This window comes from Lepidochelys kempii, chromosome 1 (genome assembly GCF_965140265.1).
Source record: "Lepidochelys kempii isolate rLepKem1 chromosome 1, rLepKem1.hap2, whole genome shotgun sequence".
Classification (NCBI taxonomy): Eukaryota; Metazoa; Chordata; order Testudines; family Cheloniidae; genus Lepidochelys; species Lepidochelys kempii.
Window position 1 is genome coordinate 157,721,151 of NC_133256.1, and position 144,179 is coordinate 157,865,329.

At 43.0% G+C, this 144,179-nt stretch overlaps 2 protein-coding genes across 7 annotated transcripts; both read left to right on the forward strand.

Moving 5' to 3' along the window:
• Window positions 1-12,790: 12,790 nt before the first annotated feature.
• LOC140917383 (histone H4 transcription factor-like) lies at window positions 12,791-34,081 on the forward strand. Of its 4 annotated transcripts, none has more exons than XM_073360099.1 (10): window positions 12,791-12,871; window positions 14,549-14,710; window positions 16,713-16,936; window positions 22,602-22,716; window positions 23,810-23,962; window positions 24,930-25,007; window positions 27,102-27,222; window positions 28,894-29,032; window positions 32,516-32,661; window positions 33,021-34,081. In XM_073360099.1, the coding sequence occupies exons 2-10, from the start codon at window positions 14,560-14,562 to the stop codon at window positions 33,418-33,420; spliced, it is 1,527 nt and encodes a 508-aa protein (XP_073216200.1). In that variant the 5' UTR covers window positions 12,791-12,871; window positions 14,549-14,559; the 3' UTR covers window positions 33,421-34,081. The 4 variants fall into 4 exon arrangements, with proteins under 4 accessions (XP_073216200.1, XP_073216189.1, XP_073216210.1 ...); XM_073360088.1 differs by lacking the exon at window positions 12,791-12,871 and adding an exon at window positions 13,580-13,735; XM_073360109.1 differs by lacking the exon at window positions 12,791-12,871 and having other exon boundaries at window positions 13,580-14,710; window positions 32,546-32,661.
• Window positions 12,834-88,071, forward strand: RIPK4 (receptor interacting serine/threonine kinase 4). Of its 3 annotated transcripts, none has more exons than XM_073360063.1 (8): window positions 12,834-12,875; window positions 69,027-69,318; window positions 78,211-78,359; window positions 79,810-79,859; window positions 82,182-82,340; window positions 83,608-83,714; window positions 84,631-84,889; window positions 85,669-88,071. In XM_073360063.1, exons 2-8 carry the CDS (start codon window positions 69,034-69,036, stop codon window positions 86,844-86,846), a joined length of 2,187 nt encoding a protein of 728 aa, XP_073216164.1. In that variant the 5' UTR covers window positions 12,834-12,875; window positions 69,027-69,033; the 3' UTR covers window positions 86,847-88,071. The 3 variants fall into 3 exon arrangements, with proteins under 3 accessions (XP_073216164.1, XP_073216174.1, XP_073216158.1); XM_073360073.1 differs by lacking the exon at window positions 12,834-12,875 and adding an exon at window positions 12,888-12,956; XM_073360057.1 differs by lacking the exon at window positions 12,834-12,875 and adding an exon at window positions 51,933-52,215.
• The last annotated feature ends 56,108 nt before the right edge of the window (window positions 88,072-144,179 follow it).

Below are 144,179 nucleotides of genomic sequence, written 5' to 3' on the forward strand. Positions count from 1 at the left end.
TTGTCTTTAGTTCAAATGAATACCAAAGTTATGCCCTTTTGTTTCAAAGTAAAAATACAAGGGGTGTGTAATCCAGCACAGAGACATGCATTTATTGAACAATATCTTTGCCAGTACATCACCAGCCTTTTTTGACTAATGTGAAGTTATTCCCTGTCTTTTCAGCAGTGATTTGGGAATTTTGCACATTGATAATAGCAAAATATTGACTTATTTGGAGCCAAAAAAGCAACATATAGCATTCCATGTACATACAATTGTCTATTGATAAAATATTTAGTTGAATGGTGCCTATGGCACATGGACACTGAAACAAAGGAGCCTCAAGCTGCAGAATCTTTACTAGCGCTATCATTCAAAAGCAAAAAAGGATTAGTGTAACCATCGAACTTTGCCTGCTCTAAAGACAAGAAGCTTACTCAAGTTATGTCTCGTTACATTTGTACGTACCACAGAATACAAAAACACGGTACAGTTTTCAAATAATTATACTACAGCACTGCCATTGTAAAGAAGTGGGATGAGGAAAAGGTTAAGTCCTCCTCACCTGTAGTCTGAGATCTCTCAGGAAAACTTACTGTATCAAGTGCTATTACACTGTCTACTATTAAACTTTTTTGAGACTTCTCAATACAGAAGGTGTATATTTTGTGTAGAAATGTATATATTGCTTTTCCATCTGTCTAAATAGCCACATTCTCTGTACCTGTTAATGTTCTGGAAATTTTGAAGTTCTGGAAATTCTGAAGTTGACACATGGGTAGGTATTCAAGAGTTAATTTTTCAGAAAAGATTTCCTATCACTGTGTAATAGAACAACCCAGTAAATGGTGCTGTGTGTGTATGCAAAGGTAACTGAATTTCCCATCCTGAAAACCGTGAGTAAAGCCATATATCTCTCTCACTCACACACACCAGACTCACACACACAGACAGAGAGTCTATAGATGCCATAACATCTCCAATTCCTGGTTTCCTTAAAGAAGGGAAATTCAGTGCATCTGCTGTGGACTGAGCTTCCCACTGCCATTCAGAAGCCTGCAGAATTTTGTAATTTTGCCTTCAGTTAACAAGTTGTGAATCACTGACTTCATTCGTAGCATTGTCTTCACATAGAGAAGCCAAATAGCAATGCTAGAAAGAACAAGAAACAGCTGCAGACTCTTCTAGATTCTGATGTTACTTTGAGAATCTATATGAATTTCAATTTCCAGCTGTTTGAATATTATCTAGAAATTTAAATTTGTGTTCATTCACGATGAAACAAGTGAAGACTCTCCCTGGTGGGGCGTCACACGTATGAGGAAATGTCACGGGTAAAAGGGAAATCAAATTACTATTTTTATTCTTGGAGCAAAATAACTACCTTATACCATTACAAGCACAAGATCTTACAAGAGGGCATTGGAGGACATCAAGAAATTAAACGGAATTCATTGCAAAAATGCAGGGGAGGGGGTTCAAAATAGCATTGAGACAATATCCAAAGGAGAAAATCTCACCGAAAGTGAGAATACTTGTTAGGCCACTGGAGCTGGTGAGCCTTGCAAGGGCAAAAGGGCAACCTGGAGCACCAGGAGAGACACTTCTCACAACAAATGTGGCATTTGTACTTTGCAACTCCATCACTCTGCAACCCCAAAAAACAACAGATAAGCTTGTGCCAGCTAATGTCCAAAAAAATTAAAAATCACCAGTTTCAAGGAAACAACTGAACATGGGGAAAGACCAAGATGGTTATTAGGTCTTCCAAAGGCTGTTTCCTCCAGCTCTGAGAGGTTTTATTTTTCTGCCACTAACCCATTTGCACTCCAATAGGTAAGAAGAAGTTGCAGTTTTCTTGATAAACCCCTGATTTGGAAACCTTTATAATGCTGCTGTAAAATTTTACTTCAGGCTCTGACTTACACAAAGTGTAGCATACAGCACATTTTAAAACAAACGTTGAGAACATTGTCTTGGATGTTTTCTTTGTACCTTTCTACAAACACTACTAGTTTGAACTACGGAACTCACATTTCCATTTCAAACTGAAATTCATCACGTGAAGCATCCGTAAGATAGTCAAACCACATTTGACATATTGGATTGTTTTCTGAAGAATCCAAGAAATCCACCACTGCCCTTGAGCTCTCCCCTGACACTCCGCTATCCTCGGTCCTGAGTGCTCTCATGCATGCTGTCTTGCATCCACACATGCAGTCCCCTAGTGCTGCCCCGCATCCAGCTCTGAGCTCTTCCCCAGATAGACAGTCAGGCTGAAGAGGACCATCCTCACTAGGGGGCCCAGCCGTTCTGGGAACCCAAACTGCATTCTGTCTCTCTGCTTCTCCAGGAAGCACCAAATGCCCAGATCCAATTCTCTCATGTGCCTGTGACTGGGGATTCCTGGTGCTCCCTGCTTTGCTTCTCCCAAGGGTTGAGGGTGCCCAGGGACACCATGACTACAAAAGAGGTGTTGCAATGTGGCACATGGGATTGTAATGCCTTTCCAGTTTGGCCAAGGAAGGGTCTGGACTGCTCCCTCATTGTGCCCCTGCCTAGCAGCGGGTCCTCTAGCCCCACCCACCACCAGAAAGATCCCGGGCATGACTGTGGCGGTAGCCCTCCCAGGGCTGTACTACCCAAGCTGCAGGGCTTGACTCTGCAAGGTGCTCAGCACACTGGCCCCAATTCAGCAACTCACTTAAGCACGTGCTTAACCTTCAGACTCATGGAAGTCCAGGGGAATTACTTATATCCTCAAAGTGAAGAATGTACTTAAGTACTCTGCTGGCTGAGAACCAGAGTGCTCGGCACCTTGCAGGATCAAACCCACAGTACACATCCACCTCCTGCATGGACTCCTTGCAGCCTATTCTCCCGTCCCTATCACACTGGAAGTGCAATAGTTCTGCTGTGCTGGGTGCCCTCTGCTGCCCTGCAGAAAGCTGGAGGCTTTGGGCTTTAGTTTTCTCCTGAATGTTCACAAGACTGAGCTTTTATTGAAGGTACCTGTGTTATTTGCCAGGAGCAAACACTCAGCAACCTGCAAAATATCAAGTATGTGGGGAATACTATGAGAGTGAAGGGCTTTTGCCATCGTAACAATGGATGGGACCTGCATAGGGAGTGGGGCTGAATTGACATTTATCTTGTACCAGCCTTAACGAGATGAGCTGGTGTCCAGTTATGGAACTGCAGCAGAATGTGTTTTCTGTCTCATCATCTGTCATCTTCTGGTACAAAAATAAGGAAACGTGATTTTGGCTAAACGACTCTTAAAACACTCTTAAAACAAGGGAACACGCAGGACTGAAACAGCCTTCGGCCTCCCAGCACGGTGCAAACTTCTCTCATGTGCTGCACTTAACATCCAATCAACTTTTGTCTTCTCTTCTGCTGTAGACAGTGGAGCTTAGGTTCACTTATTATTTTAATTTATTTCTAATAGTATGTTCTGGGTTTTAATATTTAGTTTTGTTACATTTAATGTTTCTAAATTTTCCATTAAAGGAAATGGCATTTGCATTTTGGGTGCAGAGGGAATGAAGGATCAGACAGTCACTTAATAAACAGTTATCTGGTAAAGGCACTTTTGTTACAAGGTTCCTTAGAGAAGGAACTGAAGAAGACTGTCAGAACATTATTCTAGAAACACATGCCAGTCCTATAGACAACCTCCTGTCCCACACAGAACGCTTCTTTATTATTATTTGTCCTACACTATAGCATTAAAATCCCCAATACAGATCACAGACCATCGTACTACTAAGCACTCTATCAACACATAGTGAAAGATCGTTCGTGCCCCAAGAAGCTTACATTGAAGGCCTGGTTTACATCTAAAACTTAGGCTGACTTAGCTATATTGCTCAGGGCTGTGAAAAATTTCATGTGCTGGAGAATATATCATCCATCTGTCTCTCTGAATTTTTAATTTCAGTGTCTAAGGGACATAAAGCTTGAGAACAAAACTTAACTGTTTTGTATATAGCAGCAGAAGCCTATCATAACCATAGCATTTTACTAAGGAGAACAGTTCCTTGATTTTTTTCCTGCCAGGCTACTAATGTTACAGCACAAAATTCTTACCTGCCTTTGCAAAATTCACAGTAAAAAGGATGAGCAGCAGAGTGTCTCAATTAGATGTGCATTTTCAAACCTGCCACTGAGATGATCATTTCATACAATTAACATTTTACTCAATTAACTGAAAAGAAAAACATTCTTATTTCTAGTTGCAGTGGTTGAATAGGAAAGGCAGATACGCAAAAAAATAGTTGAACAGAAAAATAGTCCATAAATGCTCACAACCCAGGAAAAATGACATCACAGTCTCTAAATACCCAACTAAAATCCAGAAATATTTTGGGGCAAATTTTGCACATCAGTTACACACTTGCAAATCCAGCAAAAATCTTTCCTGAGGCAAGTAGGGTGAAGTACTCCTGGGGAAATTCTGCACCACTGCGCAAGCACAGAATTAATGACCCCCCACAGATTTTTTCCCCCTGCAGAATAATTGTTTCTGACGGGGAGGTGAAGGGAAGCCGCAAGAGGGGTCACGCACCCCTCCTGGGCAGCGGTCCCGAGTAAGTGCATCTGTTTGGGTGTCACAAGCAGCTGGGGGAGGTATAAATCACTCCCTCTGTTGTGGGGGGTAGGCAGGGCTGGGTGTCCGTGCAAGACTCTGTCCCTCTCACTTGCTATCACGGTGCACCCAGCATGGAAGGGCAGGGCTCCAGGTGGTTCTGGGGCAAGTGTGGGGCAGGCCTGGCCCTCGCACTGTGTCAGGTGGGTGCAGCCTCGTCACTGAGTCTGTGTCCCAGAAGGTATGGGAAGAGGGCTGTAGGGTGATCTCCCTCCTCTGTACCAAAATAATTGAAACTGGTGTGACTATATTGTGTGATTTTGACAAAATACAGGATTTTTCAGAATTTTAAAATATTGTGCACAGAATTTTTTGGTGCAGAATTCCCTCGGAAATAGTAAGGAGAAGGTTAACACAGTTGTAAATGGATTCAGAAGTTCTCTCTTTTTCATTTCATATTATTTTTACTATAAAACCAGAACACAGACACTAAACCCATTTGACAAGTGTTTCCTGATAAAGTAATAACACAAAACTTGCAGAAATTTACAAGTTATAGAAAAACATTAATGAAACACAAAACAAAGGCAACTTAAATGTCTTTGTCTGAGTGTATGCTATACTGGTATAAGCACTTTTATACCGATATAACTATTGTCTACATTAGAGGGTTTTGCACGTATTGGCCTTGTCCTCACTAAGCCCTGGTCTACACTGGGGGCGGGGATCGATCTAAGTTACGCAACTTCAGCGACGTGAATAACGTAGCTGAAGTCAACGTACTTAGATCGACTTACCATGGTGTCTTCACCACGGTGAATCAATTGCTGCCACTCCCCTGTTGACTCTGCTTGTGCCTCTCTCAGAGCTGGAGTACAGGAGTCGATGGGAGAGCGCTCAGGGATTGATTTATCGTATCTAGACTAGACACGATAAATCGATCCCTGCTGGATCAATCTCTGCCCGCCAATCTGGTGGGTAGTGAAGACATACCCTAAGAAAAAAAGGGGGGTGGGGGTGTTCTTAACTTGTTAGCTAACTAACATTAACTAACTCGAGGTAAAATCCCAGTGAAGACAAGGCAATTTGCAGTTTTCATACCTGTGTGTGACTCTTGAAATACAGAGTTACTGGTTAAATAAACCACTTCAGTATGCCATCTGATTTTTTGTGCAGTATTTAAGGAGACATATTATACCATTAGATCTATCCCAATAGCTTAATAGATGACAATTCCCAATGCCCAAATATTATTTGATTTTGCTGTAGAAATTACATACTATCAAAATATGCATGCAATATTTCCTGATGCAGGCAAAACCCCCTTATTTTTCTAGTGCAGCTGGATAAGAGAGACAACCCACTGACTCGTTAGAGATACTGAAACTGTGACAGGAATATTCAAACACTTTTCAAAAGTTAGTTTTTAATACGTATTTTTATTGCTGTAATACCCATGCACCAATACATCACAACTAATACAAATAATACAACTAATACCAGGCCCTGGATTCACTCCATTCAAGGAAAGTATCTGATTTGTATCATCTTCCTCCCTCTTATTTCAAACAGTTTTTAATACTGACCTATTTATTTGATCTAGCTATTTTGACTTTAAAATATTTTAAAATAAACCGTCACCATTTGATAAAGATGGTTTATCTAAACAAATACACAAAAGAAAAAGTGCAGTATTCACAAGCTGAAGGTTTTCCAAATTTTTGCTTAGAAACGCCTAAATTGAAAGCAGATTTAACTTCCAATTACACCTAATGTGATCTCTGCGTAGCCTTTGGTTAAACAAAACTTTTACCACAGTGCTGGCATAAAAATTTTTGTTCTGAAGAATAAAATAAGTGAAGAGAGAAAATACTTAGCTGGTAGCATAGAACTGTATGTTGAATGCATTGTGAGGGGACATACCATATTAAAGACTGTTTTAAACTAAATTTTAGTGTTTATCATTTTCAAACAGTCATTCCAGGAAGGGCTCTTGTTCTGCACTATGAAAGAGATAACATTTTATCATGTTTAGTCCAGCAGCAAATTAAAAATGAAACGTACTCAATGCAAATAAGTCTGAGATGCTAGAATGATAAGGGAATGATGCAAATCCTCATTTTTTCACTTTCTGGGAAGGGCAGCATGCTTCAGAGCTGTTATACATACTGTTTTGTGGATGGTCTCAGAAGAGAACAATTGAGAGATGTGTTTGTTCTTCCTCCCTCATTCATTCTACACTCCTACATATTTAAGACCCTATTCTGACCTTTCAAAGGACTGCCTGTTTCTGACTTTAGAGAGACAAGGTGGGTAAGGTAATATCTTTTATTGGATCAAATTCTGCTGGTCAGAGAGACAAGCTTTTGAGCTACATAGAGCTCTTCTTCAGGGCTGAGAAAGTTACTAAGAGTGTCATAGCTTGATATGCTAAACTATCTGTTCGATCTTGTATTTAGCTGTTTTTCTGGTATGTGTGAAGAAGTCATCATTAATCAATTTTTGCCCTAATCCTGCAGGTTTTACTCAGGCAAAACAAAAGTCTTTGTAAACATGCAAGTTAGAACTATTTAACTTGAGTAATCAAAAGAAAAAATGAGAAACTTGCTCCTGAGGGAAAATGTATCTCATTTTCATTCACTATCCTCCCCACATTTTCCCATGCAGTACATACAGATCTCAACATGAACTAAGTTTTCCTGTAGGCATAATTTATTTGTGTGGTTAGCGAAGTGAGAAAAATGGGTTAAACAGGTGACAATCTCCAGAAACAGGTTTCAGAGTAGCAGCTGTGTTAGTCTGTATTCGCAAAAAGAAAAGGAGGACTTGTGGCATCTTAGAGACTATAAATAAATTTGTTAGTCTCTAAGGTGCCACAAGTACTCCTTTTCTTTTTCCAGAAAAAGGGAGATGCATAACGTGCTGCTGGCAGAAAAGTTTTTACAAGGCACACTGTATTTATTGCTCTTGGGTTAGAGGAATCCCATCATTCCTGAAAATGTCTGGTTGGCAAATGGACGGCTATTATTTTCATTTTATAACACATTAAATTACCTTCCTATTTAACATTCTGTTCTCAGTTAACCAAATCAGAAATGGACATCAACCATAAATGCAAAGGCTTCACCAAAATGAACACTGATCTAAAAACTAATTTCAACTGAACACTGACTAGCTGTATTCAGCTGAAGTTTGTAACAATCTAAATTCTGGCTATTTGATTATTCTGCACCTTTGCTTACTGCTCAGACAACCATCACAGTGTACAGCAAAATTAACCAAACATGTGGCTTTGATCTAGCTACAAGTAAAGGCCCAGTCCTGTAAACACATACACACCTGTTTAACTTGAAATGTGTGCATAAGTATTTTCAGGACTGGGGCTAAAGAGTGTTGACATCTACAATTTTATTTTATTTTTTTAAGGATTTAGGACTACAACATAAGCAACACATTCAATGCTGCCATCCAATGTAACAGCAATATTAATGACCGACTACAGTGCTGCAGAAAATGCCCTGGGGAACCAATATCAGTTGAGTTAAAATGGAACAAAGTACACATGAAAAAGTAAGATGGGGCAGAAAAGTCCCACTTGGTTTGCGGAGGTTCTCTTTTCTTTTTCTGGGAGTAGGGGATGGTAGTAAGGCTTAAATAATCTAAAATCTTTTTTTTTTTTTTTGCCTCGATCCTAAAAGGTCTCCAAAGAGAGACCAGCTATAATTTATCTCGTAAATCAAGCTGTGACATACCATGGTACAATCCAGAGTAATGAGCAAGAGTGTCACACCTGCCCAGCAACCTTGGGTGCCTTACAGTGCCTTGCTGAAGTAGCCACACCGGAGCTGCTCACAAACAGCCTTCCAGCATGCAAGCCACATCCTGAGTGTCTGTGTGTAACTATAGCCTGACAGCCACACTTGGGTTACACTCTGGCTCTCACCAGCCTTGGTTATACTACCGGGTGACTCCAACACACCCCACTCCCAGACTTCCCCACCAAAATGTATGTCATCTATTGCTAACCCTCTCTTGAACACTACAAAATATTTTAAGTCCACTATTCCTTAAAGGGAATATGCCATTTTATTATCTCAAATAATCTTATCTCATTTTATTATCTCAGACACTTAAATTTAAGCACACTGGATTAGATAAAACAGTAAAATAATCTTATTAACAGCCAAAGTCAGCACTCAGAACAACCTGCTCAGAAAATTGGCTGGTTCAACCTGGGTGCGAGCACTCAGATGCTTAGAACATCAGCCCTTGCCCTCTGCTATGCAGCTACAGAGTAATGTGCTCCTGTCTGGTGTCGCTCATCTCCATGGGCAGTGGGTGAAACTTCCTCTGGATGAGGCGAGCTCCTTGTCCTGCCTCTTCCACCCACAGCACCGTCCACGCTCTGCCCCTGCTCTGCCCCAGGCCCCGCAGGGAGGCAGGGAGTTCGGTATATGCTGTACAGAGAGAGATGAAAGCCCGATCTGTCCTTTTGAAAAACTGCTTGTCATTGACAGCCTGCTTTAAAGCAGTAGTTTAATCACCTTTCTTTCACAGAATTCCCTGCCAGACTCATTTACGTAAACTGGGTTTGAATAAGACGACTAGATCAAGAAAAACAACAAGGAGTCTGGTGGCACCTTAAAGACTAACAGATTTATTTTAGCATAAGCTTTCGTGGGTAAAAACCTCACCTCTTCAGATGCATGGAGTGAAAGTTACAGATGCAGGCATAAATATACTGATACGTGAAGAGAAGGGAGTTAGTGGGGAACCAGTGTTGACAGGGCCAATTTGATCAGGGTGGATGTAGTCCACTGCCAACAATAGATGAGGAGGTGTCAATTCCAGGAGAGGCAAAGCTGCTTCCATAATGAACCAGCCACTCCCAGTCCCTGTTCAAGCCCAAATTAATGGTATTACATTTGCAAATGAATTTTAGTTCTGCTGTTTCTCTTTGAAGTCTGCTACCCTTAATTTCCCACTTCACACCCCGTATGCATAACAATCTAACCCTCAATTGCCCACTTCAAGTAATGGACTACAACATGCATTACCCCTTATGCTTAACAATCTATCCCAAACTGTATTTAGCTCAAACATTGTGATTTCCTTCCCCAGATCTGAAGAAGAGCTCTGTGTAGTTAATCTGTACCTTATTCCCTGATAACCAGAAACTTCTATGCTTGAACTCTGTACCGTTTTCTTTCTATTTCAACATTATCTTAATAAAATTATTAAATCTGAAAGCTTGTACCTTCCACCAACAGAAGTTGGTCTAATAAAAGATATTACCTCACCTACCTGATCTCTTTTTTTCTTTTGTTCCATGCAATACTCTTATTTGGCCTAGAAAAAAATTCTATTGAAAACAGGCAGAACAAAGACATAATGAGAAAATAAAAGTCACAAACAGCAATTGCTCAGTAGGCTACCATGAAAACGGTATGACATCAACAACGTCTCACATTTATTATGTGTATGTATTGTGATAGCACCAGCTACAGACCCCAGTCAGGACAAGGGCCTTATTGTACTGGAATTATACCGTCACATAGTAAGAGACAGTGACTGCCCCAAGATATTTATAAAGATTTACACATTTAACTAAGCACATGAGTCATCCTATAAAGCACCAGTGCTGCATACGCTTAACCACATGAATAACTTTTAAGATCTTGCGTAGTCCCACACTGACTTCAACAAGTCTACACGTCAGTAAAGTTAAACATTAATGACAGGTTTCAGAGTAACAGCTGTGTTAGTCTGTATTCGCAAAAAGAAAAGGAGTACTTGTGGCACCTTAGAGACTAACCAATTTATTTGAGCATGAGCTTTCGTGAGCTACAGCTCACTTCATCAGATGCATACCGTGGAAACTGCAGCAGACTTTATATATACACAGAGAATATGAAAAAATACCTCCTCCCACCCCATTGTCCTGCTGGTAATAGCTTATCTAAAGTGATCATCAGGTGGGCCATTTCCAGCACAAATCCAGGTTTTCTCACCCTCCACCCCCCACACAAATTCACTCTCCTGCTGGTGATAGCCCATCCAAAGTGACAACTCTTTACACAATGTGCATGATAATAAAGTTGGGCCATTTCCTGCACAAATCCAGGTTCTCTCACCCCCTCACCCCCCTCCCAAAAACCACACACACAAACTCACTCTCCTGCTGGTAATAGCTCATCCAAAGAGACCATTCTCCCTACAATGTGCATAATTAAGGTGGGCCATTTCCAGCACAAATCCAGGTTTTCTCACATCCCCCCACCCCCATACACACACAAACTCACTCTCCTGCTGGTAATAGCTCATCCAAACTGACCACTCTCCAAGTTTAAATCCAAGTTAAACCAGAACATCGGGGGGGGGGGGGTAGGAAAAAACAAGAGGAAATAGGCTACCTTGCATAATGACTTAGCCACTCCCAGTCTCTATTTAAGCCTAAATTAATAGTATCCAATTTGCAAATGAATTCCAATTCAGCAGTTTCTCGCTGGAGTCTGGATTTGAAGTTTTTTTGTTTTAAGATAGCGACCTTCATGTCTGTGATTGCGTGACCAGAGAGATTGAAGTGTTCTCCGATTGGTTTATGAATGTTATAATTCTTGACATCTGATTTGTGTCCATTTATTCTTTTACGTAGAGACTGTCCAGTTTGACCAATGTACATGGCAGAGGGGCATTGCTGGCACATGATGGCATATATCACATTGGTGGATGTGCAGGTATACGAGCCTCTGATAGTGTGGCTGATGTTATTAGGCCCTGTGATGGTGTCCCCTGAATAGATATGTGGGCACAATTGGCAACGGGCTTTGTTGCAAGGATAAGTTCCTGGGTTAGTGGTTCTGTTGTGTGGTATGTGGTTGCTGGTGAGTATTTGCTTCAGGTTGCGGGGCTGTCTGTAGGCAAGGACTGGCCTGTCTCCCAAGATTTGTGAGAGTGTTGGGTCATCCTTTAGGATAGGTTGTAGATCCTTAATAATGCGTTGGAGGGGTTTTAGTTGGGGGCTGAAGGTGACGGCTAGTGGCGTTCTGTTATTTTCTTTGTTAGGCCTGTCCTGTAGTAGGTGACTTCTGGGAACTCTTCTGGCTCTATCAATCTGTTTCTTTACTTCTGCAGGTGGGTATTGTAGTTGTAAGAAAGCTTGACAGAGATCTTGTAGGTGTTTGTCTCTGTCTGAGGGGTTGGAGCAAATGCGGTTGTATCGCAGAGCTTGGCTGCTGCAGTTTGCTGCAGTCTGCTGCAGTTTCCACAGCATGCATCTCATGAAGTGAGCTGTAGCTCACGAAAGCTCATGCTCAAATAAATTGGTTAGTCTCTGAGGTGCCACAAGTACTCCTTTTCTTTAAACATTAATGTTACTTAGCATAGCACTGGCTTTCAAGAGTGGGCAACACGGCTGACCTAGGCCTAAACCAACCAGCCCAGGACACTGCTGTTCCTTTTGGAAAACCTGAGTCTTTCCATCATCGGAACACTGCGTCCACCTTTTCTAGAGGAACGGGGGGCCACCCCTGGCAGGATCAAAGAGGAGGGATTACATTTAACGCAAGTTGCACCTCCGCCTTTTTTTCTGTCGCCTACAGCATCACAGCTGATAATTTACAAATCCCACATACAAATCTTACCCCATGCAAATCCCAGCCGTCTGTGAAGGCCACACAGGCGGCAGCTGCAGCCCTGTCTACACTAGGGAAACTGAGGGGCGGGCAACGGGCCAGGAAAGGCAACCACCCTGCCGGTGGGTGCGGTGTTGTGCCTCACACACAGCACCGCAGGAGAAGAGGGGCTTGGGGACGGGGTCAGGGCAGCGGGGACGTGAGGAGGGAGCTGGTCACTTGGCAGCTGGAGGGGGAGGGCGGGGGGAGCAGAGGCGACCCCGCCCCCAGCTTGCTCTTTTCACCAGGGGGCGGGGCTGCACCCCTCCATGTCCCCGCCTCCCTCTGGCGCGAGGGAGAGGGCGGGGCGGACTCCCTGCGGCTTCTAGCCCCGCCCCTAGCTGATCCCAGAGGGCCGGTGGCGGTTGATCGAGGAGGCGGCGCTCAGTCAAGGCGGGGGAAGGAGAGGGGGGCGGGGAGCACCAAAAAGTTCATCCGTTGGCGGCGGTTGCGCGAACCCCGCCCCCCCACCTGCTTGAGGCGGTGTCGCCGGGGACTCGGAGTCTCGGCCCCGCCCCCCGGGCTGCTGGGAGGGGGCGCCGCCTCCGCTCTGATTGGCTCAGCCGCGGGGCCGCCTGAGCGCGCGGCCGGGCATCCCTGCGGCAGCCCCACCTCGCGCCCCTAGGCACGTGAGTTATCCGGGCCAGCCGGCGGGAGCCTCGATCCCGCTGCTAGAGCGGCTGAGGCGTGTGGGCTCAGGCCGCTCTAAGGTGCTTTCCCGCCCCTGACGCGTGCGTGCGTGCGCGCGCGCGCGCGCCGGCTCGCCCAGCGCCCGTCTGGGTCCGCCCTTGCCCCGCGCGCCGGCTCTGAGCGCCCCAACCGTGTGCGTGGGGCTCGTGATGGGGGAGGCGCCTGTTAACGCCAGCACTTCCCCCCCCGTCCACAAGTCCCTACAGCGCGGGGGAGGGGGGCACAGCGTTGGCGGGGGGTTCTGCGCAGTGACGGGCGAAGGGAAATATTTGGACCGTTGTAATTCAAATGCATGGATTGGAGCCGCAGGGACGGGCGTAGCCGGGGTGGCTGCTCTGAGACAGCCCTCCGGAGCCAGCGGCCCCGGTCCCGCAGTCCTTTCCGGAGAGTAGAGCTTGCTCTGTCCAGCCTTGCTGCACGTGGCGCTTGCCCCGGGGGGACCTTCTCCTCCCCCCCCCCCCCCCGTGGCAGCGGGCTGGCCCCTGTTGGGTGCAGCTCGGGCTCCGTTAAAACGAAGAATCGCGGTTATTCAGAATGTGAATTTGATTGTGTTGTTAATTATTCCGAAATCGGGCAACTTATTAATGCAGCGTTTGAAAGTGAAAGACTGCCTGCGCAGAGCCCAGCCGGGGTGGGTGGGTGGGGGGGGGGGGCGGACTCAGGGCAGGTCTGGGACCATCCCCGCGTTCTGCGCCCGGGGTCCCGAGTCCGTGACACTGAGCCGTACAAGCCGGTGTTGCGGCGGCGCGGGCACGGTTGCCTTTTGTTAGAGGCTCCTTTCACGGGGTAACGTTTTCAGGTGTGTCAGCGGCTTGGGAAAAGGGTAGTTAGTTAACTTGTGTTCCTTTTGCTAGCAGTTTCTCTAGGCAAACTACAGACATATTGTCCGCAAATGCGTTGAGTACCCATTTCATTTCACTTCATGGTGTTGACAGAGGGAGAGAAACCGATTTAGGTCCCATTTCCTCACGCCTCTGCCTAAGGCCTAGTCTTCACATAGATTTGGTATTGGTATTGGGTTGCTTGGGGATGAGGGTCTTTTACCAGTATATAGTTATACCAGTACAAGCGCTTAGTATGAGCCCATTTATCCTGGTATACAGGTGCTTATATCAGTATAGCTTAGCCCCCTTTCTGTATGGCAGTGATTCTCAAATTTTTTTAGGGGTGACCCCTTTCATGTAGCAAGCCTCTGAGTGTGACCCCTCCCCCGAATCAATTTAAAATGCTTTTTAATATGCTTAACACCGTTATAAATGCTGGAGGTAAAGTGGGGTTTGGGGTGGAGTCTGACAGCTGGCGACCCCCCATGTAAGAACTTCACGATGCCTTGAGGGGTCCTGACCCTCAGTTTGAGAAGCCCTGCGGGAATAAGCTATACTAGTATAAACAGATTTATATCAGTATAACGGTGGCTGCACTTGTGTGTACCGCTTGAATTATACCAATATTGTTAAAGAGGTGCAACTTTTGTGTGTAGACAAGGCCTGTGTGTGGGCAAGATTAGGCCATAGAGTCTGAAAGATATTATCCACCCAGTTATAAAAAGATGGTTGTTTTCATAAGAGAAATTTCTGAAAATCTAGTAACAAAACTACTCTGTACTTTAAAGGATTTTAAGTAATGGCCCCTGGAAACAAATTCAAGTATTCTGAACTGATATTACTGTGTGAATGGGAAGAATGCCTTTTTGTAGGGAAATGCATGGAGGAATTTTGTGATCACATTGCAGAACACTTGAAAGATTATCGACAACATCCTCTGGAAAGAACAGGTAATATATCTGTCTCATTCACCATACAAATAATACTGCAGTTTTTAAGATTTTTGTACTTTGGCCCTGATCTTGCACTGGCTCTGTGCGGGTAGAATGAAGTCAATAGAACTCTATGTGTGTGCTGGTGACTACCTGCACAGTCACTTGCAGGACTGGGGCCTATTTTTGTTTTTTTATTTGCATCTGATTTTGCTGGTTTTCTCTTTTTCTAAAGATATAGTACTAAAATAGAAATAATGCTAATGCAGGTGAAGTCATGAATCAGAAGTTTAAACTCAGTTTCTTCTTGAATTAGGGCTAAAGTGTGGTGTGTGTTTTGTTTTGTTTTTAAATTGGTAGTCTCAAAAAAGAATTTTTAGCTTTCTGGAGCTTATGTGTTACTTAAGATTTGTAACTTTAAGGTGGAGGTTGGAGAAATCAACTTAGAGGTAACTTGCCCTTTGGTTGTAACTGTTTTCTGTGAATAAATAAACAGTATTTAGTTGCTCCTGTTATATATCTTGCATCTTTCTTCCAATTACAGTTACTTACAAGAAAAACTTAGAAGTTGTGTCCCACAGAAAATTATAAGCAGTCTATGTAGACTGTAATAGCAATAGTAGAGTAGATATTTTTAATATTGCTACTGTAGCTCTTATGAATCCTGACCTTTATTCTTAACACTGTTTTCACATGTTTAATTGCTGGTGTAGATACTAGACTGAGTTTAATTAAAGGTACAGTAAATAGAAAGTAAAATTGAACCAACAACAATATGCACTCAGTGCCTCCACTATGCAAACTAATGGTATTTTAGCTCATACATAAGTAAAAAAGCTAATTTTTACAAAATTCTGTATTGGTCCTCTGAAACCACTGAGCTTGTCCTGGTGCTTTGGTGCTCCAGAATGAGTAATTCTATGGTGTTACAGCTGTGTATAACCTACTGGAGTACTGGTCATTAGAGACTCAAGTAATTTCTGTGTTAATTTTTGTTTTGTTGCCTTATTACATGCCTTATTTTCCTGCAATTGAATCGATGTGTGCAGATCCTTGGATGGAGTCCCTTTCAAATTTAGAAACTCTGCCAACTCACTGGATTGAAACAAGTAGGCAGAACAGAGTGATGACCATGTGAAAACCTGCAAACTAAAAATACCTGATACAGAAACTGGCTGTTTGGCATTCTTAACAGTGTCCTTTTGAATTCAAGATTTGCACTGTCAAAAATCAAATATTGTGCAACACTCAAATATCCAAACCAAAATTATCTGAAACAGATATATCCTCTTCTTCCTGTGTCTTGGAATTTCCTTTGTGTTTCCATACTTATTCATTGTGCCCATTACCTTTGAATAATCCAGTTTGTACTATACAACTAACTACTCAAGTGGGTTCAGGAAAGATTATTGAATAATTAAAAGTTTGGTTGACTGTTATACAGGCTGGAGTGCAATTGATTGTAAAATTTGAAAACACAACCAAGATTTTTGGAGCAAGGACTGTCATTTGCTAAAAGTCCAGTGCCTAAGAATAAAGCCTCAAGTCTTTTACTATTATTTATATTGTGGTAATGTGTGATCAGTTATATGCAGCATTCTTGTAGCCATGTTGGTCCCAGGATATTACAGAGACAAGAATATTACTTTGCCCAACTTGTCTTTTTAATAGTAATCAATAGCACTGTAGAACTGTTCAATAGACTTTACTCAGACATTCTAAGCCCAGTGCTCTCTTTCTGGGGAAATTCCACTTGTTAACTTGTTGGGTATACTAGAATTGTCTGAGTTTTGAGAAAGTGAAAAATCTTGTTTATTGCTGAGGCTTAAAATCTTCAGATACTTAATTATCTGAACACAGCTGTTATCCATCACTCTACTAGTTTTACCTATGGCTCAGTAGATCATCACCTAAAATGTAAGTAATAGTTATCTTCTGGTATCTTCTTGAAGATTGTCACACACAGTTCCTAATTTAATACAACATTCCATGAAACAGTATTTCTTTTTTTTGTGTTTAGAGCAGTACCAGTGTTGGTGGAGAAATTGTGAATTTTTGGCTACAGGTCCCAGGGAGCTGGTAACCCATGTAAATTTTCATAGTTACCACACCAAGTTGAAATTCTTAGGCTCTCAATTAAGTGCATCGCACCAAGATTGGCCAGCATGTTCCCAGAACAGCCATACCCAGAATCAGATACCAAGGATTTCAGAGATGTATGTTTGCCATTGGGAGAATTGTGATGTAAGTGAAGTGAATGTTTCCTTTCTTGTCTCCTAACTCTACCTTAACTGTCCCCATCTCCAGGACCTGGAAAAGGGAATACCACTCAATAATAAATGGTAAAACCTCTATTTCCTCTTCATATCTTCCACCTTGGGGAGAGGGATAGCTCAGTGGTTTGAGCATTGGCCTGCTAAACCCAGGGTTGTGAGTTCAATCCTTGAGGGGGCCATTTAGGGTTCTGCGGCAAAAATCGGGCATTGGTCCACCTTTAAGCAGGGGGTTGGACTAGATGACCTCCTGAGGTCCCTTCCAACCCTGATATTCTATGATAAGTAGAAGTGGTAATTATTGTGATAGTGTTTGCCAAAGAATATACTGTATGTAAACACCATTTATTTTAGCATATGCAACCAATTTACTTTAAATCCAAGTATTTTTCCTTTTGTTAGAACTAAAATGACTTTTTTCCCACTGCACTGCTTTTTATGTGTTTTAGAAATATATCATACAAAATTAGAATATTTCTGGTTACTTTACAAGCTAATGAATATGCCATCAACCTAGCTAAGAGACCCACTGTATTTACTTTGTCCATTTTCTGGAACAAAAATTAGACAAGAATATCTATTTTCTCAGACATTGCAGCCTTTTAATGATTCTGGAACTGGATGGCTCAGAGGATTTGTTAATGAGTCTTTCATCTTTAAGTCACTAATTCAAATCTGACATAGCCTGGGAGTAACTGAAAAATGTCAGCTTCTGACAGCTCTTTGGTGGAATATGGAAAATTAATTAGTGGTCTCCATCCAATTCCTAGTGGACAATGTCTGTATCAAGAGTCGTTTGCGGTGTTGTTGTACCCCTGTTGGCTGTTGAGGAAGAGCTCTTGGTAAGCTTGAAAGCTTATCTCTTTCACCAGCAGAAGTTGGTCCAATAAAAGATATCACCTCACCACTTTGTCTTTCTGTATCAAGAGAACGATTACATTTACACCAATTAATATCCTCTTTGCCAGTGTTAGCATAGTTAGTAATGACTGAATGGGCTCTGAAACTAAACTACCTTTTGCCCCTTAGAAGTATTCATCCTAGCAGAGTAGGACCATATTTGTAGGGCAGTGTGGGGAAGCACTGGTGTGTCATCTTTGGCCCCCTAAACTCAGTTCTTGTCAATGGGCATTATCTTTGAATCCATTGGATTGGAGCCCTGCAAGTGACACTCCATCGGGAAGAGGACTCCTTAGGCATACCCTTTAGATTGAGAACACTGAGCAAGGTAGGCTTCAGACAACCTTCCTTCACTACTACCTCTTTTTTTAAAGGTTGTTGCCCCTCTCCAGGTTGGTTTTCATGAAATTTACAAACATCAATCTTTGACTCAATTTACTTATTTGTTTTTAAACTATTTAAGAATAGAGAATTAGATTAAAACAAAAGATTTGGCATGCAGAACACAAACGCTATGAAACTCAGTCTGAAAATCTCACCTAGATAGGTTCACTTCAAGTTTAATTCTACAAAATTAAAAATAAGCAGACACTTACATTTCTAAAAGAGCTCTCTCTCCCCTTCCTGCCCCCCACTCTTTTGGCCTCTCAGCTTTTCAAAGTCATATGGTTTGAGGAGTCTCAAGTACCTCCTCCCCTCAGCTTTCAGTTGTTTCTCTTTGTGACCATTTTTCTTTGCAAAGGTGTGCCAATTCTGGTTGAGGGTGCAAACAATTATCCTGATTCTTCACTGAAGTCCATGAGATGTCCCCCCATTGACCTCACTGGTGCTCTGCAGAGGCACAAAGGTCTGCCTGCATGGAGTTTATTGCTGAATTTAAGTCAGTGTCATGTTTGAACAAACGTACTTATCTTGAGGGAGTGAATAGTTTCCATTCTCTGTATAATGGCTATTGTCCCATGTTTTTATTAACATTCCCCCTATCTAGCACTGGAGGTATTTCCCAATTTCTTCTCTCAAGAAGTAGTATTTCACAAGCCCTTTTATCTTAGTCTGCCTAGAGGGTGACTGGATCCTGGTGTGTGTGTCCTCTCTATTTAAAAAAAACCCTTAATGTTTATGGGAGTTGTTCTAATGGAGTGGTAACTTCATTTTCCGTTTAGCATATTTTCAGTTTTTATGGGTAATTGGTGTTTTTTGTATGTTTTTTTTTCACTTATTAAGATGAAATATACCCTTTAATTTTATTTCTTTCTATACATGTTCCTTCAAGCTTAAACTGCTCTTATGGATTTTATTAATTAAAACAGTGTTTCCCAACCTGGTAGGCAGGCTAGACTAGTCCAGAAAGGTGAGGTAAGATGCAAAACAAAAGAGAAGAGAGTGGGTGCAGGGAAAGCTGCTAACCTCTTCCACTCCCATTGCAAATGTGATCCCAGAGCTACGGATAAAGTCCTCCTTGAAAATCACCCATTTTGCCTCCCAGCTTCTGTGGTGGCTTCTAATGTATCAAACTGCGGATCAACTTAATGGTACAAACTATCTGGCTCAGGCAGCAGCTCTTAAATTTCTCTCTGTCTCCTCCACTGCAGCAACACTTAAATCTAAAGTTACTGAGGTGATGTGCAACACGCCACCTATGCCCACTCTGAGGAGCCTGCACTAGTAGGTTTCTGGTGAATGGGAGAATGTAGGGGGGAAGCAAAAAAATAAGGAAAAAGAAAGAAACTAGGGAAAAAAGAGAGATAGGAAAAACAATTTTAAAAAATGAGAATAGGTAAAGAAATAAGGAGAGTCAGTGACAACTGTACCAGGGCATAGTGCGATGGGATGGTGAGGGCTCCTATTTGCTAACCCATCAGAAGAGGGGGCTTCCAATAAAAGAAAAGTTGGGAGCCACTGGACTAAAATAGACTGACTTTATCTTTAAGCTACTACAATTAAGGCCAAATTCAGGATCTGGTATATGTGGAAGCAACTCTGGTATGTTCAAAATTAGGGCTGTCAAGCAACTAAAAAAATTAACTGTGATTAATCGTGTAATTAATTGCACCGTTAAAGAATAATAGAATACTATTTTGATGTTTTCTACATTTTCAAATATTTTTTTCAATTACCACACAACACAAAGTGTACAGTGCTCACTTTATATTTTATTATTTTTAATTACAAATATTTGCAAAGTACAAAACAAAAGAAATAGTATTTTTCAATTCACTTAATACAAATAATGTAGTTCAATCTCTTTATCATGAAAGTTGAAGTTACAAATGTAGAATTATGTACAAAAATAACTGCACTCAAAAAACAAAACAATGTAAAACTTTAGAGTCTACAAGTCTACTCAGTCCTATTTCTTGTTCAGCCAATCGCTCAGAAAAACAAGTTTGTTTACATTTGCAGGAGATAATGCTGCCTGCTTCTTGTTTACAATGTCACCTGAAGTGACAACAGGTGTTTGCATGGCACTGTTGTAGCTGGTGTCACAAGATATTTACATGCCAGATGTGCTAAAGATTCATATGTCCCTTCGTGCTTCAACCACCATTCCAGAGGACATGTGTCCATGCCGATGGCGGGTTCTGCTCAATAACAATCCAAAGTAGAGTGGACCGACGCATATTCATTTTCATCATCTCAGTCAGATTCCACCAGCTGAAGGTTGATTTTCTTTTTTTGGTGGTTCAGTTCTGTAGTTTTTGCATCAGAGTGTTGCTCTTTTAAGACTTCTGAAAGCATGCTCCACATCTCATCCCTCTCAGATTTTGGAAGGCACTTCAGATTATTAAACCTTGGGTCGCGTATTGTAGCTATCTTTAGAAATCTCACATTGGTACTGTGACGTTCCCCTGGTGTTATCCAGATCAGTGATCTGCTACGTCACTCCAGTCCTTGACTCTGGGAGCCAGCCTTACCGTGCTCTGCTGTGAGAACCCCCACTCCTGGGCTGTTCACGCACAGCCTCTGGCCTGTAAGCTACTCCTTGGATTGTGCAACCGAATGACACTAGCCAATATCTCCGGTCCCAGACACAACCCTAGAAACCTCCATCTTGCAGTGTCCAGTTATGCCCGCTGGACGCTGCAAGCTTATATGAGTTTGTCAATTTAACAAAGAAATTGATATGTACCAAGCTTGTTATCCCAAGGGGAGTCTCTGACACACTTCAAACCAAACGCACTGCTTCAGGTAGAATAAACAAACATATTTATTAACTATAAAGATAGATTTTAAGTGATTATAAGTCAAAGCATAACAAGTTGTATTTGGTCAAATGAAATAAAAACAAAATGCATTCTAAGCTGATCTTAACACTTTTAGTGCCCTTACAAACTTAGATGTTTCTCACCACAGGCTGGCTGGTTGCCCTTCAGCCAGACTCTCCCCTTTGAACAGCGCTTCAGTCGCTTGGTGGTGATATCTGTAGATAGAGGTGGAGGAGAGAGGAAGAGTATGGCAAATGTCTCTTCCTTTTATCATGTCCTTTCTTCCCTCTTGACTTTGCCCCCCCACCCGCCCCTTCAGATTCAGGTGAGCATTACCTCAGCGCAGTCCCAAACTGACCAAAGGAGGTGGGTGACTCAGTCGAGAGTCCGACAGATCCTTTGTTGTTGCCTAGACCAGTGTCCTTTGTTCCTGTGAGTCTGGGCTGGATTTGTCCCATACGTGCCCTGATGAGGTGTGAACTGCTCCTCTGTTCTTGGAGAGTTTTTGCCTGGGCTTGCTTTAAGCCATGTGGACACATTTTCAGCCTCATAACTATATACGTGAAATTACAACCTATAACGTTACTATAACAAAGATTACTACTATAACATTACTGTAACAACAGTGCACAGTGCATCATGAGCCTTCTGAAGACGCCCAACATGACAAACTTTGCATTAGATACCACACTATCACATTATAAGGATGAACTTGGGGGTGCTGGGTGTTCCTGCAAGGTACAGAACATCACAGGTACCTTCTTTGCATTTTATCAAATCTGAAGTGAAAGTGTTTTTAAAACGAACAACAAGTGCTGGGTCATGACTATAACATGAAATATATGGCAGAATGTGGGTAAAACAGAGCAGGGGACATACAATTCTCCCCCAAGTAGTTCGGTCATAAATTTAATTAACGCTTTTTTTTTTTTGCCATGTCATCTGCATGGAAGTATGTCCTCTGTAATGGTGGCTGAACAAGAAGTAGCACTGTGTGGACTTGTAGGTTCTAAAGTTTTACATTTTGTGTTTTGAGTGCAGTTCTGTAACAAAAAAATTCTACATTTATGAGTTGCATTTTCACGATAGAGGTTGCACTGCAGTGCTTGTATGAGTGAATTGAAAAATACTATTTCTTTGTTTATCATTTTACAGTGCAAATATTTGTAATAAAAATAATATAAAGTGAGCACTGTACACTTTGTATTCTGTGTTGTAACTGAAATCAATATATTTTGAAAATGTAAAAAAAGTCCAAAAATATTTAATAAATATCAATTGGTATTCTATTGTTTAAAAGTGCAATTAATCACAATTAATTTTTTTAATTGTGATTAATTTTTTGAGTTAATTGCATGAGTTAACTGAGATTAATCGACAACCCTGTTCAAAATTTCTTCCATAGATGAGGCACCATTTACTCTCTGTAAATTCTCTAGAAATCACTTCTATTAGTGTGTCTTTTGTTTTTTGTCATTTGATTTCCTGCCAATACTGTCCATCATTTCCATGGTTCCATTTTGTCCTCAGGTTACCTACAACAACCCAGAATGGTTTTATCGGCATGTTGCCATGCATGCATACTCTACTGAGAGAGAAAACATTTCAAGTAACAAGAAAGCTGTTTGTTGTTGTCACTGGAAAGGTAGCTCACATTCTATCTTTAATTTACAAAATATGGAATATTGCCCTAGTAGTTTCACTGCCACTATTAAATTTACTGAGTGTTTCATGAAGCACAGGAATATGTTAGATATCTTCATACAGCCCTTTTCCAGCAATCTTAAATAATTAAAGTACTTTACCTACATGTATGCTCCCTGATTAATTTAAATGGATTACACTAGCAATACCAAATCACTTTATTAAAAGCCTAGTATGCCAGAGTCCAGTCCTTCAAGGTTCTGAGCACCCTCAATTCCCATTTGACCTCAATGGGCGCTGAAAACTTTCAGCACCCACAGGCTTGGGGTCCTACATCGAAGGCATGTTTTTGAGTTTAGAGTAACAATTTTGCAGCCCTAAACCTTTTTCACACTTTGTAAGAATGCAAAAACAGTAATTTAATGGGCATTCTGCACATAACTTCAATGGGAATTTTGCCTAAGCCAGTGATCCCCGAACTGTGGGGCATGTCCCCCTAGGAGGGGCATGGAGGAACGTTCAAGGGGATGCGTGGTGGGGCCCAGGCCAGCCTCCACAGGAGGTGTGGAGGGAGCGCCAGCCTAGCTCCACTGCCCACAGCCTAGCTCCACTGCCAGCCATAGCTCCATTCTGCCCCCACTCCAGCTCTGCCCTCATTCCCCCTCCACCCCACCTCCAGGTCAGCTCTGCCTCTAGCTCCTCCCCCATCCTCAGTTCTGTCCCTAGCTCCGCCGTCAGCTCAAGCTCCTCTGCTAAGGAAACCTTGGCTGAGGAGTAATGTGGGGGTTGGGGAGTGTAGACAGGAAAAGTTTGGGCAACACTGGCCTAAGCCAAGGCCCACTGAAGTCACTGGGAATCCTTCCATTGATTTTTAGTAGGCTTTTGAACAGGACCTGTGTAGCATTTGCAGAACTGAACTCTTTGTAGTGTTTGCAGTAGTAATGTTCTGACTTCTCCTAAAAACATTTTAGTTGTGCTCCTCTAAAAACGTACTGGTGGACTATATATAATACAGTCTTTCCTGTTTGTACTCAAGAGAAAATAAAGTGCTCATGTGCAGCTGTTCTGTAATCTTATGTAGTGTGTGTTTTTAGATTGTTCAGGAACTTTTAAAGGAAAGCACAAGCTATGGGATCACTTAAGAACCCACACTCAAGAAAGAGTGGTGGCCTGTCCCTCTTGTGGAGCGATGTTCTCCAATAATACCAAGTTTTTTGATCATGCCAAGCGACAGGTTTCAGAGGATCGTAAGTGGATTTGCTCTATTTCCGTGTTTACGTTTATTTAGGGATTTACTTTTGGGCTGCTTTATAACAGTACATATATAACACCTATTATTATTTTTCAGAAGTGTCAATTAAATGCAAAATTGACTTTAGGAAGGAAATTATCTTCCTGAAGCATGGAAGTACTTTTGGCTTTGCAATGATTGCTTGACATAAATGATGAATTGGGGTAATGGGGGAGAGAGAGAGAGCACTCACAGATGCATATTTAAATATAGTGGGCTCTCCACCTGATAGTTGTGGCATTACATTGTAAGAATAGAGATTGCCTCTGACTCCATGCCCATAGCTTCTCAGGGCAACTGCATTCCACTGGAACAATGAAACTGATGACCAATAGAAGAGGCTGTTGAATGCCAGAGTCAGAACTCTTAAAGGAGCTGGACTTAAATTACGGAATTCATTTGTGAAAGTGATCTGAATAATCATGGCACTAAGCACTCTCAGAACTAAATGCAACACGCTCTTGAGCTTAGATTTTACTCAGTATGTTCTTCGCTGCGTCACATTCTCCTACCCCCCCTTTCAACAAACCATAAACTAATCACGATATTTTTTCTACAGGCCAGGAAGGAAGAGAGATTTTTGTTTTTTTAATTACTTGGAAAGTGCTCAGGTACTATGGATGCTATGGTGATGGGGTCTATATAAGTACTCAAAACAAAGTTCAAAAACTTGGCAGGTTTCAAACTGTTAATATTTTTTAACAGATTAATTTTATTCCTAACAAGACAACAATGTATTGCTAATTAAAATTCTGCAATTACCCTAAACCAGATTTTTTCTGAAAACCATCAGGAATACAAAATACTGAAATTGTCCCACTGCTGCCAGTTTAGTTATCAAATTGACAACCCTAATCTATGTGTTTTAAAAATAGATCAATAAATTTCTATTGCATCACTGATCAGTTCCCATTAAATTTCAGAACAAGTATTTGTTTGTCAGAATTGTGACAAACACTTTGCCAATGAGAGATTACTACGAGACCATATGAGAGTACATGGTGAGTCAGAGCTTTTTAAAATAAATTTTCCACTAAACTGTAGCACAACCATAGATAGATGATAGTATTATTAAGATATCTTTTCATATGTCAGCTGAGAGAAGCAGTATACAGACTCAAGGCAATTATGATACAATTGTAGAGAAACAGAAGTCTTACTATCCGATTAAGTGAGCTGTAGCTCATGAAAGCTTATGCTCAAATAAATTGGTTAGTCTCTAAGGTGCCACAAGTACTCCCTTTTCTTTTTGCAAATACAGACTAACATGGCTGTTACTCTGAAACCTATCAGATAGATAATTCATATGAGATGGGTTTTCTCCTCTTTGCATGCTTTGATAAATACAGGGGGGTAGCTCCCTTTGATGAACACCTAGCCAGCCAGTTAGCTGTAAAATCCCTCTTGGTGGTAGTTCTCTACTTGCTTTACCTGTAAAGGGTTAAAAAGTCCCCCAGGTAAAGAAAAAAAAAGTGGACACCTGACCAAAAAAGCCAATGGGAAGGCTAGAACTTTTTTAAATTGGGGAAAAAAACTTTCCCTTTGTCTGTTCTCTCTGGGCTGCAGGGACATGGAGCAGCAATGCTATAAGCAGGAATGCTGTGTAAGGTTTGAACCAGGTATGAAAAACTATCTTCCATACCTAGAAGGAATCATTTGGATAGGGAACGTTTAGATAAACGTGATCAGGTTTATTTCAGCTTGTGGATCTCCTCTGTGCTAATCCCCGATGCTTTTGTTTGCTTGTAACCTTTAAGCTGAACCCCCCAAGAAAGCTATTTTGGGTGCTTAATTTTTTGAATTGCTCTTTTAAAATCTAGTAAAAGCCTAAGTTCCAAATGTATTATTTTCTTTTTGTTTTTAATAAAATTGATCTTTTTTAAAAACGGAATTTGGATTGTTGTGTCCTAAGAGGTTTGTACCTATGCTGTTTGATTAGCTGGTGGCAACAGCTAATTTCCTTTGTTTTCTTTTCAGCTCTTCCCTGGAGGGGGTGTGTGAAGGGGTTTGAGGGTACCCCACAGGGAGAAATTCCCAAGTGCTCCTTCCTGGGTTAAAGGGGTTTTTTTTTTGCATTTGGGTGGTGGCAGCATTTACCAAGCAAAGATAAGAGAAAAGCTGTAACCTTGGGAGTTTAGTACAAGCCTGGAGTGGCAAGTATTAATTTTTAGAATCCTTACTGGCCCACACCTTCCGTACTCGAAGTGGCAGAGTGGGGATTCAGCCTTAACACGTGCCCATTTGTTTAGGGCTTTCTCCTCTTCATGTCCTCACTTGACTACAAAGTTTGAGTATTACAGTTCTCTCTTAGGGTTTGTCTTCATGGGGAGGTTATTCTGGAGTAAGATAGGGTATAAATTTAAAGTGCTAAACCTATTCTGGAATAAGAGTGACTTTCTGTAATTTAGTTTAATTAACTTTCCAAGTGGATTAAGCTCAATAAGAAAAGGGCACTCTTATTCCGGGATAAGTGTGTCCACATATGGAGCTATCTAGCAGTAGCTAATGAGGAATACCTTATTCATCAGTTGTTATTCTGGTCAATTTCCCCATCCAGACAAGCGGTTAGCATGAGCACATTATACCAACCGTACATATTTTATATTGGCTGCCCATAAAGCGTCAGATTATAAAATAACACATTTCTTTAAACTCCCACCAAAATGTAGATCCTGCCTACATTCAAAATTTCCTGTTGCATGCACTCTCAGAACATCCACCTTTTACGAATTCCCACCATTGTGCCATAAGCAAGTAGGCAATTATGCCTTTGTTTTACTAGGCCCTAGAGAGTGAAACAAACTCCCCCTTCCCCTCTGAAATTTGTTTCTCTCTCCATCTACCTTTTGAAAATATCTCAAAACACCTTTTCACATACACGTTTATTGGAATGCCCACTGTTTGGGCCATATTTATTACCCCTCCGTTCTCTTTCTTTTCCCCTCTTTTTTCTTACGCATTGTATACCCAAATTAGCTTTAGTTGTTAATTTTAGTGTGAATGGATTTTTCTAAATGTTTTTATCATATTGCACTGCAGACTGAGTGTCTTGGCAAAGGAGTGACATAGAAATAAAAGTATTGTTATTTCTCCAGTTACCCATGTTACATGTCCATTTTGTGACATGGTATGTACAAGTGTCTCCTCTCTGAAAGCACACATCAGATTCCGACACTGTGATGAACGCCCTTTCCACTGTGATCTCTGTGAAAGTAGGTAAGAAGATTTGGAACTCTTAGCTAATCAACAGAAGTGTGGAAATAATTCAATGTTCAATGAATGTAGGAGGTAACAAAGATAAGAAACTTTCAACCCTTAAAATAGCCACCATTTGCTCAAATAAATAAATAAATAAATAGGTAGTCTGATGTATTAGTCTGCTGGAACACACAAAGGCATTTCTTGAACTTATGGTGGAAGTAGGATTCATACTTGGTTTCTTAGTGCCGAAAGATGTCTTCCAGGTAAGAGTTTGCATACTGTAAGAAAAGGTCATCAGTGATCAATTTAGACCATATTTAGAACCATTTATCTCCTCAATTGGGCAGCTGCAAGCGTTACTGGATATTTCTGTGAGAGTCAGATGCTCCTCTTCTGAATTGTCCTCCTGCTGCTGGATCATCTTACCCATTTCCTCTCTACCTCTATTTTTCTGCTCCCCACCTGATTCTCTAACTTCCTGGTGGCTCTCACAACCTTCTTTACTTTTTACAGTTCAATCAAAGGGAACACTGATGGTGGCATCACTGATGGAGCAAAGGGAGCAGGGCGTAATGATATAGGATACTTACATAAGTAGGCAGGGGTTGAATTAAATAGGGCCTTGAAAGGGAGAATAAGAAGTTTAAACCTGATGCAGGGATGGATTCCAGGAGAGATCAGATAAACGGATAACACTTTCATGTGCACGTTTTAGATAGACTGGAGGGAGTAATATGAATATTGGAGAGACTAGAGCGGAGGAAGTTTCTCTTATTATGACAACAGTTGATCAGCGCATGGACAAGAGTTTTAGAGGACAGAGAGGCATGGATGGATCATTGAAAAGTTATTGTTGAAAAAGTGGCAATATTTGGACATAGCCTGGATGCCTAGGAAGAAAGTAGAATCAGAGATTACCCCCAAACCATAATAATGAGACTGTTGGAAGTATATTCCCCTTTCACAGATTGTGAAATGGACGTAGAGAGGATAAGTGATTTGTACAAGGTCCCCTTCACTTATCATTGTCAGAGCCAGGAACAGAACCTAAGAATCTGTGACTCCCTCTCCTGTGCTTCAACCGCTAGATCACGGTTTCTCAACTTGTGGGTTGGAACCCAACACTGGGTACCTAGAATGTTTCCAAGGGTCACATGGCAGCTCCTGTTGTATGAGGCTGGCTGGGATCGCCTCCCTGCCCCAGGCACTGCAACCTTTGGGGTCCCAGCACCACTCAGGTTTGGCCTAGTTGTTATGACAGGAGTCTGGGTAGGCCAAATTTGAGTGAGTGGCACTGCAACCCCCTGAGCCAGATCACAACTCCACTCAGACTACTTTGGTCCAGTCAGGGGGGCAGGGCCAAACCTGAGTAGCACTGCAATCCCTGAGGTTGCAAAGCCTGGAACTGAGAGCCGAGCCCCACAGCACAGGAGCTGCCACTGTGGGGTGAGTGCCGGGCAGGACCCAACCTCCTCTCCCCCAGGTGAGTAGGGGCAGGATCCAAACAAAACCGTCCCAGGGCATCCACCCCAGACTATTTACTGGGTTGCAACGGGCCATAAACATTTTTAAAGGGGTCCTGAGCCCAAAAAAGTTGAGATCCACTGTACTAGACCACACCCTCTCTGCTATTTTTGCTGTTATTTGAACAGTAAAAGTAATTTGTTTCACCTGTATGCTCCTCAGTTTTAAGAATGCTTATGATCTTCATAAACATGTTGAAACACACAATGATTCAAATGCCTACAGCTGCGATGTAGAAGGATGTGTTTTTACTTCACGGACTTCACAGATCTTGAGACAGCATTACAAGAGAGCACATATGGTGGGTATTTAAAAAAGTAGACTGAAGTATCTTTTAATAGACAGTAGGGGCTGATTTTCAAAATGCATGTGTTCGTCCAAATACCCGACCTGTGCTTGCATCTAGGCTATTTGGGTGCATAAATTAACTGTACACAGTTGCATGTTCCCAATCTTGAAAACTGGGCCAATATCATGTTTTTCTTTCCTGTAAATCAACAAGCCAATCCTAGCCTGAGAAAATATTTGAAGGAATATACTTCTGTGTCAATTTACTGCACTCTGTCCCTAGAACTAGTACAGCACACTAAAGCAGAACTAGAACTGGTACATATTTATTACGTGGTTTTGAACTTGTCTGAGTTATAATCAGGGTCTGGCAAATGGGGCCCACGCCCATGGTGCTATAGCCAGGGAGTCACCACAAGGGGCTCGGGCTTCCCCTGGCTGACAGTGGTTGGACTTTTCTCTTCTCCTGCCCCTCCCCTGCGCTGCGCAGGAAGGCTTCTCGCTGCCCCTGTCCCCTTGGCCCCTCCCACACTCAGCCAGCTGGCTGAGGACTCCGGCTCTGCCCCAGCCCCAGGGAGCCCAGAGCAGTACAGCCCACCACTTGCTGCCCGGAGTGGAGCCGAGTCTCTCCCTGCCTGTGGCCCTGCACCACTTGGTCTCTGGTGAGGGCTGGCTGGGCAAGGGCCAAGAGGAGCGAAACTTCCACATGAGTGAGGGGAGGGCGGTGGGGAGGATCTGGGCTGAGCTGGAGGGGAGGGGAGACTTAAAGTGACTGTACTCACTGGTTTCAGAGTGGTAGCCATGTTAGACTATCGGCAAAAAACAGGAGTACTTGTGGCACCTTAGAGACTAACAAATTTATTTGAGCATAAGCTTTCGTGGGCTAAAGCCCACTTCATCGGATGCTCACTCTCTCAAACTTCCCTAACGTGCACACACACAGAGACTGGCTCTCACATACACTCTGTCTCTCTCACACATACAGTCTCACACTCCCCAACACACACTCTGTCTCTCACACTATCCCCCAACACACAGTCACAGGGCCATCCTTAGGCATATGCAGAATACGTAGCTGCGCAGGGTACCACATAATTTAGGGCACCAAATTTTGTGGTGGCCTAGGTAGCCGTATGCGGCGCTGGCTCCAGTGGCCAGCCCCATCTCCCGGCCAGCCCCCCTGCTCCTCCCCTGCCCTGCCCCCATTTGACCCCTTCCCCCAAGCCTCCACCCCACCCCTTCGCCTAAGCCCCCACATCGAGTGATGCGGCCTGCAGGATTAGTGGGGGTACTGGAGCCGGCAGAAGGGGTCGGGTCCACTCCCGCACACACCAGCGGCAGCGTCGGCGGGAAGCAGAGTGACCCGGTCCCAGCCTGCTCCACTCTGCCAGCTCCCAGCTGCGTTGCTCTGTTTCCTGCTGCCGCTGCTGGTGAGTGCAAGGTGGGCCTGACCCCTTCCTCCGAGCCCCCTCACCCAAGCAACAGAGCTGGGAGCTGGGAGAGCGGAGTGGGCTGGGGCTGGCCTGCTCTGCTTCCTGCTGCCACCACGGGGGCGGGCGCAAGTCCTGCTGCCGGCGCCAGGCCCCCCACAAATCCCCCACGCTGCCCTGCTGCTGCCCCCCACAGCTCCTGCCCTCACGGCCCTGCAGCCCTTGAGCGTAACGGGCCCCCCCGCCATGTGGAGGGGGCTGGCCCCCCAGCAGGGTGGCTGCTTCCCCCGCAAGGGGGGTGCAGGTGCTCGGGCTGCGTAGGTCACCACCATAGGTAGGCACGACCCTGCACAGTCTCACACACACTCACTCTCTCTCTCTCTCACACAGACTAGCTCTCACACCCACATATACTCTGCCTCTCACAGTCCCCCAACACAGATTGTCTCACACACACAGAGTCTCACACTCCCCAACACACACTTGAACACGATCCCCCAATACACAGTCACACACACACACTGGCGCACTCTCTGTCTCTGTCACACACTGGCTCTCTCTCTCACACACACACACACTTGTATTATTATTGTTGTTATTACTGCGTGGTACTTCTGTCAAAATGTTCGTGGTGAGCCAGGTGTGGCGAGGGGCTGCAGGAGGGCCGTGGGCTGTGGCAAGATGCAGCCCCTATGTGACAGCACGAAGCCTGGCTTGAGCCGCAGGCCAAGCGCCAGGCACCACAGGCCACTGCAGCAGAAAAGAAGTAAGTGTGGCAATACACCATATACCATGACACCTGCGCTTCTGCTGACAGTGGCCTAGAAATTTGCTAGTTGTAGCAGTTACTCATTGTGACGTTATCGGATTAAAACATGATTTATTTGAGCATAAGCTTTCGTGGGTAAAAACCCCACTTCTTCAGATGCATGGAGTGAAAATTATATATGCCATCATGTGCCAGCAATGCCCCTCTGTCATGTACATTGGTCAAACTAGATAGTCTCTACGTAAAAGAATAAATGGACACAAATAAGACGTCAAGAATTATAACATTCAAAAACCAGTTGGAGAACACTTCGATCTCTTTGGTCACTCAATTACAGACCTAAAATTTGCAATTCTTCAACAAAAAAACTTCAAAAACAGACTCCAAGGAGAGACTGCTGAATTGGAATTAATTTGCAAACTGGACACAATTAACTTAGGCTTGAATAGAGACTGGGAGTGGATGGGTCATTACACAAAGTAAAACTATGTTTATTCCCCCCCTCCACCCCCACTGTTCCTCAGACGTTCTTGTCAACTGCTGGAAATGGCCCACCTTGATTCTCACTACAGAAGGTCCCTCCCCCCCTTCCTGCTGGTAATAGCTCACCTTAAGTGATCACTCTCTTGTTACAGTGTGTATGGTAACGCCCATTGTTTCATGTTCTCTATGTATATAAATCTCCCCACTGTATTTTCCACTGAATGCATCCGATGAAGTGAGCTGTAGCCCACGAAAGCTTATGCTCAAATAAATTTGTTAGTCTCTAAGGTGCCACAAGTCCTCCTTTTCTTTTAGTCAAAGTAAGTGGCTCATCAAGGGACACTTAACTCACAATGGACCATGGGAGACGCCCATCTACATTGAATGGACTTTCCTGTGGACATTCCATATGAAGTATAGGTAATGGCTGGGGGGGGCGAGGGAGCCCATAGGAGCCAGGGGTGATGTGTGGAGAGTAGGTGCCAAAATACAAATACAAAATCCCCCAGGGCACCATTTTCACTAAGGCTGACCCTGGTTTATAATGGCTGATGTCTTGCAATCCAGTGCTGTCCAGCTGATGTTTGTTTAAGCTGCAGTTGCTTAAGGGGAAGCCATAGATCCTGCTACCAGTAAAGACTGAGGTATCTGCAGTATAGTTTTAGATCAGAGAACTGCAATATTCAGTGGAGGTTATCTATCAAAAATGTGTACTTAGAAAATAATGTAAAATGTATTACAGGAGTATAACATATAGTTAATATTAAATTTTTCTTACTTTAATTTTACTCTTTGTATTTATCATCAACCTCAGTTACTGATTTCCACACCATCTTTTCCTCAGAATAATGGCAATCTAAAATATAAATGTCACATCTGTCAGAAATGTTTTTCCTGGTGTTATACATTGACTCTGCATCTTCGCAAGGCGCACAAACTCAGCTGTCATTCTCGCTTCAGGTATGTTATCAGTTCTTACCCAAAGCAAAAAATGAAATCTTTTTTTCTTGGCGGGGGGGGGGTTATTACCATCTAATTCTCAGTTTTAGAGAATGAGGAGATCTTCTAATAAAACATATTATGAATAGCTATCTCTTCCATGTATGTTCACATTCACAAAGTAGTTAATGCCATTGTGTTTGTTTCTTTGCATAAATTTCATTTCCTTTAACTACCATTTTATAAGTTGCAATTAATGACCTGGGTTTTAAATGCTAGCCGTTTTGGTTTAGTATGCATTTTTGTAGCTTTTTATTTGTATGCATGTATATAAAGCTACATTAATTTTTATTTTCATTACTTCAATTTTATTCTATTAGATACAAAGAAGATGATGATGGGTACTTGAGGCTGAATGTAGCAGTTTATAATGCTGTCATGGGTTTAGATCAGGGTCTGGAAAACAAGATGGCACCAAAGAAGTCTTCAGTAGTTCAAAACAGTACTGGAAAAGAGAGCTATGCCTCTTGTGAAAGAAGCCATTCATTAGTGGAACTACATTCCACAAGATGTCAGAGATGGTCACAAACTACTTCAGAAAAGGTTATGGTAGAATCAGAGACCTCCATTAAGGAGCCAGTGTATTTTGAACTTCAAACTACACCACAGTCATTTGAAAGCTCTGCTGCTCCCTCTGAACTTGATGAAACAATGACATTGAATACAAAGGAAAAAATAATAGAAATTGCAATGGGCTTGGGAATTCAGATTGCTGTTTAAGAAAAATGCATTTTCTTGGATTTTACCTTGGTCCCTATTTAGTACTCCTGGAAGAGTTCATTATTTTAACTAAATATGACATTTACAAAGAGTCTGCATTGTTTTCACTTGTCACATTTTGTATGTAACATTGTGTATGTATTTGTTAAATATGCTAAATAAACTAAATTTATTTTATCTGAATATATGATAGTATACCAGAAAGGTTTTGCTGTATGTTCAATATGCAATACTAACTCATCAAACAAGAAGGTATTGGATTTCATTAATCTGTGTGCTCTTGTAGCCTGTATATACAAAGGAAATAAAGCTATCCCTCAGAGGCAAAATTGTGAGCCAGTACCTAGACCAGAGGTGGGCAAACTACGGCCCATGGGCCACATCCAGCCTGTGGGACCCTCCTGCCCAGCCCCTGAGCTCCTAACCCAGGAGGCTAGCCCCCGGCCCCTCCCCTGCTGTTCCCCCGCAGCCTCAGCTCACTGTGCCGCTGGCGCAATGCTCCGGGCAGCGGGGCAGCAAGCTCCTGGGGCAGCGCAGCTGCAGAGCCCGGCCTGATGGTGCTCTGTGCTGCGCAGTGGCGTGGCTGGCTCCAGCTGGGCAGCGCGGCTGTAGAACCGGCAGCCACCGGTGCTCCAGGCAGCGCGGTAAGGAGGCAGGGAAGTTCGGGGTGGTGGTCAGGGGGTGGGGGTGTGGAGAGGGGTCGAGGTGGTCAGAGGGCAGAGAATGGGGGGGTTGAATGGGGGCAGGAGTCCCGGGGGGGGCAGTCAGGAAGGAGAGTGGGGGTTGGATGGGGTTCCGGGGATGGTCAGGGAGAAGGGGTGCTTGGATGGGGCAGGGGTCCTGGGGGAGCAGTCAGGAATGAGAAGAGGGGGTTGGATGGGGTGGTGGGGGGCAGTCGGGTGGGGGTTCCAGGGTCGGTCAGGGGACAGGGACTGGGGTGTGTGTGGATGGGGCAGGGGTCCCGGGAGGGGGGCCATCAGGGAACAGGGGGTTGGATGGGGCAGGAGTCTGGGAGGGTGGCATCAGGGGGCAAGAAGCGGGGCGGGGGGGGAATAGGGGGCGGGGGCCAGGCCATGCCTGGCTGTTTGGGGAAGCACAGCCTCCCCTAACCGGCCCTCCATACAATTTCTGAAACCCAATGCGGCCGTCAGGAAAGTTTCCCTGCCCCTGACCTAGACAAAGGGTTTGATTTGGTAGATTGTGCATTGCTATTTTTTGATTAGATGAACATTTATTTTTCATAATGCATCTGGTCTACAATATTTCTAACAAGTGTCTTTGCCTTTAGTTAGTGATGTTAAGTATATATTAAATATATGCAAGAGTAATTTTAAAAGTATCTTTCAAGTAGTTTACTTTGGCTTTAAGCTATGATGTGTTTTGTAAATGAATATAATTTTAAAACCTTTTTCATTGTTTAAAGGTGATTACAATTCAAGAATTGTTTGCATTCATAGAATAGTGAAAAAGATGTTCAGAGAACCGATCTTGGTTTCAGCTAGCCCTAATTATAATTGAGAGATTACAAAGTATTTCAGAACAATCGTTTGGGCACTAGAAGTGCTGACTGTAGTTTTCAGAAATAATTCTCTGCAGCCATGGTTATTAGAACCTGTTAAATAAAAAATATTGGTCGTGGCTCCAGTATTATTTAGTTTTTTAATTCACTTATAAAAGTGCCAATAATGAGACAGCTACTGCCATGCAATAAAAAACAATACAAACCCTTTTTTAAACCTAAAAAAGAATAAGCTCTCCAACTAAAATGTACAGGGATATACAGTTTCAGAAAAACTGGGACAGGGTCATACCCATTACAACCTAGAACAAACCTAGTATCCATCAAATCACCCAACCTGCAGAGCGATCAGTTCCTGACCAATAAGAAGAGTGGAGAAACAAGAATAGCAGATATAAAAGCAAGGGGAGGGAGCCCAGACAGCCAAAAATAGGCCAGCTGAAATAAATGAAAACTTGATGTATTTAAAGGCTGCTAAGGAGGGGTTCTGGCAGACTTTTTTTGGGAGGGAATTCCACAATAAAGAACCCTCCTTGAGAAAAAGTTGTCCCCATTCTAGTCCTACCAAGGAATTAGCTACCAAGTTCAGACCTGCCCCTTATCACCTAATTGTTTCAGAAATTGTTATAGGATCTTTTACTTCTAACTAGATGCCTACCAGAGAAGAAACCTTTGAGGTATTTAACTAAACAAAAGCCAAAAAAGTTTTTCATTTTTTTGGTCAAAATAATGCACTTTTTGACCAGGTTCCAATCTATACATCTGAACCTCCACCATTGCAGCACAGACTTCTACCACTTGAGCTACAGTGCCTATGCATTATGGTTGGAGTCCAGCTTGGCTTGCTCTCTCCTGTCCTAAAAATTGGGGAACTACCTGCCCCATGTAGTGCCCCCAGAGGAGGTTTGATTTGATAGGGCCATATGCTGGATCAAAAGGGGATTTTTGTGGGAATCCCAGCTTGTCTCTCTCACACCCCACCCTCCAGGAGTTGGGGGAGCTTGTGATGCATAATGTGCCCCCTGAAGTGGGGTGAGTAGGAAATGGGATGCTGGGGTGAGATTGGAGGGATTGCTGGGGGGAAGCCCAGCCTGGCTCTCCCCCCTGCAGTTGCTCCGGCAGCCCCCAAATGTTCTCAGCATAGTGTTGGCTGCTGCAGCTGCTTTGGTGGCAGCAGGGACCAGGGTGTCTAGAATAGTGGTTGATTTTGGCAGGCTGCCAGTAGTTGTCTGTGGAATGCCAGTAAGAAAAAGAAAATTGGGATTGTAACACTTCACAACTAACCTAAATCTGAATGGAATTTCACTCGGCAAAAAAAAGGCACTTCTGTCGCCTGAGGGATTTCTCCCAGCTGACTATCAAAGGCCTGCTGCAAACAACAGAGCTATTAATGCTTCTGAAAGAAAAGAATCTTTTAAAATGGAAAGTGTTGGGCAACCTAAATCAACAGGTCATTACCAGTTCCCCTGCAAGAGTCACTAGAAAAATCTTAGGCCTCAACCCTGCCACTGATTCCCGCAGCAGACCCCCATACCTGCACTGAGCTCCACTGACATCACTGGGGACTCCATGCAGGTGCAGGCGTCCACTTGCATAAAGTCAGTTGCAGGATCAAAGACTTAACATCAGATCAAAAGTTCCTGTAGTGAATATCAATACATGAGAGGAGGATTTAGTCCCTACCCCACCCCCCGTTCAATGGTTGCATTATACTAAAATTCCAGTCTAATCTGTGGAGTTGCTGCCCTCCCTGTGGAGCAAGGGGGTCACAGCCCTCCCCATGGGGATGGGGGGCTCTGCCCTGTATGTGGCTGGGAGCCACTTTCAGCCCAGCTTTTTCCTGAGCTCCAGCAGTGCTGTTGGTGGGAGTGGTGTCCCAAACCCCACTCCTACCTCTGGGCTATTGGCTCAGTGGATTGCCTTGACCCGGTGTGGTGATGCCAGCAGCAACAACAATGGGATCAGGGCCCAGCTGGGACAGGCAAGTCACTCCCCACATTATCATGATGGAAAGGCAGCCAGACCAAACCTGAGACGGGTCCTGTGTAAGTGCACTGGTAGTGCACACTGGATAATCTGGGCCTGATTTCCGTGGGTGCAACTGAAACCATGCTACAGCTGGCTCTGCATGAGACAAATAATAGGAAGAATGCGTGTAGTGGAGTAGTCTACAAATTCACTGTATATTATAAGCCTGCAGGAATTGCTAATAGTTAATGTGATCCTATTAAATGTACTGTTGTAAGGTAAAACAATTCTGTTAAGAGTAGCAACAATGCAATGACAAGTTTTTTCAAAGGGAAATCATCCCTTTGAAAATCATACTTTTATTTCCTCCCTTAGTTACTTTATTAATCACACCATACTCCCCGCATCCTGCAAACAGTTATACATGTGTTTAGCTTTACTGTTATTCACGGTAGTAAAATTAATCATGTGCATGTTTGCGGGACTGGGGCTTCAGAAAGCTGACAGTGAAATTTGTTTTCAAATCAGATTTGTAATTCTCTCGGTTTATAATGTGTTCATATACGAATTCCTGTGCAGATCAAGAGGCTTTGTTTACACTGCTTATTCTTACTGCTCATGTTCACCAGTCCTCAGATCCAGTTGATAGGAAAGATGGATTTCAGGGTTTATTGTTTTTGTTTTCAGCTGTGTGTGTGCTTGTTTGCACTATGCAAAACAAAATACAATATAAAATGTGTATCTGGTATTTTTTTAAAAAGCTCTTTGGTGGAAAAAAAAGCTTTTATTTCAATTTCACTACGATGTTGTGATTCCAAACCGAAAAACCCCCTTTGTGTTAGTCATTCAGTCCGAAAACCCTGACAAGTAAAGTCACCAGGAATGCTCTGGTGTTTGTAATTAGTTTCTGTTTAGCCTTTACTTTCAAGTTGTTTTCTCCTCAGGTTGCGCAGCTGTGTTAGGTATAATTGGAGGATATAAAAGGCTGCCATTTCCTGGAGGGGCCTGTAGAGGGTGCAGGTGTACTGAATGCTCATGATTATAACCCAAATCTTGCCATTAGTTTGGTGTTATGCATTGTTCTGTACAGTGCGCATATCTATCTATCTATCTAAACAAGATAATTTAATAAATGTTTGAAGCAGCTATTTCTTAGTGAGAAAAAGCTTTGTAAGAAATGTAAAATCATGTGTTGTGCTGTGTGAGATCCCAGCTGAAAAACTACTGCTTTACTCCCACATATCAGTATGAGATGGCCATGATTCACTTAGGGCCCAATCCTGTTCTCCTGGAGCCAGATCATCAGTTAGTGTAAACTGGCATAGCACGATTGAAGTCGATGCATCTATGGAAATTTATACTACCTGAGGATCTGGCCTTTTAGCTTTAACGGACGTCAGTGCCACAGGACTGTGCCCTTGGCTTTGAGGAGATAAAGGGAAAGACAGCTGCAGTACTGACTGACAAACAGTACAAACCAAACTCATTAGATGCCCTCCTGCTCACCTTGCAGCAGGAGGAAATTGCACCATGAGACTGGTTACCCCTGCCAGAAAGCAGCAAGACTGAGTTAGTGGAGATGGTAGAAGAGCAGCAATCTGTGTTCAAGGGCTTGAGGAGCCCCACAGCTTTTCTTAATACGAGAGAAGCAACTTTCCTTTTCAGTTATTTATTTTAATAATAATAATTTGTTTTATTCATATTTTGCACTTGTATAGGCCCCCCCCTTCCTCCGAGGATCATGGTTATTGTAGGCGCAGCCGGTAGTGACACTCAGTTAAGGTTTCCTTACACTTTCCATTGTAAGGGTCCTGATTTGAGTTGTTCATATGTTTGCCAAATGTTAATAGTTCTGACTGAAATTTCGCATGCTGGAGATCTACCTTTGCCTGATTTTTTGGGAAAATATCAGCAAAAATAGTCCAGCTCTTTCTAAGAATGCAGTTAGGGAAAATACAATGCTTTCTTCATAGTTGTATTATTACAACTGTTTAATTGAAAAGCCTGGATTTGAAAATTGGCAGAGGGGTCTGCCTGGTGTCAGGGATGTGCGTTTTGCCATCCCCATGGAAATCTGCCCATTTGGCCAAATGATAAGCCTCTAAAAAAAATCACAATTCACACATGCTCAGTAGAGGCTTGTTAGAGTTTTGTAGCTAAATTCTCAGAAGATTCCGTCTGTACTGAGTATGCTCCATTCCCACAGAGTGATGGAACATGCTCCTTCCCAAGGCTGCAGGGCTGAGTAGAACTTTCCCTGAAATTGCTATTTCTGGCTGCAGATGCTATTGTGATGACTGGCACAAGTGTCTCTCCTGTGCTCTTGATACCTGGCTTTTTGGTGCCCGGGAGAAAGGAGCCTAAGTGGAATGCAGAGGGGTGAAGAAAGGTTTTTTGTGGGGGTGGGGGGAAAGAGTGGAGTGAGGCAGGAAAGGGAAAACCAAGACAGGAGCCTTGGGTGATGGTTGTGGGAAAAGGCAGAAAGGGGCTGGTTGGAGAGTGCTGGGACAGGGACAGGCTGGAGGGGAGAGAGAAAGAAAGGGTCGGTCTTGATGGAGGGGGTGGAGAAATGGGCGTAAGAAGGGTCTGTACCACTAGAGCATACTCACCTCCAAAACCAGAATTCTCCAGTCTTCTGTTGTCAACAAATGGTTATGAAACCGACTGATAAAATGTGCATCTCAGCCCTTCTCTAGTGATTGGTCCATGTAGAAAATGACAACACACTACTACACTACTATTAGTTGCTCCTTTAGCTCAAGTGGTAGAATCTGTGGTGTGGATCTAAAGGTTCCATATTCTGCTGATGACACATGCAGAGGTCAATATGTTTTCACATGATGGATTTTTGTTGTTGCTTTTAAAAAAAAATTAGGAAATAACATTTGAAGTTAAAAGAATGTAAGGTGGCAAAGTCAAGCACTCGAAAGTTAGGAAATGCCAGAATTAGGGTTGCTTGTGCAACCTTAATTTAGCCCCCTTGTGTGTATTCATTATGATAGTCATTAATTATGTGATCACCTATAATTTTGGTACAGAAGCTCTGCCTCATTCAGTGCACTATTTCTGGCATTCCTTAACTTTTGAGTGCTTGACTTTGCAACATTACTGTTCTTTTAACGTGGGATACTTAATATAATTACATAAAATTGAGGTGTATTAAATAAACTTCAAAGCATTCTTTGTATGCTAAAGCATAGAAACATTTACCCTCTGACTACAAAACATCAGTTGTTGCTAGGTCATCAATTATGTGATGACAATAGATTTTGGGGGGGGACCCAAGTGTGGTTGTTCATTCCCTTTTTTTATTCTGATCTTTCTCAGCGCTCTAGGTCACACTCCTTCTTCACATTGTCTTTATAGTGGTATAACTATGCCTTTTGCAGTCATTACTATGTTTTAACTAGCTTTCCCTTTTTTTGGTTCATTTTTGTTAGTGTTGTAACAGTCGTTTTAGTAGAAAACCAAACTATTGGGCGAGTCCATCTTTTCTGTGCTGGATTAAGTTAAGCAAATGAAGAGGAAGAATGGCCCACTGAGTCAGGCCTAGGAATGGAAACCTGGAGCGTTCTGTTCTAGCTCTGACCTAGGCTGCCTCTGTGATCTGGAGCAAATCATTCTGGGTGGGATCCATGAAGGGACGCAGGCATTGCAGTGCTGAGCATTGCAGACCCTAACTTTTAGTTGCCTAGAAAATCACAAAAACACCACAGCGATCCACAAAGCCTGAATGAGGCGCCTAGGCTCCCTATACAATGAATGGGGATAGGGGCCTCACACTCCGATGCACAAAGCCAGCACAATAAGTGGGGAGCTGCTTAAGGTAGCTGATGGGAGATGCTGATGAGAGGGGTGTGCACCAAGCTCTGCCCCTCTCAGAGGTGCATAAGTCCAGGCTGCCGGGAACTGGGGGAAGATAGGCCTTCAGCAGCTTATGTTCCATATGGGGCCTGAAACAAAATGGCTGGGAGAGAGGCAGACCTCCCTTATAGCCCTAGGGGATGGAATATTGACCCAAGATGTGGGAGCGTCCTCCCACAGTTCAAGTTCCCCCTCCTCCTGAGGGGGAGAAGGGATTTGAACAGTGCTCAGCTCTCTCTCAGGTGAACTTGCTGTTGTGTAAACTCACCTGAGACAGTCTATCTGGATGACCCACCCACATGACCTAGAGTGAAGCTGCAGTGAACATTTACAAAGGGAAAAACACAGACACCAAGTGAATTTAGTTGCCTACAGGGATAGGTGGCAACCAAGCAGGAGTTTTGTGGATTTCAGTGGTGTCTAAAAACAGGACTTAGGCACCTAAGTACCTTCGTGGATTGCCCCAATTGTGCCTCAGTTTCCCCACCTCTAACATATTTCCCTACTTTCAGGTTTTTTATTTGTTCAAATATTACAGTGAAAAGCACAATCAAAATGCCTATAAAGGTCCTCACATTTTCAAAACCAATTACTAATATCTTATGCCTCAGTTTTTGGGTGCTCAAGCTGAAACATATAGGACATGGTTTCAGGATGCTGAGCACAGACAGCTTCCATTAACTTACTCCCTGAACCTGCAAAGATAGATGCACTTGCTTTTCTTTACACAGGGTGAGCAGTCCAATTAAAATATTTAATTGACTTTAACTTAATGGGATTGTTAAGTATGCGGAAAGCTGAGCATGTGCATACATGTTTTCAGGCCTGGGGCCTTAACTTGGAGATGTGAGTACTCTGCATGTATGGGTGCCCAAGGTGTCACAAGTTGGGCACCCAAAATCTGTAGCTACTTTTGACCAAATTGTCTATAACAATATATTGGTTTGGACTATAAGGTCACATAGTTCCATACCTGCTATTCTGTTTTACAGTACAATATAGCAGTACAACATCACAGATCTTCGATGCATAGGACAGAGCTGAAATCATAGAAACTTCAGATTGTTTTATTCCATGAATATTGAGTAATATTTAAAGGAGAATCATCCTGAAAGAAAAGGTTGAAGTGTAGTACAAATCTTGTTCTCTGGCATGATTTGGAAATGTTGTCAGTTACAATGGAACACAAGTAAAGGAGTGAGATTTCCTTACAATAGCCACAGCAAATATTGGGTGAGGGGGAAGGTGGAGAAACCAGAGGGTGGAGAAACACACTGGAGAAACTTTTCAAAATCCATTTTTCCATCTGACAATAAATGAGTCCTGTCCGAGTTAGGGAAAGCTAACATACTGTGCTGAATAAGTACTGTTTGTGCAAGTTAAATGTACATCAAGTTCTAGCTGCCAGTCTGGCAAACTCATGCTCATGTATCATCCCCAGGAATAAAGTTTCTTTAATTGACACCTACAGTTATTACAGGGACATCAGCTTAAAAAAAAACACTTGTGTGAAAATACTGTATAGTTACGAGTAATCTTTGAGATGACTAGAGCTGAAAGAAATTAGGCTCCAGTCCTGCAAACACATAGACATGTGCTTAACTTAAATCACACTAGTAAAATTAAGCCCATTTAAAATTGCTTGCAAGATCAGGGACCTGTTGTAGTTGCTTTCTCTCTTTCTTTTTTCAATTTGTTTATTTTGGGTACTTAGCATTTTGTACACAGTCCTTTGCACTATTTCTCCATTGTAGTCAGACAATCAGTCAACTTATTTCTATACACTTCTGTATAGAAAAAGAACAATTAAAATAAATCAGGACACATTATCTAAGGGGTCTTGTGAGAGAGCTGCCTGTAGGAGACCTGGAGCAGGCTTGCTAAATGAGCCAATTTGAAACACCTGGCATGGGTAGGGCACCTCAAGCAGTTTATAAGAGAGCTGAAGACGGTTTTGTGGGGAGCTGACTCTGAGATGGTTCAAGGGAGTCAGTTCTGAGCAGCACAACTGCAAGCTGAACCTCAGAGTCACATCCTCTAAGAACTGATAATCAGGAGCCCTTTTATTCACCCAGGCTCTGAGGTAAGAGCTAAGGGGCTGGTCAACTCACTTATAGGCCTCTATCAGAAGCTGGCATTTTGCTACATGAGTGAATTTTAAATAAGTCGCTAGAGATGGCTGTGTGTCGGTAGCCCACGGTACTGCTTGGCAGCCTCCCTTACGGTGCGGCTGCCCCTGCTGTGCCTATTCTGTGGGTGGCAGCTCTTTTCTCCAGTGCTGTCAGTGGGGCATGTCTCAGAAGTACGAAATTCACTTCTGATGTAACTCTTGTGCTGTCACACAGGTGTAACTTGGCTGAGAATTTAACAGCTTAATGGTAACCAATTGTGAATCCCAGTGATTGAACCTGGAGGGATTCTAAATAAACAAAGAGCTCAACCATGTATGTAGCTGCTTCCATTGCTTCATCCCGACTCAACAGACAGGGTAGGCTTCAGAGTGATATTTGGGATTAGCATAAGTCTGTGTGTGTGCGCGCGTGGGCTGTGTTGTGTGGTGTGGATTTGGGTGGGTGGGTGGACAATGGGGTGTGTGCTGCAATGAGGGGCTATGTGTCTTTTGAATTATCGTGTGTTGCTGCTGTGTGGGTGGTTCTGAAGAACTGTGGCTGTTGGGCCAAGAAAATCACTTTGTTGCAGTCTCCCTCATGCAACCCATGAAACTAGTATCCACATAGCACATGGGTGGCGATTGGCTGAGTTATGTCTGATATCACAGTGGTCTAGGAGTGTTGGCATGGCACAGATACCTGCCTTACTGTAGCTGTACACTGCACAGGTGTAATTCATAAAGTGAAAATGGCTGAGAACTTAAAAACTGGATGTTAACGGACAGTGAAACACAGTGATGAATCAACCTGGTGATGTGCTGAACACAGAGCGCTCAACCCTGCTTGGAGCTGTTTCCATCACTTCGCACTGACTCGGCTGGCATTTTAGGCTTCAGAGTGACATTCCTGGAATGTTGTTAGAGATTCATTAACTTCTTTTCTTTTGAAGAAAAGCTTATGTAGAAAATTATTAAATGGCAGAAAGTGCCCAAATCAAGTTCCCAGGCTTTTCTTGCACCTTTGATTTCAAATGCATCTGTTCATTATCAGGCTGCTGTAAGGAGCTAGGGCTCTCAGTGAGTGGAAATTTCAACAGGTTACTTAGGAGATCCATACCCATGTGGAACTCTTGTCCTATCTCCCAGGGTCATTGCCAAAAAGGGACAATTTGGAGGTAGTAGCGTGTTGGACAGCATAAATGGTGGCTTTCGGAGCTCTAGAACCATGGCCAGACTGCAGTGAGGCAGTTAGACTGTCACTTTAGAGATAGTGAACATACCTTTCCCTCTCTCCCCACCCCCTCAAGAATTCACTTGTTTGGCATCCTGGAAAATTCCAGTGCTCTAAGGCCAAAGAGTTCCTGTGCATTACCTAGGCGTTAGGAAAGAGTACCTTTATCAGCAAAATGCCACGTGAAGTGTTTGTTAAACGATATCATTCTCCTCGAAGACATGCAAATATTTACATTGTACATATGAAATTGTCCAAAAGACTAAAATGCTCCCTTTTAGGTGGCAAAAAATAGAATCTCTGTGCTCTTATTTGAAACCTTACCTGGCACATACCATCATCTGTACACCACCCAAAAACCAGGATGAAGCTGCCTACTGTGGCTTTTATTTAGGAAGAAATTATATTGTACAACTAACTCACCCATCATGATGTTCAAGATAAAGCCAATATGGGAATATGTCAGTTGAGGCAGAAGAACAGTGTTAAATCACTTTATTTTTGGACACATTGCAATATGAATGTGTTGTAAAGAGTAAGGTGGAGGAATTTTCCTTGCTAATTATAATATAATTGCTTACTAGTAATGTTATGGAGTATGAATCTTGATTAAACAGGGTGTACAAAACTTGGAGCTCTAGGCTCCAGTCCTGCACGTGCTTAACTTTACACACTCTGAGGCTGTCACACTGCGTATGTCACAGTTCAGAGCAACTGCACCTCTATTAACCTCTGTGGTCCATCAAGGGCACCCACTCTAGGTTTCTGGCTCCTCTGGCATCGCCTCTCCGGGGACGGAGACCTGCATCTTTCTCCTTCTTGACTGGGGTATTTCAAGACTGCACAGTTTCCTGCCTATGCTGGCAGTCCCCCAGCAAGCCAGACTGCTTAAACAGGCCAGTGTCTGCGCTTTGCTCTCTCTTTGAAGGCTATGAACTGCTGTAATTGCCAGCGGTTATAAGTTATCACATAGGCCTTTCTAAGCAAGCACGCTTATTTTTAAGGTAAAAGCATTACAAAGAAAACATTTAAAACCGTACAAGAACCTACACACATGCTAAAGAGACCACCCCCTCACTCCAACCTCAGGTTCTGGCAAGTGTTCGTCCTTCCAACCCTTCACTAAGGATTCGGGCTCTGCCTTGGACAGAAGGTCCTTTCCATTTGCTGGATCAGAAAGAAGGTCCTGAGTCAATTTAAACTCTTTATCCAAAGTCCTTTCTTTGTGTGTTGGTACCTTGAGAAGCCACTTTAAACCAATATACATGAACCTCTCCAGGTGGTGGTACCTCTCTAGTGGTGTTACAACCTGAGTGAATTTGCCTAGTCACTCCCCAGTGAATAGGCAAATCACCCTCCCCCAAAATCACCCTGCGATCACCCTCCCCCATGGATTTACATATAATCTCTGGCCCACAAACTTAATGCAGTAAGATATTTCAGGAAATTGCTGTAAATGTCACACCATAAAGTTAAGCAGGTGCTTGTGCAGGATCATGGTCTTAGAGAGCTGTCGACTAACAATAAAGCAGCTTTGGTGCACAATAATCGCTTGTGTGTGTGGTTTTCTAGGGCGTTGGTTGCACTGGGTTCAGAGTCATGCGCACTGGGTTCTAATGGCATGATTTTATAACATGGCTCTTTGCGGATAAAGACTTTTATACTTTGATCAGACAAATGGTGATGGAACCTGGTTAGCAACACTCCTGTTTAAACATGATTGGAGCTGGCAGGCACCTGATCCCTGAATGGACAGGACCTGATTTCACGTGGCTGCTTTTTTAGGCCTTGATCTTTCACTACTTCAGTATGCCATTCTTTAGCTCTCAGTTAAGTACATCTGGATGGATTTTTTTCCCCCAGTTAACTCATATTTTTGTTAAAATATCATAACTAGCTTAGTTCTAACATCCAATTATTCCAGTGAGGCAAATGTTTATATTTTACTTTATTATTATTTATTGGCGTAGGGCCCACAGGCCCCATTGTACTAGGCGCTGTACATCCTGCCACAAAGAGTGTACAGTCTAAGGCCCTGATTCTGCAAATTGCTCTGACTTCACTGGGGCTCTATGAGGGCACAAACGTCTACCTGCACTGATCTGATTCCATGACTGTGGTCCAATTCAAGACAAGAAGCAACAAGTTAGCACCACAAACAATAGGAGGGAGGGCAAGAGTAACCTTAATAAGATAAGGTGGTTACATAGACTGGATGACAGCTTGTCTACACATGAAGTTGTTTCTGATTAACTCTTAATCCAAGCAGGACTAACCCAACTATTAAGACAAGCAGGAACTGTGGAGTATTGAGGATGGTTAGAATTGCAAGCTATCGGGTTAAGAGGGGAGGGGTTTCTGGGTCCTATTTGCAGGTTAGAGGCTTTGTAGCAAAGTTTGCCCAGCATGCAGTCTGGAAAGAGAGTTTAAAGCATGGTGACTGATGTTTCCCTGCATTGGAGAACAGGCTGTTTTTTCTCTCTCTCTGTTTTAGGGTTCTCAGATGTTGTTCTGAATTCTAAGTAATTAGTATTGTTATGTTGCAAGTGTCCAGCAAAAGTATTTGTTTTTATCCAACTTCTTTCTCTAGGTGCTGTGACTGTAATAGGATGTAATGCCTACTGGCCAAAGCAGGCTAGAGTCAATCTGAAGCCATGGTCATGTGGTGTGCACGTGGTCTGGAAACTGGGAAATCAATTAGTATTAAAGGCAGTCTGGGGCAATGGTTGGAATTCTCACAGGAGTCAGTGGCCAGACTGTAAGATAGGGAGGCAAGGTCAGTCAAGCTGGCAAGGCACGGTCAGGCGAGACAGCAGGTCAACAAGGTGGTCTGGGCAGCAATGGCCTGTTGCTCAGACAACTTCCTCTTCCTGTTGGGACTTTGTATAATCCAGGTATCCACTGGTAAAGCTTTCTGTCCAGCCAATCAGGGGCTTGGCTGCTGTGGTGCTGTAGACCTTTAGCATTAATGCTGCTGGTCAAGGGGAGTGGCGAAGTGTTCCTGCTCTGATGTGGAGGCTACGGATGCCATTTTGTGGGCCTGGGTTCAATATTAGGGTCCTGCCACGGAAATGAGGCACTGTCATTTCAGAATGAGCGTATCCACACATGGAGTTAATCAAGAATGGTCATTCAAGAACTATTCTGTGTATAGACAAGCCCTTAAATCCCAAACATGATGTTCCTGAATCATTTCAAGGCTGTTTTTTAAAATACCTTAAATAGTTGCCTTTTAAACACAGGTCTTTGCAAAGACAAAATGGAAAGAGGGCTTCATTCAGGTGACTACTGGGCTGCTATCCCTAATTAATAGATTTAGCACACACTTTCTGTTTGATATTTAATTTGCCAGATTAAATAGTTCAAACACTAGCTGCCAGAACAATAGGCTCAATAGTCTGGTATTCACTTTAAAAACCAGAGATTTGCTTTATGAGGTGACATTTGCATGTTGATTGTTGCCCTACATCATGTGACCTTCACACCTTTTATATTTTTCACGTGCAGAGCACCACAGTGAAGAGAATCTATAACAAAGGTTGCAGACTGCCTTCCTCCACCCCCAATATCTCAAATAATCCCTGCTTGGATGAAGGCTACTGCCTCATTTCTTTTCCTTCATCCCTTTGGGTCCAATCCCACAGTATTAGCCCTTCCTCCAGCAAAACACCCATACTCCCAGCGAGTTCACTGAGAGTGTTGCTTGAGTAGAGATGCAACCTGATTGGCAAAGGGCCAGATCTTGTCAAGATACTATCCGTGATGGAACTGGAGATTCCCCCTCCATGAGAGAGGGGTGCGTGTGTCACCGATGTAAAACCTGTGCTGCCACTTGAACAGACCTTTGCTTTATTTACAGTTAAAAAAGCAGGACATTTTGAAGAATAACCAAATCGGTAGCCAGTTTCTGAGGACTTTAGTTGGGCCTACTGGTAGTTTTTTGCCACAGCCCTGCACTGGGATGGTGTTGAGTTGAACAATATGAGTGAGAGAACTAGGACTAGATCTGCAAAGGCACTTAGGTGCTTAAGGCCCAGATTTAAGCACCACTGCGATCCACATAACTCCTGCTAGGCTGTCATCTAACTCTGTAGGTGTCTAAACTCCCTTGGCACCTAAATTTTTGCTATAACAGTTCTCTAGGCACCTACTTTTCTGCCTAAGGCAGTTGGAAGTCTGCCCAAGGTAGCAGTACATATGCTCAGTCTCCTTCCTAAGCCCCACTGCAATCATCAAACCAGGGGAAGATAGGTATGCCTCCACTTACCTCACTTGTGGGGCTCTATCCAGTAGATGTGCTCAGAGCATACCTAGCTCCACACAAAACAGCTGGGGGAAGGAGGCAAGACACCCCCCAGTGGGTGCTCAGCATCCAGTCACCCGCCAATCAGCTGTTCGGCGGCGAGTGGGGGCAGGCAGAGGTGGAACAAGGGTGGGGCCTTGGGGGGAGGGGCAGATTGGGGTGGGATTTCGGGGTGGAGATGGAGCACCCACCCAGAAAAATGAAAGTCAGTGCCTGTGGACCCCAGTTCAATTCCCCCTGGTGAGACAGGATTTGAACAGGGTTCCCTGCTTCTCAGGGGAGTGCCCCAATCACGGAGGTATGGGATACTCTGACTGGGCGGGGGGGGGGGTCTCTCAGGTCATGGCTACACTTACAAGCGTACAGTGGCACAGCTGGACTGATGCAGCTGTGCCGCAGTAAGAGCGCTCATGTACCCACATTATGCCAACAGGAGAGAGCTCTCCTGTCAACATAATATAGCCACCGCCACTCATTGAGATGGTTTTGTCGGTGGGAGAGCGTCTCCCGCCAGCATAGCTTTGTGCACAGGAGCGCTTATGCCAGCAAAACATATGTTGCTCAGGGGTGTATTTTTTTCACACCTTTGAGCAATAAAAGTTTTGCCGATGTAAGTGCTAGTGTAGACATGGTCTCAGCCTCTCTTGTTGAAGCCATTGCTCTTTAACTGAGGCAGAGCAAAACTCACTCTGGTAGTCCAGTGGTTAGGCACTCACCTGACAGTGGGAGATCCTTATTCAATTCCCTTCTCCTTATCAGGCAGCAGAAGAGACTCAACCAGGATCTCCTGCATCCTCAGTGAATACACCAACTATGGTGCTAAAGGTTATACGGGAGGCTCCTACCTTGTCCTCCCACGCAGTGTTGCAACACCACCTAAGTCCCTTTGAGGATCTAGACCTTTGTCTCCAGTGACTAAGCAAGCAATGAAAACCCGCCCTCTGCTATACTCCTCAGGGGGTGTATCATATTCTCCCTGGCTTGATGGAGCACGGCCCTGCCTCCTACCCCTTGTGACATGGTCATGAGAAAGATACAAGGAGCTGAGCTGTCTCTGCCCTCAGGAAAGCCCAGAGACTGACTGAGGGCAGTTCTACATTTAAAAGGCTGCCTTTGTATCATGGTAGCACTTTAGTGAAGATGCTCGTATGCTGACGGGAGAGCTTCTCCTGTTGCCATAGCACTGTCTACACAGCGGGTTAGGTTGGTATAACTGTCACTCAGGGAGGTGGATTTGTCGTACCCCGAGTGACATAGTTATACTGGTGTAAGTTTGTGGTGTAGACCTGGCCTGAGTGATTGGCTCCACCATGGGGGCTGTTGGGGCACCTAGCACCCCACTCCCTTGACCACACTCCGAGGAGACAGCTACTGTCTGGTTCCCAGTTTTACTACTCAGGCAAAACTTCCATTGATGTCAATTAATATCAGAAAAGGGCTTAACTTTATGCCTGTTGAAGTCAATGGTGCTGCTCAGAGTCTTTTCAGGATCAGGTTATGAGCAACAACTTCAGGATTGGTCCCATTATGATTAAAACGTTATATTTTTGTGTGTGTCTACATTTATTTTTGTCAGAACTCAGCTGAACCAAACCCACAATTTTATTAAAATGACTGTTCATCATAGGAAATGTATACGCAGACATACCAACGACCACTGTTTTGTTTTGGTAAGTGATAGATGAGCTATCTTATGAATGGTAGAGTATCTACAATATAATTTGGCTAAATTGTACTTGGCAATAAGAGGTTTAAAACATTAAACATTCTCACCTGACATTGGCAGGTCAAATTTGGCCAAAATTGACACTTTGTAAAAATAAGCTTTAATGAAACCTAAAACCAGTTAAATAAGATTAAAAAATCTATCAGGCTGAACAATGTTAAAACACCTAATCCAACAAATTATTGTTCATGGATGGATACCTCACGGAGAGCTTTGCAGAATCAGGGCTGAACAAAATTTCCTGGGTGACATTGTATGGCCTCTGTTACCATACTACCAACCTGAATGATTAAAAAATAATGTGTCAGACTCCCCAAATAATGAGAGACTTAAAAATAAGGGGATTTAAAAATATTGGGTTCTTTTTATTTCCTTCTGGTTTTTGAGTGTTTAGGGGTCACATTTACAAACATTTCTCCAGGACCAGGAGATTTACAAACTAACTTATTTTAAAAAATGAAGCCTGAGGTTCTCATGTAACCATCTGAGGACAGGAGCTGTGTCTTTAAGATAAGATAAACAGCAAATATTGTGTGATTTCCAATAACATCACTAAAGTTGGCAACAGTGAGTGTGTTATGCAGTAGGTCAGACTAGATGACCACAATGGTCCTTTCTGGCCATAAAATCTGTAGGGAGAAAATCTATTCCTTGCAATATCTGCAAATCAAACACTTCAGCATTGTACTAGTGCCTGAGTCCTGGTAAGTGAAATTTTCTAGAACATGGCTATCAAAAAACCCCACAAAATTGACTAGTACATTTTCATTGAAACATGCAGCATAAAGAGTGAATATTAAACTAGTTTTATTAAGTTTTAATAGCGTAAGATGTGCAATTTAGGCAAGGAAATCTGTTTTGTTTAATATACCTGGCCCTGATGCTGCAAAGACTAACACAGCTGCTTACCTTTAAACATGAGTAATCCTATTTAAATCAATGGGATTACTCAAGTGCATAAAGTTAAGCAAATATGTAAGACTCTGAAGGATCAGAACCTTCTTTTTAACTGATCTTGCTATTGGGGGATAAGGAGTTTCGAAATCTAAGGAGAAAAAAGTTACATTTTTCATATTTAAGTTACTCTGTTGGTTTCAGGTTTCAGAGTAGCAGCCCTGTTAGTCTGTATCTGCAAAAAGAAAAGGAGGACTTGTGGCATCTTAGAGACTAACCAATTTATTTGAGCATCTTGTTACAGTGTATATGGTAACACCCATTGTTTCATGTTCTCTGTGTATATAAAATCTCCCCACTGTATTTTCCACTGCATGCATCCGATGAAGTGAGCTGTAGCTCAGGAAAGCTTATGCTCAAATAAATTTGTTAGTCTCTAAGGTGCCACAAGTCCTCCTTTTCTATTTCAGATGATGGCACACATGCATACTGCGTGCAGTTTTCCATTAAGTGAGGGGGGTAATAATATAACAGTTATAAATTGCCCTTGTAACTATGCTGATGAGTTAGGAATGAGGTGAATATTCAGTATTTTATTTTTAGGGATGCAATGAAAAAAACGCTGCATAGTGCTCCAGGGAAATGTAGGGATGTCCGCCTGCGAATAAGACGGATAAAGCAAATACAAAACGATAGCTGTGAATTCACTTTTCCCAGCACAGTTTTACAACCTTTGTCCCGTAAAAACTCCGATCTACACCCACATTTGGAATGGCTTGTCTGATTGGAACTGTTGTCTGCTCAGATTGCATAGATCGCACAGCGGCAAGAAGTGAACTCAGGAAGTGATGTAATGGTTTGGTTAATGACTACACCTTAGTCACCTGGGTAGGGAAAGGCAGATCAGCAAACAAGTGGGGACTGGGAGAGAGGGAAGCAGTCTGTCAGAAATTCCCAAGTGGCTGGAGAAATCACCCTGGGAGGAATAAGAGGACACCATGGAAAAGGAAAGCAGTTCCCATTGGGAAATGGGGCTGCTGAAAACATTCGATTCCAGTGAATTTGTTAGTTGGGAGAAGATTGGTTCGGGTGGATTTGGGCAGGTTTACAAAGTGCGACATATACACTGGAAAACATGGCTAGCAATCAAGTGCTCCCCAAGCCTTCATGTGGATGAAAAGTAAGTGCCTGTCCCAATTCCAGCGTGTACTGTTCATGCTTTCCTATTGAATGTGTGTGCACGAGTGCCCGGGATGAGGCGTCTATGTGAAATTGGCATATGTAGAGTTCTAGCTGAGAGCAGAAAAGCCCTAAACGTTCTCTCTTAAATAAAAGGTTTACGTGTTGGAAGTGACCATTTGCGATGACTAACGAAAAAGGGCTGGCTTTATTTTAGCCAAAACCAAGGTAGAATAACCTATTCTTCTGCCGGTCTTTTAACTGTGACTTTTTTAAAAAAAATTATGCGTAGAATTTCATTTTTCCTGTTAGCTTCTGTAGAGACTATACTGCCAAGAGTTACAGGCGTTGCAATTCATCGTATGGCCGTTGAACTATGCAAAAATCCCGAGGGGCTTTTTAATTACAATTTGGGGGCTTGTGGCGCTCTGAAGAGCGTGCTCTTCATTCCACCAATGCACTTAAAAACTGAAATGCTTTTTGATTGAGACTATTGCACCTGGAGCTCTCAGCTGAAGATGGTAAGGGAGTAGAATACGATTGGGTTTCTTTCCCCCCCGTTTTGCTTTGGAAGCAAATGAAGTCAGTTTATCAGTGCGGCTCTTTTGCACGGACACACGCAAAGTAACTCGTCTGCTGAAATGTGTAGTTTGAGATTTTTGACATGCAAGTCTACAAAAAGGTGTGTGCGCAATTACTTCTACTTAAAGGGGACAGCCAACTTCCAATTCACACTTCTGTCTAAATCTTTCTGCTGTTGTTAAAAGTAACACCCAAGACTGCTGGGACTGAAAGAGAAATATTTTCCCTCTAATCTCTCTTGAGTTTGTTTGCTCTGTGTATTTGTAAAGCCCTTCATACATAGTTCAATTCCGCTGTTTCCTCTGTCTCTGGTCAGTTTCTCCTGTTTGTGTGTGTGACTTCGACGCAGCAAGAGTGGAGAGAAAAACGGCGTAAAACAGAAAAATGACTAAAATCACAAATTGCCAGGGATTGTAGGAGCAAGTGGAGTACCCGAAGCTATCTAACTCTTTTCTGTTAACTGATAAGATTTCCGTTTTACGATCTCGGATGAAATGTCTGGTTATTAGCAACGGAAAGTGATTTGCAAGAGAATTCCACACCTTCCTGTTACCTGCGGATTTTTTATTTTTTTGTTGCATTAAGTTCTTGGTATAGTACTTCTGTAGTGCATGTTTACAGTGATCATAGGTTAACAGCTTTACAGAGTCGTCAGGGCGAGGCACGAGTGCAAATACTGTAGTTAAATTGCAACAGTACTCTCTCATAGGTAAGTCCAATTTGCTTTAATAAGCAAAATGTTTTGAGGAGAACAACAGATGCTAAAACGAAAAAGCTTGTTAGCCTGCACTGCTGTACGGTACTTGCCTGTCCTTCAGCAGGGCACTTGAGAGCTGTAAGGAGAGAGCTGGGGAAAGGGATTTCCCAACCCCCCAGTTTTGTGAACTAGTTAGGTGCAGTGCTGCCAATTTAGTGATTGTTTGGAAATTTGAATTGAAACATTAATACATACTTTAAAAGCATATACAGTGTATGATAAAATACGTGTATCTGAAAGTATAATAGATTTGAAAGGTATAAACATAAACTAATTATCCTTGTACAGCTGTTTGACAATGTCAGTGTATTCATTTTGGTGATGTTTGCTTACAAATCATAAATTTGAAATTATTAGGTTGGCCAAGTCTAAACGAGCTCTCCCTGCAGCTAGTGATGAGCTGGGGGCTGGGGAGGAAGGCTTCAGGACCAGATTATATTTACATTCACACCTAATCTACCTAGGTATCCAGCAAACAGCGCTGTGTTGCCCAAGTGATAGATTTTGGCTGGGGTTGGGTTACAAATCACTTGAATGGGGGTGGGAGGGGAGGTGTAATGAAATGTTCTTATTGTAGGAATAAAGGGCAGTAGAACTGTACTTAGCCTGTGCTGATTGAGAGCATCCAGACAGAGAGAGAGAGGGTGGGGACAGGAGTTTTGCTTGATGGTCTGCCTGCATCACAAGTACTATTGGACCTGCCCCTCTCCACTGTTTAAAGACAGAGCAGATTAGGATCCATAGATAGTCTTTGTTTTGTTAAGTGACCGCTATAGCTGAAATCACTGATAACCGGGTCTAAGTGCTTAGACCTGCTGTGGGACAGTGTTTCTGTGGACCAGACGGCCCAATCTGCTCTAGCAGCGAGGTTCCCCCACTGAGAGCTCAGCTGAAATCACTGAGAGCCGGTGGAACCTCAAGAGACCAGAGGTCACAGTGGCAGGTGGCAGCAGAAGGTGATGGCGCAGGGCCATTGGCAACAGAGCGATGGAGTAAATGGTGGCACAACGAACGGTGGCCAGAGCAGACAGTGAGCAGCTGGAGGAACGAGCAAGGTGCCTTCTTGCACCCAGCATGGGAGATGAGCTCATGTGAAAGCACCTCTGAACTCTGAGTCTCCACTGACCAAGGACAACACCGGTGAGTGTTAATGAGGCTGTTAAGAATGCTGGAGACACAACACAGTTCATGCGAACAAACATGGCTGTGGCATCATACTTTCTATTTAAGCAAGAGACACCGCACACTACAAACGGGAGGCCAACGTTAAGTGCATTGTCCCTTGTTCATCCTGAAGTTGAACACTGGTTCCGAACAAGACCAGCAAATGCTCACTATCTTTCTGCAACAAACTCAGCTGACTGGCTAGAAGCACGTTGTGCAACAGTGAAAGACTCAACAGTTGAAAAAGTGAAGAACTCTCTCACCACATTCAAAAAATGTGCATACATGGCGGATGAATGCACCAATGCAAATGGTCATCAAGTATTAAGTCATTGTGTATGTTATCTTGATGTCCATGGTAGGCCAGTAAATGCATTTCTAGATGTTCCAGTTATAGAGGGCAGATTGGCTGCATCTGTGACAACCCACATCTTAGAAGAGTTAAATACTTGCCAATGGGACCCTGAACAGATGGCTGCCTGTGCATTTGATGGAGCTGTAAATGTCTCTGGAAGACATAGTGGAGCACAAGCTTTGCTCAGAGAAAAGTGTAACCCTAGTCTCTCCTATACACACTGCAGAGGCCATCTACTCCAACTAGCACCATACAGCCCACCTTCACCCTCATGGTTTCACCCCTCATCGCCCCCCCCCCCCCGCCCAATTTCAATTCCTGGGGAAAACACTGGGTGGGGATGGGGTGGCTTTGGCAGGAAGGAGTTGTCTGTGCTGGAGGAAAAGGCCTGGGATTTAGAAAGAGGTCCCATTTGGACAGCTGTGTGTGGGGAATGGGGATTTATGAGTCCATATCCTGTAGGCGCTTCTCTGCCCAGAAGCGTTTGCAGGATTTTAGCCTTACACTCAAGGGGCATTTGGTAGCCGTTCATATTAATTATTCACATTCTGCTGGTGAAGGATGTGCAGGTTTTAAAAATTGCTTCAAAATCTACCCTGGCCTATCTTGTTACAAAAAAAGTTCTATATATCAGTTGGTAATTTTCGTACGATTTAGTAGTACAGTACTAAAGGGTTGGTGTGTAGTTACTGATAAAATGTAAGTATGAACTACCACAGTTATGTTGATTGCTTTTGTAGATAGATGGGCAAAAATCTTAGGTGCCCAACTTTCAGTATTTTAACAGGACCACATTTTCGGCCATTGGTGCTTGGAGTTGTCTGAAAATCATGGTCCTTAAAGTCACAAGTTAAGCCCTCCAAAATCACCAGTCACTTTTGGAAATCTTCCCTGCTCTCTTTGAGAACACTGTTGCAGGGGAGGGGAAAGGCAGTAGAAGAACTTTACTGTTGAGTGAGGTGTCAATTAGTAGAGTGCTGTAGTATGAAGACTCTTCATTACTCTGAAAATGTACTGCAGAAAACCTCCTAGTAACTGTTGCATTATTGTCACCCTCAAACGTTCAGAAATCCTAAGACAAAGTGGGTGAGGTAATCTCTTTTATTGGACCAACTTCTGTGGTGAGGGAGACACCGTCGGAAATTGGTCCAATAAAAGATATTTCCTCACCCACATTGTCTCACTAATATCCCGGGACTAACACAGCTACAACTGTAGTGCATTCCTGAGTCAGACACCAAAATATCATGTGATTAGCTTAAAAATCATGAGATTGTGGGGGGGGGGGGAGAGGGGTTAGGTGTGCTTTGTTTTGGTCATGGACCCCTTAAATTCTATTCATGTCATGTCACTCAAGCTTTTCCTCATAATTATGAGGTTTCAAAACTTTTTTTTAAATGAAGTGGGGATTTTCATATAATCACTAGGGCTGTCAAGCAATTAAAAAAATTGTGTGATTGCACTGTGAATACTAGAATATCATTTATTTAAATATTTTTGGATGTTTTCTTTTTCAAATATATTGATTTCAATTACAACACAGAATACAAAGCATATACTGCTCACTTTATATTTTTGATTACAAGTATTTGCACTGTAATAAAACAAAAGAAATAATATTTTTCAATTCACCAAATACAAGTACTGTAGTGCAATCTCTTTATCATGAAAGTTGAACTTACAAATTTAGAATTATGCACAAAAAAACCCTGCATTCAAAAATAAATAAAACAAACAATCTAAAATTTTAGAACATGCAAGTCCACTCAGTCCTACTTCTTGTTTAGCCAATCGCTCAGACAAACAAGTTGGTTTATGTTTGCAGGAGATAATGCTCCCTGCTTCTGGTTTACAATGTCACCTGAAACTGAGAACAGGTGTTCTCATGGTACTGTTGTAGCCAGCGTAGCAAGATATTTACATGCCAGATATGCTAAAGATTCATATGTCCCTTCATGCTTAAACCACCATTCCAGGGGACATGCGTCCATGCTGGTGACAGGTTCTGCTCAATAACAATCCAAAGCAGTGCGGACTGATGCATGCTCATTTTTCATTATCTGAGTCAGATGCCACCAGCAGAAGGTTGATTTTCTTTTTTGGTGGTTCAAGTTCTGTAGTCTCAGCATAGGAGTGCTGCTCTTTTAAGACTTCTGAAAGCATGCTCCACACCTTGTCCCTCTCAGATTTTGGAAGGCACTTCAGATTCTTAAATCTTGGGTCGAGTGCTGTAGCTGTCTTTAGAAATCTCTCATGCTTTGCATTTTGTCAAATCTGCAATGACAGTGTCCTTAAAATGAACAGCATGTGCTGGGTCATCATCTGAGACTCATATAATATGAAATATATGGCAGAATGTGGGTAAAACAGAACAGGAGACATACAATTCTCCTCCCAGGAGTTCAATCACAAATTTTATTAATGAGCGTCATCCACATGGAATCACATACTCTGGAATGGTGGCTGAAGCATGAAGGGGCATACGAATGTTTAGCATATCTGGCGTGTAAATGTCTAGCAATGCCGGCTACAAAAGTGCCATGCAAATGCCTGTTCTCACTTTCTGGTGATATTGTAAATAAGAAGAGGGCAGCATTATCTCCTGTAAATGTATACAAATTTGTTTGTCTTAACAATTGGCTGAACAAGAAGCAGGACTGAGTGGACTTGTAGGCTCTGAAGTTTTACATTTTTGTTTTTTTGAGTGCAGTTATATAACACACACAAATCTACATTTGTAAGTTACACTTTCACGACAGATTGCACTACAGTACTTGTATGAAGTGAACTGAAATAGTATTTTATCATTTTTACAGTGCAGATATTTGTAATAAAAATATACTTTGATTTCAATTACAACACAATATATGAAAATGTAGAAAAACATTCAAAATATTTAACAATAGAATACCAACTGAAATTTATTACAGTGCGATTAATTGCGATTAATTTTTTGAGCTAATCATGTGAATTAACTGCGATTAATCAACAGCCCTAATAATCACATGACTGCAGGAGCTAGGACTTTCAGAAGAAACAAATCATGAGATGCAATTAAAATCCTGAGTTGGCAGCATTGCTATTTAGTAATGCTTAGTTGGTCTATTGCTCACTTGCAAGGTTCAAGTGTGCTTATCAGAAATAAAGGCATTTGTTTCAAAAATACTCATCCCACAATAGATATTGTAGAACAGGGAAGCTGACTGATCTTGACTGGTAATGTCCACTCCTGTGGCTCAGCATTTTAGATGCTCTAACTCAGTGACTCTCAACCTTTCCAGACTACTGTGCCCCTTTTAGGAGTCTGATTTGTCTTGCGTACCCCCAAGTTTCACCTCACTTAAAAACTACTTGTTTACAAAATCAGACTAAAAATACAAAATTGTCACAGAACACTATTACTGACAAATTGCTTACTTTCTCATTCTGTCTGTATTAAATTTTAGTTTGTACTGACTTTGCTAGTGCTTTTCATGTTGCCTATTGTAAACCTAGGCAAATATCTAGATGAGTTGATGGACCCCCTGGAAGATCTCTGTATAGCCTCAGGGGTATGCAGACCCCTGGCTGAGAACCACTGGTCTAACTCTTCAACATCCAGAGCAGGCTTCTTATCTTCACTTCCTCCCCTCTATTTCTATGAGACACTTCAACTATCCCTCCTTTTGTAAAGGTATTTTAAGTATGTTGCTAGGAAGGTGGGGGTCCTTGTGGAATGCTTGTATACTAACTCATTGCATGTTAAAGATCCAGCCCTGGTCTTGGGGGGGAACTCCCATAGGGAGAAGTCCATTACTTTGACTTCAGAGTAAGGGACGCAGTTTGGATCTTTAAAAGCGTAGAGCAATTTCAGTAGGGCTGAGAGCTTCTCCCCTGCCCGCTTGAGGCTGACTGCCATAGCTCTTACAGAATTCCTTTGGTACAGGCATCAGGCTTATTATAATCAATATCAAGGACTCTTATTCTCCAGTATATAAAAAATATTGCTGTGGGTGAGAGCATAACTTGTGACTTTACAGGTACAGTATGTAACATAGTGGTGAAACATAAGAGGAATTAGCAAGACCCTCTTGGACTCTCTGTATCCCCTAATAGCTTAAATTTTTGACCTGGGCTACCCAGGATAAACAACCATGCTTGCATTTAAGCACAGTTTCAATGCTGCTGTGGTCAGACTGGATTTATCACACAGTTTGCTCTACCCCGGTAAACTGGTTTTAAACAAAAAGCAATTTAGGCCAGAGCTATGGGCCAGAACACTGACTTTTTAAAAACTTGGCTTTAATATAGTTAGTGTGGCCAACAAATGTGAATGGAGCCTATGTTATAACCTGGTGTGCAAACGGTGTACGTAGAGACTGTGATTAAACACAAGGAAGACATACCCCCAGCTGCTAAACTTTCCCCGTCTATACGTGGCCGTTGTCCTACTTAAATGAGGACAAGGCCAACAGCTTTTGTCTTGTGTGCACTGTGCTGGGCTGGCCTCCTTCAGGCACTGGCTATGGTGCTTTGCCACTTGAGGCAGGCTAAGAATATTGCGTTAGGTCCATTTCAGTATGGCTTTTGCCTATTAGCTGGGAGCCATTGCCAAAGTATTCTGCCCTGCCTTAATCGGGCAGGAGTTGGCTTGTGCTGCTAATGGGCTCCACCCACTGCTGCTCAAGAGGTCAACAAAAGGCAGCGTTGAACGGGAAGTGCTCTGGCGCTTTCCATTCAAAGTGCAAATGAGGAAGGAGCAGGATGTGAGCTGGAGCTGCTTTTGTCCCATTGTGCTGGGGGACCTGATTGTGACATGAGTCGGGTTAGGGTGTGGCTACTGCAGAATCTGTTCCCATCCAGCTTCAAGTCCAAGCCATATTTTAACTAGGTCAGATTTATCATGTTGTAACTGGGTTAGTTTGCATGGTTGACTTCCCAGTCTGGATGGGACCACAGGTGCTGTTTTGTTATAGCTGTAAACTGTGCTAGCTACAGCCACTTCTGAGAGCTGCTGTTAAGCATTAAATCGGCTTAACGTGGCTCTGCTTCACTGGACTAGTATGCACAAGTCTGCAGGATTGGGGTCTGTGCGTGGCTAGGGGCCACATCCCCTGGGAAAGAGGACAGTGGATTCCTTGGCAATAGAAGAAGACAGACCCCCATCTCCCAGGTAGGGTCAGCTGTCTCTTGTGCTCCTGGTGGCTCTCTTTAGGGAACAAATTTGTTCAATTAAAAATTATTCTTCTGTAGACAAGGCCCTAGCTTAGTTGTAACACGGTATAGGGCACTTAGGTGGAGTGTTGCAACTGTTCTAGGCCAGATTTTGCCCCCAGGATCAGTGTATGGTGTGGACCCTCCATGCAAGGAGCTCCCCTCTCTTGTGAGAAGGGTCACCAGCCACCTCTATGGCGCACTCTCTCCCTTCCTAGGAATCCCAGAAGATTCTGCAGGCTCAGGATCTGCATAGAAGGAGGGGACAAGAAGTGGGTTGCCCTGTTTTGGGTGGATGCCCATGGTTTCCCCCACCAAGTGGTGTTCTGAGGTGGTAATTGTTAGGTCAGGATAAAAGAATTAAGATTAAAATATGCCAAAAAGTTGCAGATGATTCAATAAAAGAGAACACCAAAAAATTTAAAGGGTAAATTTGATTAGATATACTCAAACAATTGCTTAGGCTTTTTTATTCTGTGTTCCATTGAAGTAAAAATAACTCTTAAAATTAGCAAATTTCCTAGACCTGTTTTGTTTTCAATATTGGATTAGGCTAAAGGACTGTCACTTTAATTTACTCAACTTGCTGCTGCTTTTATTCTCTCCAGGCGCTCAGGAATTTGGAGAGAAGCAGTATTCAAATATTAGATTTAAGGAATCTGAAACAAATAAAATTGTCTCCAGGTTTGACATGAGGAAATTTCTTAACCTTCTGTGAGTTTTCACTAAGTTGGTCTTCATGTTTAATATTCTACTTTGCAATTGGAGAACCTCTCTCATCCATTGATTTCAAAGTAATTAAACAATTAAATGGATGCTCTTAACTTGAAAAATGTGTTTGTAAATTAAAGTTGTATGTGTATTGGTTAAGACTTTCGAAGCTGATGCATTTCCTAGCTAGATCTTAAAACCTCCGCTATTAGTATTAACGTCTTTTTAGATTATTACGTTGGGTATTCATTTCTATTCCTTGCTGTTCCTTTGCATATTGTAAGGTGAAAATATGTGAAGTCAGTTTCGCTGTTGCTGTGTTTGGGTTTCCAACATTTTGCTGCAATGCCTACAAAAATATTTGACAAGCATTAGGCTGCTGGTGTGCTGAGATCACAGCCTCTAATGCTGATCAATACTGTCTCATTGTAGCTCACGAAAGCTTATGCTCAAATAAATTGGTTAGTCTCTAAGGTGCCACAAGTACTCCTTTTCATTGTTTACTTGTAATCCTCTGTTTGTCCATCACTTAAGCCAGGTCTACGCTACAGCCCTGTATTGATATAACTGCTGTTGCTTAGGGGTGTGAAAAATCTACATCCCTGAGCACTGTAGTTGTACAGACTTCCCCCCCCGCGCCGTGTAGACACTGCTATGTCAATGGGAGAAGCTCTCCCATAGCTACCAGCTTTTGGGGAAGTGGATTAACTATGCCAAAGGGAGAAGCTCTCGCGTCAGCGTAAGAGCATCTTCGCTGAAGTGCTGCATTGATACAGCTGCGCCACTGTAGTGCTGTAGGTGAAGACAAGTCCTTATGCTTGAATTGTAAGCCTGTTGGGACGGGGAATGTCATTTGTTCGCTGTTTGTATGGTTCTTAGCACAATGGGGCCGTGGGCCCTGACTAGGGCTCCTAGGTGTTAAAATACTATTAAAAAATTGCAGAGGAATGTCCTTATTTTAGAACCACTTCTTGCATTGTAAGTTTTCTACAATAAATTGTGGAAATGTTTATGGTGGCCTAGGGTATTGAAAACTTGATTTTGTTTTGTGTTTTAAGGTTGAATTTAATTTGACTGTTCCTATGAGTCTCCCAGCGTGCCACCAGTTTCCTTCAGGAGCTTGTAGAAGTAACGCTGCCAATAAATGAGTGGGTTTTCCTTTCTGAGGCTTTCCTAAGCTGCTGTTATTGCTGAGAAGTTTTTGGGGTGGGATTGGGGAGAGGCAATACAAAATATAACACTAACTCTTTGATTATAGATTTTAAGGCTAGCTCAAACTAGCCTGAGTAATTCATGGATTAACTGTTGTTGTTTGGTCTAGTCCTCTTCTGGGAATCTTAAAAATAAACTTGGAAAAGCTCCAGGAAATATCTGTAATATAGAATTATTTTAACTGGCTTGGTACCAAATTTAAAATATGGGTCTGTAGTAATGGCATGTGGTCTTATTAGGAACATCTTTGTCTCCGCTGCATTTCTGTAGACAAATTCTGGTGGTGGTAGTTGGCAATTCTCTGATTAATGAGCTAGGTCTGCACCAGAAAGAAGTAGAGCAAGCTAATCTGAAGGAGTAGTGGTGGACGAAGCAAGTTGTATTAGCCCTGTGGCTAGAATGGCTTTTATAGGCGGATATCAGAGGCAAAGGGGAATAAACTCTCTAGGAGAAATCCAGAGGTTCTTATATGCACTTGTTTGTTGAGGATCTCTCATTCCCATTATAGGTTGTGTATGTAAAGGTCATGAAAGGAGACTCTTTGACTGGACATATTGGTATCTGACTCTTTGTGGTGGGTTCTGGGGGAAAAGGAAGCTTCTCAGTTAAACCACAGACACACACAGAGATAGAGAGAGAGATATACACACACACACACAGAGTCTACAGTGGGATCTGGGCTTATAGTACTAGGAAACATCATACTGGTAGAGAATGCTGCATTGTTGCTTGGATGTAAAAGTGAACAAAGCTCCTTTGTCAATCTCTGGTGAATGTGTGGGTAGAAGTTCAATGTTCACGTAACACTCCTTGAGAAGAGCTGAGAGAACTTAAATGGCCTAGCTAATGTTCTCTCTCTGCCTATGAAAGGTTCAGTCTCCCGTCTTTAGCTACCACTAAGTTGGGGGGTTTAGTTACAATGCCATAGTGAGCCAGTATGGCAAACAGTGTTTGAGTCTGCCAGCGTAGAATGGATTGAGAACTATGTTAGCATGAATGAAGGAATCTTTTTGGCTGCAAATATGTGGTAGCCCAATAAAAAACATTGTATTATCTGCCTTGTCCACATTCTATTTTGAGGGTCAATTAGATGTTAGTAATATGATATATTCCATTCTATGCAATCAATGAAGTGGGCTGTAGCCCATGAACGCTTATATATGAAAGCTTATGCTCAAATACATTTGTTAGTCTCTAAGGTGCCACAAGTCCTCTTTTTCTTTTTGCAGACACAGACTAACACGGCTGCTACTCTGAAATCAACCATAAGTGTCTTTCAAAGCATTGTGCTGCTGAAAATTGGAGAAGCTTGAAATGAGCAGTGGAAGTCAGATGTGTCAGAAATGGGTATTGTGGCATGACACAGTTGAAAGGATTAGTACGTAAAACCCAGATTTGAAAAGCTGCTAGGTAATTGTTCTGCTTCTGGATCACTGCTCAGCCAGTGACAGTTTGTTCTGATGATATTACTGGTATTCCTTGCTAGAGAGTTGTGTGGTGTAATTCTTTGTAAATGGGATGGGTCTCTCCTTGCCTGGGAGCATTCCAGCTGTTTTGCTCATGTAGGTTGTCTGGAGATTAATACTCCTGATTCTTTCTGACTTCCCTCTGGGTCACTATCTGTGTCTGGAGTAATAGTTAACTTTGTTTAGATTCTTCTCAGAAAATGCATAACTGCTAGGATTACTTGGTCAATGTTAAAATTGTATTCCTCATCACAGAGTGCAATCCTTAGGGCATAACAAAAGGAGATAAATGCCAATATAGAGGTTCTCAAATGGCTTTCATTCTGACTGTAATACAAGGGAAATAATCAAGGTTGTCTTTATAAGAAGACTGGGAGGGGGACTTACAAAACTGAACAATGCGTTATCAAGTTTCTTCAAATCACTGAAGCTCACTTCTGTTTTTGATCAGCCCTTGTGCGCATATGTCAGTTAACATCTGGTTCTGTCTCTTGTGTGTTTTGAGGGAGGGTCTCTATTGTGATAGAGGAGGCATTTGACACAGCCTCATTCCTTTTGGAGTGGGTTGCAAAAAAATAAAATTCAAAGAATGAAGTGACGTCAGATTGATATCTTGAAAAAGACCTTTAGGCAAATCAGAAACAACCCTTTTAGGTATGCCGAAGGTCCAAGTTGTTAGAGTAGCCCTTCAGCTGATTAGATAACTATACATATTGCTTGAAGCTAGCCCATCTGCTAGTATATTCTTCTGATACAGTGCATTCTGCTGGGGTAGTCCTAGTTACAGAATGCTGAATTAAAAAAAAAAAAATTTGAGCAGTACTATAAAATATATATTAATTGGAATTATGTGAGATAATCATAGATGGAAGCTCATTTCTTAGTCATTTCTTCTCCACTAGTGACCAGCACGTGGGGAGACAAAGCAACACCGAGTAGAGAAGATCACTGTAGTAGGAGGATAATTGATCTCTTGGGTTGTAATGTAGGATATTGAAGCTGATGGGGTAATAATAAATTGGGAATAGTTTTGTGCCCTTTGATTAAATAACATCAATTAGAAAGAACATTCCGTTTCTTTATGTAGGTGCATTTAAAAGTGGTGGTGTTCCCCAGCACCAGCAACTTGTACTGAATGTCTAGCTGAATAACTAAAAGCATGTATTAAACTCTTGATCTCTTTAATTGGATTTAATTTTTTTTTTATATATACAGTGTTCTGTGTGGTAGCATTAGCACCTACATATCCAGGTGATAAGCACTTTAAAATCATTGAGGATTGTATTCTGAATGCCCGGCAAATTTTGCACTATCAGAAAGAAGGGCCAGTTACAGATCTCTCACCTTGACTGCTGTTATTGAAAAGAACTTGTTTGGATCAATGGGCTAACGATAAACACTGTCTAAGATTTTCAAACTGACTAATGATTTTGGGTACACTGAGACCCCCTTTTAGGCACTTTACTTTCAGAAAGTGCTGAGCACCTGCCCTCTGAAAATCCTTTAGGGCTTCTCAAGGTGGGCACTCAAATCCACTGGTCACTTTCTAAAAACTCTTTGAGCACTAACTATACAGGGAGGTTACTCTCACGTAGGGGAGGTGGTGGAAGGCAGAATCTTTGCTCTTGCTGTAACTTCAGACCCCTTCATAACCAAGAAACCCCATATTTGTGAATGTGGCTCCATTTACATGGTTAAGTGGTTGCTGGGTGATTCTTGCTAACTCCACCATGGAGTGTTCAGACAAATTTTACACCTCTTAGACTCCAAAGCTAGCTCAAGCCTGATGAATTATGCTGGCTATGTATGTGGCTTGAGGGCAAGGAGTTGGTTGTTCTGTTCATGGGAGCTCCCTTCCAGCATGCCAAAGAGCAGCCTCCGTGCTTGTCTACAAAGGCAATTATTTCAAAGGAAAATTGCTGAAGGCAGCAACAAGAGCCAACATGGATAATAGAGGAGAGGTTCCTTCCCCATACTCCAGCTTTTCCTTCCTTCCTCTCCAAAAAAACCCACTTATTTTCTTCTCCTCCTCCTCAAAAATTCACATAGTATTCCAATTCTAAAAACTTGGCTGTTAGGTTAGTGTCTTCTTCCTGCTAACTGCAAGTCACTCATCACTCAACAGTACCACACCAGATTGTTATGTCTGCTAGACAGGATTTTTAGTTACCAGTTGCATTTTTAATTTTAATGACTGATGTTGATTCACTTATATTTCCCATGAATGACCCAATGGAATTTTTTCCTGCCCCAGAGTGTGGAGAAATAGTTCAAGATAAAATGTTAAGATCTTCAATTGAAAAGAGCTAAAGCCTCAAGGCTTAGGTTGATGGCCAGCACCTGAAATCTCTTAATAAGAAGCATTGTTGATATTTAATTTTGTAGCGAATGTTTATCTTGCTTGGGTCCAGAGGTGGATTTACCATGAAACAAATGGGGGTGGGGGGTGTGCGTGTCACCAAAATGCAGGACAAATCTCATCTGACAACCTGCCCCTGAGTCCCTGCCAGTGGCACGGCCAGGCGCAGGCAGGCTACCTGCATGCCATGGCCAGTGGTTCCACGCTGCTCCTGGAAGTGGTTGGTTGCTGGCACATCTCTGTGCAACCCTGGCCGGGGGGGAGGCAGCTCTGTGCACTGCTCCCGTCCTAGGCAGCATGCAGAGATGTGGCAGCAGCAGGGCTAAGGTGGCTCCCTGCCCATGCTGTCTCCCTCACTCTGCCACGCCGCTCCCATAAGCAGCCGGCATGTCCCTGTGGCCCCTGGGGGGGGTGTCTCTGCACATTGCTCCCATCCCGAGCGCTGACTCCGCAGCTCCTGTTGGCCTGCACCCAAACTTCCTCCCAGAGCCTCCATCCTGCACCCCAAACCCCTGCCCCAATCAAGGTACCTCACTTTATTTTCATTTACTTCCTATTACTTACAATGTAGGAGGAGGATGAAGAAAAAAGAATGGAAAAACGGGGGGAGATAAGAGAGAATGTTCTTTTTCTTGGCTGGGTTGGGGGGGGGCAGCAAAAATAAAACTGCGCGCAGGGCCCCACTAACTCTAAATCTGCCACTGCTTGGGTCGCCCGTTCTGTGAGCAGTGTAATTTGAATTTCAAATCTCTGATCTGGAGCCCCGATCTGCACTGAGAATGGTGGGGAAGAGAGTCACATGGCTCACTTAGCTGAATGCTTTGTTCAGCACAGCCTTATGCTGTGATATGCTGGACAGTGTAAAACTCTAACTTTTTTACATTTATTTATTTTTGTTACAAAGTTGATTCCTAAAATCAGTCGGTAAATACTTGGAGCACCGTTAAGTGTTCGGCATATCATCTTGATTTTGTTAAACTGGTTTCATAGCATAACTGTCCTTTCTCTAGCAGAATAATGATCCTCTTCTAGAGTAGGAATTTAAATTCCTCTAGCACAGAAGAGTAGTGGGCTAGATCTTGCTCTACTCAGTACCTCCTTTTCAAATTTTACAAGGTTGCATTAGCAACTTTGGCATTTGCTGTGGAATTCCATGGATCTTTCCATTCCTTGCACTTCAGATCATAGCATAAGTAGTAGCAAAGTTTCTTTAAGTAATTTTCTTTATAAGCTCTATCAGCACTTAACTTTTCTGAGTAGTAGGTGAATCATGTGTGATTAAAAAGCCAGGTTCTATATAATAGCTTCATAAGGTGTGCAACACACTTAGGACCAAATCATCGGATCATATAAATTGATATTGTTCAATTGAAGTCAACAGAGCTTTAATGACTTCCACCAGCTTGAGATCTGGCCCTGGGCATTTATCAGAACTGCTGGTTCTAATTGACTGAAGTGACGAACCACACAAGTATTACAGTATGTCTACACTGCCCATGTTACAGCGCTGCCGTGCTGTGACATGGGCAGTGTAGTCACACTTCATCGCTAGGGGAGAACGAGTGCAGCTTCCAGCAATAAAGCGCTGTCTATGCTGGTGCTTTCCAGTGCAAAAACTTTTGTTGCTCAGGGTTTTCTGTTTTTTGGTCCCCCCCTCCCCCCCCGAACGACTAAACTTTTAGCGCTGAAAGTGGCAGTATAGACACAGCCTTAGTAGAGGTGGTAGGAGTTTTCTGCATTTTAACATTTTCAGCATTTTTAGTGAAAAGTTGTATGTGTTTTCAAACAACTTTTAAGTCCAGATTTTCATTGCATTTTAAGGGGAAACTAGTGCTTCAAATCCACCATGCTGAAGAACCAAAATGCAGAAGTTTTATCTATTCTTGCATAATTGATTTTATAGCCCATCTTCCAAAATGCTTCACAAAGGTTTTAAGAACATAAGATGTTTCATTTTAGAAATTACTGAACTCAAACTTTCACTCCCTAGTGCAGCTAAGGTCCTCCCAACTTGGATAGCTCGTGTGTCTTGCAAGGGCTTGCATGGAACAAGAGCTTCTGATGATACATGACTTCTATACCTCTTTTTGTTGCTTGGAGAACAGAAGCAACCTGGTTTTATTGTTACCCGTGAGCCAAAGTTGCACAGTATGTTGTCCTATTGTTAATTTTTGGTCGTATTCCTCCCTAACAGGTGACCCTCTCTCTTTCTAGTTCTCTCTCCTTTATATAAACTTAGAACAGGGTCCCTTGTATTGTCAGATTTGGTCTTAACTTCAGGTAAACAAATACCAATGACTAGATTGTGAAATCAGCACTAAGTCTTCTGCCTTATTGCTTGCAGTGTGGGATCTTGTTCTGGGAGGTAGTGAATGGCCTCAACTCCCATTGACTTTAAAAGGAGCAACTCATGGGGTCAGACTGCACATGGTTTGTAAATAATTCTTGTGTTGCACAGTGTAGTGACAAGTCCGGATACATTAGATACTTACCCAACTGGGCCTGCTAACTTAAAATGAAGGTCAACATTTTCAGTGCTAGCTAGAGCTGGAAGACTGTAGTAACAAACTGGACTTGGCCCATGTTGGAAAGGGGACTTTCATGGTACTGTGTTCATCTAATTGGAAAAACTCCCCTCTCTAAGGCTTTTGTCCCCAGACCTAATATAACTTTGGTTACTTTTGTGTAGCAAGGCAATCTGAGCAATACTGTCCTATCACAATTAGAAATGAGCTTGTCTTATAATTCACAAAAGGCTAATGATTTTAATAGCCAAGGGAGTTTAAGATTATGGTATATCTAAGCATTAAATGTGCTCTGTTCAAAAGCGAGTGCTGTGCATGTAATCAGTGGATGAATGGATTTAACACTAATTGTGGATACTGGACATCATCTGAGGCTCAACCAAGTAAGGATTATTAAATGCATTATTCAGTCCTGTGAGCTAATGCGTGTGTATGTTTGTTTTGTGAATGACTATTGAACCCTGTATGGTATGTTCCATTTCATCTAGGGAGCGTATGGAGCTATTGGAAGAAGCCAAGAAGATGGAAATGGCAAAGTTTCGTTACATTCTTCCTGTGTATGGCATCTGTAAAGAACCTGTTGGCTTGGTCATGGAATACATGGAGACGGGATCACTGGAAAAGCTCCTGGCCTCAGAACCGCTGCCGTGGGAGCTACGCTTCCGAATTATCCATGAGACAGCTGTGGGTATGAACTTCCTGCACTGCATGTCCCCGCCACTACTCCACCTGGACCTCAAGCCTGCCAACATCCTGCTGGATGCTCATTATCATGTGAAGGTAATGCCTGGGGTGTACTCCTATTTGAGTGTGCTTTTAGGTCTCACTTCTGTCCGACGGTATCTTTGCATGACTTTTGCTGATTTCAAAGGGAGTTGTACAGGTATGTGAGAGCAAAACTGTGCCCAGAGGGTTCAAAATAAATACTTGTAAGCCTGATTTGTACCATGTGAAACCTGCTTTTTGGGTTTAGTTAGTAATCCTCTCTTTCCCCCACCCCATTCTGAAGTGTTGCACAACTGCCTTGGTACAGGCTATAAGGTCTCCCTCTGAAGAAGAGACAAGTAGTAGATCTAGGGCTAGATTAGTTGTAAAAAAAAAAATAGCAGGGTCAAAGTTTAGCAGAAAACTCTGGCTTCTAGGCCTCTATCAAATAGCTCGCCCTTGTGATGGGGGATAAGGCAGTAAACAGGGAGGGGAAAAGAGATGTGGCCCTTGGAGGGATAACTTCTAAGCCATTTGTGTCTGTTCCAAGATCTTCCACAGCACCCACTTAGCAACCCTATTCCATCTGGGGCCTCTGCAGGCATGCCCGAGTCCAGTCAGTATTAGCAGGCTTCAAGCTGGAATCCGCAGGAATGACTGAATTCCTGGAGGTGTTATGTATGTTCCCCCCGCCCTCCCCCGACTGGTTTCACAGTATCAACTCTGAGCAAAAGTGGACCTCCCCTAGCCAGCCACACCCATCATAACATTCACTCAGAGATTTTCATGGGCTTAGTGTTAAGAAATTCTTCTTTCGCTTAATTTCCCACTCATCAGCCAGGTCGTGACCATTTGAGGTGGATTTTTCTAGTCCTGTCATTCACTCTGTTAAAAATGTGGGCTTTCCTTGTGTCTGGAATTTGAGCTCGGTGCTTGTTTTCTAGGTTTGGGCCTGATCCTGCCCCTGCTGAAGTTGGTGGCAAAACTTTTATCTTCAAGGGTGCAGGATTTAGCCCCTTGTTGGCTGATGTTTGGTGATCACGTGTATCAAAGTGGTGACCTGCCCCCCAAATGGATAAACAGCTTGTTCTAGTCTGTCAGCTCCTTTTTGAGTTCTTTACCCTAGAATGAACCCAACTCTTAAATGGTAAATCAATAATTTTAGTAGAAAGTCATTTAAAAGACACCCTCATGCACCGTGCCTTACTGTTCCTGACCCAAGCAGATCTTTGTGTATATGCTGCAAATATGAGTGGTGCGGTGGGCCAGCTCTGTACACGTTCTAGGTATGGAACACTATCCACTCCCAATAACTTCAGTGGTGGTTGTGATTGTACTTCTCCTCTGAAAATCATTTGGCAGACTTACAAAAGTCAGGCTTTGATTTTGTTTGTTAGCAACATTTAACAACTATCCAATTTTAAAAAACAAAACAAAACCACAAATCTCCTTACTGGTGGGGTGGAGGTTCAGAGCTATAGTAAACATGTTTTTTAGGTAAGTCAGGCCGTGTCTACCCTACAGACTTCTGGCAGCACAGCTACATTGGTCGGGGTGTGAAGAGATGTGAATCCTGACCAGCACAACTGTGCCAGCAAAAGCCCCTAGCGTAGATGCAGTGATATCCACAAACTGTGCTCTGGCCAGTAAAGATCGCCTAGCTCCAGTGTGGTGGAATAAGCTATGCTGATGAAAGTGAATTTTGCCCATATAAACGGAGACTACACTAGTAGCCTCTTGCCTGCAAAGCACCATGACACACAAGTTTAGACCTTGCTTCAAGTCTGAGGCCATCTCACTGGTGGCTAAGCCTTCTGGTGGCCTACTTCTTGGGTGGTCCCTTCCCAAGAAATAGATCACAATATAGTGGCTTAATGGTTCTTGGACAGTATCATAAAGGACTATATACATGGCTGTTCAAAGCATGCTCTGCATATCTATTAAATGCTTGGAGGTTAAGTATAAAGTCCTCCATTGCCTATGTTTATTGAATCCCAAATTCTTGGCTCATCTGTAATCAGTCTGAAAGTTGTTGTTTTTTTTGCATTTTTCTTTTAGGATTACTAAAAGCTGCATAGTAAGCGGGTACTAGTTGGCATATATTTGGATGATGATAGAATGGGAAGGGGGCAATGTGTAAAGTGCTAAAAGCACCAACAAATGAGGATGGTGCTGATGTCTGTAACATGCTATGCTCGGAGGATGCAGTACAGTTTAGCAACCTGAGAGCCAAATCTGGCTCCCACTGGTTTCGGTGGGAGTTGGATTCCACCCTGAGCAAGCAGACATGCAAGGTTAAAGCCATACTCTTCAGGCACATGCAAATGCCAGTGTGGTACATGCATACCTACAGACAAACTGGAGAGACTGAAGATGCCTTTAATTCATGAGTATGTAAGTTGGGTTTCTGCACTCAAGAAAATGTGGCCTCAAAGCTCCTTTTTGTGTAGGGTGAATCTCAGGGCTGGTCTACACTGAAAACTTACACTCCAGAGCAATGTAGCTATGCCATGCCAGCCTCCCCACTGCATAGACAGAAGTCTTCTGTTGACCTAGCTACTGCGTCTCAGGGAGGTGGATTAACTACAGCAAAGGAAAAACCCTTCCCTTCACTGTAGTGAGCATCCACACTTAAGGCTTGGCTTCACTTGCGAGTTAGAGTGCATTAAAGCAGCCCCGGGTGCTTTAACTCACAATGCGTCCACACTGGCAAGGCACGTAGAGCGCCCGGACTCCGCAGCTGGAGTGGTCCTGGTAATCCACCTCGACAAGAGGCATAAGGCTTGCTGTGCCCTGGCTGGAGCACCACGGAGCCATTGTGGACGCCCTGGTCTATTAATGTGCTCTGATCCGCCTCCAGAAGTGTCCCACAATGCCTGTTCTAGCCACTCTGGTCATCACTTTGAACTCTACTGCCCTGTCCTCAGGTGATCAACCGTCAGACCGGCCCTTTTGAAAATCCCCTTCCTGTTTGCTCAGCCGGGCATGGAGTGCTCTCAGCGAATCTTTCCAGGTGACCATGCCTCCACGCGCCAGGCGATCCCCAATATGGAGCAGTGGCGAGGTGCTGGACCTCATCAGTGTTCTGTGGGAGGAAGCTGTCCAGTCTCAGCTACATTTAGCATTTTAGGTGTAGACATAGCCACACACCTTGCAGCCTGACTTAATATGCATTTTTCTTCCTGACAGGCTAATAGAGCCTGTGATTCAGGTACTTTTCCTTTTAAATGGCAGCATAATTAGCAGGTGATTGTTCACTCATTTTAGGAACCAGCAGTTGCAGGCTGCAAAAGAAGAGTGGATTCATGTTCTAGGGGAAAAGGTTCTTTACAAAGTGTGTGTCCTTAAGCCAGGAAACCAACAAACCAGCTCCCAAATGCAGTAAACAGGAAATATTCCTGTATGTCTTTCCACTTTTTAAAATAAAAACCGCACCCATCTCTTTTTACAAGCACAATATTTATTTTAAAAATTCCATGTGGGGATGATATTAGTTTCTGTGCAGCCCTATTGCATTAGTCATCAAGTGGATGCCCTTGTACCATAAAGTTGTCTCTGGGGTGTTGCACAGTATTTTTGTTTAATTTTATTATTGAGGAATAATTAGCAGGGTGGTGTAAACCACAGCCGGAAACAAATGAATAGAAGAAATCTATTTCAAAGAGTTCAAGGTGATGTCTTGTCATCTGTAAATGATATATTTACGGTAAGGCTTTGCTAAGCTTTTTTTTTTTTTTTTTTTTTTTTAAGTTCATGCAGCTGGTGTACAAGTATTCTAGAAGTTAAAGATGGAAAAGACCCAGTAGATCATCTAGTCCAGTTCTCTGCTCATGCAGGACTGTTTTCCTACACTACTTTTTCTAGTGTCTCGTTCAGTTCCAAGCAATGGGTCTTTCCAATACTTCCATTGGGAAGATGATTCCACATATTAATAAGCGTCACTATCCGGAATCTTTTCCTGATATTCAGCCTGTATTTTCACTTTCTTAATTCTGACCCATTACTCCTTATTGTTCCCACTTGTACCAACCTAAATAATTCCTCTCCCTGCTTAGTGTTTGCCCCCTTCAAATATAGACTATAGACTCTTTGTCTCCACTTCTCACTTAGCCAAGCGAGACATAATTGGCTCTGGCAATCTTTCTTGATAATATTATGATTTGGATGGCTTGAAATAACTCTCTTCTCTGCATTCCCTGTGATTTGTCAATATCTGTCTAGTAATTGGGTGCCCAGGAACAAATGCAGTATCTCAGATGCTGCCATAAAGAGCCATTAGAGTATTAATTCCTTGATCTGATGCCTCTTCATCAGAGGTGAAAGTAAGCTGGTACACCCCGGTACGCCGTACTGGTAAGAGCCGGTGCGCCATACTGGGACTGGCTTTCCCAGACGGCAATTTAAAGCCCTAGGGTAGCAGCAGCAGGGCTCCGGCGGGGATTTAAAGGGCCAGGGCGGTAGCGGCGGCTGGAGCCCCAGGGCCCTTTAAATCCCCGATGGAGCCCGGCGGCCGCTACCCCAGGGCTCGGGCAGCAGGGCTCAGGCGGGGATTTAAAGGGCTCAGGGCTCTGGCAGCCGCTACCACAGCAGAGCTTTAAAGGGCCTGGGACTCTGCCAGAGCCCTGGGGTAGCGGTGGCAGCTGGAAGCCCCCAGGGCTCCTCAGTGATTTAAAGGGCTCGGGGCTCTGCTGTGGTAGCGGCAGCTGGAGCCCTGGGCCCTTTAAATCACCCCCGAGCCCCTCTGCAGCTGGTAGCTCAGGGGTGATTTAAAGGGCTGCTACCACAGCTGGAGCCCAGGGCCCTTCTTAAATCAAGATTTAATGATTTCCTTTGTATCATTAGTGTTCCTAGCTAAACAAACGTTAAGAGTGAGACTTTTGTGAAACGTACCAAATGTTATTGCATCTACCACTTATCACTGGCTAATTCTGTTTTATTAAAGAAGTGAATGGGAACTTTAAAGGGGCACAGTCAAGTTGAAAGATGTATTTCTGTCTGGCAAGGTCCTATGTACCTACTGTAGTAACAAGTAATGTCCAAAATTACTAGAACTGAAAAGTTAGACTAGCTTTTCCTGTTCTGCAGTTTACTTTCTGTATAGTTTCAGTGTTTTCCTTTTGTCGGCTTCTCCTTTGCTGAAAAGATTGTTGTTAATATTCAGAGGAACAGAAAAACCCTTTGAGAATATAATATAAAAATTTATTTTAACATTTCAGGGTATTGTTTAAAGGATGCCCTACCAGAAACTCTATGAATCTGACTAATTTAAAAAGAATCCCAATTAAGAAATATTTCTGTTAACAAAGGCTTTAAATAAATTGGGGACAATTCAGGGAAATGGAGACAAAACTAGAAGTTAAATGCAAGCTGTATGGATAGATTGCATTAGTTAATGTAGCAATTTGCTTTGACTCCATCATATGTGAAATGTTAAGAACTAAAGTTCAATTTTTTGAAGCTAAAACACGCAGATCGCTGCACCCATTCAGTGCAAGCTTAAACACCCGTCTGTTTCCAAAAGTCGTCAAAGAAAAACATAGCATCTCCGTAGCTCTCCAGGAGTGTTCTTGTATCTGAGAATGAAATAAACATCAGGCACACCAACAGAGATGATAATTAATCTTGTTTTATATTACCTAACCTGTTTATGAACTCTGTCACTGAGTGTGATGCAATGAACCCCAGGTGATGACTAAATGCTTTTGGTTTTATTCACAGAAAAATAACACACATGAGATTAAAGGCTAAAAGCACCAAGTGCCTTCCACGGTTCTGGCTTGTATAACATACAGAAAATTGTGTGCAAAAGCACAATTTAATCTCACTGTTTAATTCCCAGAATTCAGACCCCCCAGTACTGTTATGAAAGAGCTGACAGCTCAGAGGGCATTATGGATAATCTGCAAATATAATGAGTAATAGCTGGTATGCCAATGTACTATGTCTCTTTGAGAATCAGTTTCTCCAGAGTGGCCATTAAAAGTAGCTTTTTGAAATCCATGTTTGGCCAGACCAGGATTCTGAAAGTTATTCTGAGCACATTCTACTGATGATCAGAATAGAAGTGTGTGTGAGCTGAACAAGCTAAAAATGCTGCATCAAAGCTCCATGAACAAACTGAAACCTGTGCGGGAGACATGATTTGATGTCCTCAAGTTCAGTACCAAATGCTATTCTGAGATGTGCGGAAACACGTGTAAATACTTTCGCTACTCTTTCCTCCTCATTGTCCGTATGACATTCGAAGGGAGAGGCCCTATAAAGGCTCTGGATGTGAAAGATCCCGTGGGAGCAGGAAAATGTTTCTCAATCTCTCCTTACCGCCATACCCATGCTGTGTAGAACGCTGTCCTCCACCCCAGAAGTGGCAGCAATTTTTAACTGTGCTTTTATTATGTAAGCTCATGAATCACATTGAAATGAAAGGCTGCAGATGAACGTAAATTACTATTCTAAGGAATAAGGTTAAGGTTTCCTCTAACAATGATGTCACCCACAAACGCCTTTTGGGAGTTTCCAGATGCTGGTAGTGGTGTGTATACTAGTTAGAAAAGATATCCATTCCAAGAACACACACATGCCAAACTCTGAATCACTACATTTAACATTGTGCCATTTTGCATAACTTAATAGGTGTGTTTGGGGGACAACTCTAACAAGCTAATTAAAGGGGAAAACCTACATTAAATGGTTACATTTTCCACCTGTGGTATGCTTCTTACTGATGTTAATAAGAGCTGTGTGACTAAATACCACACACACTGTTGAAAACTTACTTCAAAGGACCTAATTTAATCCCACAAAAGCTCCCTCCAGAAAATGCCTGTTTGACTTAGGTGTTGCAGCCCTCAGGTACAGTACTTTAATTTTCAGTGCCCTTTGCAGTATGTTGGCACATTCAGGGTAGAAATTTTTGCTGTTTGGATTTTCCTTTTATCTATATATATTTGACCCTTTTGTACATTCAGACTAGTGTGTTTACAAAACAAAAACCCAACAGACCTACAGAGATGCACTGTACAGTTCCAATGTTACCTTTGTTGGTTCTAAGACCTTTAATCTATATTGTAGTTTTGGGAATCACTGCTTTGGATCTATAAAGAAAAGGTGAGCGAGGAGCTGTTCTGAACTTGGAAACTTTTACATATGTGCTGTTTTATATTACACTTCAACAGAACACCACTAAAGCCTACATTGTTTATATTAGGATGGTACATTACTTCCAATATGAGCAAACACTCACATGCCCTGTAAATCTCGTGGGAAGTGCACAATCCACTACCTTGCACTGTGTTAGTCATATCATACAGGTACCAGGACTCTTCCAAGTTGGATCTGTTTAGACTTGCATAGTCAGTTCACTGATTAAACAGACATTTGAGGGCTGTATTTTTCAGAAGCACTGAGCACCCAGAACTCCTGTTGCAGTTAATAGGAGCTGCATGTTCTCAGCTCCTCTGAAATGCAACACGATTTTGAGCATTCGCCTGTCTGGGTATCTCTTCCCTATTCTTCCTGTTCTGCATCTTTCTAGGTACCAAGCTTGATTCCACTGTTGTATTGGATCTCTAAGTGCATTAGGGTTATACTTGTCTATTATTACACCATTATGAATATTAGAAATTACCCTTCCAGACAATTCTGCAGTAAGAATGTCTGTCTGATTCCTTGCTCCCAGAGGGGAGTTTTTCTTAACCCTGATAGTAAGGGAATGTTTCGAAATTTGTTGAAAATTAACAGGGAGATCAAATGTTCTTTGAGACTGGAGTCTGAGTTCTAACACCATAAAACTGGTTATAATGTGTAGGGGTGGGGGAACGAATCCCCAAAGTATAAGTCAGAATCTCCCACAAACTTCTTATTTTAATAATTTTTAACATTGCCTCAAATCAATAGGTGATAAATGTATAGAATTTTCTCAAGGGAGATGCTGTAAAGAGCAAAAAGATGTTACATGAATGAGTTAATAGAAGATCTGTCCCTTGATACGCACAAGGGGACATTTGAACCCTGTTGTATACAATGGGTGAGATTTTATTTTTTTCCCCAAAGCATAAAAGTTACTTAGGAGCACGTTTTTCATTGAAAATCAATGGGACTTGTGCTCATAAATCACTTAATCTCTTTTGAAATTCTCACCTATTATTCTAGAATCGTCCCTAAAATAGCTGGGAAAATATCAAGTAGTACAACAAGAGAGAATTCTTTATCTAGCTGTGTTTTTGATTTATGACTGTGATGTACCTTGGAGGACAAATTAATGCATATTTGTTTGATCCTTCAGATTAAATCGGAGGTGTTTCCTTTCGAAAAGAACTTGCTGTCACTTGTTCTTTTCTCTTCAGCTGGCTTCATTGCTTCACTCCAACTTGCTATGTGCTGCTTGCCAGAAAAATCCCTACTGCTTTTTTACATTGGGTCTTCCTCTGCACATGTCACTTGTTAGTCTACATAGACATAATCACTGCAACATAGATGAATTTGATAACCATTCTCTAATGGTAATTCTTCTGGGCTTTGAGCAAGCTACAGAGTTTCTCTGAAACGTACATGATCAGAACTCTTTCTAGCTTGATGTTGCTTGGAAGGGAAAAAGTGATAGTTGTATTAATTTGTGGACTACATTAGCCAAACTTTCAGTCTGAATCATGTGAAGTAGCCCTACTGAGGTAATAGAAGCGCAAATGTTTGTAATGGGCTAACTGGAAAAAGAAGTGTCTCATTTTAGTTTATGGGCTGCTAATATCTTCTTCACAGAAACTTTTTTCAGTTATTTCTTGTTAAGCCAATAAAAAAGCAAGCCTACCGTATCTTAGTATTTTCAGAATTTATTAGCTTGATATTTCCACATGACAATTCGCTGTAATGTAGGGATATAACTACATTAAAGAAAAGTTTGTAGGTGAAATCATCTGAAGTGTAATTGTTTTTATGGGTATTTTTTTCCCCTCTTTCCTACTCTTGCAGATTTCTGATTTTGGATTAGCAAAGTGCAATGGACTTTCACATTCCCATGATCTCAGCATAGATGGTCTGTGTGGTACTATTGCATATCTGCCTCCAGAACGTATAAGAGAGAAGAACCGATACTTTGACACTAAGCATGATGTGTACAGGTCAGTGCATACTTCTCAGTAGGTATCAGTAGAGCTATCAAAAACCCTTGGTTAAAAGATACAACATTGTAATTGTAAAAATGAGCCTAGTTTCTCTCAAGTTCTGGAAGTCTGTCTCTAAAATATCAGACCAAGCACAATTTAAAAAATAAATAATCCCAGATTAGGCCCTGATCCTGCAAAGATTTATATGCTTCACTTTAAGAGGAAGAGTAGACCCACTGAAGTCTTTGCAGGATTGAGGCCTTGGTGATTAATTGCTTGTTTTGGTCTTATTTTATTTTGTGTTTAATCCTTTCTCAAGTGAAGCACTGTTAAATTGTACAGTGTGGTATCTCTCTCTCTCTCTCTCTCTCACACACACACACACACACACACACACACACACACACACACACACACACACACACACACACACACACACACACACACACACGTAATCTAAATTTATCCTAAAGTTTATAATTATGTCATAAACTGATGGGTTGATCCTATGACTTCAGTATTCTGGAAACTAATTTAGAACGCTCATTAACTATGTAAACCTTATGCTGATTTGGTAGTGACTAGTTTGGCATGCATTTCTACATGCAGCATAGATGTACCCTAAGAGTGTAAGTGCAATCTCCTTCTCTCTCCCCTCCTCCCCCCCCCCCAAAAAAAACCCCCCAACAAACCAACACAAAAAAAACCCTTGCAACAGTGAGACTCTCAGTCCAGGTCTACAGACTCGCCCTTATGATACAGTAGACCTACCTATTGGGCTGGAGCTCTGGCTCTGAGACTCCCTCTCCCCACATCACTGGGTTTTAGAGCCCAAACTCCAGTTTGAGCAGTAATGTCCCCACTGCTATTTTTAGCACTGAGGCTTGAGCTCCAGTCTGTAGGAGACTCATTGCGGCAGGGTGTCTTATCGGTGTAGGTGTACCCTTTGATTTCTGACCCTATTAAAGTGAGTGAGTTTCACCACTGACTTCGGTGGGGACAGAGTACACAAGGGGTGAAATCATCTTCGCTGCCAACGCACTCCTAGCACACTGAATACTCTGTTTTTCGAATCAAATAATGCATGTGCTAAGCGAATGGAAGGCAAACTGTGGGCTGGCTTCACTTAAATCTTTAAGTTTACTTAGCAATGTGGTGACTTGGTGTAAACTAGTAGTGAATGTAACCATGATTCTGACTCTCTCTAGTCACTCATTAATGCCTGGACACTGTTAGTTAGTCCTCTCCATAAGATCCATAATTTCATTTTAACGGCCATTCGGGCATGGTTCTTGGCCTAGCCTATAAACACACCTAAGCACATGTGGGTCATCTGTACACTAGTTGAGGTACGCCTCAAAGACTCAAAAGCACTGGATTGACACGAATGAAAATAAACTATTTTTATGAGGTGAACTTCTAATTTTTCTTCCATAGGATTAACAGACCTAATATCTATTTACAGTTTTTCTATAGTGATTTGGGGAGTCCTCACACAGAAAAAGCCGTTTGCAGGTAAGCCAATGCTACTTTGTTCATGCGCTTCATATTTTGGATGTACATAATAGGATCAGGATTCTTTGCTCCCTCTGTGCATATCCCAAATTTTCTGGTGTCTTGACTGACCAACCTCAATTACTGCAGCATATCAATGTGCTGATCCCTAACTAAGGTTCTGAGCTCACACATTTCAAGTATGGTTATATTTAAAAAAAAAAAAAAATAGTAGTCCAACTTCCCCTTTGTATTCTGAAAGCATAACCTGTAAGGCTGCCCTCAATCTGTGACCCAGTGGGAATTTGAATACAGTTCTAGAGGAGCATGTGGTCCAGTGTATTCTAAACAGATCCTTGGCTTTGCTATGGGTAGTTTGTAGAAGGCAATTGTCAAGAAATCAGGGTGGACTGATTTTAAAATCGGTGATTTAAAACAAAACAGATTTTAATAAACTTTTCCACTTGTACTTCAGTTACTTTCTAAAGAGAGATGCATTTTCGTTGGTTGATATAACCATTAAAACATGTTGTTGATTTACAGCTAAACAGAGCCTTTACACTAGATTTCTTTTTTGTACATCTGTGCTCCCTAAGGGGGTACACTATATGAATATACATTCATGTAAGCAATTATGTTGCCGAATATTTTGCAATTCTTCTTATACTTTTTTAAATGTTATGTATGTTAGAACATGGTGAATGACTAGGGTGTTTTTTTTTTTTTTTTTCTCATGACTATGTCAAACTGCATTAGGATGGTAACCAGAAATTACACACACACACCAGCATATACAGTTTATTTTTATTTAAAGCAACCTTAAATGTGTTGAATATATAAACTTCTCATCAAAACATATTTCACATTTATAGCTATTTGACTAATTAAACATAGGGATTAACTGTAGTCAATGAATTAAACTGACTATTTCACATCGACCTGGGGAAAATTTTCACATGTACCTAAGTGAAAGTGACTGGAGCACAAATTCCTACTCGCCTAAATCTCCTGAAAAATGAGAAGTCTTCTAAGTTTTACAGGTTGACCTGTTATACCATATTTGTAAAGCTTGACCTCAAAAGTTGTTTTTCCCTCTTTTTTTTTTTTTATGTAGGAAAGCAGCCTTTAATTGAGAGTTTCTGATAGAGGCTCATGAATTCAGCATATTTATTTATTTAAATGTGTTAAGAGATTATAATTTTTGGCTTTAACATAACTAGTTACATTTAGCTTTACTTTTAAGAATGGTTTATTTTAAAAAAGAAAATCTAATTTAAATAAAAATCAGATGTATACCTTTTTTTAATTCATATGTATCCATCCGGCAAGAAATGTTGTCTTCAGAGACTGACTAACTATAAACCCAAAGGGCCCTGAGGAAGAGTTTGTTCTGATGTAGATCAATTTTTATTATTTATTTTTTTATTTAATTTTATTTTAGTATTACCTCCCCATAATAAATGCACTGAAATGCAAACTATGCTATCTTAACCTTTGGTTAGCTTCTCAAATCTATAACAAACTTGTTTGGGAAGGTTAGTCTCTCCACCCTACCGTCCATTTTCTGGAGAACAAGATCTTGTTTGTTCCTGCCCCCTTCTCTGTCCCTATTTGTTTAACTTTAACATACAGTAAAACCTCAGAGTTACTAGAACTGGAATATTGGGTATCAGGAATCCTGGGTTTTATTCCTGGGATCAGCATATGTTACAGTGGTTAGACCGAGCATACTTGTGTTGAATGAAACCCCTGTTTGGATCATCTGCAGGGACTCCGCTTTGGATCACTGGATCTAAAAGTGCAAGCTTTCATCACTTGACCTCCATGATAATGCACGTTAGCATGGAGACAGTGGTAGATTCACCAACTGATAGAAACAGCATGTCTGAAGCCTGAATTGCTGTAGAGATTGCTGTGTGGGCCTATTAGCTTATATGAAAATCTGAGGCACATGAATAAGAGAACAAGTCCCTTCTTCTTTTATTACTGCAAATAGGCAAGTGCAAAATATTGTACCACAGACCAGTATTTCGCTCCAACCTGCGGTTTTGTAGAGTGGCCTGACATAGGTGGTAGAAACACAGCACTGTCCTTCAGGGACATCAGTATCCCCAGTTGGTCTGAAAGCAAATAAGGTTGGCTGCTTCAACTTATTCTCTAGCAATTAAGTTTCAAATTGAAAGCCATTGTTTTTATACCCTAATAAAAATATGTCCCAACCCTGGAAAAAGGGCAGAGAACCCAAGTTCCAGCTGAAGCAGCTGAACTTCCATGTAACCGTTAAGGAAAAGAGTCTCCTTGTTTTGCTAAAGCTGCTCCTGTTTGTGTGCCCTTACTTTTCAGCGGAAAACAACATTTTGCATATTATGGTAAAAGTGGTTAAAGGCCACCGCCCAGAGCTACCTGCCATATCCAAATCCAGACCTCGCTCGTGTAATAACTTAATCAAACTGATGCAAAAGTGCTGGCAAGACGATCCTAGTGAACGGCCAACGTTTCAAGGTACCTTTCCTGATAAGGCAGCTACCCATCTCTCCCCTTGAATCATTTCAGTGTTGAGGACTAAATCCTATATAAACTGATGGTAACAGAATGCATTGAGCATAGTGTGTTGTGAAGACAAGCATACAGGAAGCTTATTCACTTGGGGAAGGGATTACATGAAGACAAGTCTGACCATGAAGAAATGTTGTATAAACGTCCTAGAAGTAAGACCTGTATTGAACTGGGTAATCCCTGTAGCCATTGCCTGGGGAGTGAGTGCGTAGGTTGACTTCCTAAAGCACATATCCTTTTGGTGTGGTGAGGGACAGCATTGGACGCCCTGGGCCATGATGCCTAACATTATAAACCAGTGAATGGGATTGGTCTTTCTACAACTGACAAGTTTCTGGCAGTTTAATTTTAAATAAAAAAAAAAAAGCCTTCAGCATATCCAAAACCAGACACAAGTGCTCCAACTGTAAACACATAAGAGAATGCAGTAATCCTCTCCAGGTTTTGTTAATGTTAATTGCTAAAGTGTGATTGATTTTATTTTCCCCCCCTCCCCTCTTCCTCCCACCCTGGATGATGACTGAGGCCTGGCCAACACCTTAAAAGTTAGGTCAACCCAGCTACAATGCTCAGGGGTGTGAAAAATCCACACCCCTGAGCAATGTCGTTAAGCTGACCTAACACCCGGTGTAGACAGTGCTAGGTCAATGGAAGAGTTAGTCCGTTGACTGAGATACCAACTCTCATGGAGGTGGATTTACCTAGGCTGATGGGAGGAGAACTCCTGTTGGCATAGATAGTGGCTATACTGACACGCTGCAGCTGTAGCGTTTCAAACGTAGACCAGCCCTGAGGATGAGGTGACTGCCGCGTCTCCGTCACATATCTGAATCTGGACCAGGCGGGTACTGACAGATTGGTTATCTCACAGCTGATCATTAGCTTGTATAATGAGTTGTTGTTGTTGGGCTCTGTTCAGTTTTTAGTGGCTCGTTGGCCATTGGCATTTGGATAAAGCCATAATTCAGTGTCCAGGAAGACTGAGCTACTCTCATGTCTAGAGATAAGGTGAAAATAGTACACTCATAGTGGGCAGTGTGGGAGGGGGAACCTACATTGCTGCCCTCGATGATGTGTGTTCTGTGAGGTGAAAGGGGAAGAAAAAGTAAATTTTTCCAGTACTGTTGACCCAAGCACCTTTCACTAGCATTAAATACCTCTCAGACAAATAATCACTGGTTTGGCTATTAAATCTTTCTTGCCTCTTTCAAAGAAATCACCTCAGAAACAGAGGACCTCTGTGAAAAACCAGAAGATGAAACAAAGGAAATGATCGCTCAGGACCTGACCGCCAAAAGATCTCAGGAACCACATTCAGAGGTAGTTCTTGTTCCCACATTTAATGCAAAGTTAGTATCAAACGCTCTCTAAAGAAATCTTAAATTGTTGCCAGAAGTGAAATAATGTACAAGAGTCCAACACTGCCCTGACCTAACCCCCCTATAGTACCACTGTAATACTCCCAGTACCCCTCCACTAGTGGTTTAGTTGGGCAACTTTGTGTTGGCATTGTGGTAGAAGTGGATCTCCATGAGGGATTTGAATGCAAACCAGAATAGCAGACTTGCGGATCAGAAAGGACCTTCCATGCATTGGGATGGACTTGGAAGGAAGCACAAAAACTGCTATGGGAGAAGAGGATAATGAGGGTGAGGTTGGGACCATTAGTGAAACAGTGGGAGAGATAAGAAACAAGGCAGGTGTGGTTGGGAGAGCAGTATTATGAAGGGCAATGAAGTCTAAGAATTTTTTTGTTTTTTTTTGGGGGGGGGGGAGTGAGGGAGTCAGTGGAAAGGTTTCAAAGGGGGATAAGGGCAGATTGAGCAAAAAAAAAAAAAAAAATCCGTGAGTGCTTCTTGTGTAGACTAAAGTGTGTGTGGTGGTGGTGGCTGGGGGTTGGGGAGTGGCTGATGGATGAGGAGACAGTGTAAGGAAAGCCAGAGAGGAAATAGCTAGAGTAACTGAGATGATGAGGGCCTGACTGAGAGTGTTAACTATCTGGGCCGGGAGAAAGGTTTGATCTTCAAAATGCTATGGAGGAACATTGTATATACTGATTTAAACCCTGTTGTTATTTCCTAGTATGTGAAGTCTTCCAGACACCTTTTCATTTGGCTTTAACAGCATTTAAAGATACCTGCAAATGAACATGTTTTGACTTCTTGCTGTTAATTTTCCCCACTACCAAGTGAAATTCAGACACTTTTTAAAACATATGTGTTCCTTTCTTTTGAAGGGAATGCCTGTGTTATCCCAGCCAAAACGTGAGTCCACTCCAGTATCTGCTAAGGATTATAGCCTCTCTGAGTTGTTGTCCCAGCTGGATTCAGGGATCTCACAGACGATGGAAGGCCCTGAAGAACTCAGTCGTAGCTCTTCTGAGTCCAAACTTGCTTCCAGTGACAAGAGGCTTTCAGGGGTTTCATCTGTGGATTCAGCCTTTTCCTCTAGAGGTTCTCTGTCACTGTCCTTTGAGAGAGAGAACTCTGGAAGTGGTAAGTGTTGGTGATTTGACCGGAATGAGCCGAGGGAGAGGGGTATTTTATAAACATCACTGTTCCATAAATCAGAGCATTGACTGTTTTGCTCTTAGCACTATTAATTTGTTCACCTAAATGCTGGATAAACCTTCAGCCTGAAATGGAAAAGCATTATGCGATTTGAAACTAGGGCAAAGATTTTTTTTTTTTATTTTTTAATTGTTTGTTTTTTCCAAAAGTGGGTGCCTAAACTTAAGCTCCAGGGTGCCTAAATATGGGTTTAGTGGGAGATATCTGGTCACTTATTTTACTACGGAAAATCAAGTAACTTGTTTAATTGCCTAAATACAGATTTTAGGTGCCTATAATTGGGCTTCTTTTTTTGAATATCTTATCCTAGTGTCACACAGTTGGTTCAATACAGACATGATGAGAACTATAATAGATTTTTCCACTTCCAAGGTGGTGCTCCTAAAGACCCTATTTTAGTCCTGGATTAAACTGAGATAATTGCAGGGGTGGGGACAGATCACCTGCAGAATGTCTTTCCCATCCCACCATGCTCTCCTGCCTACTTTGCATGAGAGAAGACAAGAACAGAGTTAGCACACATTCCAAATCTGATTTTAAAACTGTTCTAACTATACTGCAAGGAGGTGTGGATTAAACTAGCTTAATTCCTAGGCAAGGAAAGGTAATATTGACTTTATTCACTGTTAGCCTATTTCAGTGTTTCAGTCATGAAAATGAAGTTCTTGGTTGTAATAGAATTTTGATGCTCTTTCCCCACCCAGATATTGGCACAACCGATATTCAGAAGAGAAAACTGGCTGAGGCAATTATATCTGGAGACACGAACAAATTGATGAAGATTCTCCAGCCCCAGGATGTTGATCTTGTCTTAGATGGAAGCTCCAGTCTTTTACACTTGGCTGTTGAAGCAGGTCAAGAAGAATGTGTCAAGTGGCTCCTTCTGTATAATGCCAACCCCAACCTGACCAACAAGAAAGGGTCCACTCCTCTCCATGTGGCCATAGAGAAGAAAATGAAAAGCATTGTGGAGCTTATTCTGGCACGGAAAATCAATGTGAATGCCAAAGACGAGGATCAGTGGACTGCACTTCACTTTGCTGCACAGAATGGGGATGAGTTCAGTACCCGAATGCTGCTTGATAAGAATGCATCACTGAACGAAGTTGATTTTGAAGGAAGAGCCCCCATACACATAGCCTGCCAGCATGGACAAGAGCACATAGTGCGGATACTGTTGAGAAGAGGTGTCAACGTGGATATCAAAGGCAAGGATGGCTGGGTGCCACTACACTATGCTGCCTGGCAAGGTCATCTCTCCATTGTAAAGCTTCTGGCAAAACAGCCGGGTGTGAATGTGAATGCACAGACGGTGGATGGAAGGACCCCGCTGCACCTGGCAGCACAAAGAGGGCATTACAGAGTTGCCCGCATTCTTATAGAACTACAGTCTGATGTCAACATACGGAACGTGCTTCTGCAGACGGCTCTCCACATAGCTGCTGAAACTGGCCATACCAGCACTTCGAGGCTGCTTCTCAATCGTGGCGCAGAAATAGAGGTAGCAACAGCGGAGGGATACACCGCACTTCATTTAGCCGCTCGCAATGGACATCTAGCAACTACCAAACTATTGCTAGATGAAATGGCTAATGTTCTGGCTAGAGGCCCTTTGAAAAGGACAGCGCTCCACCTCGCTGCTGAAAATGGACATGCCGAAGTAGTCGAGGAACTCGTCAATTCAGAAAATGTGAATGATTCTGATGAGGAAGGGCTGACCACTCTTCATCTGGCAGCGAGAGGCGGGCATGCAAAAACAGTTGAGATTCTATTAAAACATGGGGCTCTTGCTGACTTGCAAAGCCTCAAGTTTCAGACTCCACTGCAGCTGGCTAAGCAAAGTGGGAACAGCTCTGTTGTCATGCTGCTAAGTGAGACTTAGATGAACATATTCTGAATCTTGAGATCTTTACTGGAGCTTGACTCTCTTTGGGAGTTCTCCTGGAATTGCACAGTGACCTGCATTTCTATTAACTCTGCAGACAAGTCTGAATTCTAGCCAATCAGAACCTGCATTTTAGAGAGGTCGCATGGCCTAAGGAACTCCTGAGTACTGATTCTAGGTCTATCATTTGCATGGTCTTGGGCAAGGCATTTTGTTTCCTTCCCAACCTGTACAGTGGAGATGAAAATACTTATATAACTAACCTCACAGGACTGTTGTGAGGGTTAATTAGATGGGGTTTAAATAGTGCCTTAATTTTTCAATGTGCCATGCCTGCATTTAAGTATTATCATCCTGCCTTCTGATTTCTTCAGACACATGGTGGGACAAGCATATTATTTCAGATGACTGGATTATTACATAATCCATCTTTTGTGTTGGTGTGCGTGTGTGTTTTTAATATAACTTGTTACCATGGAGGCATTGACAGCACACAAATCAATTTGAAATGAGCAATGTTGGAAAGACACAAGCTATTTATTTAAAATGTGTTTTAGGATAGACCTGTTTCAACCTGGATCATGTGGCTAAGTGTGATAATTTCATTTTCAGAAGGTACAAAATGGATAATATGGAAATGCTCCACTTCTTTTATTGTAATAGAGATGTTGATTATAAAGCCACACATTTCTGTTTACTCAGAATGGTCAAGAGACTACCTTCAGTCAATGCATCTGGTAGAAGAATTCTCAGACTGGCTGGTGGAGTGAAGCACAGAAGTTCACTTTTGATATGCAATAGTAACTTGTATATAATGGAAGATCAGTAAAATATAAGATTATTTTTTGTTACCAGTCAGTTGTGTAATAAGGATCTGTTAGTGTGTTTAATGTGAAACTAGAAACAACTAAGGTTTTTGGGGTTTTTTTTTGGCTGAAATTAATTCCTGGTAAACTCTAGTTAATGTTATATTCTAATAACATTTATAGAACTCTTCACAAGCAGTTTGTTTAGATTAGGTATATAATAGAACCACATGTACAGTGGCACAGTATGTGTCCTAAATGAACGAACTGTGTGATGAATAGCCTAATATAAATATACTGTGTATATAGTATTTCTACCAGTTGTATACATTTTCTGCCGTAGAAAATATTAAGACTGTTTAGGCCTGGGTATGTTTTAATACGCCTCTTAAAGTTCACTCTTTTCAAAGTTCAAATGTGATCTGTTTATCAATAAATGTAATTATGTTCTATATTTATTGTATGTGAATTCTTCTACTTAGGCAAAGTTTGCTGTAGTTATTAGGAAAAAGAAAGGTAGAGTACATAATGCAGTTAAAGCAAACTGAACATCTAAACCTTACTGGTGTGTGTGTATGGGGGGCAGGGAGGGGGGGAATACTATCCTTCCATTATTAAAGGAGTAGGGCTTTGTTCTGTTTTGGGGCAATAAACCGAATTGCAAGCCGATCAATGGGGACAGGTTAAGTAGCTCTTATTGACTGAGGAAAACAGCAGTTTATTATGCTATTATATACATGATTTAATGCTGACTGTCTTTAATTTAAAAGCATTAATCAAAGGCTAGACAGTCTTATCAGCTTTCTTCACTTACATTTTTAGATTGAATTTGTTGCTCATAAAAGGTGCCATATGACAGTCCTGGAGAATGAAGTTCTGTGTGAATGTGCGTGTATTAGTGCTGTATAGCAAAGCACTTTACAGAGTAATCGGATGAAAAAATCTAAACCATTCCAAATACATATTCAACTGTTTCAAACTGTTAGCTACACTGTGGAATGTACCAGTGTGAAGAATTCTGTTAAAGAGAAACTAACACCAAGATTAAAAAAAAAAAAACCAAAAAAAAAAACCAGGAGCCTGAAGTTAGGCTCTTAAATCCATACATAGCACTTACATTTGGAACTGAGGGCTGCTTAGCACTTTTGAAAGTCACCTATTTGGATGGGATACTTCACCGACTGCCTATGCTGGTTATTATTAGAGGGTAGCTATTTACTCCATGCCAATGATAGCATTTATTAGCCAGTACACTGGGTTACATACAAAATGCAGCCTTTAAATCTCTGCCACCTTTAAGAGCATGGAGTCCTCAGAATGCACTTTCTAAAGCAGAGGCCAGAAAGAAACTGACTTGAAAATAAACCTAGTTCTAACTTTGTTCTGTTCTGAATTTCTCCTGAGACAGACGCACCTATCAATAACTTCATTATTCTGAATCCCTTCAAGGTGTTCCCTGTAAAACATACATCCTTGTGGAAAATGCAAAAGCATGAAAATTCTTTTATCAGAAAAGTTTCTGGGTCCCTTGTAATTTGCCTCAATCCTAATCACCAACACCCTACTCAAATTGTCATCCTTTTGAACAGTGTTGATGGTGATCATCCTACATTTTGTGATTGGTAATAGTTGCTAATGTCCACTAGAAATGGGGGTGATCTCAAACTTGCTTTTACCTGAAATCTGAACTAGATTTCAAGTTAGACTTGAAAAGCTTGGTATAACCTACTAGCAATCTACATCCCATCAGCAGTGACCCTGAGGGTTGATGTTACTTAATCTGTCTTTTGGGAATAGTCTTCCTGACTGTTTGGACAACATCCTATATTTTGCAATATGTCCCCAAACTATTTATTCTTTTTTTTTTCTCTCCACTACACACAAAAGGAATTCTGTAACCTACTGCATCTGAACCACTTAGCGCAGAGTGTGGAAGGTGCCTAGAAGGCTGCTATCCACAAACACCAGAAGTTGCAGCAGAGGGAAAGGCTCACTCATGTAACTCCTTATAACAAGTTGTCAGCCACCACCTTGCCAGTACATTCCTTCCAAACAGATTAATAATCATGCATCAGCTTCTAATTGAACCCAAGGCCATATGCTCATGAACATTTTCCATGCAGCCTTTTGCAATAAGAGGCATCGGCTACACCTTGCAAAAGAGTAGGTGAGGCTGGCACTGAAGCCATTCCTGAGGGACAAAATTAACTCTTCAGCAAAGGCTTAAAAATTATGGGGGGAAAAAATTAAGGGTGATGTACTGTCACACAGATGCTGCTCTGCGTCCACTAATGAAATACGAGGGAAAGGTTGAGCTCAAATGAGCGGGAACTTCTTTGATCTTTCAGCTAGTACAATGTGCATATCCAAAGCTCTGAGTGTGTTTGCACTATTGATTTTTGGATACCAAATATGATGCCTTGAGGGGACCTGATTTTCAGAAATTGCCAACTACCTGCCCTCTGAAAATCAGGCCCTTGAAAGGTGTCATGTTGGGCACCTACATAGTGGCACACAAAATCACTAGCATCTCTTTTTAAAATCATTGTGTCTTTGGATTGATGGTCCCAATCTTTAGATTGTCCAATATCAATATTATGCTATGTCTACACAAGAAAGTTGTATTGGTTTAATACACCAGTGCTAAAAGTTGTGTGAATGCTCTCATCTTGGCTTAATTAAGAAGGCGTGGGTTTTGGCTTAGCTTAAATGAATTCCTAATCAAGTCAATAAAACTGTTGAAAAAATGAAAATAAGTATCCACACAGTGTTTTGCACCACTTTAAATGACCTCTGTTTAAAATCAGACCAGAAGTTAAACAAGTGCAACTTTACCACACACAGTCTTTCAAAGTGGAGGCTCTGCCCACTCAACCCTCTGACTCCCAAAAAACCTGGAGAAATAGGTAGTTTGAAAGTCAATTAAGTTGGACTCTGTAGAATCAAACACTGCTTGAGGGCCTCTGCTGAGAACCTCTATCCTCCTCCAACTAAATAATCTCTGGAGGATCACAGATCTGTCAAAAGAGTTCAGGCTTTCAGCTCTTGAAACAGTGTTATCTGCATAAAGAAAAGGAGTACTTGTGGCACCTTAGAAACTAACCAATTTATTTGATTCTAAGGTGCCACAAGTCCTCCTTTTCTTTTTGCGAATACAGACTAACACGGCTGCTACTCTGAAACCTGTTATCTGCATACAACTCCACCTCATGCTATAGTGCTCATGGCAAAGGTGATCCTTAGGGTTTCAGTGCATAGTCCTCTGGTTCTGTGTATCCTCAGCCACAATGCTACTGAAGCATCATTTCCAAGAGGTAGCAAGGAGGGGAAAAAAGGGCTCATCCAGTTACTGACTGAAATCTTGCTAATGTTGAAATATGTTCTGGCTGGAGAACACTAGCCTCAGCTTTTCAACACCTGTTTTCTTTCACAGGCTGTGCATCTGACTTTGAAAAGTGTCCCCCAATGTTCCTGTTCAACTTTTCATGAATGATTGTTTTGTAAATGAATGCATTTTGCACCAGGAATGCCATCTCCTGTGCATGCATGTGACATATTATCAACTGCTTATGCATATGTTTAGTGCACAGAAGTACATATTCAGGGTTATGCGTACGTATGAAGCTGCACATACACAACAGGCTGGGTAGAAGTCGCACTGAAAATCAGGCCCTACGTAGGTAGACTCAGTGTTTCCTTTTGTTGGCACTGATGCAAACTTGTGAATGATAGAAAATTTGTATTTAGGAGTGGGTTGTGTCTGGGATTTTATTCAGAAGTGGGAAGAATGGTGCAAGGCACATTTCTCCACTCTTGCACCCCATGCGAGGACCTGGCATTCCCTGCAGGCTGTGAAGCACAGAGCTGCTTTCTCCCACCTCTCCAAAGAGGGTGGGAAGGAGGTTGGGTTTAGGCTAGAGGAAGTCTGCGGCACTTTCCTAAGAAATGAAGCAGAATGTGCATTCCCTCTGTGTGGGGGGGAATTCCAGCCGGGATGGTGCCTAAGTCCCCTGGCCTCTGCACCGTCCACAATCCAGGCCTGTTCAATTTGTTCTCAGTCTCTGATAGTTTTGTTTTAGCTTCTGCATAAAGCAAAAAGCTGTTGAATGTTGTTTCTACAGGTCTCAGAAGGAAGCATCAGGCTTTCAGTTCAAACATGCTTTGGTTCCTCTGTGGTAACAGAAAAGAATGTGAATTTATTGCTAACATCCCCACAGGCAAATCTAAACCCTTCCATTCATTTCCCTTCTGTTGCATCATCTTGATTCTGCATGGCAAGTTACAAGAAAAACAAGACACACCTAAGGTGACTTGTACCACAGGGCTGTGCTGTAGAAGAGATTGTGGGGAGGTTGCAGGTCAACTCTCCCCACCCAGCCAGAGACAGTACGGTGGCTGGTGAGAGGCAAAGGAGCAGCTTTCTTAGGGACGTGGCAGATTTTCCATCACAGGAAGGCTTTATATCAGGACATATAGACTTAGTTTAGGTCAGCCAGATACCCTGGGCTTGATGAAGGAATCACTGGTGAAGTTCTCTGGCCTGTGTTATGGAAGAGGTCAGACTAGATCTTAATGATCCCTTAAAATCTAAGACTTATGAAAGGCTGCTGGAGAGCCACCTTCCCCGCACAGATATATTTTCCAAATTTAAGAGAGGAAGGCCTTTCCTCAAGGACCAGCAAGATATATGCCCCCTCTTTAAGACACCAGGGTCCTCCCACAATGAGATGCTCTTCCTCATTCTATGGTACTTTGGCCCCTGAGAAGATGGTTTCTCCAGTTTAGTACCTTTCCCCGACAGAAGCTCTTCTGCTCCCTCCCATTCTCTTGACACCACATCCCCCCCGCAGGGGCATGCCCTTTTTGACACCGCCTGGTGCCTCTCTCTCCCTGTGCTCTGGCTCACTTGCTAGAGAACCTAAGAGCTCTTGTCCATTTCCTCCAGTGGGAGGCTGAACCTCCTGTTATATGGAAATAATGTCTCATTTTTTAAGCACTCCATTGTTTTCTTTGACTAAGAACAGTATTTGAGTTTTTTTTTCCTTGTTAACAGCACTAAGTGCCTGAGATAAGAAAATAATCCCAGTTTCTATTTTACTTCTGAGTGATTGGTTTGGCTGCAGGCGGGCTGTGTCCCAAGAAGGAAAGGGGTGGGCAGTGTCCCCATATGTAAATAGCTGTGGCCAGTGTTCAAGGGAAGGTGGCGCTCTGCTGTACCTCCTCCCATACAAGGGTAAATTGCACTCCACCTCCCTTAATGTAAGTGGGGGAATGGTCCCGCTATTGTGGGGAACTTTCTTGGCTTCTGCACTACCCCGGTGAAGTGGACTAGCGAAAGGATCTGAGTCCTCGCTCCCACTTCCTTTACCCAGAGGACTCCCCTTCCACTCTCCTGTCTGGCAGAGTCCTTGTAACCCTGACAAGGCCGGGCCCAGGATTCCTGGGGGGGGCTCAACCCCCAACCCTGCTGTGGTCACCTAGGACAAGGGCTAGGGTGTCCCCACTCCGGGGTACTCTCTCTGCACTGGGCACTTCCCTGACCCCCTGATCAATACATACAATTTAAAGCAAATGCAAGTTATTTAATCAACAATTAATTAAAAAAAATAAGGAAAAATGGGAAAGGTTAAAGGGAACATCACAAACAGTGTCTCTGGAATGTCAGGGCAATTCACAGTCTGTTCCTTGCAAGTCCCAGGCCTCCTTCTCAGGCCCTGGTTGTGCTGCAGCGATGCTGCAGGTTGGACACTTGCAATGGTGGTGGCCACACACCTCTGGGCTTTGGGTGGTGGGACCCTTCTTCCCAGCGTCAGCCCCCCATCAGGTTAAGATCCCCCTCCCAGTCTGGCCTGCAAGGACCCTTGGCTGGGGGTGTCTTTCTGCGCTGGGCCCTTTGCCCAGGGTCTCCCCTTGGCTGGCCCCAGTTGCTCACCACACCTGGCTCTGTGGCTGCAGCTCTGCTCCCAGCACAGGATCTGCTCTCCCTGGGCTGCTTCTGTGACTGCTCCCAACTCTGACCTGCTTCCTGGGCTGCTTTTCTGACCCCTCTGGATCTGGCATGGCTCAGCTTGGGCCCCTGCTTTCTCCTTAGCTTGGCCACACTTTGCCTGACCCAGGCAATTCCTGCTCACATGGAGGACGGGACCCCCCTGACCTCCTTACTCTGATTAGCCTGCCAATCGGGCTGACCTGGAGCGTTGGCCTCTCCTCATTGTTCCTGGGGACTGTCAGTCTCAGTGTCCTGATTTCCCATCAACCCTTCCCCCTTTTAGTACTGGGAGCTAGTCAACCAAAACACCCCCACTGACTGTTAGTAAGAGGACACCCTTACATTAAGCTCAGCCGCTGGAGCATTTGCACAAACATTAGCTCTTGCATTGTGCCTCCAAATGCCTTGGCAATAGAGGTGCAATGTCACATTTCAGATGTTACCGTGCTGTGACGTTCCACTTCCATGTGATCTATCTCCTCTCAGGACACGCTTTAACCCCAGGCGGTGGCCAGGCATGGAATAATAGCTCTGCCACTCCTACTGCTGAACTAAGCCAGAAAAAGAACCGCAGCCCAAAGCTCCCACTGATTAAATATACCATACCAACACAGGAAGTTGTTTCAGCAGATAATGGAGCACCCAGCAGATCCCAACTTGTTGTGTGCAGATAGTAATTCAACAGTTCAACATCACTGGCTGCCTCCAATCAAGTGAGGCTTGGGCCTGAATTAGCAGCCGTGTTGCAGGGCAGGATTGGAAGAGCTGAGTAGGGAAACTGGTGCTACTCAGTCCTGCAAAGTTCAGCCGTGAGGTATTTGTGCAGCAGCTGCCAACAGTAAACATGGCTCCAGGCAGGGCTAGTTACTCGTCAGGACCAGGGGAGCACCAAATTCATATGCAGGCTGTAAAATCCTCCATTGAGCTTTGTAGGGAACAGTGCCACCAACCCCAAGCTCTCAACAAGGAGGAGATTTTACAAGTACTACACCTTAGGTTCTTTTCAGTTGCTTTCTGGTTTTTGAACTTTAGGGGTTCATGTTTTCAAGCCTTTTTTTTTATGCAACTATGAGGGCTATGCCTTTTTTTATTATTATTAAATCAAGCTGAGATCTCCATGTAATCACTTGATTCCAGGCGCTGATGCTTTAAGAAAAACACCAAATATCACAAATTTTGTGTTAAAATTGTGAGCACTGGCAACACTGAAATTTCTCAGCACACTTTTCAAGTCAGGTTTCATTCGTTCCCTGCTTCCTTCTACTGAACCAGAGTCCAAATCTGAGCAGTGTTATTTCCTTGGGAAAGAACTAGAGAGAGTCTTGAACCAACCCTCCAGATCCTTCCTTGGGATGTTCCCTCTGCAGCTCCAAAGTGAAACTGAAATTTGGGTTTCTCTTTGTTCATGGCCTGAACCAGGAACCTGAACCCAGACACCTCTCAACTTTGAGAAATTCTGAGTTCGATCCAGTGTCACAATTTAGATCCATTGCTAGGGAAAATAAAAGTTTCAAGTGTGAAGGTCTTTCTTCTCCCAAGGGCAGGTTGTGCAAGATTGTCCCTGGCCATTGCAGAGGTATAAGGGGAGGGAAGGACACCAGGAGCGCAGCAGGCCAGGGGCATTAGCAGGTACAGGCTGCACTAATTCTATAGGACACTCAGTAGGTTGCTCAGGGCCAGATTTTGCTTTTCTGAAGCACACTCCCTGCCCAAGTGCTCCCTGGGTCAGCCTGACTCCTGCCTCAATGCAGGCCAGTCCCTTAAAAGCACAGTTTGGCACTGTGTGTACATTTTTTTTTTTTTTTAAACAGGAAGCCTGATTTGAGTAACCCTCACCTTATTCAAGTGTGTTCAATGGGATTATCCATGTGACTAAGTGCTGCTCAGGGTGGATAAGGGCTGCAGAATCAGACCTAGAACAAAAGAGGAGGAACTTATCCAACGAGCAAATTATTCCTATTCCTATATGGACAATTTATGCCTCAGAAATAGTCTGTGGAAATGCATCCTGACCGCGTGAGCTTTGATTTGAGACTCAACCCTGGGGCTGCCTTTCTTCACTTATTTGAAAGGCCAAGCCTGGTCCATTAAACATTTTGGATGTGATTTTTTAATATAGCTGCTCCACAAGTGGATTGACAGATGACATTTAAGTGTTTGTCTTGTAACACAAAAAGAAAAGGAGTACTTGTGGCACCTTAGAGACTAACCAATTTATTTGAGCATAAGCTTTCGTGAGCTACAGCTCACTTCATCGGATGCATAATTAAAGTGGAAAATGCGGTGAGGATGCTATTACCAGCAGGAGAGTGGGGTGGGGGGAGAAAACCTTTTGAAGTGATAAACACCCATTTTTTCATGGTTTGTGTGTATAAAAACATCCTCACTGCATTTTCCACTTTAATTATGCATCCGATGAAGTGAGCTATAGCTCACGAAAGCTTATGCTCAAATAAATTGGTTAGTCTCTAAGGTGCCACAAGTACTCCTTTTCTTTTTGCGAATACAGACTAACACGGCTGCTACTCTGAATCTTGTAACACAGTGACAGTATCTTCTGACCCTTAGTGGTGAAATTCATACTTTAGTTTCCCATTATTCTGTGTTTGCCAAAGGCACCCAGCTAAGAAAAATGTTTAGTCCAAGTGTAATCAGTGAGAGTCACATATGGATCAATTCTACTAAACGTTTGGCACAAATGTTATTCACAGAAACCATTCCCAAATGTACAAGATGTAGCAGGCCTCAGGTATTTACAGTATGATAATTTAGATTTACATTCCTGGGGAACACAGAGGGTTAAAGTAAAAAAAACCAAAAAACAGAAATTTCATTTGTTTGTATTATATTTTTAAATATTTGTATCTCATCAGCAGATGCCTCCATCATAGCCTGGACAAGGAAGCTGACTAAAAGGCTTCAGGTTGACTTAATCTACCCATCAACTTCCCAAGATATGTACAAGACCTTTTGTTCTATAGTATCTTTCCATTTGATTTTGATTTTCAAATGATGTAACAATCCCAGTCATGCTCAGTCTAGCCCTGTGTTGCTCTTCTTCTGTCACTTATTTACTAAGTGGCTTTAGTACTTATGGAAAATGGAAGACAGCCCTTGAGACAGAAGTCTTTCGTTTATTCACACAACAGAGCAAGTTTCCACCAAAGTGTCTCAACCAAGAGCTAGAGAGAGACCATTGCTTGGGATGAGCAGGTCGTTGTGCATTCGTGGCCTCTCTGCTGAGAGATCAGCAGGAATACCATAAGCGGCAGTTGTGATGGTAGACCACCAAACAGCCATCAGGTGATAATGACCTTCTGTCTCACCCTGACCTGGTCCAGGTTTGAACAATGACCTACTAGCAAAAGCTTCTGTATTGCGTTACCAGTCTCCAAGCCAAGCAGCCCTTCTGGCCTGCTCTTTTCTCCCTTTGCTGTTGTTCATGAGATAGTACTAACATTTTTCAATGCGTTGGTGACATTCACCCCGGCACAAATGCCCATGCCCCGCTTAAACACTCGGGTCTTGTGCTGGCGCTCTGCACCGGGGTGACCGTCATCCTCCTTTTTATGGATGTGATATTTGCTCTAAAAAGGTATAGGCTGCCATAGCACCTTCCAAAGCAAAGAGCTTGACAAAATTTAAAGCACAAAGGCTCCACCTACCCCCATGCGTAGGGACCTATAACCAGTGGAGAGCTGGAGCCGGTTCGCACCGGTTTGCTGGAACTGGTGGTTAAATTTAGAAGCCCTGGTTCTAAAACGGCTTCTAAATTTAACAACCGGCCAAAAGTGGCACCTCAGGTGCCAACTCCCTGGGTGCTCCGGGGCTGGAGCACCTATGGGGAAAATTTGGTGGGTGCAGAGCACCCAGCGGCAGCTCCCCGCCCTGCACCCGGCGGCAGCTCACCTCCGCTGCGCCTCCGCCTCCTCCCCTGAAGGCGCTGCCCCGCTCTGCTTCAGCTTCCCGCCAATCAGCTGTTCGCGCGGGCAGCCAGGGAGGGCTGAGAAGCAGGCGGCAGCTTCGCGCTCAGACCCAGGGAGGCAGAGGCGGAGCGGAGGGGAGCTGGGGTGGGGGGGTGCGAGGAGGGCCGCCCGCGCCGCAGCAGGTAACCCGGGGGCGGGGGGGGATGCGCAGGGGAACCGATCCCCGCCCCAGCTCACCTCCGCCACCCTCGGCCTGAGCACAAAGCCACGGCCTGCTTCTCAGCCCTCCCAGGCTTCCCGCGCGAACAGCTGATTCGCAGGAAGTCGGGGGGAGGAGTTGGAGAAGCAGAGCGGGGCAGCGCCTTCAGGGGAGGAGGCAGAGGTGGAGGCAAAGTAGAGGTGAGCTGGGGCCAGGCATGGGGCGCGGAGCTGCTGAGCACCCACCAAATTTTCCCGTGGGTGTTCCAGCCCCGGAGCACCCAGAGAGTCAGTGCCTAAGGCATCACTTTTGATGTGATCAGTGGGGGGAGTGACCGCTCCCCCTGCTGCCCCCCCAGCTACGCTCCCCTGCCCCTAGGAGCCAGAGGGACCTGCCAGATGCTTCCTGGGAGCTGCCCCAGGTAAGCACCGCTGGGACTCCCCACCTTGCCCGCCGGCAGGTCCCTCTGGCTCTTAGGGGCGGGGTGGGCACCCACTACGGTAGCCCATGAGACCCTCCTGCCCGGTTCTGGGGGCAGTCAGGGGACAGGGGAGGAGGTTGGATGGGGCAGGAGTCCCAGGGGGCGGGGGTGGGCCACGACCCCCTTGTGGGGTGAGGAGGGAATCGGTTGTTAAGATTTTGGCAGCTCATCACTGCCTATAACTAGCTCTGTTTTACAAATGGGGAAACTTCCTTAAGGCAAAGCGATGAGATGATGTACCCAAAGTCACATGCCTACAGCTGGGACAGAACCCAGAACTCCTGACACCGAGCTTTGTGCTCTCACCACAAGACCACAGCTCCTTGCACACATGGTGTGAGTCAGTTGTTCTAACACAAACCCTTTGACTTGGGCGACAAGCTAACACTGGTAATATATCTGGCTTGTACTGGCTTGTAGAGTACAACAGGTGGCTATGAGTAACCGTAAACAATCCTGCCTTTTAAAACAGGAGGGTCAGCGGTTACTTCTTTTTTAAAAAATGGTTTCCAGCAGGGTTTGGTTTTTGTACTGTAAGTAGATTGTTTTCAGATGTTGCCATTTTTCCTCAGTTCATTTCTCCCTCCCCACCATTAGCTATCAAAAGCAATTTCTTAATTAAAAAACTCCATTTTTTCTCCCTAGTAGTTAATCAGGGGTGCGGCTGGTTAGTTACTAGTTAATTTGGCAAAGCAACATTATTCAATAGCTATGGGTTTATGGCACATAATCAACTTTTCCTGCTGTGAGGGGGCTGGAGCGCCCTGCTCCTCTCCTTTTCCTTCTATTGAGCTGCTCTTTGGTTGTCTAGATAATTAATTGTCTCTTGCCTGGGTGTGTTAATGAAGAAGAATGTAGAGGAATAAGTTTTGTTCTTTCCCCAACCTTGTGAAATGTGCTTGTGTTCCGGTGAATCATTTCTTCCATTCATGAGTTAGATGGTTGTCTTTTACAAAGCAAATGTCCAAATGCAAAGGCTCAGAAGAAAAATAATGGACCTGCTTTGGTTTAGCTGGTATCATTGTATTAAGTATTTATTTTCTTTGGAGCCCCCCAAAGCTAGGCTCTCCTACTTTCTAATATTATTTATATTATTGTAGCACCTAGACCACACCCTATTATGCTAATCACTGTACGTGCAAATAGGAAGAGACTGTTCCTGCTCTGAAGAATTTACAATCTAGATAAAGGGTTTGAGAAAGGGAGCATTATTATCTCTATTTTGGAAATGGGGAACTGAGGCTTAGAGATTAAGGCTGAGAGCCTAAAGATATTTAGGCACCTAATTCCTATTGAAATCCATAGAAGTTAGGGGCCTAATACCCTTGTAGATATGAGCCTAAATGACTTGCCCAAGTTCATATAGTAACTCAGTGGCAAAGCCCGCATCTGAACCCCTATCTCCAGAGTCCCACTGTAATGTTTTAATCACATGGCTGTCCTTCCTCCACCTGTCTGTCTCTCAACTTTTATTCAAGGCAAGAACTGATCTCTATAGGTGTCCTCTCTGAGCCACTGACTCCTGCATTAACTCACATTGCTGGGTCATCATTTTCCCCAGCTCATGGGAAATCACTGTTGTTTTACCCTTTTGTACAATAGATTTCTGCTGCGTTTCTCTTGGAGATAATAGACCCACACTCGCTAGGCAGCTGGAAAATACCTGCATTTCAGGGATAGTTGCTTGCTTTTCAGTACTTTGTACCTTCTGAGGGTCAGCCATCGCTAGTCCTAGCATGCGGCACTGGTTTGCTCCTTGCTCTTTGTACATGAGTGTAAAGGCTGGGTGTTTTATTACGCAGCTTCTCTCCATTTTCCTTGTGCCCCCCAGAAGATTGTCTAAGGCAGCTTACGTCAACCTGTGTCTACACTTAAATTTCGCTCCTGCCAACGTAACTGCCCCTTTACGCGGACTCAATAACTCCACCTTCATGAGTGGCATAAAGTGAAGGTCAATGTAGTTAGGTCGAGGCAGTGTCAGTGTAGACACCGAGTTGCTTACGTCATTACTGGCTTTCAGGAGCCATCCTACAATGCCCCATACTGACAGTACAATCGATACGACAAGCACTCCTGGTGAGGATGCTCACTGCTGACACAAGGAGCAAAGCATAGACATGCCCAGGCAATGTAATTATTGCCATGGCTGTATGCCGATTTAAGTTAGGTTGACTTAATTTTGTAGTGCAGACATGGCGTAAATAACACTGTATACAGCAATGCTCGATTAGGAGTGCTGTCTCTCGCTAGGATGCTTTTAGAGATTTACAATAGGTCTTTAAAGCACACAGATGTAGGAACAGAACTTCTGTTCCATCTTGTATAGAATTCTGGCTGTGGCTGCACATGCATACATGCTATTATTTGCAAACAATTCATAGGGACATGGGACAGGGTGGAGTAAGGTGAGGTAACACAACCAGAGGCAATAGGGACATGGCTTTAGTTCTTGTTGAATATATTAGACTTTTAAAAGTTGCTATTTCTTCACTTTGATCCTTTTAAAAGTTCATAGGGATGGTCTGGTCACTCCCTGTATACAGTGAAAGCTGAATATTAATTTCCAGTTAAAGAGCCAAAGGGAGTGAGGTAATATCTTTTATTGGACCAGCTTCTGTTGTTGAGAAAGACAACTTACACAGCTCTTCTTCCGATCTGGGATCTCACAGATAAATACAAGGTGGAAAAGGTTGCTTTGCATAAATAGTTAACATATATTTCAAGGAACAATTCAAGGTGTAGTAGCCAGTTAACACCTCTCCAGTCATAGGGGAGAAAGAAGAAAACATAAAAGCTGAGGGGGGAACGTTAGTGGGTTATAGATTGTTGTAATAAGCCATAAATTCAGTCCATGACTTTTAGTGTCTAGCAAAGTTATGAATTTACGCTCTTAAACCCTTGAAATACGTGTTAACGGCTTATGCTAAACAATCTGTTCCACCTTATATTTGACTGAGACTCTCTGACATTTCCCAGACCTGAAGAAGCTGTGTAAGCTTGCAAGCTTCTCTCTCTGACCAGCAGAAGTTGGTCCAAAAAAATTATTACCTCACCCACATTGTCTCCCTAATATCCTGGGACCAGCACAGCTACAATAATACTGCTTACCAATTTCCTGTCAGTCAGCTGAGAAATAACCATGTCTCAGATGCCCTGCCAACACAGGGGATTTTCACACTAGACTAGTATATCTATATTGGTGCAAAAAACCCCAACCAAACAAAAAACCTGCGTCATCATTCTTTGCTTTTACAGGTGAACTGCAAAGTCCAAAAGGAAACCTGAGTGAAGTACTGAAATAGGTGCTGGATACACATCTAACCGGGCCAGGTGAAGGATTCAGCACATTACTACATTATACCTTTCCCTTAATTTTTTTTCAGGTGTCATGAGGTCCACTGCAAATTCTGGACTCACTAAAGATGCCTCAGAATGTATCACTCTGGGATGTTGCATATACCATAAAAGTCAACAATGACATGAAATATTTCTGCTGTGACCACAGCACACTTTAAGCCTTCCCAGTGAGACACAGCCATTATTTTAACGCAGACAAGATGGCGTTCCTTGCTAGCAGGCACATCAAAGAAATGAAATTCATGGTGGAAAGGGCTGGCAAAAGCAAGCCAGTTGTGAAGCTGTGTATATTTTAAGTATATATAATGCAGTTACATTTTAAGGTTCCTTACGTAGGAACATGGGAATTTCCACATTGGATCAGACCAATGTCCTTCTGCTTCAGTATCCCGCCTCTGATAGTGTTCAGAACCGGAATCATAGACTTTAAGGTCGGAAGGGACCATTATGATTGTCTAGTCTGACCTCCTGCACAACGCAGGCCACAGAATCTCACCCACCAACTCCTGTAACAAACCCCTAACTTATGTCTGAGCTACTGAAGTCCTCAAATCGTGGTTTAAAGACTTCAAGGTGCAGAGAATCCTCCAGCAAGTGACCCGCGCCCCATGCTGCAGAGGAAGGTGAACCCCCCCCCCCCCAGGGCCTCTGCCAGTCTGCCCTGGAGGAAAATTCCTTCCTGACCCCAAATATGGCGATCAGCTAAACCCTGAGCATATGGGCAAGACTCACCAGCCAGACACCCAGGAAAGAATTCTCTGTAGTAACTCAGATCCCACCCCATCTAACATCCCATCACAGGCCATTGGGCATATCTCCTGCTAATAGTTAAAGATCAATTAATTGCCAAAATTAGGCTATCCCATTATATCATCTCCTCCATAAACTTATCAAGCTTAGTCTTGAAGCCAGATATGTCTTTTGCCCCACTGCTTCCCTTGGAAGGCTGTTCCAGAAATCCATTCCTCTGATGGTTAGAAACCTTTGTCTAATTTCTAGTCTAAACTTCCTGATGGCCAGTTTATATCCATTTGTTCTTGTGTCCACATTGGTACTGAGCTTAAATAATTCCTCTCCCTCTCCAGTATTTATCCCTCTGATATATTTATAGATAGCAATCATATCTCCTCTCAGCCTTCCAAGCTCTTTGAGTCTCCTTTCATAAGACAGGTTTTCCATTCCTCGGATCATCCTAGTAGCTGTTCTCTGTACCTGTTCCAGTTTGAATTCTACCTTCTTAAACACGGGAGACCAGAACTGCACACAATATTCCAGATGAGGTCTTACCAGTGCCTTGTATAACGGTACTAACATCTCCTTATCTCTACTGGACTTACCTCGCCTAGTGCATCCCAAGACCGCATTAGCTTTTTTCATGGCCATATCACATTGGTGGCTCATAGTCATCCTGTGATCAACCAATACTCCGAGGTCCTTCTCCTCCTCTGTTACTTCCAACTGATGCGTCCCCAATTTATAACACAAATTCTTGTTATTAATGCCTAAATATATGACCTTGAACTTTTCACTATTAAATTTCATCCTATTACTATTACTCCAGTTTACAAGGTCATCCAGATCTTCCTGTATGATATCCTGGTCCTTCTCTGTATTGGCAATACCTCCCAGCTTTGTGTCATCCGCAAACTTTATTAGCACACTCCCACTTTTTGTGCCAAGGTCAGTAATAAAAAGATTAAATAAGATTGGTCCCAAAACTGATCCATGAGAAACTCCACTAGTAACCACCGTCCAGCCTGACAGCTCACCTTTCAGTGTGATCCGCTGTAGTCTCCCCTTTAACCAGTTCCTTATCCACCTTTCAATTTTCATATTGATCCCTATCTTTTCCAATTTAGCTAATAATTCTCCATGTGGAACCGTATCAAATGCCTTACTGAAATTTAGGTAAATTAGATCCACTGCATTCCCTTTGTCTAAAAAATCTGTTACCTTCTCAAAGAAGGAGATTAGGTTGGTTTGACATGATCTACCTTCTGTAAAGCCATGTTGTATTTTGCCCCAATTACCATTGACCTCAATGTCCTTAACTACTTTCTCCTTCAAAAATTTTTCCAAGACCTTGCATACTACAGATGTCAAACTAACAGGCCTGTAGTTACCCGGATCACTTTTTTTACCTTTCTTAAAAATAGGAACTATGTTAGCAATTCTCCAGTCATACGGTACAACCCCTGAGTTTACAGACTGATTAAAATTCTTGCTAATGGGCTTGCAATTTCATGTGCCAGTTCCTTTAATATTCTTGGATGAAGATTATCCAGGCCCCCCGATTTAGTTCCATTAAGCTGTTTGAGTTTGGCTTCTACCTTGGATGTGGTAATATCTACCTTCATATCCTCCTTCCCATTTGTCACCCTACCATTATCCCTAAGCTCCTCATTAGCCTCATTAAAGACTGAGGCAAAGTATTTGTTTTGCTATTGGGCCATGCCTAGATTATCCTTAACCTCCACTCCATCCTCAGTGTAAAGTGGTCCCACTTCTTCTTTCTTTGTTTTCTTCTTATTTATATGGCTATAGAAACTTTTACTATTGGTTTTAATTCCCTTTGCAAAGTCCAGCTCTACATGACTTTTGGCCTTTCTCACTTTATTCCTACATGTTCTGACCTCAATAAGGTAGCTTTCCTTGCTAATCCCTCCCATCTTCCACTCCTTGTAGGTTTTCTGCTTTTTCTTAATCACCTCTCTGAGATGCTTGCTCATCCAGCTTGGTCTACAACTCCTGCCTATGAATTTTTTCCCCTTTCTTGGGATGCAGGCTTCTGATAGCTTCTGCAGCTTTGATTTAAAATAATCCCAGGCCTCCTCTACCTTTAGATCTATAAATTCTTCAGTCCAATCCACTTCCCTAACTAATTTCCTTAATTTTTGAAAGTCAGCCCTTTTGAAATCAAAAACCCTAGTTGCGGATTTATTTTTGTTAATCCTTCCGTTCAGTTTGAACTGAATTAGCTCATGATCGCTCAAACCAAGATTCTCTCCTACAACCATTTCTTCTATGAGGTCCTCACTGCTCACCAAAACCAAATCTAAAATGGCATCCCCTCTTGTCGGTTCAGCAACTACTTGGTGCAATCCATCAGCTATTGCATCCAGGAAAATCTGAGCCCTATTATTATTACTAGCACTTGTCCTCCAGTCTATAACTGGGAAGTTAAAGTCTCCCATGATCACGCAGTTTCCATTAGTATTTACTTCTTTAAAAACATCAAAGAAGTCTCTATCCATATCCACATCGGATCCCGGCGGTCTATAGCACACCCCAAGCACTATCCCAGGGGAGGCTCTAATAGTTTTCTTCCCCAATGTGATTTTTGTCCAGACAGACTCTGTCTTATCCATTCCATCACTTATTATTTCTTTACAGTCTACCTCACCATTGATATACAATGCTACTCCACCACCTCTGCCTTTATTTCTGTCTTTCCTAAACAGCACATACCCTTCAATGCCCATAGTCCAGTCATGACGACTATTCCAGCATGTGTCTGTTAACCCTATAATATCTGGTTTCACTTCCTGCACCAGTAGCTCTAGTTCCTCCATTTTATTACCTAGGCTCCTCGCTTTAGTGTACAAACATCTTAATTTTTGCTGTTTGGCCTCGCTCACATTCTTTACCCAGTTGGGCCCAGACATTCTACCGCCAATATTACCTATTAGATTGGTATGTACACTGCCCTTCCACCTTATGTCCATTCTCCTACCCTCAGCTGTAGCCTTTCTTACTTCATTTTCTTCCCTCTTAATGTTAAAATCTGGAGTGGAGATTACCTGGACATCTCCCAACCATCTTCCCTGAATTCCTAGTTTAAAACTCTTTTGGTCAGTTGTGCCATCCTCCATCCTAGAAGTCTATTTCCCTCCTTACTCAGGTGAAGTCCATCCCGAGAGAACAGTCTTCTGTCCATGAGTGCTTCCCAGTGGCCATACATCCCAAAGCCCTCCTTATAGCACCAGTGCCTGAGCCTTCTGTTGAGCATCATAATTTTGTCACACCTTTGTTGCCCTTCTCTAGGAACAGACAGAATCCCACTGAAGATCACCTGAGCCTTGATTTCCTTAGGCATCTTCCCCAGCCTGGCATAGTCTCCTTTGATACGTTCCAGTGAGAATCTAGCTGTATCATTTGTTCCCACATGAAGGATAATCAATGGATTCTTTCCTGCTCCCGTTAGGATCCTCTTCAGCCTCAGGTCCACATCCTGTATCTTAGCACCCGGCAGACAGCACACACTTCTGTTCTCTGGATCAGCTCTTGTTACAGGCCTGTCTATTCTTCTCAGCAATGAGTCCCCAATCACGTAGACCTGCCTTTTCCTGGTGATGGTGTGATTCTCCAGTCTATCCCCTGTTCCATCTGGCCACAAGTCCTCTCGATTCCTATTGTCCCTTGCAATCTTCTGCAACCCATCCCGTATCCTCCTGGGCTCATATTTGGTGTTATCTCCATTGACTCTTGCCCTCTTCCTATAGGACTATCTGCTCTTCTCTTCTTCCTTGCCCTGTCACCTTCAGTGACCACCTGCTGTGCCCCTTCTTCATTTTCCAACTCTGCAAACCTGTTCCTGAGCTCTATTTTTTCTTCACTGCCCTGTCTTTTCCTCTGCTTGGTTCTCTTAGTCACAGGTTTCCACTGTTCACTTTCCTCACCCAGCAGTCTCTCCTCAGAGTTCTTTGGTCCTGCTTCCATCTGCAAGTCTGAGCTTTTCCCTTCAGCCTCCTCATGTCTTTGCTCCATCATCTGCTCGAACCCCCTTCTAAACTCGACCAGAGTTTCCACCTGCATCTCCAGTCCTCGGATCTTCTCTTCCATCAGCTCTATCAGGTGACACTTCATGCAGACAAAACTCTTTTCAGGTACCCCCTCCAGGATCATGTACATGTCACAGGTTCTACATCCAGTCATCTTAATTGTGTCTTCCACTACTTGGGTCATCACCACTGCTGCCTCTGTGCCTGTCATAGCCTTCCCACCTAAGTCCTGTTAGTCCGGGAAACACAAACCAAACCAAAACACCACCACCCACAGCAAAACAAACCCCCAACGAGCACCACAACACTGCCAGACCACCACCCACTCCCTTCACTAGCCTGTCTGTTCCTTTTCCTGGCTCTCTTAGTCTTCCCCCACAAAACTCCCCTTACAAACTGCTGCTCAAACTCCCCTGTTTACAGTTCTGTTTGCTGGGTCCTGTGCTGCTGTCTGTGCTGCTGCCTGACTGGCTGGCTACCTTTATAGGACCCCTAGTCAGAGAAGCCCCACCCCCTAGTCAGTGGGAGTTCTGCTGGAGAAGGTATTCTGTTGGAGGAGAAGAAGCTTGTAGCGGCAGTGTGCTGGGAGGGAAGCTGAGCCCTGATTAGGGGGCAGGGCTTAAGAGCTTGAGAGAGGCAGAAAGCCCTGTTCTAGGTGGTTATGGAATAACCTGCCCATAGGGGAAATGTCTTCCTCAAAAATGTCTTCCTGAAGAAGAGCTCTGTGTGGCTCAAAAACTCATCTCTCTCACCAACAGAAGTTGGTCCAATAAAAGATATTACCTCACCCACCTTGTCTCTCTTCCTCATCCCAGTCAGTCAGTGTGGATGTTCTCATTATCTCCACAAATGTCTGGTCCTTTTTAGGTTTCAGAGTAGCAGCCGTGGTCCTTTTCAGAATCCTACTATGCTATTGGCATCAATAATAGCTTGTAGCTGAGTTCTACCAGTTAATTATCCATTGTCTAAAGACATATTTCCTTTTGTCAGTTGTAAAATTTGTTGCCATTCAATTTTACGGAATGTCCTTTTGTTTTGTTTTTTTATTATGAGAGAGGGTAATGAAGATATAAAATAATGTATATAGCCTCTATCATGTCCCCCTTTTATCTTATTTTAGGGTTTTATACTGCTGCCCATCATCATCTAGATGAGGCTCAGATACTCAAAGGTATTTAAATGCTGAATTCTGAATCAAAATACCTTTGAGGATCTGGGCCTGCATGTTTCTCTGTAAAATCAACTGCAATACATGAAGTCCCTAGTGCAGTCTCTGGCACGTCTCCCTTTTTGGGGTAAAAACTCTTCGTAAGGTAGGGTTTGTGCTTCGGGTTTTTTTAAAACGTTATTAATTTTTTTGGTTTGTTTTTTGTTTTTTAAGTTGATTTCTTTCAGATTGTTCCAATCTTTTTTTTAACATTTTACTTCTTACTGAAGGGTCAATGTCTGACCTGCAGGGTTAGTGGGAGCCTCAGGCATGTATCAGAGAACAGAATTTGGCCCATGGAGAAGATATGTATACACAAGTGGCTTTGAAGAGAGAGTACACACTGAAAAGACGTGTTTTGGAGTGTACACGGTACTCCAGGTGCAGTAGGCAGAGGGAGAATGCCACTACCTGACATGATAAAAACAAGTCAGAATTCTGACCCTTTGTTTTCTAATGTTCTGTAAGAAAATCGGTTAAATTCTACATCATATTTACCTTTAATATTCTGCACTAGCTTTATAAATACTCACAAATCAAATCTTTCCCTGCCTGCTGCTGTTCTGAACCATTCTGTTTGACTCCCTGACTGTCTGCTAAAGAGGCAGATTTAGACCCTCTGTCAAATGCAACATTTCATCCTAACAAAATGAATCGGAGACTATAATGGAAGAGGAAATCCCCTTTGCCAACTGGACCATTGTTCTCAATGGAGCTGTGTTAATTTACACCAGCGAGACTCTCACCCTGAATCCTTATGTATACCTACGTGTATAATGCCTGCACTACTCAGCCCTGTCCATGGCATCTGATCAACCATTGGTGACTGTAAGCCTGCTCTCTGCAGTCTTGGGTGTAACTGCATGTTTGTCCAAGTGGGGAGTGTTCAAGGCAAGCCCCATAATGGGTAGTGGTAGGGGCAAGCCCCATCCACTCCCAGACAGCGAGGGGGTGGACATGTGCTTGTGCATGTGCCAAGGGAGATGGCTCCCTAGAAGATACCTAAATCCACTTCAGTTGGTGTCCTCAAGCTTTCTACTGAAGCTGCTCAGCCAATAGAAAATGACGGCAACGACACTGGGGAAAGCCACATACTCAAAAACTAGCTGGCGTTTCCTTGAAGGGTCTGGTGATCTGATTCTCCAATAGCTTGCTGTGTTCTTTGATGTGTGGCAGCATGCTGCGGTTAGGTTATTCATCACGCTCAAGGAAACAAGCTTGTGCATGTCAACTATGCATGCAGTTCATGTTTTGCACAAAACCACACCTTGGCCCTTTCCCTCACCCCCTCATCTGTCTTTCTCCTTCTCATTCCTGTGCTCCTTGGGACAGGAACTATGTTGTCGTCTGTGTTCAGAAAGTGCCAAGCACACTGTAGGTGCTACCACAAACTAAACAGTAATATGTGCTTGCCATTTGTGTTCCAGAGATGCCTGTTTTGAGGGAACATAGCAGTCAGATCTTGCAAATGGGCTGTCTGTGGAGGGGACCCTGTGCATTAGAGTGGGGGGAAGTAGGTGAGAGGGGCTGGGATGACCCGATTAAAGAAATATGTGAGAATCCTGGGGTGGTTCTTTGAATGTTCAGCAGCACTTTTTAAGCCTGCCTTATGAGCCAATGGGCTCAGTCCTTCTCTTATTGAAGTCATTTGGAATTTGAGCAGGGATTGGGTTCTAAGTCAGTTGTCAGTGCAAACTCACCTATATTCTGTGGCTGTAGTAATGGGGTTCAGTTTCAAAACAATTAAGCTAAAAAAAAACCCACTAGAGACCATATAATTTTCACTTTTAAAATACATAATTATTACAGAATGTTTTAAAAAGTCCCTTGGCTACAGCTTACCTTCAGCTTCTTGTAACCCCTCGCCCTTCATCCAAAGCTATTTAAAAAGCAGGCCAGGTAGCAATCCTCCCCCATCACTGGAAATGTTTCAATCAAGGTTAGATGTTTTTCTAAAAGGGCTTCTCTAGTTCAACCAGGAATTAATTCAGGGAAGTCCTATGTCCTGTGCTATACAGGAGGTCAGACTAGAAGATCACAATGGTGCCTTCTGGCCTTAGAATTTATGAATCTAGTGAGCAGGGATGGCATGGCGGCCTTCCTAGCTGACCACGTAGCAGTCAAAAACGGAGGTGTGATACAAGAAACATATATAAATTATTTCCAGTTCATACAGCCTGTACTGACTGAGTCATTCCTTCAAACCCTGCCTGGGAAAGACCAACTAAGCTGAGATGACACAGACTATAGTAAAAGATGATTACATACATCTGGCTGAAGCTAGACAAATTCAGACTAGAAATAAGGTGCACACTGTTAATGGTGAGAGTTTAGATGTGCTCTAGCTAGCTCAAACAGAAGTTGTGGGCTTGATGCAGGAATTACTGAGGAAGAGTCTATGGCCTGCGTTATGCAGAAGTCAGACTGTACAATCATAATGGTGTGACCCAAGAACCCCTTAATGCAAACTGGCAAAGGGGTTTCAGGAATATCTTGATTCTGGTGTGTACATTCGGGCTCATCAAAGAGTGGCATGCGAGGTGTCAAATGAAAGTCGGGGTCACGCTGGTCCTTACTATGATTGTGAACTGTATGCACAGATTCTATGGAAGGAGTTATGCATATAAACATTGAAAACATGTTTTAAAGTCTGCATTAATGTATTAGTCACCAGCAAAGGTGGAAAACAGGTTTCCCTCCAGGCAGGAGGAAAGAATTGTGCATCCCTCTGTCAAGATGCAAATGAAGCATTGTAAGCTAACACAATGGATGTCCATTTACATACAAAGTCAAATGTTAACGAGGAGATGTGAAGTCAACAGGGAAGATGCAGCACATCGGAAAAATAAGGCAGGGGCAGGCATCCTGAGTATAGACCATGAATTTTGCGGGTGTAGGTAGGAAGCAAACGGGAGGAGGGTGGAATGACAGGAGGACAAGCTGGAAAAGAACTCTTGTGGCACTATGCAACAAGGTCAATTATTCAGCTGTTTGTGAGGTCACTTATTGGTGGGGCCCAAATAGCAGCACTTTTGAAGTTTTTGAATCTTGTGACGTACGTTATGTTACAAGGTTTTGACAAACTAGCTTGTTACCTTTCACCCAAGGCCCCTTCGTCCTTGCTACTCAGCGACTGCAATAGGTAGAGCAGAACTAGCCGATTTTTTTTGTGCCTTCCAGCTTTGCTCCAACCTACTGCTCTTCCCATCTTTGTCAGACTGGGTTTATCCGATTTTTATAATTGCTTTCTTATCTACTGCCTCTCGTATGGCTCTTCTTTTATTTGCATGGGTTTAGTCCCTCTCACACACTTAACGTTCTTGTAACACAGATTCTTGATACAGCGTGGCTGCATCGCCAGTGACTGTAACCTGGCAACTCAGCTCAGCTCTCCACTCATGTTCCTGATGCTCCTTGGCAAAAACATTTTTTCATTGCTGCATTTCTCCACTGTCTCCGCTCACTAGGAGCTGCTGCACTGCATGTCTTGTATGAAGAAAGATGCAATGTCTGAGATACTTTTTCAAAACGTGTTTGAGTTTGAATTTAGTGTTTGTGGAAGCATTAGACTGACTGCCCTGGACACTAAGGTTCAGATCTTCAGAGTATTTAGGCATCTGACTCCCATTGAGTTCAATGGACTTTAGGAGCCTAAATTACTTTGAGGAGCTGGGCCTAAAGCCCTCTGTCCACAGCATAGCATGAGCAGCAGTGGTGCAATCTACTCTCCACTGTGCCTCAACTCATAATTCAAGGGACCGTCTCTGGCACTGAAAGATTAATTGCATTTTCATGTCCATTCAGTCCTTTGCTTCTGCTGAGAACGCTGATAAAGCAGCCCAGGTTACTGTGATGGCTGGCCAATCACATCACAACAATTCATGGACACCAGGTTGAAAATTTCCCACCAAAATTGTCTTTCAACAGAAAATTGTTTGTTTGACTAAATGATATTTTTCACGAAAAGTGTCAGCTTGCAAATGGAAACGTTGATTTTTTTTTAATTGAAAAAAGAAATACCTGAAAAAGAAAATATTTTGGCCAAAAACTAAAATATTTTGATGTGGAAATAGAAACCCTTAAATTTTCAGCTGATTTTTTTTTTTTTTTTCACTTTTGGGCGAAACTGTTCAATTTCTTAAAAAAAAAAAAGGTTGGGGGGAATTTAGGTGCAAATATTTTCTTTTGTTTTCATAAAAATGTTCAGGGGAAAAATATTTCAACCAGCTCTAAAGTTCACCACTAATTGCGCAGGCTTAGACCTATTGACTTGAAGGCTAAGCCTACACTAGAGAGCTTACAGCGGCACAGCTGCACAAATGGAGCTGCGCTGCTGTAAGCTCTCTGTGTAGCCACTCTAAGCAGATGGGAAAGAGCTCTTACATCAGCTTAATTACTCCAGCCCCCACGAGCGGCAGTAGCTATGTTGGCAAGAGCTGTCCTGCTGATATACCGCTGTCCACACCGGTGCTTAAGTTGGCATAAGTTATGTCGCTCAGGGGGGTGGCGAATTCACACCTCTGAGTGACATAGATTCATAGATTCATAGATATTTAGGCCAGAAGGGACCATTATGATCATCTAGTCTGACCTCCTGCACAATGCAGGCCACAGAATTTCACCCACCACTCCTAAAAAAGACCTCACACCTATATCTGTGCTATTGAAGTCCTCAAATTGTAGTTTGAAGACCTCAAGGAGCAGAGAATCCTCCAGCAAGTGACCCGTGCCCCATGCTACAGAGGAAGGCGAAAAACCTCCAGGGCCTTCCAATCTGCCCTGGAGGAAAATTCCTTCCCGACCCCAAATATGGCGATCAGCTAAACCCTGAGCATATGGGCAAGATTCATCAGCCAGATACTACAGAAAATTCTTTCCCGGGTAACTTGGATCACGTGTGCCAAAGGTGGCATGCAAGCTGATTTTTAGTGGCACTCTGCTGCCAGCCAGGGTCCCAGCTGCCAGCCCCACTCAGCCTGCTGCTGGCCCAGGGTTCTGTCCATCCAGGCTGGCAGCGGGATGAGCGTCAGGGCCAGCAGCCGGGACCCCAGACTGGAAGTGGGTGGCAGACGGAACCCCAGACCGGCAGCGCGCTGAGCCGCTTAGCCCGCTGCAGGTCTGGGGTTCTGTTCGCTGGCCCCTGCCAGCCGGGGTCCTGGCTGCTGGCCCCGCTCAGCTCGCTGCTGGCCCGGGGTTCCGTTGGGGGGCCCTGTAAATGTAAAATTTATTACTGGCACGTGAAACCTTAAATTAATGAAGACTTGGCACGCCACTTCTCAAAGGTTGCTGACCCCTGACTTAGGCTGTCATGCAGCCATAGCCTAAGGTGAGTGACTACATATCCCATTTCCAAATCCCCTGAGCTAGCCAATTTCCCCACCATCCCCCACAGAAAATGTCCAATGAATCGGCAGCATAGGGCTGACATCCCCAGCTCTACATCCCCCAGCTCTCCTCATGCAGTCCCTGGTATATATGTTAGAGGCAAGGCCATGGATGGGAGGGGGCAGGAGCAGGAGTGGCTGAAGCACTTCCTGCCCAGAATCCTGGAGGCACAAAGGGAGCATAAAATCACTTTTGCCACCACTCCTCTTTGAAATGCACTTCCCGTGCTGCATATCCCTGGAGGTACAGCACAGAATCCATTCCTAAACTGCCCAAACCCATCTGAACAGTATGTCACGTACTATGTGCTGGGTGATACCATGAAAGGACTCCAGGCTTCTAAAACTACAGTCTCTATTAGGAGAACTATTTGCACAGCTACTGCAACTGCAGCTAGAATTTAGGGCTGCCAACTTTGTAATTTTAAAAACTGCACCCACCAGCAGGAGTCCCGGAACCTCCCCTTCCTCCTGAAGTCCTGCTCCTGCCCTGACTCTTTCACCGGGCCTCACTCCTGCCCTGCCGCTTCCCCGAGACCCCGCTCCTGCCCTGCGCTTTGTCCCTGAGGCTGTGGCCCATGTTCACTCCTTTCCCCCTTCCCTCCATTGCTCACTGTTTTTCCCCTCTCCCCGCTGCCTCCCTGCGTGGGATGGAAGTGACTCACCTGCAGAACCGGGGCTGGGAGCTGCGGCTGCCCGATGCAGGTAGGAGGTGGCCCTGGCTGAGTAGGGGCTGGCGCAGGTGATGACTCAGCGCCTCCCCGCCTCCCCCAGCTGCAGTAACCAGACTTTGGGTGTCCAGCCAGTAGATTTGACTCGACACCTTCAGGTCCCTTTTTGACAGGACTTTCTGGTCAAAAACTGGATACCTAGCCACCCTACTAGCATTCTAGCCATGTAAGTGCAGACTGCCTCCTCCAAACTCTCCCCTTCTCCAGCCTCTGCACCTCCCACCGAGTTCCATGCTGGTTGCTACAAACCGGAAGAGTGAGAATGCACAGTGCACACTCTACTTGCAATACACTATAATATATCCTACCACTGAGGCAGATTTGTGTAACACTGTATTCCTCAATATGACGGTAAAGTTGGATATCAGAAGAACTTCCTGACAGTGAGATCTATTAGGCCATCGAATAATGTCCCCAAGGAACTGGTGGAAACTCTATTCTTTTGGAACGTGTAAAAATAGAATGGCCCATATTCTCAAAAATGTTTTGTAGGGAACAGACATATGTTGGCAGGGGGAAGGACTAGGTGACCTAAAGGATTTTTTTTTCCATTTCTGACTTTTCTGATTTTACTAAATGTATCAAGATCTTGCTAACAATAAATTGAGGACCCAATTCAGGAAAGTATTCACACAAGATAATATGAGTAGCCCCCTAGATGCCAATGAGACTATTCATGTGTTTAAGTTTGGTATGTGCTTAACTACCTGCCTGTATGCAGAAAGCCAACTTGGGGCTTATAAATAAACATTTTTCCCCTTGAATTTCTTTATTTGGTGATGCTGCTTTCTCATATGAGCAGCCCTCTCCCCTGGATGTGCAGATGTATTGCTCATGAATGTTAATAGGTATTAGAAATGTGCACTGGAGGGAGAACAGGTTCTTTTTATTGGCCACATAAATATTACAATGGCAGAAACCATTTCACCACCACCTCATTCACTTTTTGATCCTAGCGGCTCATAATATTAAACTAGGCTTGTGAATATGTTGACTTCTCTCTTGATTTCTCAAAATAGTGCAAGTTTATCTTTTTAATCAGTAACCACCTGAAATTACAGAATGTCTTTTGTGATATGAAGGCATTTAGTTTGTTTTCTGTTAAGAACAAATATGTAGGTGGCTGTAGGTTGAATGTCAAGACTGAATGGTATGGCTTTATTGACGGTTCAGTAAAAGAAAGATCAGACGTCATGGAAAAGACTGGCTGAACAGGAAATGCTGGATGTATTACAGTAATACAGTAACAGTAAAAAGAACCTGTACTACTAACTAACAGACCACCGTTGCATTATGGTTATCTTATGGCCCATTTACAAGTATAATCAAGTCAGCGGGTGTTGTTAAAAAAAGGAAAGTCACCTGACATGGAATACTCTTCCATTTTGCAAAGTAGATGAGATCTTAATCATGTCCCTGAATTGTGCTAAAATTGTAGGCAAAGAGTTTGGCTTGGCGTGGGGATCTCAGTTAAGGTTTGTGTATGTTACAATGGAGAACCATTCTGGGCAGACTAAGATGTTTAGCCTAGGTCAGAAACACATTTAGAATCCAAGCTGTACTACAAATGGGAACTTTATTTGTAACCAGATTTAGAAGACAACTGTGTTGTACCCAGGTTTAGGGTTACCATACGTCTGGGTTTTCCCTGACCGAGCCTCTTTTTTGAGCCTCCTTTCTCTGTCAGGACAGATTTTTCAAATAACAGGAAATGTCTGGGGTTTTTGCAGAGCAGACAAACTGCAGTTCAGAAAGATCCCAGCTTGGTTGGTCCGCTTCCTGATTGGTCCCTGCATCTGCAGTTGATTGGTCCATTCCCCTGCAAGTTACAGCTACTGGATCCCACCCATCCAGGCCCCAGGTCCCACCCCTGGGAGGGGGTCCCAGAGGGAGGTGCTGACTGACATCTGTTGCTGCATCCTGGGCTTGTGCCAGCAGCCCTGCCACCGGGACAGGGGGCAACATTGCCCCCCACCTCCAATGCGTACCCCTGCTGAAGGTACCACTGCCGGCACCCACCAACAGTACTCCCCCAAGTGACCCTCCCCCCTCTCCCTCCTGCTCCAGCTCCCCCCCAGTGTCTTCTTTCTGGGAACCTAAAATATGGTAACCATCCCCAGGTTCACAGCCATGATTTTAGTTTGCTTTCATGTAGCTTTTTTGATTTTCTGGGTACTTCAATAAAGCTTTACAAAGAAATGTGCTCGGACAAGAGAAATCCACAGATGTGGAAAATCAAGTCACTTCTAAGGATTTTGTGTCATCTCATAGAGCTTACTGTGTGCTCCAGAATGTAAAATTGTATTATAAAAATATAATTCCTAAGCTTTTTGGGATTTAGAAAATGTGGAATTTTTTGTCCTGTTCTACTCAGCGGCATTGAGACCTCAGCTGGCATACTGTGTCCACTTCTGGGCATCACACTTTAGGAAAGACATGGACAAACTGAAATTAGTCCACAGAAGAGCAACAAAGATGATAAAAACTTTAGAAAACCTGGCCTGTGAGGAAAGGTTAAAAAATCTGGACATGTTTAGTCTTGAGAAAAAAAGACTGATAGTCTTCAAATATGTTGAGGACTGGTATAAAAAGGATGTTGATCAATTTTTCTACATGTCCACTGAAGGCAGGACAAGAATAGGCTTACTTGGCAGCAAGGGTGATTTAGGTTGGATGTTAAGTTAAACTTTGTAACTATAAGGGATTGTTAAATTCTGGAATAGGCTTCCAAGGGGGCTTGTGGAATCCCCCTCATTAGAGGTTTTAAAGAATAGGTTGGACAAACACCTGTAACGGATGGTCAGGTATACCTGGCCCTGCCTCTGTGCAGAGGGCTAGACTAGATGACCTCTTAAGATCCCTTCCAGCCTTACATTTCTATGATCCTCTGATACCCTATTTCCCAGATTTGAGCAGAAACTCTAGTGTGTATTGACAAAATTAGTTGCAGTTCTATTGTTTCTACATTAGATATTGATGTGGTAAAGCAACATCTTACATACAGCATTGGACATTAGAATTTATTTCAGCAATGGGTGGAATGGTAACTAGAACAACAGATTTCTTTCCTACACTTTTAGAAAAGTATAGGCTATGTCTCTAGGACAGCCACCCAGGCTGATGATAAATATCAATTTTCTGTAACAATCTGGAATCTATAATCTAGTGTTTCATATCCCAAAGACATAATGAGTGGCCCCAGACTACCCATATTAAGACTGTTAACCATTATTTAATGCTAGAGATACATTTAATCATTTAAATAAGGTAACTGAGAGATTGGTTCCTGGTCATTGGGGCCACTCTGTCCTAAATGAGAAGGAATCAAAGGTGATTATAGTCGTCAGAGAGGAGCAAAAATTCCCTCTATTTCACTTCCCTTCTGAAGTTATTTAAATAGGGAGAGTTAAACAAGATAGCTAACAGTGCAGCAGTCATCCTTGAACTGCACAGTCAATATGAAGTGTCATTCCAAATTTCGGAACAGGATTTCAACTCACAGCCTTCTACAATTTGAACTCACGGGCAACCCAGAGGCAAGGGTGCTACCAGCTGAGTCATACTATTGCTCACTATGGTTATTGTAACCCTGATTTTAAGCTTTTTCACATCCCTGCTGATGTGCACTGAACATATAAGAAACATGACATTAAGATATTTTAATACCACCTTTCTATGACAAACTAACATATAAACAAACTGACCTGAAGAAGAGCTGTGTGTAAGCTCAAAAGCTTGTCTCTCTCATCAACAGAAGTTGGTTCGATAAACAATATTACCTCACCCACCTTGCCCCTTCTAGTGTAATGGAAAGGACATCTCCTGAGCTCTTTTCATTCTCAGTCACCTCATTGTCCTTAAACTATCATGGTATCTGACACTAAACACTGTTATTATTAGTCTTATCATTAGAAATAGAGGCAGTCCCTACACTCTATAGCTTATAGTGTAACACAAACAAGTCAGAAGAAGAAGCAACAGTTAAGGTGAAGTGGTGAGAGACCATCTGTTAGGGGAATCAATGTAGGAAAGCTTACGGAAGAAGTGTTTTTAAGTAGAGATGGTCAAAAATTGTCAATGAAAATCTTCAGTAAAAAATGTACTTTTCCCTATCTGGAAATATTTCTTGAAAATTTCCATTATGTGAAAATGTTCTCAAAATATTTTCATGATTTTTTATTGAAAATAAAACGAATTGCATAGATTTTTAAAATATCCATGATCAATATTTTAATAAATGTTATCACTATTTCATATCGATATTTTAGAGGGTTTTTTTTTGTTATTCGTTGTGGTGACATGGTGTCTACTTCAGACAAGTGTGAACGCAGGGTTGCCAACATTGCATTTCAGAAATAAGAGACTGTTTTCTTAGCACCCCCACTCATTCCTCCTTCTATTATTATTATTGTCATGGGTGACAGGTGCATTTTTCCACTCCCCTCCTGACCTTGGCCCTTCAGTGCTGTGCAGAGAAAAAAGATGGGGCCATGCTCAAGGGATGGATTGGGAGGGGAGTGGAAAGATGCACCTATGAGTACTGGCTCCCTGCTGTTGAAATACGGGATAAAAGGTGTCCCGTACTGAGTTAGTATGGGATAGGCAAATTTCTATTTAAATAAGGGATGTCCCTTGTAGTACGGGACAGTTGGCAACCCTAAGTGAAAGGGTTAATAAGGGCCTAAGAGGCCAATTAACCCACCTTGGCTGCACTTGGAGGATGGACCAGACCTAATTAAAAATGAAGCCCAAGATGGGGAGGAGCTGGGTGTGCTATAGAGAAAGGAAGTCTGGTGCAGAAGGGGGCTGTAGGGCAAGGGGGAAGAACTCGGTGGTTATTTGTTTAATTTGGTAATAGAAAGTGGAGAGACATGAAGAGAGTGGGAAGGCTCCTGTAGAGTGAGGTGAAAGCATGGGGGAAGGCCTGGATTGGAGCAAGCTTCTCTGGCTGACCCTGACACACGGACATCAAGTGGGTCTCTGGAGGGAAGCCCTGGGAGGTGCTGGGGAAAAGGCCTGGAGACAGACTAGTGGTAGGGAGAAGTCCAGGGTGGCTGCGGCAAGATATATGATGGAGCAGACTTTGGTTGCTTGTCCTAAGTTCCCTGGGCTGGAACTCAGGGTAGAAGGTGGTCCTAGGTTTCCCTACAAGCCACTGGGAAGGTGGTGTGAAGCCCTGTGCCATAAGGGGATAATGATTATTCAAAGCCCCAGAGAGAAGACTGTAAGGACCATGGGGCCAAAAGTTGGGGCTGAAGACTGTTTTTTCTGTCTTGTTGTACTTTCTGTTACCCTAGAAGGGCTGGAACTAAAACATGACCTGTCTGAGGTGCTGAGTTGTGAGACGAGAAGGCCCACCACAGGTCTGAGCAACTGCTGGTAGATGGTACTGGAGAGGAAAGCTCTTCAATGTCATGGCCAGCCAGGAGGGGTTGTGTCAGGCCAGTGGCTCTTCCATTCTTCTACAATCCTAACTAGTAACATTTCAAATATGAACTTGTTCTTGTTTTTCTTTTTCTTTTTAAATCCCAGTCTGAGTAAACTGACTGTTCAAAGCTTACATGGAAGCAAAAGAAAAAAGGAGGGGAAAACAAAAAACCCCTTTCCCCTATTTTCCCTCTTTTGCTAGGTTGTTATTATTTTGAGGGGTCAGACTAGTCACATGGTGGGATTTTTTAAAAAATTCACAATTTTAACAAATCACTTTCAAAAACTTCCAGTTCAGAAATGAAATATGAGAGAACTCACCAGCTTCTTATGAAAAATCAGTAAGAATAGCAATGCCATTTTGAAAAAAAAAAACTAACAAAAAATTAAAAATTGGTCTATTTAAAATACTAATGACATGGAAATAATTTCAAAATCTCCCCCTCACCTTTTGACTAAGACTAGTTTTAAGAACAGATTTGAAAGAGGGGTGGTGGTGGTGCGGGGGGGTGGGGGTGGAGGGTGGTCTTGAAAAGAAACAGAACACTGTTCCATGTGTGCAGGGCAGGATAAAAAGGAAGTGAAAAGCTGAAAGTGGGGGAACGAAGCAAGGCGCAGAGATGCGAGAGCACTGGGCGGGATGAAAAATGTAAGACAGAGTGGAAAGAAACATGAGTGGACCTGTAGGTGAGAGAGCTTGAGGAAAAATTCTCACTTGTTGCCTCTTCTAATTGGAAGCTCCGCATGAGCTTTCACTCTGTAATATCTCATGAGCCGAAAATAATGAGTTAGTGTAATTGGCACATTTCCTGTACAGTTCTCCCAGGACTTACATCACTTATTTATCATCACTATTTGAACGCTGCCAAGCAAGAGTATCATGTCAATAATACAGGCGCTGTTCAAAACACACTTTGAATACTAATCCCTGGCTAATCGGTTGCTAAAGATCAGGACAAATTGGGTTTATATAGTTGAAGGTGACCTGTAAACAGGAAAAGCTGGGTTTGTGCCCTTTTTCATTCCTTGCCATGTGTACAGAAGGTCTGATTTTTTTTCCCCTCTTAGGTCAATTCCCCCCCACCCCCTTTCAATAATGTTTAAATTTTGTTCTGTTTGTCTTATCTTAGAAATATCAGGGATTTATCTTTCCTGTTTAAACTTCTGTTGGAGGCACATTTCTCTACAATACACTTTTCTATCCTGAGGTGGACTAAACAGTTGGTGTGTCGCTGCCTTCTCATGGCTGAGTGGCAAAGGATAAAAGTCCTTCTCCCACCTACTACAGCCATGCAAAGAGTTTGCACAGTGCCTACTCAACATCTGAATGGTTTGAAGGTTCTGTGTGTGTACCTCAGCCCAGGTGTGGGCAAACAGGGCCAGTCTGAGGCACCTGGGAGTTTTGTTTGTTTCAAAACCTTACGAATGGACCCTCTTCATGGCTCTTTATGAACTGAATTCTGCAGGACTTGGATTGTAAGCTCTTTGGGGCAGGGGACCATCTTTTTGTTATGTTTCTACAGCACCTAGCACAGGACAGTCCTGGTCCATGACTGGGCTTCCCCGGTGTTATTGCAATTCAAATAATAAATAACAATAATATGAACAGTCTTAAAATACTGACAACTACCAAAGCTTATTCTTTAGCACAAGCACTAGAAGGTTTTGATTCTGTTTCCATTACTACATGGGTGTGGTATAGATGGCACCTCTGGGCACATAGATTGGTTATAAATTGTGTGTTACTATACCTCAGCTTCCGCTCATGAGGATTGATAGCCCATGTAACTTTCTCCTGGCTAGTATAACTGCAGCTGCATTTCTCATCACTAGGTTCATATTATGAGCCTAATTTTAAGAAGTGTTGAGTGCCTATAAACAGGCCCAGATTAAAAAATGTTGAGGCCCTGTGCACTATGGAAATTGTGTGTGGGGAGGGCTACCTTCCTTAACTAGACAGAGCATGTGATATGCAAGACAATCACTGCCCTCGGCAAAACAGAGGTTCTCGACTGGGTGTATGTGTCACCGTCCCCCACCCTGGGGAGAGCATGTTGGACTTTTTGAGGGGGCATGGTGAGCCTTCTGATGATTCGGGGGTTATGGTAGATGCATGGGGGTCAGCTACTTATTCAGATTTGCCCCAGTTGCCCCGCATCATGACTGAAGGGTAGGAGTACTGGAACAATTTCTATAGTGGGGTTGCTGAGAGGCATTGAACCAAACTGTAAACCTTGTATATAATGGAAATCACTTCAAGCTGGGGGTTTGTGTGTGTGCAGCAGCATCCCCAACAACCCTACTTCCAGCATCTTTGCTGAATGGCAGCCAGGCCAAATGTGAGTGAGTGGTATTGTGACCTGGCACACAGGTTCGTAACTTCATTCCTTTTTTTTTTTTCTCCCAGTGGTTAGGAAAACCCCTAAAATGGGTGGGCGGGCAAGTGCACACTGGCTAATTTGAGCCAACTGAATGGGAGCTGTAGTTGTTCAGCACCTGTGAAAATGAGATTCTGAGATTATAATCTACTCGATAGAGTTGGTCAAAAATTTTTCAACAGAACAGTTTTCTGGCCGTACTGCAATTTTATTGAAACTGAAACATTTTGCAGGAACATGCTGATTTTGATGTGAAAGTCAAAACCAATCACTTCAGCCTTGTCTTATTGCCAAAGTACTTCCTTTTGACTTCATAATTTTGATTAGAGGTTTAATATATGTAACTATTTTAATAAAGTTGTTATAATTCAACAACTATTGAAATTAAATGTTTTGCTGTAGTGTAAAAACAATTGGGTATTTGCAAATCAAAAATTCTAGGGAGTTTTTGTTTCATAGGGAATTTTGGCTTCTTGTTCTGACTCAAGAAAAAAAAAAAAGCTGAAATGTCAGAATTTTCTGCCCAATGGAAATTGCGGGTTCAACCAGCTCTGATACTAAACCACATTCCCCATGGCTGGATTCCTTTGATACACCCTGTAGTGAAGGCAGGCAACTGATGTAGATTTTGAGGGAAGGTGCCAGAGCCGGGGTGGGGTGAGAGAGTTTTAACCTATTCCGTGGCAAATACAGGTTGAAGTCTATACACCTATGTCATAAATATAAAGGGAAGGGTAAACCTCCTTTAAAATCCCTCCTGGCCAGAGGAAAAATCCTCTCACCTGTAAAGAGTTAAGAAGCTAGGGTAACCTCGCTGGCACCTGACCAAAATGACCAATGAGGAGACAAGATACTTTCAAAAGCTGGGGGGAGGGAAAAACAAAGGGTCTGTCTGTGTTTTGCTTTTGCCGGGGACAGAACAGGAATGGAGTCTTAGAATTTAGTAAGTAATCTAGCTAGATATGCGTTAGATTATGATTTCTTTAAATGGCTGAGAAATTAAGTTGGGCTGAATAGAATTAATATTCCTGTCTGTGTGTCTTTTTGTAACTTAAGGTTTTGTCTAGAGGGATTCTCTATGTTTTGAATCTAATTACCTTGTAAGGTATTTACCATCCTGATTTTACAGAAGTGATTCTTTTTTACTTTTTATTTCTTCTATTAAAATCCTTCTTTTCAGAAACTGACTGCTTTTTCATTGTTCTTAAGATCCGAGGGTTTGGATCTGTGGTCACCTATGCAAATTGGTGAGGATTTTTACCAAACCTTCCCCAGGAAGTGGGGTGCAAGGGTTGGGAGGATTTGGGGGGGAAAGACATTTCCAAACAACGCTTTCCTAATAAAAATAAACCCAGATAAACGTTTGGTAGTGGCAGTGGAAGTCCAAGGGCAAAGGGTAAAATAGTTTGTACCTTGGGGAAGTTTTAACCTAAGCTGGTAAAAGTAAGCTTAGGAGGTTTTCATGCAGGTCCCCACATCTGTACCCTAGAGTTCAGAGTGGGGAAGGAACCTTGACAACCTATCACAGTGTATATAATTCTTTGGAGTGCACGCATCACATACAAAAGCACCTAATCACATATCAATGTCAATTCACTTTACCCCGTCTCACAGGCATTGTTTCTCTAGTAACTGATTGCCAACCGATCCCAAGGCTAATTAAATCACAGCCTTGCTATTTTTAGTCTTGGAATATTTTTAAATATTTTTAATGTCAAAAGCTTCCCAGACAGCTCAAGTGACAGTCATAAATTGGTCATCTCCTCATGCCTAGAACCTTGATCAGGTGGGCTGCAGTGAGTGGTAGAGTGAATTGTGAATGAAATAGCCATGGTGTAAGCTTGGATTCATAATGCTGCTATCACCATGATTCATTCCTGAGGCAGACATCACACACACAGATGGAGTGATGAGACACTACACCTTTTCCATATATACTGGTTAATAATAGGTTTTCTGTAACAGGAAGCTCTTCCAGGGGAAAACCTTCCCATTCCCAATACCCATGTAAATGACAATGGAAAGTTTTTCATTCCAAAAACACAGAAGGAAAGTGTCAAGGTTGCATAAAGTGACAAGGTAGACACCTGGCAAGCCTGAATGTAAAAGTAAAATGAACATAATGCTTAAGGGCATAGGTGTGGGAACCAGGGGTGCTGGGGTGCTGATGCATCCTCTGCTTGAAGTGATTTCCATCATACACAGGGTTTACAGTTTGGTTCAGTGGCTCTCAGCAGCACCCCCACTGTACAAATTGTTCTAGCACCCTTGCTTAAGGGAGAGATTTTCAGTGATAATGTGGTAGTTGGGTACTCAACAATCATTGAAAATCAATGGGAGTTAGATACCTATGTGCCATTTCTCCCCCTAAGGTATTTTCTCCATCTTATTAACCCATATGTACAGCTGGGGTGGATGTCAGCTCCAGACGACTAGATTTTTGTCTAGACTAGGCTTGAAATGTGTGATTTAAAGCCATCTTGATCTAAAGGTCTTGTCTGCATGGGGAAATGGACTGAAATAGTTACTAGAAGGCAATAGCCATTCTGGAACAGCTTTACATGTAGTCACTTATTCCAGAATAACAGGTTTCAGAGGAACAGCCGTGTTAGTCTGTATTCGCAAAAAGAAAAGGAGTACTTGTGGCACCTTAGAGACTAACCAATTTATTTGAGCATGAGCTTTCGTGAGCTACAGCTCACTTCTATTCCAGAATAGTTTCCCCATGTAGAGAAGCCCTAACTAACACCTTCCAAAACTCTAGGCAGGACAAGCAAGTTGTACTTTAACAAGTGCAATACTGATTGCCTTAAAGCCTAATGAAGCTTAGCTCATGCTGATGTACAACTTGCCTTGTGAGGCTAGAGTTTTTAGAAGGTGTTAGTTAGACTGAGCTAGATAACATGATCACATGCATTTTTTAAGTTCTGGTCTAGACCAGACCCTATTTGCCATGTTTACTCCCAGGAGTTATGGGGCTTTTTCCTAGTATTAACAGCCACTTCTAATCAAGTTCTCTTTTCCCTAAAAGAAACAAATCAAAGGGATGAAACCTCATCTCAAATGTGGCTCCAGACCCAGGAGCTCATTGTGCTCTTGCTGTCCCAGTCGCCCAGATGAAATAGTTTGCTTTAGGGATGTGATTTGCCTCTCTTATACTGTAGCTCCATTTATTTCAGTTTCTCCTGATTTACACTTACATTTACTCTACCTGGGATACAGTGTGTGACAGAGACCCAAAATGAAGGTCACAAACATTATTCATGTAGAAGATTTAAAATGCTGTGGGAGTTGTCCTGGTATTGTAAAGGGCTTTCTTCACCTGCAGTTGCATGATCTTCTCTTTCTGATATAGCTTTCAGCAATAACAGTGGAATTGGTGTGAAAAACAGGTAACGCTGGCACTAAAATGGGTGTTGTCCCTCAGAATGAGGCCTATTTGAGTGGTAAGCCGCAGGAGAATTAAGCCAGAATGTATACCTTTAGACTGCGTTACTAAACTCCTGCTAAGTGTGTAGTTGTTGTCACAGCCTGCCCGTGCTGTAACCTAATGTGCTGTCTTTTCTCCCAGGTATATGTCTGTTTGAATTATTTATATGCATGTAGCCATAGAGCATGGAGTTTCCTTTTAGACCACTACAAACCTTTTTTTAACACTGCCAGTTGCATTTTGGGTAACTTGGTAGCAATAACTGGACAAGGGAAGCCAGGTCTAACACGCAACTTGGTGGCATTTTCCTGCCATGGTGGAGAAATGAGGAAATTGGGGGGAAGTGCATGGTGGTGGCACAGAGAGCCATTGGCCTGTGGGGAAAGAGGACATGGTGTGGGGTGGAGGAAGAGAGTGTACAGAGCCCCTAGTTTGGGAGGGAGAATGGGGGACTCTAGTATGTGGGCAAGGGGAATGGAGAACACTGGCATGAGGGTGGGGGTGGGTTGCACAAAGTCTCTAAAATAGAGGGGATAACAAGGTGGCACACAGGGAACTTGCAGGTGGGAATGGAGGGATGCAAGGAGCTCCTGATGTGGCAATGTGCTTGGCCTACAGAAGCAATAAAGTGTATAACCCACTATTATATGCTGCTTTTGTACTAGCTTGGTAATAGCTCGATAATATAGATCCACCCATGGCAATAGACAGTTATAGTTAGACATGACTGTCTCCCAGCTAGCATGCAGATGGAGGCCACATCCAACAACTCCAGTGGTTTCCCCATTATGTACTGAAACCTTAGGATCTATCAGCATGGTCAGCTGTCAGGAGCAGGCTGGCCTCAGCACCCACAGTGAGCCCCACTGAAGTCACTGAGGCTCCTGGCAAGTGCAGGGGTTGGACTGCACAGAAACCATTGACCTCAGTGGGGATCTGCATGGGTGTTGGGACCTGCCTGTGTGAATAAACTTGCTGGACTGGGGCCTTAGTTTGCCACCCTACTCCCTACCCCTCAACCCCACACCCTTCCAAAAAAAAACCTTGAAAGGAAAAGGAATTAAAGATACACTGTAAACCAGAGCTATAGTGGTGGTGGTCCTTATTTGTAATGTGGTAGTACCCCAGGGCCCCAGTTATGGCTCACAGCCCCATTGGGCTAGGTGCAGGACAAACACATAACAAAAAATTGGCCCCTGCCTCAAAGACCTTACGGTCTATGAGATGAGGGACAACAGGTGGATACAGACAGATGGGGAATACAATGAGATGACAATGGCCGATGGGTAGTGGTCTCAGCATACCCACTGCCTAGCCGTTGTCGAGTTTTGAAGGAGGACAATGAGTAGAGCCCTGTGATGGTGCGGGGCCTGTTGAAAATGAAGTTGCAGATACAGGCACTGCCTCATGTCTTTACTTGGCAAAACCCTGAGCCTGACACATGCTCACAAATGTTCATAAAGTGCTTTGAGATCATCGCCTGCAAAGCTCTCTGGCACTGTAAAAGCATATAAATGGATCAAATCCTGAAATTACCTACTCAAGCCTTACTTACTGGGGATTTTGCCTGAATATTAAGTGAGTAATGACTGAGATTTGGCCTATACATATTACACATCATTATTGTTTAAATGGGAGTTGTCTGTCTGGGATTTTTAATTTGTTTGCATTTGTCTTGGTTACATTTGGACGGAACAAGTACTGAATAAACATATTTGCTGGTGTTCCCTGCTGTGTTTAATACTACCTGTGCTGTTTCTAGACCACCACTCTTCACTGGCTCTTGCCTGGTTTGTTAGAAGGCCAAGGATGAATTGTCAAGTGAGTGGGAGATTGCCCCATGAAAAGTGCTGCCAACCTAGACCCTCCTACATCCCTTCCTAGGTCACAAGCAGCCACAGCTAGACTCACATCCTGACACACACACACGCTTGTATCTTGAAGACATGCCCCCACACCTGACTTCCCTAGCTGTCAATTCCCCCAACTCTACCATGCACACCCCTCAGATGACAAACCCAGAGTAACTCTCTTAGCCTGCTGTAATAATATTAAGAGTCTCATCTTTGGGGTGAAAATATCTAATCAGCCCACAAATTATTTTTTGCAGAAAAAATTACAGCATAAAACAGTCCAGCCTTGCTCATAAAAATCTACTAGTTCTTTCTTTTTTTAGATCTTGCTTTAAGACATACAAGGCCAGATTCTCAGCTGATTTTAAACCAGCTCCATATGGAGCTGTGCTGATTTAAACCAGCTGAGGATCTGTCCCCTAATTTAAGGCAGAATTGTCTCTAGCATGTCTTTCTAAATGCATAAACGGAAAATGCCTCAGTGTAACTTCCCAGCAGTATGTCCTATAAGTGAGAATTTCATAACAGAGTAAAACTGGATTTATGCCAAGCCAAATATTGGCCTCACTGTGAAGTAATGTGGCAATAGCAGATCCAGCCATAGAAAATTATCTATAGCGTCAACTTCAAGGAAAAGAAAGGATTCTTATCATACTGGGAAATGGGAAGAGTCAAGATTTTGATTTCCCCCCATAACCACTGCAGCTGCTCAGTATTCAGCATTGCTACTAAGATCAACCTAATACCCTGTTAGATCTAAAAACTGATCTGTCCTGACAAGTTTGTTATCGTGAAGATAGATCATGAACAAACTAAGGCATTTGGCACCTATAAAATATATATTTGATCTATCTATGGCTAAGATCCGTTTACAACAAATAAAGAGAGCTCAGTTTATAAGCTTAGCAAATAATACCAGGGGCTAAAGTTTCAAACCTAGGCACCTAAATGAGGGTACCCAGTTTCAGTGTGGGCACTCAAGTTAGCATGTAGGTGCCCAAATACCCATTTTAAGTACTAAGTGCTGATCTGAGTGTCCAAATGTGGAACTGAGTGCCATAATTTAGGCACCAAATATTACATAGAGGGCCTCTGAGATTTTTCAGAGCTGACTCATCTATCTATTATATTTCAATGAGAGTTGTGTGGCTAAATCCCCTATTCAGCTGTGAAAATCTCAGCCTTTGGTTTTATGGTAAAACTGGGTCTTGACAGCTTGCCAATTACTCTGTGAGCTACCAGTTTGCATAGGGACTATGTTTATTCTCATTAATTTGGGAAGAAGACTCCCTTGCACTGGGTCAGTTTCTGAAGAGTACTGCTCACAGTAACTTGGCTGTATTTCAACAGGACACTTGGAGCCGCTCTCTAAAAAAAAAAAAAAGTACTCATTTAGATTTATCATTGTTTGACTGCACTAGAGCAGGAAGCAATACTTATGTTTACGGAATCCTTTAAAAGGCCTGCCTTTCCTATGGACAGATAAAAATACTAGAGCTGATTGGGAATTTTCTGTCCGTTTTTTGTTTTTTTGGATGGAAAATGTTTCTGCAAAATTGAAATTTTCAATGGGGAAAACTGAAATGAAATATTTCATTTGGGTCAGTTCATCATTAAACTGCCTCTGTCTGCAGTGCACCATGGGTGTTGTAGTTTAGGTGCTTTATGCTCCCGTTCTCTCCTATGGGCTGGGCTCCTTGACTGGACTATATCTCCCATGGTGCACCCTAGTGTCCCCTCTGACTGAAAAAAACAGTGAAATTGAGGAATCACATAACTGCAGTACACCATGGGAGATGCTCTCTGGCAAGGGAGCCTGGCCCCTAGCAAAAGAAGAGGGCATGAGGCAACTGAAATAAAACTCCCAGGAGGCACCATAGGCAATTGTAATGTCAAACTCACAACTGAATTGAAATGTTGATTCAGAAGTGTGAAAATGTTGGAATTTTTTGTTCTGCACTTGGGATGAAAACAGATGCAGAGAAATTAGTGGAGTGATCTGTGACAGGAGAATCCTTATCAAATTGAAAAGTAAGATCTACAAGATGATAGTTAGGCCTGGACTTTTGTGTGGCTCCAAAAGACAGGGACTCAGGAAGAGACAGGAGCAGATCTTGAATGCAGTGGAAATGAAAATATTAAGATGGATGCTCAGACTTACAAAGATGGACCATGTTCAGAACAAACAAATTAGAGGAAGTGTGAAGGTGGTACCTATTCTAAAAAGGCTGAGGTAATCCAGGTTGAGATGGTTTGGACATATGAAAAGATCAGAAGACTGTACAGGAAGGTGTTAAACTTAGAAGTGGAGGGTACAAGAAAGGTTGGAAGACCTAAAACTAGATGGATGGATGTCATATGAAAGGATTTGATTAGCTGTAGAGTTTCCAAGGAATTGCTTCAAGGCAGACTAGAATGGAGAGAGACTCAAAGAGCCAACCCATATAGATAGGCCCCAGGCTAGAAGAATTGGGATAAAACGAATGTGAAAATATAAGAATTTCCCACAGGACAAATTCCAATTTTTGCTGAGCTGTAATAGATATCTATTTACATCTATGGAGATATAGAATATTATCTAGCCGCCCACACACTGACCTCTATACTTCTCAAAACATTCCTGTCCTGACAATGAGCTAGTGCTTGCATGAATGGTTCCTTTTGTTCTGAGCTTATATAACTCAAGTGTCTCTGATAATCAAGTCAAATTCTATCTATCTTGGACACTTTTATTATTCTTCCCACGTGAAAAATGCGAAATATTTTATACGTGGGCAAGTGCTTCCTCTGAGAAGCAGTGAGGCAATGAAGTGACAGACAAGTGCTGTTCAAAGAGCGATATCATTCATGGCAGATAAATATATGTAGCAGTAAATGGTTTCTGTGGGCAATATAGTTTTGAAGTGGTCAGGACACTTGCCAGCCATCGGATCTGTTTATTGTGAATATTCTACTTTCTTGAGTAAGATACAATTCAACACACTACAATATAAAACACCCAAACAACTCCCCCCCCCTCACTCCCCCAAATTGCTTTGCCTCACCAGTTGGAAAGTGCTGTGCTGCTGTTTTCTTTGACTCTCTTTTCATGTCATTGTGGGGGCGGCACTAAGGTAAATAGATGTACAAAGGCAGGTTTAAAACACAATTGCATGAGGGCATGGCCTGTTTGGAAAAGGAGTTGTTATGCAATTGCTCAGCGACCCTGTCACTAAAGATTTCAATGCAGTTTGTAAGAAGATCATGTTTGATATGTCTGTGTTGTGACTGGCTGAAATCCTTCTCTTTTATATAACTCGTGTATTATCATTAGCATTTAAAGGGCTAAATGATATAGGGTCAGCCTATGTAAGGAAAAGCCTTTTGTTCTATACGCTATGGGAGTCGGACTGGTGACCATCATGAAGAAGAATCTTGTCAGGAGAGAGGAGGGTCTCTTCCATCAAGTCCCCACAACACTAGAATGTGTAGCTTTGTATAAAACTCTGCCTCAGTTTTCCCAAGTGTAAAATAGGGATGATGACAATAATAGTAATCTACCTTATAGAGATGTTGAGGATGGCCTTATTTCAGAGGTGGGCAAACTACAGTGGGACCGTCCTGCCTGGCCCCTGAGCTTCTGGCCCAGGAGGCTAGCCCCCAGCCCCTCACCCACTGTTCCCCCTTCCCTGCAGCCATGCCGCTACGCAGGCTGCACTCTGGGTGGCAGGGCTGCACGCTCCTGCAGGGCACTGCGGCAATGGGTCTGGCTCCAGCCTGGGGGCGTGGCTGCCAGACATGTTGCTCTGAGTCAGGGGGTTGGATAAGGGGCAGGGAGTCCCAGGGGGCAGTCAGGGGACAGGGAGCAGGGGGCTTTTGGATGGGGCACAGGTTCGGGGGGTGGGGAGGGCAGTCAGGGGATGGGGAACAGGGGGCAGTTGGATAAGGCAGAGGTTCTGTGGGGGGGGCAGGGGACGGGAAACAGGGGTTAGTTGGGGGTGGGGTTCCGGGGGGTGGTCAGGAGACAAGGAGCATGGGGGGGGGTTGGATGGGTGGGGAGTTCTGAGGGGGGCAGTCAGGGGGCAGGAAGTGGGAGGGGGCAGATAGGGGGTGGGGGTCAGGCTGTTTGGGGAGGCACTACCCGGCCCTCCACACAGTTTTGCAACCCTGATGTGGCCCTCCCCTGCTTTATTTCTTGGTAATTAATAGTTGGTTGCCATTTTTCAGATGAATAAAAATCCTCTTTAAAATCAAACTTTCATGAAAATTGTTGAAATTTTTCTTCTCAGGACAAATTGAGACTTTTTAGAAAAATTCATTTTTCCCCAAAAATGTTATTGAAAATGTTATCAACATATTTTTGTTAATCCCAAAACCTGACTTTTGGTAAATGAACAATGTCTATTACCATCTTAATTTTTTTAAATATGTCTCTTAAAAACACTTCGAAAAAACATTTTTCAAAACACTTGTTGAAAAATTTAAAACAAACAGAAAATGGAAGTGTTTCAATCAGTTTGAAATGAAAACTACTTCAAAGTTTCTCTCCCTCTCTCTCTTTCTTCTTTTATTATTATTATTATTATTATTATTACTATTATTTTTTAGTGTGTGAAAATAGGTTTTCATTGTTTAACCATCTCTAGTAATTAGTTAACTGAAGATAGGTATTATTGTTACGTCTTCACCTCTTCTTTCTTTCTTTTTCTTCTATTTCCTTGATGCCTTTCTTTTCCTGGCAGCTTGTTTGCAATTTGAGTTGCTTTGATTATAGGCTGGTTAATGGCTGTGATGCATTCTGTAATACTTCATATGAGAAACACTATGCAGAAATAAATTGCATTGTAATGTAACATTGCTTGTCTTAACTCTAGCATCATATTGGAAATAATCCAAAATGGAGCATTGGCTCCAGATTGCTCCTAAACACTTCAGAATATTGGATCCAAACCTGAGTTTTGCAGTCAGGTCCCTTGCTATGATGGGGCTGAACCAGAATCCATACCAAACTATATCCAACCACTCTTGAACTTTGAGGAAGTTTGGACTTGGATGCAAGTCTCATTGTGGCCTTTATGATTCAGACTCATATTTAATCAATATGCTGAATAGTCCAAGTACATTCTGGCAGATGAACTACAACTAAGATAAAAAGAAAAGGAGTACTTGTGGCACCTTAGAGACTAACCAATTTATTTGAGCATGAGCTTTCGTGAGCTACAGCTCACTTCATTGGATGCATACTGTGGAAACTGCAGAAGACATTATATACACAGAGACCATGAAACAATACCTCCTCCCACCCCACTCTCCTGCTGGTAATAGCTTATCTAAAGCGAATACAGACTAACACGGCTGTTACTCTGAAACCTACAACTAAGACAGTAGGACTAATGAAGAGGATGATAATGACCCCATGAAACTCGGGATGACCTTCTCTTTTGAAGAGGTGTCAAACAGACAGCCCATGAGCCAGAGTTGGCCTGCTTCATGTATTCATGAGGCCTGCAGGATATAATCAGATTATCCAGCTTCTAAACCTTTGTTTTTTAAAAAAGTTTCTTTCCCTCGTTGCAAAAAACCCCTTCCAACCATGAACTGAATGTAAACTGATGCAGTGATGTCTGCTTGAGTTTTGTTGGCAGCTTTAACTAATGCCTCAGCAGTGTGAACTCCTGTTAATCACCTGACCTCATCCTCTTTGTGCATGTGTCTATGCTCAAGCTGATCTCTCGCCAGCATAAGCGCCCCATCCCAGTGATGCAGTAGCACCACCTACCTGAATGGCACTGAGCCCTGGTCAACATACCGTGGTTGAGGCAGTGTGAGTGTAGCCATTGCGTGACCTAACCCTCCTCTAGCAGCTGTCCCCCAATGCCCAACAGTGATTGCTCTGGTCACAACTGGGAACTCCACTGCCCGGGCTCCCGGAAACCAGAAGCCACCACCCCTGTAAAGCCCCAGTGTATTTCTGAAATACCTTTTCCTGATTGCCCGGCTTGGCGAGCGCACCTAGCAACTCTCCATTGTTGTGTGCACCTGCCCAGCTGACCATGCCAGCCAGTTACACACTCTGGACGTGCTCCTGCCTGGAGTAGGCAGGCGACATTGGCTCTCCTGGGCCTGTGGGGAGAAGAGGCTGTGCAGGCACGGCGACAGGGCACCTGCAGAAATGTGGCCGTCTATGAAAAGATTGGAAACGGATATGACAGTGCTCATCGGCAGCGCTGCTTTTACAATAACCTGCATGCCATACTTGGTGGGGACCCCAACCCCATGGCTATCTCAGGGGAGCCCGAGACAGACCCTGGCAGTGAACAGGGAGGAGGAAGTGGAGGAAGGCTGTGCGGGGGGAGGTTCCAGCTATGACACAGGATCTTTTCAAGCAGCAGTCCCACCAGCTAGGCATGGACAAACTCGATCTAGAGGAAGGAACCTCAGATAAGTGTGTGCATACATTCACCCTTAAAATGTGAAGATGGCACTCAGCCCAACCTCAAGTTAGCAGGACATAGGTATCTACTTTTCATTGTGTTACTCGTACGAGAAGAGGTAGGGGTACAACAGAGGTAGTGATCTGCTTTGCATTCTCCTATAGGGTTGCAGGTGGGAGCACGCAGAGCAACTTGTTTATGTATGTAGGGATATCCCTTGTATCCGCTGGAAAGATTTCAACAAAACTTGCTTGGAAGTACATTGCAATCCTCTCCCGTAGGTTTCTGGGGATATCTTCTTCCATAATAGGACACTTTTCCCCACAGTGACTTTGGCAGGCACTGTTGCAGTAAACAGGCTAGTAGCATATGGGCCCAAGTGGCTTTGGGATGCCAGCAGCAGCTGTTTTCTAACTCTGATCCTCAGGAGTGAGATGTAGGCTAAAATCACCACTGCACGTAACAAATAGGGTCCGGCTATAGTACCATTGCCCTGCACGCATACACATGGAAATAGGGGCTGGATTTTTATTATTTTTATGCAACTGAACAATTTCCTCATTTTCTTCTCCCTGCCCCGCCAGGCCGTACTTACCATGGCTGTGGCCACAGAGCAGTGCTGTGAAGAAGCACTGCAAAACTGAAGTGTCAATAAGCATGTTCTATTTAGAACTCCCATGAGAATATGGAAGGGAGTCCTGAAGCTTATCTTTCACTTTCCGTTGACTGTAAATACAATGAAACATCTGTCTGTTTTATCTGTAGCTGCTGCTGTAGAGGCCTTGAGAGGAGCCCCCTCCATACCCAAGGAATGCCTGACCCCAATGAGGAGGAGAAAGAAGCTGACTAGGGAGGATGCATGTACTGAGGTCTTGCAATCCAGTGCTGTTTTGGACTGTGAACAGAGGGCCTGGAGAGTGAATATAGAAGGCAGCTTAGAGAAGGGAAAAAGCAGACAGGAGAAAGGTACAGGAGTCCCAGTAGGAACAGGAGAGGGAGAAGCACCAGGACATAACGGGGCTTCTCCAGCAATAAACACAAATGCTCTGGACTTGTTGACCTACAGGTCCAACAATCAAGGGCTCATCTCTCTTTGCAATCAATGGATCATTCCATTGCAGCAGCTCCCTAAACCCTCCAACATTCCATGTAGCACCATCGGCTGCACCCCTATACCTACAACTCCAGGCTGGGGGACCATAAAGAAAACTACAGCTTCATACACTGACCTGAGAGAGCCAGGGTGGGTTTACGTTTGGCAGAAATGGACTGATATGGACATGAATGTTGTCTATCATTCTAATTTTAAAGTTCTATTCTGTTAATTTATTTTATAAGTTTGCACTGTGCTGTTTTCTAATTGCACATTAATGTTTTGCACTGTTTCAGGTATGCAGTAAACTTTTATATTTGGAAATAAAGATGAATTTAGTTCAGAACATATATGCAGAATGCCTACTGCTCCTCAAAGTACAGATTACTTGTAATAAAACAGGACCCAGATCTTATAGGTTCAGTGAAAAACAATGTAGTAATTATAAGTGCACAGTAAGCACTGGATAATTCAAAGATTAATTAAAAGACAGTTTGATATTCATAAATGTACACCAAGTGCTGCACAATTCCTAACAACCCCCGAAACTTCAGGGCCAGCAGAGCACTGTCAGCACAGCTCATTACTGTGTCTCACTGAAGTGCTCTTTCAAAGACTGCTTCAGCCCTGTAGCTCCGTGCTGAGCTCTTCTAATAGGCCTTGTGTCTGGCTGTTCAAAGTCAGCAGATAGCTGATCCACCTCCACCCTGGCAGCAATTTCTTCTCCTTTGCCTCAGATATTATGCAGGGCAGAACAGGCAACTGTAACCATTGTCTCATCTTTCTCACTGAGATCTAATCTAGTGAATAAACACCGCCAGCATCCCTTCAATCAGCTGAAAGTACATTCAACTGTCCCTGCTGAGCTGGTGGAAAGAATTTTTACTTGGTACTGTGAAGGTGAACGGTGTATGGCGTGATGAGCAAGCGATAGGCAGCCCCCGCCCCTCTCGAATCACTATTGGCATTTCAATATCATCAGTGGTGATCTGCTGGTTGTGGGGGTGGGGGAAGTCCTTGACTGCAGCTTCCTGAAAAGGCCTGTGTTGTTAAAGATGCAAGTGTCATGCACCTTCCCCAACCAACCCACACGGATGTCAGTGAAGCATCTCCAGTGACCCATTAATGGTTGCATAATCATAAAAAATTAGCTCTCTCTGTTGATGTACTCTGTGGCAAGTTGGGCAGGGGTCAAAATGATGCTGTTTATTGTCCCACTATAGCTCAGAAACCTCATAGCTGCATATCTATCCACTACATCCTGCATGTTGCTGAGATTCACAGTTCTGCATTGTAGGAGATGATTAATGTTGGACAGTAGCCCCCACTGTGAATTTTCCAACTCCAAAATGATTTCCTACTGCTCAGTAGCAATCCAGCATTGCAAGTTTCCACAGTGTGATCACCACTTGCTTCTCCACTGTCAGCGCAGCTCACATGTTGGTTTCCCTGCACTGGAGGGCTGAAGTGAGCTCAGCACACAGATCCAAGAAGGTGGCCTTCTGCATATGAAAATTCTGCAGCCACTGCTCGTCATTCTAAACCTGCATTCTGAGGCTAGTCCACCAGCCAGTACTCATTTCTCGGCCCCAGCAGCAATGCTCTGGTGTCTGCAGCTGCTCCATGAATGCCACCAATCTTGCATTGTTATTTGCTATGTTCCACAGCAATCTGTCCTCAGAGAAATTATCACCTCCCCCATTGTTGCAGTAATTCCTGCAGGTCTGCCACAACATGTTGTGAAAATTCCCCAGAAGGCATTACTCCAGAGAGCGGCGCATGGCACACTGGAATACATACCTTCAGTGCACCACATTTTGTGCCAACACAAGCACTCCTGGTGAGAACGTGAAGTGTGCCTAAAAGTTAGGAGTGAATACATGCCTTGTAGGCAGGTGCTGTGCCAGCTTCCCCCTGACAGCAGTGACAGTGCACTGTCACACCTCTGCCTTCCAGCCATCCTTGACCCTCATGCGAGCAGGTTCCCAGTCCAAAGCTGTGTCCTGGTTTTAAGATGTTTACTGGAGATTAGAGTAAAAGCCTTTAAAAAAAAAATCAGAAGTGTGATAAATGGTTATCTTCCCACAAGACAATTGACTCTGCTGCCTGACAATACCCCAAGGGCATGACTACAGCATTTTTAGGAGAACAAGAACACTCCCTAAACTCTAAAGCATGCCAGAAAGATCTTAGTAGAATGTAGAAAACTAAGGTTTGTCTTCTGTGCCTCATCTGATTTTGCAGCTGTTAATCCCCTGTCTGTTTAAACTAAAACCAATTTGCAATCCTGCATCAGGACACAAAAAGGGTTATTTGAAGCTGGGTGGAACTGTATCAACAGTGGCCTAAAGCGGTAGGAGTGTTCATTTTGACACCAATAAAACTGGGAAAGCTGTGGGTGGATGAACACAAGAACAAAGGGCTGCAGAATAGAATGGAGTTGAGAAAAAAAAAGCCAGGAAGAAAAGCACTCATAAAGCACTCTGATTTTAGTCATAGTAAGACAAAAAATTAGATAACGTGGAAGAAATTTCTGGATAGGGTGATATGCTATTGAAGTGCTACACTTAGCCAGACTAACTCCTGTCCTTTTAGCACAAGAGATTTTCCTTCCTAGAAGAAGCAAGTGTAACAGATTTCCCTGTTTCAGAGTAGCAGCCGTGTTAGTCTGTATCCACAAGGACTCCTTTTCTTTTTGCAGATCTCCCGGTCTGATATCTGAGAGAAACAGCTATCATCTTCAAATGAATTAATGCTAATGCTCAGACAGGGCTTATGACTCTTGAGGGGGGCCTGGCGTGTGTACGTATACAGCGAAGTGTCAATTGTATATAGCCTCAGTAGGTTCTCTGGCATGTCCAGTGCTGTATTGAGATCTTTAATATTTGGACCATTGCAGAGAGTTAGCGGGAGGAAACATTTGGTCAAAGAAGTGGAAGTGTGACTTAAACAAATCAAAATGCTGCCAAGGTTGTGGTACTTTGGCAGAACCCTGCACTACGTCTGCCTCTGCTGCATCTGTTCTGTGGCGAAGCCGAACTTTATCCCCCGCAGCTGTCACTTTCCAGGAGAACTAAACGGAATTAAATTGGTTTTAAAAGGCATTAAAATGGGTGTGTTACAGGGATTTTGCACATTTTTCTAAATCTTTCAAACCATTTTTCATGGAAGTACAAAATGGTTTCAGTATTTTGAAATAGCATGGTATGCGCGGCTTTACAAAATGAAAAGGCTTCTCAGCCCTAAACTGTAAAAATGTGTGTTATGGTAACACTCAGATACGGTTACATATCATGCCACATATCCAGTCTGTTAAGGGTTAAATGTATATAGAGGATTAAGCTAAATTACATGCATGTTTTAATTACCTAATGCTATAATTTTGACTTCCCATGGCTTCGGCCATGCTATTGGTATGTTTTGCTTTTTCCTTACAGCTATAAACCATTAACCTTGATGTCATGTAGAAAACTGGAAATGGAAATGACTAGAATTAGCATTGCCTGACCATGGATGCTTGCCTAGCTCTGTTCTGAAGATCATTCTTCTAATATAACTTTTGTGTTGATTTTAATTTTAAAACAATCCCTTCGGAGGCTTGCTGGTTAACAAGCCTGCCATTCTATCAGACCTGTTCACAAAATAGAATTAGAAGATGGGAAATCAGTTTCCATGGAAAGTAGAAATATCAAAAAGTTGAACACAATAAATTTTTTCTGAAATGTTTCTAAAAGCAAGTGTCAAAACAAAAATGTTGACAGTTTTGAACATAACAATTGTTATTTTTAATGGACATTTCAACATACAATGTTTCTGTTTAACTTGTATTAACGTGTATTTTGCAGTGACATTGAGTTAGTTTCCCTAACCCGAAGAAGAGCCCTGTGTAAGCTTGAATACTTCTTTCTCTCTCACCAATAGAAGTTGGTCTGATAAAAGATATTACCTCACCGACCTTGTCTCACTAATATCCTGGGTCCAACACCGCTACAATAACACGGCATATAACAAAAAGTGTCATTTTGACATTTTGGCCAGAAAAGCTAACTCTTTCGTTGGACCCAACATTAACCTGCCATAAGTTTTGGTCTCAACTAAACTGTACTTTTCAGCACTGCAGTTTCCTACATAAAAATTTCAGCCAGCTCTGTATCCTGCACAGATTTTGAACCTTTGCTATCGGTACATCCTGGTAGATAGCAAATGCGATGGATGAACCAGATTGTCTAAAACAAGCACAGATTTGCACCATCATTGCCCCAAACTACAAGGAATCCTGAAATAAACTTTTCTTGATGTATGAAAAGAGTTTCAGAACTTTTTTATGCACTATCTATTTATTTAGTATTTACAGGTTTACAAATCCTTGCCATGTAAGTATCAAACAATACAATAATCATTACAACAGTAAGCTTTTGTTTAGAGAAACATTATACAGGAATATAGTAATCAGATCTCTCTAACAGAGTGTTACTATATTACAGAGTGAGTATCATCACAACACCTATGACATTTAATTTCTAGTGATACTATTTAATTGAGTGAAATCTCTGATTACATATTGTGACAAAGCTCTGTCCTTGCCTCCGTGGGTCCCGCATTTCCTGGTGGATTTTGCTAGCCTCAGAGGCTCACTGTGACCCTCCACATAACCCTTCTCTCTCTAGGGACAAGGGTCACAGTCTACCTAGCCATTTTCATCATAAGCCAGCGAGGGAGGTGAGGAGAAGTTATACTTCCTTGCACAGTCTCTGTTGTCTCCCAGTCTCAGTGATTACTCAGGGGACAAAGCGGGGGGGGGGGGGGGGTAAGAGCTCGGGCCCACCCTCTACTCCAGGCTCCAGCCCAGGGACCCTAATAGTATCAGCTATGGTAGCTGACCTTTTAGAAACGTGACATGTACAATTCCCTGGGCTACTTCCCCCACAGCAGCCCTCACTTCCTCAAGCTCCACTTCACCCTTACCTCAGGGCCTCCTTCCTTGTGCCTGATATGGTGTGTACTACTCAGTCTCTCCAACAGCACAACTTCCTCCCACAGCTCCTGACATGCACACCCACCTGACTAACTGGGAGGCTTTTAACTAGTTTCAGGCAGCCCCTGATTGGCTTCAGGTGTCCCAGTCAACCTAGCATTCTCCCTGCCTTTTGGAAAGTTCTTAATTGGCCCCAGGTGTCTTAATTGACCTGGAGCAGCTGCCATTTCACTTATCCTGGCACCAGGGATTTGTTTAGCCTGGAGCTAATATATCTATCTCCCACTACTTTTCTATAGCCATCTGGCCTTGCCTCGTCACAATATATAGACAGGCATGTCTATGAAATGTTAACGTTTCGGACAAACTGGATAGGTTTGGTGGGGCTTTTTGCAGATGAATGTACCTGGTCTGAGTATTAAATAAAAGGTAACCAAATATCTAAGTTATCTATTTGTCCTCTGGGTATTTTGCTGTAATTTGTGTGTTAATTTTTCCATAACAACCTCCCATATTTTTTGAACTATTTCTCTATGGTTGGACTATTTTTCTTTTTCCAGTGGCCAAGCAGCTACTAGCGGATGAGAGATTACTTCTTCATTTCTTTTTGTGTGACCATGTCTGCTAGGAAGCCCCAGGAAGATTACCAAAGGATCAGTTAGTAATAAGTACAGTTTGATAACTTTTACATTATTGCCACATTCCCCTGGATTGCTAGGGGCTGGCAGAGGAAAAGCTGAGATACTCATAGGAAGGCTGTTCCCATGGTATTTCTGTCCTGGCCAGTGAGTTTCAGAAGACTCATGATAAAACCTTTATGTTTCCTGCCCAATTTTGCAGACCCAAGAGGTTTACATAATTTTGATGAGGCGGCTAAACACCTAATGTTGGGGTACTTTCCAAACAGAAGCTGTTAATATTGAGATTCCTTAACAGTTCAGATATGGCTGTAGTGCAATGGATCCCTTTACACTCCTAATATGAAACACCTAGAAACTATGACTCAGCATGTAACCTAAATATTACTGTGATGGGCATATGAAAATATAGTAGCTAAAGAGGTCATCTGCTACTGTAATTTCTAAGCATGTCAAGAATGGACATGAAATGTGCCTTTCTAAACGTATTCAAAAGGATGTATCCACTATCTTTCTTACGGAGTCTTCATATCCCCACACAGCAATAATAGGATGTGCTTCATTGTTGGCACAGCTGGACTATAAAGGCAAGTGAAAATAGTTATAGCATTGAAAAACACATGGAAAAGAGCTTATTCCATCCCAAACTACATCCAGATGGCTCCATTTGTTCCCAAACCTCAGACCACAGCTCTATTATGAAAACAGGTTGTTACTGCACATGAATTGTTACTGACTGAGTACACCTAGTGGGGTTTTCCAGTAAATACAACAGGCACAGCATAAAGTTATCTATAATGGAGAATGATTTTATTAAAGACACTTGTATTAGCTTCAAAGATAATATAATGTTATTGCTTAACAAGCCTCTTTGGGATCAATAATACCACTTTTTAAGCCAAATAATTCGCTTAAGGACAATAAGATACACAGAGGGATACACATATACACATAATATTGAATAAATAATACATTCATAAATGCAATTTATTTCCTTGTTGGGGAAAAAATCCAAACAAAACTAATAGAACTGTCAAAACATTCACTACATCGTGGAGGGTGCTGTAGGAATAACAAATGCAATGGGTAGTGATCAATGGCTCCATGTCTAGTTGGCAGCCGGTGTCAAGTGGAGTGCCCCTGGGGTCGGTCCTGGGGCCGGTTTTGTTCAATATCTTCATAAATGATCTGGAGGATGGTGTAGATTGCACTCTCAGCAAATTTGCGGATGATACTAAAATGGGAGGAGTGGTAGATACGCTGGAGGGGAGGGATAGGATACAGAAGGACCTAGACAAATTGGAGGATTGGGCCAAAAGAAATCTGATGAGGTTCAATAAGGATAAGTGCAGGGTCCTGCACTTAGGATGGAAGAATCCAATGCACCGCTACAGACTAGGGGCCGAATGGCTAGGCAGCAGTTCTGCGGAAAAGGACCTAGGGGTGACAGTGGATGAGAAGCTGGATATGAGTCAGCAGTGTGCCCTTGTTGCCAAGAAGGCCAATGGCATTTTGGGATGTATAAGTAGGGGCATAGCGAGCAGATTGAGGGACGTGATCGTTCCCCTCTATTCGACATTGGTGAGGCCTCATCTGGAGTACTGTGTCCAGTTTTGGGCCCCACACTACAAGAAGGATGTGGATAAATTGGAGAGAGTCCAGCGAAGGGCAACAAAAATGATTAGGGGTCTAGAGCACATGACTTATGAGGAGAGGCTGAGGGAGCTGGGATTGTTTAGTCTGCAGAAGAGAAGAATGAGGGGGGATTTGATAGCTGCTTTAAACTACCTGAAAGGGGGTTCCAAAGAGGATGGCTCTAGACTGTTCTCAATGGTAGCAGATGACAGAACGAGGAGTAATGGTCTCAAGTTGCAGTGGGGGAGGTTTAGATTGGATATTAGGAAAAACTTTTTCACTAAGAGGGTGGTGAAACACTGGAATGCGTTACCTAGGGAGGTGGTAGAATCTCCTTCCTTAGAGGTTTTTAAGGTTAGGCTTGACAAAGCCCTGGCTGGGATGATTTAACTGGGAATTGGTCCTGCTTCGAGCAGGGGGTTGGACTAGATGACCTTCTGGGGTCCCTTCCAACCCTGATATTCTATGATTCTATGATTCTATGATCATCCACTCACTGAGATTTTATTTCATTTTTTTCTATTCCCCTCTGCCTTTTTCTAGTGCTCATCTAGATTATAAATTCTTTGGGGCAGGGAATTTGTCTTCAGACCTGTTTTTAAAGAATAGCACCCTTTTGTTACTACACGAACAAATATGTATACTGGAGAGCTCACACCCTCCAGTATGCTGTTCTTGGTCAATTCCTTGTGGCTAAGAAATCTATTTAAATCTATGGACTGAGTCACACTGTGATATGTATGTGGTTGGCTGAGTTTTAGTAGGATGATGTAGTAGGACAGAGTCATGGCTTCACTTTTCTGGACAGATAGACTAGAAAGAAAGAAAAAATTGATTGCCTCTTTGTGTTGAAAACCCATACCTGATATGGTTGTGTGGCTGAGGTGTGTCTGTCCTTCAGCTTTCTCCAGCGCAGAAATGTTCTGTTGAGATTATTAAAATAGTGCAGGAGGTTTAACCATGACATTAATGGAATATGTGGGGTTAAATCCCTTGTGTTGCTCAGTCTTCATCTTCTGCTTGAAAATCTGGTGAGATTTCCCATCCCTTAATTTCTCCAGAGGGCTGATTTAGAAGATGATCTGTGATTATCAGAAATGTGTTTGTACAAAGGCAAACCAACAGATTGTGGCTACTTCACGTATTAAAAAAATAAACCTGCCATGAGTACCACATACTTGATACCTGACTGTCATGTTTGGAGTATTGCTATGCGGGAGGCCTCATATTTCTTCATATGCAGCCTGTGGAGATTGATGATATGGGTTGTGTTCCAGCATGCCCACCTATTGCCTTAACTGTCGTGATTCATGATAGTCTCTGTATGTGCTAATGATTGTGAAACATGGAGCTGTGCAACTCAGAGGCCTTACTGTGTCCAAACGAAATAAAAGCAATCTTAAAAAAAAATTAGATCTCTCTGTTTTACACAATTAAAAGTAGTTCTAGCTGGGTCGAATGAACTCTCCTCCACTAAGGGCTCACGGGAAGCCAGTGCGGTCCCAAAAGAGTGTGACACTGGCCAGGAAAACGGGGCATGGGCAGAATGGCTGAGGTATAAGTTGCTTCAACAAGTTCTAGCTACATCATCCAACAACAGGACTCTGAGGGAACTGCAAGAGAAACTCAGGTGAGCTTCTGGGTGGAAGTCCACATGGCAGGCTGGCAGCTCCACCATTATGTGTTCTCTGTGTGGGTGAATGCCACCAAGGTCCAGAGGGCTTCACTGGCACATGGAGGTGTAGTTCAGACAGTCCTTCCCCAGTGCAGGAATCTCTCTTTTATCTAAGTGCTGAGTACATGGAGGGTGCTGTAGGAATAACAAATGCAATAATAACAAAGAACAGCAGGACTCGCTGTCGTCCTGGCTGGCATGCCGTAGCCCCAAGGCTGGGGAGTGTGGTCAGGTGCCCAGAGCATATGTTGGCATGTGTGGCAAGTGCTAGACAGGCACGCATGAGGCGCTTTTTGGGAGCAGTAGCAAGGGGCACACCCACATGTTGTTTTCCTCCTCCCTTGGTTGCCTTGAGTCATCGTCTCCTGCACCAGCAGAATTTCCCTCCTCCCTACTGGGTGGCTGGCACTGCTTTCTCAGCGCCTCATAATGTGAGCCCATGTAATAAGGGCAGGATTTTAGCTTAACAATAGAGCCTATTTTTCTACTCTGACCAAGAGTTATTCATATTCCATAACCTGGTACTCTGCCTGCACTTTGTTATTGGAAAGCATCCCTCTGAGGTCGTTTGGTTCAAATGAGAAAGTAAGAGAAAAGCAAAGCTCTGCGCTGAAAAGCAGAGTTATTAGAGCACAAATTGACACCTCAGTGCTGCATGACAGCCTGAATGCCAAACACAATCCCATTACTCTGACTCGGTATGTATACTGCTTCGACATGGAGCACACATCTCACGCTTACACGACGTGTTAGGCCACAGCACTTGTGTGTGTGTCAGTTTTTCTTCCCAATGCCCACATTTTCAATGCATAAGGATTTAGTCCTGTGACTCCCATTGACATCAAAGAGTGTCCCTCTACTACAGCAAGGAGTTATAGCTAAGCTTAGAAGGATTAAATTTTTATCAGTAAATATTGATTTTTGCCATACACACACAAACCAACGAAAAAAT

Bases quoted from the DNA above. Each gene is read 5' to 3' on its own strand.
- LOC140917383 (XM_073360099.1), top strand. From the start codon at position 14,560: ATGGCCCCTGGAAACAAATTCAAGTATTCTGAACTGATATTACTGTGT. The intron at 23,963-24,929 runs GTAAGTGGATTT...ATTAAATTTCAG, and splicing joins GCGACAGGTTTCAGAGGATC to AACAAGTATTTGTTTGTCAG. The intron at 25,008-27,101 runs GTGAGTCAGAGC...TTATTTCTCCAG, and splicing joins AGACCATATGAGAGTACATG to TTACCCATGTTACATGTCCA.
- RIPK4 (XM_073360057.1), top strand. From the start codon at position 52,034: ATGGAAAAGGAAAGCAGTTCCCATTGGGAAATGGGGCTGCTGAAAACA. The intron at 52,216-69,026 runs GTAAGTGCCTGT...CATTTCATCTAG, and splicing joins AGCCTTCATGTGGATGAAAA to GGAGCGTATGGAGCTATTGG. The intron at 84,890-85,668 runs GTAAGTGTTGGT...TTCCCCACCCAG, and splicing joins GAGAGAGAACTCTGGAAGTG to ATATTGGCACAACCGATATT.